The 144179-nt window shown below is 42.4% G+C and overlaps 5 protein-coding genes across 5 annotated transcripts; 1 reads left to right on the top strand and 4 right to left on the bottom strand.

Moving 5' to 3' along the window:
* Positions 1 to 1016: 1016 nt before the first annotated feature.
* LOC109904568 (potassium channel subfamily K member 10-like) lies at positions 1017 to 7781 on the top strand. Its single transcript, XM_031788016.1, has 4 exons — positions 1017 to 2979; positions 3900 to 4092; positions 4612 to 4754; positions 5548 to 7781. Exons 3-4 carry the CDS (start codon positions 4635 to 4637, stop codon positions 6229 to 6231), a joined length of 804 nt encoding a protein of 267 aa, XP_031643876.1. The 5' UTR covers positions 1017 to 2979; positions 3900 to 4092; positions 4612 to 4634; the 3' UTR covers positions 6232 to 7781.
* A 26893-nt stretch (positions 7782 to 34674) lies between these two features.
* LOC116353278 (G-protein coupled receptor 4-like) lies at positions 34675 to 36430 on the bottom strand. The gene has a single exon (XM_031787558.1). The coding sequence runs from the start codon at positions 36199 to 36201 to the stop codon at positions 35221 to 35223; it is 981 nt and encodes a 326-aa protein (XP_031643418.1). The 5' UTR covers positions 36202 to 36430; the 3' UTR covers positions 34675 to 35220.
* A 5468-nt stretch (positions 36431 to 41898) lies between these two features.
* On the bottom strand, positions 41899 to 44860 carry bdkrb1 (bradykinin receptor B1). Its single transcript, XM_020499857.2, has 2 exons — positions 44757 to 44860; positions 41899 to 44096 (listed from the first exon to the last, which is right to left on the bottom strand). Exons 1-2 carry the CDS (start codon positions 44837 to 44839, stop codon positions 43016 to 43018), a joined length of 1164 nt encoding a protein of 387 aa, XP_020355446.1. The 5' UTR covers positions 44840 to 44860; the 3' UTR covers positions 41899 to 43015.
* Positions 44861 to 54064: 9204 nt separating this feature from the next.
* On the bottom strand, positions 54065 to 56698 carry bdkrb2 (bradykinin receptor B2). Its single transcript, XM_020499858.2, has 2 exons — positions 56586 to 56698; positions 54065 to 55476 (listed from the first exon to the last, which is right to left on the bottom strand). The coding sequence occupies exon 2, from the start codon at positions 55467 to 55469 to the stop codon at positions 54432 to 54434; it is 1038 nt and encodes a 345-aa protein (XP_020355447.1). The 5' UTR covers positions 55470 to 55476; positions 56586 to 56698; the 3' UTR covers positions 54065 to 54431.
* A 22885-nt stretch (positions 56699 to 79583) lies between these two features.
* LOC109903279 (uncharacterized protein C14orf132) lies at positions 79584 to 126240 on the bottom strand. Its single transcript, XM_020499909.2, has 2 exons — positions 125561 to 126240; positions 79584 to 81956 (listed from the first exon to the last, which is right to left on the bottom strand). Exons 1-2 carry the CDS (start codon positions 125585 to 125587, stop codon positions 81723 to 81725), a joined length of 261 nt encoding a protein of 86 aa, XP_020355498.1. The 5' UTR covers positions 125588 to 126240; the 3' UTR covers positions 79584 to 81722.
* Positions 126241 to 144179: the final 17939 nt, after the last annotated feature.

The raw sequence follows: 144179 nt of genomic DNA, 5'->3' as shown, positions 1-144179 counted from the left end.
CATCATGGTTTGGGCCTGCTTTTCTTCAGCAGGGACAGGGAAGATGGTTAAAATTGATGGGAAGATGGATTGCGCCAAATAAAGGACCATTCTGGAAGAAAACCTGATGGAGTCTGCAAAAGACCTGAGACTGGGACGGAGATTTGTCTTCCAACAAGACAATGATCCAAAACATAAAGCAAAATCTACAATGGAATGGTTCAAAAATAAACATATCCAGGTGTTAGAATGGCCAAGTCAAAGTCCAGACCTGAATCCAATCGAGAATCTGTGGAAAGAACTGAAAACTGCTGTTCACAAATGCTCTCCATCCAACCTCACTGAGCTCGAGCTGTTTTGCAAGGAGGAATGGGAAAAAATGTCAGTCTCTCGATGTGCAAAACTGATAGAGACATACCCCAAGCGACTTACAGCTGTAATCGCAGCAAAAGGTGGCGCTACAAAGTATTAACTTAAGGGGGCTGAATAATTTTGCACGCCCAATTTTTCAGTTTTTGATTTGTTAAAAAGGTTGGAAATATCCAATAAATGTCGTTCCACTTCATGATTGTGTCCCACTTGTTGTTGATTCTTCACAAAAAAATACAGTTTTATATCTTTATGTTTGAAGCCTGAAATGTGTCAAAAGGTCGCAAAGTTCAAGGGAGCCGAATACTTTCGCAAGGCACTGTATATCAGTTCTGTTATACTCACAGACATTATTTTAACAGTTTTGGAAACTTTGTAGTGTTTTCTATCCAATGCTACCAATATGCATATCCTAGCTTCTGGGCCTGAGTAACAGGCAGTTTAATCTGGGCACCTCATTCATCCAAACTTCCGAAGACTGCCCCCTATCCCTAATTAAAGGTCCTCAGGGAAATATTAATTCATTTTCAATTTATACAATAAGTCCTTATTGTATACCGCACATAAACATTGTGATTATATGATGGAGAAAAATGTGATATTGTACTGCATTTTTGGAGACTAGAGTACAGATTAAGGAGAGTCTTCGGTGAGTGTGCGAGGCAATAGGAGACGACAGTTCTTTAATGTTAATGCCCTGCCTCGGTGGCCGAGCCTGAGATTTTTTAAAAGAAGCAGAAAAGACCAAATAAGATCGAAGAGATAAGTCTTCTGGTAGGTGACAGTTTTCACGGAAGTTCTGTGCGTGTAGGATGAAATACCAAAGGAAGTGGAACAAACACTAGTATTTTTAGCAAGGCCACACATGCACAACAAACCACCAGACATTTTAACAGTCTTTGTAGTAAAAGAAGTTGGCATTCATGTAAGGATGTGCTAAGAATGGAGTTGTATGGTGTGAGTATTGACTGTGAAACGTTCCTTTGTTTATGTACACACTACACAAGATATTATGTACTAATCAGCTGTTTGGCATGCAGCCATCTTTCATTCAACACTCAGTATAAACAAAGCCCATGATGTCCTGATAGTAATCATTACAAAGGAAGTGATCCCTCCCCACCAGATCCTTAGGGATGTACCCTAACAGTGTTTACCCAACCCTTTAGATTGGCTGACTCTGAGTCTCACACACCTGGCCAGACCCCTGCTACTGCATGCCTTGCACGCCACAAGCACACAGCTAACCATGTGGACTGTGGAGAAGACTGATCACCACCACACCCTGTCCTGCTTCACAGCCTCTCCCTTCCATCCGTCCTTCCCTCCCTCTGTCCCATCACGTCCTCTGTCCTCCCACCATTGGTGACCGTCCAGGTTCATCTGAAGAGAGAGTCATCAGTCATCTGCTCTCACATGCATTAAATAACCAATGAGTTTATATTGGCTATTAAATGCGGTCAGACACGTGTTAGGCCTATGGTTTTGTCTTTACATCATCTGAGGTGTTTTTTGGTACTGTCCTCTTTACTGTCTAGCATGTGTTGAAAGACAACTGGTTATCCATTGGTGCTAAGATATCAACCAACTGTGTTTGGTTCTGGGTTAAATTTGTTCTTCATTTATATGTTTAAGTAGATAAACTACACGTTGAACTGTATGCTATGAACCAGTTAAGATAACTAGCTCTGTCTGTTTCTCTCTTCCTCTTTCCCAGCATGCCATAGATGCTGTCAGTACAGGAGTCAGTCCGATCGGAGACACATCTTACAACTCCAGTCACTGGGACCTGGGAAGTGCCTTCTTCTTTGCTGGGACCGTGATTACAACGATAGGTATCCTCCACCACCAAACCTATTAACGTGTGACTCGCTCCTCTGATTAACTGAGTACAATAAAGCAATAGCACTAGTCTACTTTGACGTGTAGGCTATGAGGTAACCTACAGGTGCTGTGACTCAATGTACTTCAAGTGGAGCTCTGTCAACGTTACACAACTGTAATGCAATGTGTGCTAGCAGGGAAATGGATAAAAGAAAGACTGGAAAAAAATAATGCATCGTTCACAGGATGTACTTCATGATAATGTGTGTGTGTGTGTGTGTGTGTGTTTACTGTTCAAGTCTCACAGCGTGTCTTCACAGTACATAATTTACTGATGATAATAGCTTTCTATCAGTAGGTGGGAAGGAACAGTGTCACTAGGGTGTGTTTTTAGCAGAACATATGAATACCATTTAATCTGTTTACATAATTACTCTGCTTCTCTCACTGTGGATAGGGACAAACATCCCACCGTGCTGGTTCAGTCTGTGCTCTAGTCATCCACGCCCATGTTCAATCTCTCCATTCACTGCAGGTTGTAATTAATGTCATGTTCTCAGAGTCCAACCTGATTATTTCCTCACCTCTAACCTCCAACTCCTGGAACATAACACAGGCCTTGCATAACAAAACACCACTGTGACAGGTTACGGGAACATAGCTCCCAGTACGGAGGGAGGGAAGATCTTCTGCATCCTGTACGCCTTATTTGGCATCCCACTGTTTGGGTTCCTCCTGGCTGGCATTGGAGACCAGCTGGGGACCATATTTGTCAAGAGCGTCTTGAGGGTGGAGAAGATATACAGGGTAAGTTGGATTACTTGAGAATTTAAGGTTATGTACATGGGGATTTACTGAAACTGCAGATGAGCACATGATGCTTTAAGAGGTGATTTCAAGTTAACTATAAGCTACTTTCGATCAGACTGTTAAATTAATTTAGACACACCATGTTTGATGAATTATTTGGTGAAGAAAAGGGTATTTGAAAATGAGTATTTGGCGCCTGCTATGTAAGCGAACAGTAACTATAATAACATAAAATGTTCCATTGACTCTAAAGAGGCAATATGCTTCCCACAGTGAAAAGCAAGCATATTACCTCCACCCCATAATGACCTTATTCACTGTAAACGGCACAATGGCTTTGATACAGTCATCCCTGTAAAGGCTATACGTCTGTTATCCAGGTATTAGGCCAGGCTCAGTGAATGGATTTCCCCTCCCAAGGAGTTAACACATGAGTCAGGCTAGCTGAGGCTGAGATTACGATGTGCTCTTTGTAGTGAGGGCAGAGGTGTTTGATGGAGTAAGGAGGCTGAGAAGGTAGAAGGCCAGGACCTGATTGAGATTCTGTGAGCAGGCTGTATGTATCAAATGTCTCAGAGTAGGACTGCTGATCCCTGTCCATATAATCATATTTATTGTGATCTAAAAGCTAAAACGGATCCTAAATCAGCACTCCTACACTGAGTTTCTGTGACAAAGGGGGAATTTGGGAATCAAGCTTTTCCTACTGGATTAATGGAGAGTGGTTTTGGATGCTTTTCCCTTTGGTCTCTGGAGTGATTTGTCTAATAGATATTGATGCATAAACTAATTATCTTCAAACATACTGTGTCTTTCAGCGAGAAATGTAGTTAATATCTATTTAGTAAACAGTTTTATCTTTTGAGTTCTTGTTGACTTACCGTTCACCTCTGACCAATGTCATTTTTGTCCTGAAGCAAAAACAGAAAGAAATAAGCCAGACCAAAATCAGAGTTACCTCCACCATACTCTTCATCCTGGCCGGGTGCATAGTCTTCGTCGGTGTCCCAGCGGTGATTTTCAAACATTTCGAGGGATGGACGACTCTGGATGCTATCTACTTTGTTGTCATCACGCTAACAACGATTGGCATCGGGGACTATGTGGCAGGTATGATAGTGTTGTAACAGGTTTATGTACTGTGCCTTAGGCATACATTTGTTTAGTCCTCCGTTTCTACTCACCATTTTCTCTTTTCTCGCATTTGCATTCAATCCACGTAATGTCAAATTAGATTATCTCTATGAAATTAGCTAATGGAGTCTCCATCAACCCAAGAGGTTATGTATTTATGTTTTGTTGTGTCGTCATTGCATTTGATAATCCCGTGAATAATGATGCTATAATTGACTACCTGTAATTATAACTCAGACAATCTTATATAGGGGAATATTAGAGAAAGACTAATCCAAAATAATTCAAAACCCAAATACAAACTTTGTGTTTGTCAAACTGAAACTTTCTGCCTCCCTGGTCCTACTAATCTGGCTTTAATTAAAATGTGTTTTTTTTTAATGTGCTACATTTTTCATTGTTGACAATAATTTGGCAGTAGCAGGCATCAATGTATATACGTAGATAATCCAGTAGTTGGCATCCAATGTAACAACTCTTCCACTGTTGTCCCAGGTGGGGATCGGAAGATCAAGTACATGAAGTGGTACAAGCCCCTGGTCTGGTTCTGGATCCTGGTGGGTTTGGCCTACTTCGCTGCGGTCCTGAGCATGATCGGAGACTGGCTCAGAGTGCTTTCTAAAAAGACCAAAGAGGAGGTGGGTGCTGCTCATTCAATTACAGTGCCTGTCATTACATTATCTAAAGCAGTGGAAACTAAAAGGTCACTCTTTCCCTCCCCTGCCTTCCTTCAGTGTCTGTTTTGTTATTGATGCCTCGTTGATGCCCCTGTCTGGAGCCCCTGAGACACTGAGACAGACAGACAGACAGACAGACAGACAGACAGACAGACAGACATACAGACAGACAGACAGACAGACAGACAGACAGACAGACAGACAGACAGACAGACAGACAGACAGACAGACAGACAGACAGACAGACAGACAGACAGACAGACAGACAGACAGACATCCATTACCCACTGGGCACAGATGTCAGTTCAACGTCTAGTTTTGATTAACATTTGGTTGAGTTGTCAACTAACGTGAATTCAACCACCATGTCACCGTGTTTACTGTTGGTTACAAGTTGTGGGAAAAAATATGAAATTCCCTTATGTTGATTGATGACTTTTTAAAATCCAATCAGTATTCCACATTGATTCAACATAAATCACATTAAATGTTTTTGTTGAAAAGACGTGAAAACAACGTTGATTCAACCAGTTTTTGCCCGGTGGGTAGTGTTTGGGCTGATGAGTGAATAGTGTGCTTACTGAGCTATTGATCTGTAAGTACAGTATGGATGGATACTGTGATATTGACTTTCTATGGAAGGAGCCTTGCTTTTGTCTGAGGGGGAATTTGTACAAGATCCAATCAATTAGATTTCCAAAGCACCCCCCTCGACAACCCTCATTCCTCAATCTCCATCTTTGTATGATTTCAGGTGGGGGAGTTCAAGGTCCATGCTGCTGAGTGGAAGGCCAATGTGCAGAATGAGTTCCGGGAGACGCGTCGGCGGCTGAGTGTGGAGATCCACGACAAGTTGCAGCGGGCCACCACCATCCGCAGCATGGAGCGCAGGCAGCTGAGCCTGGAGCAGAGGACCCACTCGCTGGACATGTTCTCCCCACAGAAGAGGGCCTTGTTTGTCAGCTTGGACCAGGGCTGCTTCAAGACCTCCTCCCAGGAGAGTATTGACACCAAGCTGAATAACTTGAGGTTGCGAGGGGCAGGGGAGCTTTGTTATGAGCAGCGGAGAGGCAGCGAGCAGACCCAGCAGGCCTCATCAGAGGACGATAAGCTCTTCAACCTCCGCTTCCGCTCCCTCACCAAGCTAACCAAGAGACCCAAGAACCGTGACCTGAAGAGTAACATTCCTGATGATGTGCGGAGGGCCTGCGAGGCAATGGAGAAGAGGGAGGAGGACATGGAGGAGGTGAAGGAGGAGGAAAGGGGCGAGAGGAAGAAAGGCAACACCAGCTTGACAAATTTAGAATACGCAGACGAGCGCATTAATAAACTGAATGGTTTTGTACTGGCTCAGGCCAAAGAGAGGGAGAACGCTATAATGTTGGAAGGAAGAGAGCTTGAGTCCCAGCTAGAGTGTGCAGATACCGAGACTGAGTGAGAGAGAACTTTTTTTATGCCTCAAAATGTGCCTTGCTGTTGTTTCTATGCTTAGACTGTTCTGAGTAATGTGCCCTAGCAATGTAAAGACTAATGTTGCCTAAAAGTGGAGAGAAAAGAGACCGAGGCTAGGGTCTAATTTGGTGAAGACCTATTTTCTCTTGGATAGTACTGGACCTACCAGAATCTCCTTTCCTTTTTAAAGAACACCCACTTCCAACAAAAAAGACGCAACGTGGGATATATCTTCTCCTTGTTAGCTGAAGGTTAGCAAGTAACCCAGTGAACTAGTGTTTCACCATCCCAATGAAATTTGCACCAACTATATAAATCTGTACTTATTATTATTCATTTCACACCAGATATTTTTAGCCCAGGCTGCTGAACAAATATGACTTGAGGGGGAACTGGATCGATATACAATGTGTGCATTTACTGAAATGGTGTACAATTATTGATACATTGGTTATGAAATGTAGCCCTAGGATAATCTACTAATCTTTTATAACAAAACCCTCTGATTGTGTATGCTTTTGACACTAATTTAGTGTTCTAAAGCTGTCAATATAAAGTATAGAAACTTTAAAGTTCAGGGCCAGCTGTCCTGTTGTAATTTCAAACAAATGAAATGTACTGCATTAACATTTAGTACTGTTGAAGTGGAACATCTATAAAATGAAGGGATTTTAAGGGCTGGGGTTTAAAAACAATTCAATAAAAATAAAAAATACTTATGAGGTTTTGATGGCCATTGAACCCAATTCATTTCTGTACATCATAAGAATGATTTATTAGTATGACATTTTGTTACTTTGTTCTTTGCTTGAAGATTATTTGATTATAAATTATTTTACACAGCATAGTATGTGTGTACTGTAGTTTCCTGCAGTTGAATGTTTTCTTTCACAGTAAATGGAATATGATTTTTCTTGTCCACACCATGTGCTGTGCACTGTATGTGTTGGTGTTTTCCCCTCACACAGTCAGACGATGCATTGCATTCACCCAGACCAGGGAAGGAACTTACCCTATGGCTGTATTCACTTTGGTAATTGGAACATTAATTGGAACATTGAATTCTGTCTTTGGTCCCTGTGGTCTTCTGCATAGTCAAAGAAGGAGCTGTTGCTGTAGGGACTTAGCCTCACTCGTCATATCAAAACCACAACCAACAGTACTGGATAGATTGCAAAGCATGTAGTTCTGATAATGAATAACTACTGTTTGTAACCTCTAAAAAAATGGCTTACCATGACAATGACCTTTCTAAGAACCCGAGTGGATTGTCTTTGCTCAGTCTTTTTTGTTGTTCACAATCTATTTGTGCAAACATTGCATCAAATGTAGTGAGTGCCTTTCTGGGAATAAATATCACTAAAGAAAATTAAGCTACTTTTGTGAAATAGTTTCTTATCAAGTGTATCGCCTGTGACTTCATTCCCATGTGTCCCTTAAAGTCCACAACCACCATTATTTCCAAACCTGTGATTAACATAATTGGATTTCTGATTAAGGAAATTATGAGATTTGACTTCCAGAACAATTTCACTTAGCTAGCTTTGCTTTCCAGGCACATTGTTGACCTTGGGTGAACTGTAAGTAAATCCAGGAGAAATTGTGATGCCTATATGATCATAGTCAGTGGCGACTTGTCATTCAGGGCAGGTGGTTTAGCATTAATACATGTCACATATGAGTTTGCAAACAAAACAATTAAATACAAAATTGGATTTAATAAAGCCGCATACAAACATGGTCTCTTTTTTGCTTTCTTGAGTAAGGCATATTCGAAATGCAGGTGTTTCAGCCTAGCTCAGTGCTTTCTGTGGTGGTGGGCCAGTCAGCGGAAAAAACGCTGCGTAGGGGTTGTTAATGTTCTCTAGTTGCGCAGCGTAATGCTTAACAAATGGCAACATAATGCAGAATGTTACTTAACTAATGACCGACAGAACATCTCCTGACATTGTGTAGGAGCTAGATAACTGTCATAATACCCCAGGGCTCTGACTGTGTCTCTCTTACAGGCAGCTGGGGTCACTTGTGGTGTTTCGCGCTGGATCGGGTAAAAACTACTGAGTGGACCACAAATTAAATGAATCAAGGAGACTCAATAGAACAGGGAGTGAAAGCCATAAGTTATATCTAATAGAAGTGGTTGAGTTATGAGAGAGATGGGGGCTGCCGCTGCCTTCAAGTTTGAGCCGACCTCCACTTGCCTGCCTTCCCTCGTCTCTTTCCCCCTATCATTTTTGGGGCTATCTGTACTTTACTATTTATATTTTTGGCAACTTTTACTTCACTACATTCCTTAAAATGTAAATTATGTCTGAGTGTTTGACTGTGCCCCTGGCTTTCCGTAAATAAATACGGAATGCCTGGTGCCTGGTGACATGGTGCCTGGTGACATTATTGAATAGACCAATAAGAGAAGAGAGTTCCAAACCTCTCTGCCAATAACATATGCTTTTCAGTATTCCCCTCCCCACTCAGATCATTACCAGACAGTCCTAGCAAAATTCTTGCTCGAGAAATTGCTCTTCGCTGGATCGAATCCCCAAACTGACAAGGTAAAATATATTTCCATGTACCTTTGAGCAAGGTACTTAACCCTAATTGCTCCGGGGTTGCCGTTGAACAGCAGACCATGGCTGTGAGGTTGTCTTGGGGAGAGTGGGATATGCAAAAAAACACATTGCCAATTAGGACAAATATAAGCACCCACTAAATGTATTATGATTCAAACAACTCCTCACAAATATTTAGTTCAGTTTGATGAGAGACACATTTGAAAACATGTCCTGACAATGCAGTTGCACTCACATCATGGAGCTGGAAAAAGACCTCTGTATGCGTTCCACATATTCTCGAAAAGGTAGTGACTCCATTGTTAAATGGTCCATGATTAATGTCAACCAGAATTAAGTCTATAGTTGTCATGCTGAATTGCTGCAGTGCCGGTGGCTCACAGTGTCTCCTCTATTAGGGGATGTAAATGACATTGAAGGGACGGGACCAGGGCAGACCAGGGGCTGCAGAGAGAGAGAAAGACCCTGCCCATCTTTAGAAAACGTCTGAAACCCTACCTCTTCAAAGACTATCTTAAATAATCACGTTAGTCATCTTATCTGCTTCAGTAGGTTTAGGCCCTGTATTCATTAGCCATGTTTAATCATGTGTCATGTATTTTACATAGGTAGTCCCTCCCTGTTGGTCCATCTTGTAGTCTAGTTGTATTCAGTGACAGCATAGTGACAATTAGTCTTCCATATGCTATTGTATACTAATTAGTATATTGTATACTTCATTCTAGTATCATGTATTAGCTCCTTCTATTAATTCATCTTCTGTTGCATTTTGTTATCATGTCTTACATACTGGTTCTATAATGTGTTATGCTGCAATTCTTAATGTTGTGGTGATGCTCACACACTCAGGTGTTAACTAATATTCTTGCTTCATTATCTCCAAACGGTGTTGCATTATGGCATGGCTACCGATATTGCATTCGTTGGAGCATGTGCATGTTAAGGCTCCGCATCCATCACCTTGCGAGGTGAATGTTGTGTATCGTCAGTTTTTTCCCAGATTGCCCCTTAACTGATAAAATGCTTGTTTATCCTGTAGTCTATTAATTAATTCTGTCATCTTCATTCTCGCTGTAGTGCTCATGAAGCAGTAGGTTAGGCATACATTAGGAGCATATTAAACCTCTTTGGGCTAGGTCAGCCACTTTGTCTGATTTCAAAAAGGCTTTATGGCGAAAGCACACCATGAGATTATCTGAGGACAGCACCCCGCGTTCAAAAGGATTTACCAACCTTTTCCAAACAAGCAGAGGCATCACAGAAGTCAGAAAAAGCAATCAAATAAATCACTTACCTTTGAAGATGTTCCTCTGTTAACAATCACAAGGGTCCCAACTCCATAACAAATGGTCCTTTTGTTTGATAAAGTCCTTCTTTATACCCCAAAAAAGTCAGTTTATTTGGCGCGCTTGACTCAGTAATCCACCGGTTTCCCTCGTTCAAAATGCATACAAATTAATCCCGAACGTTACCAATAAATGTTGTCCAAACAAGTCAAACAACATTTCTAATCAATCCTCAGGTACCCTAATATGTAAATAAACAATAAAAATGTAAGTTTAAGAGAATAGTATGTTCATTACCGGAGATAAATAACGAAGTGCGCACCCTCACCGATGTGCGCCACAACACTACAGCCAAAATAGGAGCCACCTTGAAAAACTATTAATTCTAGCTCATTTTTCAGAAAACAAGCCTGAAACTCTTTCTAAAGACTGTTGACATTGGCTGGAAGCCCTAGGGACTACAATCTGGGAGGATTTCCATTAATTTCCCCATAGACAGATATTTTAAATGGTGTCACCACCAAAAATAATATTTTGGGATGGATTCTCCTCGGGTTTCCACCTACTGTTTCAGTTATGTTATACTCAAATACATTATGTTAACAGTTTTGGATACTTTAGAGTGTTTTCTATCCAATTCTACCAATTATATGCATATCCTAGCTTCTGGGCCTGAGTAACAGGCAGTTTACTTTGGGCACCTCATTCATCCAAACTTCCGTAATACTGCCCCCTATCCCTAAGTTAAGGATAGTAGTAGCCTGTTACACTCTTTATCTTGCATGTTTGTACATTGTGCGTACACATGTATTTAAACCCTGATGCAGTCATTACTATACCTGAGCATGACTCATATCTACCACCATCGTTCTGGCCCAAATGTTGTGGGCCGCTAAGTGTGCTGTCCAGCGGTCGAGCAGCGTAATATCTTGCGACACTCAAATGGCGTCAGTCTGTCGGGGACTTTCATCATTTAGCATATATTTCACAGAAGTACAGCAAAATGTTTAGATGATTACTACTGCTAACCCTAACCATAATCCTAATTAGAGGCGATTTTAGCATGTAAATGTTGGTGGGGCAAAAAATCTACATATAAAATTGGAATGCGTGCCAGCAAGCCACTACACAACACTAAACAATACATTAATTGCACTATAACAGTGACAAACTGTTGGGACAGCTTTATGTAGGCCCTAACAGCAGTCCCAACATCTTACATACATGAAGGGCACATTTTGGCATTTGCTGTATGATCGATGAGAAACTCCATATTGCATTCTTTTTTTTTATTCCCAAAAAACTAAAAGATCCAGTTGCGGCGTGTTCAGACGAATCTGTTAAGGTGTGTTTCGGAGCTCTGCGAGATTTCTGTGATTTTCTGTGATTTTTTAAAATCACACACACTCATTCAACCTTCTGTAAATCAGCCAGTTCTTAACGTAAAGACAAAAAACTCAAAATTCTGTAAGAGCATACCCCAAAGAGGATATTTCTTTTCTTTGACATATGTTGGGAGAAATGACTGATTTACAGTTCATGAGGGTTGCCTAATCACACATATGAAGTTTTGAAAAGATCTGACCTTTTTAACCTCTAGCGTCGAGCAATCCCGTATCCGGGATTTGTGTAGACGAAATAGCTCCGTTTTGTTCATCACGTTTGGCTAAGAAAAATACCGGAAAATGCAGTCACTTACAACGCCAAACTTTTTTCCAAATTAGCTTCATAATATCGACAGAAACATGGCAAATGTTGTTTAGAATCAATCCTCAAGGTGTTTTTCACATATCTATTCGATAATCTATCAGTGGTGGCAGTTGGCTTGTCATCAGAAGCAAACGGAAAAATACTGCAGCTGGAGATTGCGCAATAATTGCAACGGAGGACACCAAGCGACCACCTGGTAGATGTAGTCTCTTATGGTCAATCTTCCAATGATATGCCTACAAATACGTCACAATGCTGCAGACACCTTGGGGAAAACGTGGAAAACGTAAGCTGACTCCTAGCTCCTCCACAGCCATATAATGAGTCATTACCATGAGGCGGTTTCAAAAAATGCGGCACTTCCTGATTGGATTTTTATCTGGGTTTTTTCTGTAACATCAGTTCTGTGGCACTCACAGACAATATCTTTGCAGTTTTGGAAACGTCAGAGTGTTTTCTTTCCAAAGCTGTCAATTATATGCATAGTCGAGCATCTTTTCATGACAAAATTAAAATAGCGCCCCCTATATCCAAGAAGTTAAACCTTCGAAATAGCCCCTATGACCCCAATTTAAGGCACTTCCGGTTGACACAGGAAGTTGAAAGTGAACACATATTTCTTGTTGAGGATAGGGGGCAGTATTTTCACTTTGGATGAATTGTGTGCCCATAGTGAACTACATCAAACTCTGTCCTAGATTGCTAATATATGCATATTATTATTGCTATTGGATAGAAAACACTCTGAAGTTTCTAAAACTGCTTGAATTATGTCTGGGAGTATAACAGAACTCATAGGGCAGGCAATCTTCCAAACAAGAAGTGGAAATCTGAAAGTTGGGGCAACTTTGACGTCATCTCCCCCTCCTTTCCCAACAAGATATGGATCTGGAAGCACTTCCTTCGTCTTCCACTAGATGTCCTCGTTCAGTAGAAAGTGTAATGGAGCATTTGCTGTGAACTTTGACCTAATGGGAGGGAAAATAGTCAGTGTCCCAACAGAATGCCATTTTGCTGTGGCGCATTTCTCTGTGGGTGCTATGGCTGTTCCATTCGGCCCCAGATGAAGCCGTATGATCTGGTTGGAACGTTATTGGATATATATGATAATAACATCCTGAAGATTGATTATCTACTTAGTTTGACCAGTTTATTCGACCTGGAATATATCTTTTGGAAGTTTTCATGCGAGTTATCTTGGACCAGCAGTCAGTTTTTGGGCATGTGAGCTGAAAGTAATAGCAAATGCAGCTACTTGGACACTAGTATTGGACATTATGGAACAAAACAATGATTTATTGTGGAACTAGGACTCCTTGCACTACATTCTGATGAAAGATCATCAAAGGTAAGGGAATAATTATGTTGTAATTTCGTATTTCTGTTGACTCCAACATGGTGGTTACATCTGAGCGCCGTCTCAGATTATTGCAATGTTAGGCTTTTTCCGTAACGTTTAAAAAGAATCTGACACAGCGGTTGCATTAAGAACCAGTGTATCTTTAATTATATGTAGAACATGTGTGTTCAGTCAAAGTTTATGATGAGTATTTCTGTTATCTGGCGTAGCTTTCTATAATTCCTCCGGATATTTTGGAGGAAGTTCTGAACATGGCGTCAATGTAAAGCGAGATTTGTGGATATAAAAATGCATATTAGCGAACAAAACATAAATGTACTGTGTAACATGTCATATGACTGTCATCTGATGAAGATTTTCAAGAGGTTAGTGATTCATTTTATTTCTAATCCTGCTTTTGTGATTTTATCTTTGGCTGGAAAAAATAGCTGTGTTTTTTCTTTGATTTGGTGGTGGTCTAACATAAATATATGTTGTATTTTCGCTGTAAAATTTTTAAATAATCTGACATGATGGGTAGATGAACAAGGTGTTTATCTTTCATTTGAGGTATTGGACTTGTTAATGTGTGAAAGTTAAATATTTCTAAAGAATATTTTTGAATTCCCTGCGCCACCTTTTCAGCTGAACGGGGGGGGGGGGGGGGGGGTGGAGTTCCCTGAGGGGAACTCCTTGCCCCAACATTAATTAAACAGTTTGCAATGACTTCTGTAGTGGAAATTTCCTGTATTTACCAAATCATGAGAGCAAACCACACACAAGTCAGAGTTATCATAAAGTCCATCTTTAATTATATGAGCTCCATCACAACCCTGTGACTCTCAGATCAATTCAGTGTCTATAAATGAATTCTCTGAGAGTCCTTACACATTGCAACTGAGATCCTTTATAGCAAAGACACACATAGCCAGACAGCATTGGCTATAAATTATCGTTCAGTTTGTTCTCCTAAACAAAGCTCTTATCTCATTCTTGGTACAAAATGGTACCGAGACATTACCCCCCACCCAATGATATAGATCAATTGTCATTTTAGATACACCCATCCCAAATACAACCAATTCTGGACAAGCTCACGGAGAAAAAAGTGAGCCTTTAGGTCAAGATAAAGGCCACGAGAGAGGGAACATAGAATGGTTCCAGATACTGCCATCCCCGATGGGAAAAGTAGGGAGTGACTGGCACACAGACACAGTGGAGCCAAGAGATAATTGGTTCCCCATCAATCATCCCTTCATATGGTTTAAAATATACATTTACATATGATGACACGCTTGACCTCTCCCCTCTCTGCGGCCCAAGTAACTCAGTCCTGACCGAGAACAGATGACTGCAACCAGCCAAAAGTATTATACAAAAATAGACATTCTGATGAGAAGTAACTCACAAGCATATAATGAAAATAAAACATCTTATCTATGTTACCCAACTAATGCTGATTATTCCCCAACACTTCTCTCCCATAGGAAGACATTTTTTTATTTTATACCTTTATTTAACTAGGCAAGTCAGTTAAGAACAAATTCTTATTTTCAATGACAGCCTAGGAACCGTGGGTTAACTGCCTGTTCAGGGGCAGAACTTCCAACCTTCAGGCCACTATGAGGTCTACCTGATCCAGCTTCCTGGATCAACCGGAAGTGATTCAATTCACCCTAAAAGTTTTTTTATGTACCAAACCTGCAGTTTGTGAAAATCACTGCACTACTTTAAACTCAGGATTCTGTATTCTGTATAAGCAAACCCCAATGAGGATATGTGTTTACTTTTAGCTTACTGTGCCAACTGGAAGTGCCCTAAAATGGGGTCATAGGGGCTGTTTTGAAGGGTTTAAAAAGTCAGATCTTTCCAAAACTTCATGTGTGTGATTAAGCAACCCTCATGAACTGTAAATCAAGAAAAACTCTCTCTCACACACACACACACACAGCAAGGATGGAGTGACACAATGTTGGGTTTAGAGACACACAGAGCCTGCAATAGTTACCTTCGTTCAAACTATCAAAGTTTAGTGTCAGAATGATATCTAATTGAATGATGGACGGTGACTTGCTGGCTGACTTTTGTGCATTTGCAATATGTTTAAACAGTGATAGACCATCACCAAATTGACATTCTGAAATCAACACCAACGAGCGATGGAGAGGAACCAGAATCACTGCCCGGCCATCCCGAGTTCATCGGGCCAGTCAATTTCACATTCCTGCAGGATTTTTGAGCATTTAAAATTCGTGATTGTAAATGCCCATTGAAACATATTGCAAATGGACAGCCGTGCGCCTGGTGATTGGAAAGGGTTACCAGGAGCACATTTTTAAAATGTTTTTTTTTATTGCCTTTAGGGGGGTGCAATGGGTTCATGGTTGGGTAGGTAGCACCCCCCACCTGCGCCCTTGGTCATTTTGGACGTTTTCAAAAAATCGTTAAAGAACGACAGAGTCCCACTTCTCTCATGTCACCATTGAGCGATGGAGAGGAACCACTATCACTCACCGGCCATCCCGAGTTCATCGGGCCAGTCAATTTTGCATTTCTGCAGTATTTTTGAGCATGTCAAATTTGTGACGGTAAAAGTCCCACTTTTCCCTCATCATACATGACAAATAGACCATCTAGGTTAATTCATGGCTTAACATAGTGCTATATATCATTTGGGCAGTATAAATGCCATTTGGACATGGTTCACTGACTTTTGGGTTTGGAAACCAACTTCCTATGATCGTACATCGCAAATGGACATAACATCCTGATTTCGCACTTTCAATACTTTAATATTGCATTTGGACATTTCTTATGGCATTTGGCAATGGTTCACTGACTTTTGACTTCCTATGAAATCATATTGCAAATGGACAAAACATATGCCTTATGGACAATTAACTTCTTGATGCACCCATCCCATTATCGGGATCCTTTTTGTCAACATCTGCTGAATTGCAGAGCGCCAAATTCAAATTAAATTACTAAAAAGATTTAATTTTCATTAAATCACAATTGCAATATAGCAAAACATAGCTTAGCTTGTTGTTAATCCACCTGGCATGTCAGATTTCAAAAAAGCTTTTCGGTGAAAGCATACCAAGCGTTTATGTAAGGATATCTCTCTCAGCAGACAAAATATTACAAACAGCTAGCAGCAAAGTAGATTGGTCACGAAAGTCAGAAAAGCAATCAAATGAATTGCTTACCTTTGATGATCTTCGGATGTTTGCACTCACGAGACTCCCAGTTACACAATAAATGTTCCTTTTGTTCCATGAATATTATTTTTGTATCCAAAATACCTCCATTTGTTTGGCGCGTTATGTTCAGAAATCCACAGGCTCGAGCGTTCACAACGGGGCAGACGAAAATTCCAAATAGTATCCGTAAAGTTCGTAGAAACATGTCAAACATTTTTTATAATCAATCCTCAGGTTGTTCTTACAAAATATAATCGATAATATTTAAACCGGACTGTAGCTTCTTCAATATGTCTGCTCCACTCTGTTGGCGCATGCAAAACTCTGCTGGCACCCAGCCATCCAATGACGCAATGTGATCTTTCTCGCTCATTTTTCAAAATAAAAGCCTGAAACTATGTCTAAAGACGGTTCACACCATGTGGAAGCCATAGGAGAGGGAATCCGGTTGATATCCCTTTCAATGAAGGGAAGGCATGCAATGGGTTGGATTATCCTCAGGTTTTTGCCTGCAATATCATACTAACAGACAATATTTCGACAGTTTTGGAAACTTAAGAGTGTTTTCTATCCTAATCTGACAATTATATGCATATTCTAGTTTCACTTGGGTACGTTTTTCACCCAAACATCAAAATACTGGCCCCTACACTCAAGAGGTAAAAACAATATTACAATAAAATATGACAAAAGTATGTTCATACAGTTCTTATACATGTATAATTGACAAACAAATCAAAATAATTTTGAAAACGGTCCAGAAAGCACTTTTTAAGAGGGTGATACGTTTTTGCATTTTCTTTCAAATTTTCTAAATTTGACCCTTGGGTCTTGACTTGATGTGCATTTGCAATATGAAAGTTTACCGTGGAGCGCGCTCTCCATCTATTGGATTTTTGCTGTGTGACACTTGGCCTTTGCCATATGGCATTTGCAATAAGTTTTGAATGAAACGATGTCCATTTGAGTTGTATTGTACATTGTGTATATGTTTTGTACGGTGCCAATAAGTTCATTTTTGTCCATTTCAGGGGGGTATTCCCTTACCACTGCTACATCTGGCTATCAGCGGAGCCTTGTTTGGCAGTGAAACAGTTCATTCAGCCTCATTTATTGCCTTTTGAAAAATACATAGCTGATATGGCTGACTTGCTTAAACAAATGTGGTTTCTAATGACAATTGAGATGTACAAACTATGGCATAAGGGGACAACAAGCGGATAAGAGGCAATCCGTTATTTTGATTAAGACAATGAGTGAGCTAGGACGGACATAGTCAATATAACTAATTTGTACAGCAACAGAATTCAGAACATGGGCCGTTCTTACAGTACTCTCCCTGTACACCAAGTCAGAAACATAGGATAAATAAAGGGGGCATATAAGCAGACAATGAAAGCTCTTACAATATTCAATGATTACATTTCTCTAAAACAGGTTATAGGCTACAGTAGAACAGTAGGCAAAATTAAGAAGGGTAAATAGACCTAATTATTAGCGTGAGGCACATGGGCTACTAAATTCTTACTACATAACATACACTAAGTATTACTTTCTTAGCTACAGTATACATTTCTCCCTGGCATATTACATCATTTATGAAGCAACATACAAAATATTTTTGGACTCACATTGTGCTCGGCGGTCCTCAGAGTTAAGTTGTTTTGAGCACGGCACAAATGTAGTCCCTTAATCCCAGATTTGGGACCACACAGCCACTGTCACTGATTCCTTCCAAACCACTCATTGTTGAATTTGTGATTTCCAGCTTGTGTAATGTCTGTGTCCAATGAGCACCGATACGTTTGATCTATAATTTCTCTTCATTATTTCTCTTCATATGACAAGGATAAAAAAATATTTGCCAGTAGATTGTCGATTTGATTCATGACTGCTAGCTAAGATTGTGAAAGTATGATGTTGACATGATCAGTCCAATCAAAGCTACTGTAGATATAACGTGATTTGACATTTTATCTCTGGCAAATAACCTTGAGCCTTCTTGGATGGGCACTTCTATGGCAGTAGCCTAAGGGATCGAATTTTCACGGTCTCATCTTACACTTGGCAGTGACGTAAAGTCCCCATGAGTGACAGAACACTGAGCCATTCACGGCTCAACGCTCTGTGTTTTTTGCTGGCGTGCCCCACCACCACAGAAAGCACTGAGCTAGGCTGAAACACCTGCATTTTGGAGCTGTCTTACTCAAGAAAATAAAGAGACCATGTTTGTATGCGGCTTTATTAACACAATTATATTTGACATTGTTTGCAAACTGATATGTGACACTTATTAATGTCTAAATAACATGCGAAACTGGCAAGCCTATTTTATTTTTGCTGAATGATGGGCTGCTACTGACCCTAATATTTCTTCTTCAGATTTCAGTTCTCATCTTGGAACTTAGTAGGGAAGCAATGACCAACCATGGCTAGTTATAGCTTCCAGCCGTGTAGTATTGGCTGTTGATACTAGTATTAGCTAGAATGTCATGGGCTTGCTAGACACCCACATGGTGATCAGCTGTTGGCGATCAAGAGTTCTTTGCCCTTAATGGAAACGTTCTGTTAAGATCTTGTTTCAGACACTAATATGCAGACATATGTCAGTCTCCACGGAGTATATATCTTCTTGTTATCAGGTAATCATCTAACCCATATGTTACAACCTGGCTCAAGACTGTAAAAATGTGAAAACACACTGAGTAAAGGAATAATAAGGTCAGTAAATTAGGCATCAACTGCCAAAGCCACCACGAAACAACCAAAGGTATGCATGGAGAGAGGAATGTCTGTCACGCCCTGACCATAGAGAGCCCTCGGTTCTCTATGGTGTTTAGGTCAGAGCGTGACTGGGGAGGTTATCTAGTTTATAGATTTCTAGGTTGGTGGTTTGTGTGGTTCCCAATTAGATGCAGCTGGTAATCGTTGCCTCTAATTGGGGATCATATTTAGGTGGGCTTTTTCCCCACCTGCATTTGTGGGGTATTATTTTGTGTTTGTGCCTGTGCACCACGTAGTCACGTTTCGTTGTTAGTTTATTTGATGTTTTGTTTTGCTTTAAGTTTCACTTTGCAATAAATATGTGGAACTCAACATCCTCTGCGCCTTGGTCCCGTTCTTACGACAACCGTGACAGAATATCCCACCAACAAAGGGCCAAGCAGTGTGAAAATGAGGTAAGGAAGATTTGGACTTGGCAGGACATGAGAGGACACGAGACCCTTCCTTGGTGGGAGTTGCCAAGGAGCATGGAAGGACAGCGACGACGCCGTAGACCGCGACCACAGAAACCCCCCCACATTTTTTTTTGGGGGGGGGGGGCACATGGAGCTGGTGGCTGAGCAGAGGGAAGAGCCAGAGAACATCTGGGAAGAGATAGAGAAGTGGTCGGTCGACCCAAGGAGAGTACCAGAGCCCACCTGGGAGTCGATGGACCAGTGTGAGGAGGGATACCGGAGAATGGAGTTGGCTAGGAGTATGCGGCAACGCAGGTGTCATCAGGAGCGTGTCATCAGTCCGGTGAAACCTGGGCCGGCTCCACGCATCTGGCCTCCAGTGCGCCTCCCCAGTCCGGTACGTCCTGTGTCTCCTCCTCGCACTCTCCCTGAAATGCGTGTCCCCAGCCCGGTACGTCATGTGCCTGCTTCCGGCACTTGCTTTGAAGTGCCAGAGGCGGTCAGGGAGGCATTGGGGAAGTTAGGAGAGAAAGAGATGAGAGAGCTGTTGTGCAAGTGTGTTCTGCTCAACATCCGACCAGGGGATCCGAATAGCAGTCTGGTTCAACTTGGGCTGGCTCCACCCTTCTGGTCTCCAGTGTGCCTCCCCAGTCCGGTACGTCCTGCGTCTCCTCCTCAAACTCCTCCCCTCCTCCTCCCTCCTCCTCCCTGAAGTGCGTGTCCCCAGCCCGGCACGTCCTGTGCCTGCTTCCTGCACTCGCCCTGAAGTGCGTGTCACCAGCCCGGTGCAACCTGTGCCGGCTCCACGCATCAGGCCTCCATTACGCCTCCCCGGTCCAGTACGTCCTGTGCCTGCTCCTCACACTCGCCCTGAAGTGCGTGTCACCAGTTCGGTGCACCCTGTACTGGCCCCACGCATCAGGCCTCCAGTGCACCTCCCCAGTCCGTTACCACCTGTGCCGGCTCCACGCATTAGGCCTCCAGTGCGTCTCCCCAGGCTGGTACGTCCTGTGCCTGCTCCTCGCACCCTCCCTGAAGTGCGTGTCACCAGTCCAGTGCCACCTGTGCTAGCTCCACGCACCAGGCCTCCGATGCGTGTCACCAGTACGGTGCATCCTGTGCCTGATCCCCGCACTTACCAAAACAGTCCAGAGCTTCCGGCGCCGGTCTCCGGTCCAGAGCTTCCAGCGACGGTCCCCAGTCCAGAGCTTCCGGCGACGGTCCCCAGTCCAGAGCTTCCAGCGACGGTCCCCAGTCCAGAGCTTCCGGCGACGGTTCACAGTCCGGAACCTCGGGCGACGGTCCACAGTGCGGAACCTCCAGCGACGGTCAACGGTCCGGAACCTCCAGCGACGGTCGGCGGTCCGGAGAGTCCAGGCATTGCGTCCAGTCCCACTCCAGGGAAGGAGCCTTCCTCTGTGCCAGGGCCCGGTCCATGCACGGTGTCCAGTCCCACTTCATGGCAGGAGCCTTCCTCTGCGCCGATGTCCAGTCAAGGCACAGCGTACAGTCCCGCTCTGACCATAGAGAGCCCTCAGTTCTCTATTGTGTTTAGGTCAGAGTGTGACTCGGGGGTTATCTAGTTTATAGATTTCTAGGTTGGTGGTTTGTGTGGTTCCCAATTAGAGGCAGCTGGTAATCGTTGCCTCTAATTGGGGATCATATTTAGGTAGGCTTTTTCCACACCTGCATTTGTGGGATATCATGTTGTGTTTGTGCACCACGTAGTCACGTGCTTTAAGTTTCACTTTGCAATAAATATGTGGAACTCAACATCCGCTGCTCCTTGGTCCCGTTCTTACGACAACCGTGACAATCTCTTGCTGAATGGGGAAACAGTGGGTTTTTGCCAGAGCTGAGCTTTCACAGGTGTGACACATCAGCACTGACGACTCGCCCAGCTCCGCCCACCAATCTCCTGCAGGAAGTAAGCACAGCAAAACCCAGGAGACAGAGCAGAGACGGGCCGTCACACATCCATACTGATGATAGTATCTTCTGACCAGGAGAGTTTTGTTGAACACCACCGCGTCAACCTTTGGTTCAGACACTGCATCGAGAGTAAAAAGATGAGTGGGTTGTGATCAGTATATACAACTAGAGGCACTACACCCGTACCCGCATTGAAGTGGTGGAGAGCCCAGATCAGGGCAAGAGCCTCCTTCTCCGCCACAGAGTAATGTAGCTGATAACTGTTGCACTTATTGGATTAGTACGCCACAGGATGCTCAATTTCCTGGCTCTGACTGCAGCAGAACCGCCCCGGCCCCCAGCTGCAGTATAGGTTGCTGCGGAGCGGCCAACACAGGAGCAGTACTGAGAAGAGTTAACATCCTTTAGGGACTGTTGACATAATGGAGTCCAAACAAAAACAGAAGCAGTGTCAACCACAGGAGAGGGGAAAAACATACAAATGGAGCTTCCAAGACCTATTACAAGCTCAACCGTAGTCTTCATGCAGTTTCTGGCGGTGGGTATTTATGCACTTCAGCCCATTGTCACTGAAAAAGCTCCCAGCAAGCGGATTAATATGAGCCATGGATGTGTTCCCGAGACAACTGTTCCAGCCACAGTCACCACACATAGAGCTAACACTGCCCAACGTGTTGTAAGGGACACACGTCGCTAACCCTACCAGGAGAGAAGAGTCCAGGTAGCCAATCCACACTACCCCAAATCTCACTGCTAACACTGCACAAACACTAACCTGATGTCCCAACAATGAGCAAAACAGGATCTTCAACCGGAACAGGGAATGGAGATGAACTGCATTCCTTTCTCCACTGCAGCACAAACCAGCACTACTTCAACACCAACCACAGGCATGTAACTTAAGTAGCAACAGGCAGTATCCAAATCTCATAAATACATACTGAGGTGCATGTACAAAGTAACTCCAAATCAATAAAACTCACAACATAACCCCATAGACAAAAGGGTTAGCCAAGCAATAATCACAGAGCACTTTACTTTGAAATACCACCTTAAAACCAGTCAGCAAATGCTACCAAACAAATGAAATTCCAGGGAGTAACTCCAGAGATCCCAGATGAGGCCCCATTTATTACAACCTGGCTCAAGATTGTAACAAACAATGGGAAAACACACTAAAGAGTAAAGGAATTACAAATCATTAATTTTTTCCATAAATAAAGTAAACACTCGCAACAATCAGATGAGACATGAAGGTCAGTAAATTAAGCATCAACTGCCAAAGGTATGCATGGAGAGAGGAATCTCTTGCTGAATGGGGAAACAGTGGCTTTTTGCCACTGCTGAGTTTTCACAGGTGTGACACATCAGCACTGACGACTCTCCCAGCTCCGCCCACCAATCTCCTGCAGGAAGTAAGCACAGCAAAACCAAGGAGACAGAGCAGAGAGGGGCCGTCACACATCCATACTGATGATAGTATCTTCTGACCAGGAGAGTTTTGTTGAACGTTAAAATGCATCATTTGCAGTACGATTTTGGAAACACATCTTTCATATCAGCGAAAGAACAAAAACGTAAATTACTACACACCTTTTGTAGGGTTAGGGTTAGTGTTCCCAAACAGCCATATCTCCATGTTACAGTGCATGTTTATGAATGACAGATGGAAGACAGAGGTGGCCACCTGTGCTTATTAGCTATCTAGCGTGCGTCAAACACCTGTGTGTAAAGGGTAACTGGGGAGGAAGAGCAAACTGCTACAGTAAGTATCTTTTTCATTTGAAAGATTATTTCTCTCTGATATGAAATATATGGGGCATATCAGCATCTGTTTCAAAAACCCTTTCGCAAGTGATGATTATTTGCGTTTCTAAAGGCTAAAACACAGAGTCAGAATTGCAGTTCACACACAGCCAACCATGGGTGACACTAACCTCTGAAAACCCGGATGGAGAAGGGTTTTCAAGAGCTAGTCATCATCTACAGTTCCTTCAGAAATTATTCACATCGCTTGGCCTTTTCTGCAATTTGTTGTGCTCCAGTCTGAAATTATGGATTGAATTGCGATTTCATTTTTTTTTGTTTTAATTGTCACTGACTTTACTTAGACATAATACCCAATAATGTAAATATGTATTTTTTTAAAACATTTTTTACAAATGGATTAAAAATGAAAAGCTGAAATGTCTTAAATCAATAAGTATTCAACCCCTCTGTTATGGCAAGCCTAAATAAGTTCAGGAGAATAAATGTGCTTAACAAGTAACATAATAAGTTGCATGGACTCACTCTGTGTTCAGTAGTAGTATTTGACATGCCTTTTTAATGACTACCTCATCTCTGTACCCCACACATACAATTATCTGAAAGGTCCCTCGGTCGAGCACTGCATTTTTAACAGAGATTCAACCAAAAAGACCAGGGAGGTTTTCTAATGCCTCTCAAAGAAAGGCACCTATTGGTAAAAGTGGACATTGAATATTCCTTTGAGCATGGTGAAGTTACACTTTGAATGGTGTATCAATACATCCCATCACAACTAAGATACAGGTGTCCTTCCTAATTCAATTGCTGGAGAGGAAGGAAACCTCTCAGGGATTTCACAATGAGGCCTTTAAAATAGTTACTGAGTTGAATGGCTGTGTTTAGAAGAAAAATGATGATGGATAAACAACATTGTAATTACTCCACAATACTAACCTTATTGACAGAGTGAAAGGAAGCCTATATAGAACAAAACAAATCCAAAACATGCATGCTGTTTACAACAAGTAATACTACAAAAAATGACTTTTGTCCTGAATACAAAGTGTTATGTTTGGGCAAAATCCAAAACAACACATTACTGAGGACCACTCTTCATATTTTCAAGCATAGTGGTGGCTGCATCATGTTATGAGTATGCTTGTAATCGTTAAGGACTGGGAGTTTTTCAGGATAAATAATAAAAGTAATGGAGCTAAGCTGAGGAAAGGAAAACCTGCTTCAGTCTGCTTTTCACAACACACTAGGAGATGAATCCACCTTTCAGCAGGACGGTAATCTAAAACACAAGGCCAAATCTACACTGGAGTTGCATACCAAGAAGACAGTGAATGTTAGTGGCCGAGTTACAGTTTTGACTTAAATCTGCTTGAAAATCTATGGTATGACCTGAAAATGGTTGTCTAGCAATAATCAACAACCAATTTGACAGAGCTTGAAGAATTTTGAAAAGAATAATGTGCAAATGTTGCACAATCAAGGTGTGGAAAGCTCTTAGAGACTTGGCCAGAAAGACTTACAGCTGCAATCGCTGCCAAAGACGATTGGCTCAGATTGAATACTTAACTAATGAAGAGAGTGTTATTTTTCATGAATCTTTTTACAAAATGTTAAAAATGTTCTTCCACCGACATTAGTATTTTGTGTAGATCGTTGACAAAAAATGGACAATTCCACCCAGCTTATCAGTCCCCTTCTCACCCATCCATCTCTTGTGTATCCCTTTATATCCCCCCAATGGGCATGAAAACAGAGAAAGTATGTGTGGGGTTTTAGCTGAGATTGTTCTTTACAGAGTCAAGTACAGTGCCTTCAGAAAGTATTCAGACCTTTTGACTTTTTCCTCATTTGTTATGTTACAGCCTTATTCTAAAATTGATGAGGAAAAAACATTTAGTCAATCTACACACCATTCCCCATAATGACAAAGCAAAAACAGATTTTTCAAAATTTTGGTTCATTTATTAAAAATAAAAACCTGAAATATCACATTTACATAAGTATTCAAACCCTTTACGCAGTACTTTGTTGTAGCACCTATGGCAGTGATTACAGCCTTGAGTCTTCTTGGGTATGACGCTGCAAGCTTGGCACACCTGTATTTGTAGAGTTTGGATGGGGAGAGTTGCTTCACAGCTATTTTCAGGTGTCTCCAGAGATGTTCGATCGGGTTCAAGTCCGGGCTCTGGCTGTGTTGTCTTGGCTGTGTGCTTAGGGTCGTTGTCCCGTTGGAAGGTGAACCTTCGCCCACAGTCTGAGGTCCTTTATTGCTCTGGAGCAGGTTTTAATCAAAGATCACTCTGTACTTTGCTCCGTTCATCTGCCTTGATCCTGACTAGTCTGCCAGTCCCTGCTCCTGAACAACATCCCCACAGCATAATGCTGCCACCACTATGCTTCACGGTAGGGATGGTGCCAGGTTTCCTCCAGACGTGACGCTTGGCATTCAGAGAATGTTGTTTCTCATGGTCTGAGAGTCTTTAGGTGCCTTTTGGCAAACTCCAAGAGGGCTGTCATGTGCCTTTTATTGAGGAGTGGCTTCCATCTGGCCGCACTATCATAAAGGCCTGATTGGTAGAGTGCTGCAGAGATGGTTGCCCTCCTGGAAGGTTCTCCCATCTCCACAGAAACTTTAGAGCTCTGTCAGAGTGACCACGGGTTCTTTGTCACCTCCCTGACCAAGACCCTTCTCCCCTTTTTGCTCAGTTTGGCCAGGCGGGGGCTCTAGGAAGAGTCATGGTGGTTCCAAACCTCTTCCATTTAAGAATGATGGAGGCCACTGTGTTCTTGGGGACCTTCACTGCTGCAGACATTTGTTGGTATCCTTCCCCAGATCTGTGCCTCGACGCAATCCTGTCTAGGGTCTCTACAGAAAATTCCTTTTACATCATGGATTCGTTTTTGCTCTGACTTGCACTGTTAACTGTGGGATCTTACATATTTACAGGTGTGTGCCTTTCCAAATCATGTCCAATCAATTTAATTTACCGCAGGTGGACTCCAATCAAGTTGTCGAAACATCCCAAGGATGATCAATGGAAACAGGAGGCACCTGTCTCATAGTCTCATAGTCTCATAGGGTCTGAATACTTATGTAAATAAGGTATTTCTGTTTTCGCTTTGTCATTATGGAGTATTGTGTGTAGATTAATGAAGTAAAGTGTTTGTTTAATCCATTTTAAAATGGGGCTCTAACTTAAGAAAATGTGGAAAAAGTCAAGCGGTCTGAATACTTTCCGAATGCACTGTATGTGCAATGTACTTTATATCAAGTAGCCAGCAAAACAACAATATTTTGGCTATTGACCACAGCTGACACCATCATAGCAAACTTAATGAGGCATGGTACTGGCAGGTAAACTCATCGCCACTGAGGAGCTCTCAATAGTCCAGTGAAGGTTATTCTACCATTACATTCCTGTCGACTAGGCCTATATGTCAATACTAACAATGTGTAGCATGAGCTAATGCAGTCGTATGTCTATTTCTCCTATGACGCAATGCCAGGTACCCTTTATGAGGCAAGATGATCTGTCACCTTGGCAAATGGAAAATATTCTACCTATCTAACTAACCAACCGCAAGTAGTATGAACCCGCCTGCCATGAACATAGCCAACCGCCTGCAATATTAATGCACTGCCGGGTAGCTTCGCTGAGGCAGGATGAGCTGTCATCTTGGTATATGATATTCTACCAATGCAACGTAGATAGCTACTGGATCATAGGGCTGACACAACCATGATCATATAGCAATACTGCAGGAATTGAGGTAGGCGCCACAATCTCTGAATCAATCAAATGTAATGTTGTAGCAGCAGAGCATCATGGGCCCATGATCTTGAGGGTGAAGTAGTAGATGGATGGGACGCTATTCCTCCTGAGGTCTCAACCACAATTTCAGTCTTTGCCCAAACCCACATTTTCCAAAAATGCATTCAGGTGAGAAGTTGTGCGTGGGGGAATTGCTCATAGATATTCATTTTGGGGGTGGGTAAACACAGTTGTACCTGATCCCAACACGTTCTCACTAAAGCATACTTACCAGAGGTCCACTGGCACACTCTGATAATAAAATGATGAGCTTCACAAGAAAATATGGCTCTGGACAGTTAGCTCACAGTGGTAAGGTGGACATCTACTGTCACTTGGGTGTAATTTCGAATCCCACTTGGGGCGCAAAACAAATCTACACATGGTTAATATTCACACACAGTATACATTCTTGTTGCGGCAGGGTGACTTTAACTGGTCTATTTGATCATACGTAAACAATGCTTTCTGTAGTAGCTACACAAAGTCATCTGGCATATGTTTCTGCTGTTTTGGGAGATTGGTATAGCTAGAGAATGGGAGGAAGAGGTGCAGTAAAAGTGCTGGGAACACAGGAAGGATGAATGATTAAGAGAGGTGAGAGGGAGTGTTCCTCTGAGACTGAGCCTGGAGCAATGATTAGCCTAGTGCTGGGTAGAGCCGAGTAGAGCTGGGAGGATTGCTGAGGGACCTGCCTGTCACGCTGTCTGGCAGGCATGGAGAGGAAAGATACAAGCTGAACCCACATAAACCTGATTTTTATCAAATGAACAACAAATGATGTATTTTGGACAAATGTGGATGTGCAGAAAAGAGGCAGATAGGGATAGTGCAGTTTTTCTGCCAAAGGTAAATGCTTTTATTTTCATAATAAATAATAAATAGGTACTGAAAGAACTTATAATATTTACAAAATAATAAACAGGACAAAGAGCAACATAGGTCAATGCTCTGACAGGCTAACACATGCCTATAATTCCTGATAACAATTTGCATGCACAAGCATAGTATAGCCATGACCCCATGACTGGTCAATCACAACAGGGAATGAGGGGGTTTAAATACATTTTACCAACAATGCATTTCACCATGGAACATTCCATTCCTACACAAATGACCAATTAACTTCAAAATCAGCATTCTGACAATATCAATATATGTAGACAGTAAATATAGGCTACATATTACCAATAGCAAACACTTCAGTCAAGCTCATAAAACCATGCCTTAAGTTACACATTTTAATTTAATTTAGTTACTCAATTATCCTCCCCCGGGACAATCAATAGGTTGGCATGAACCACAACAAAGTCAAAACATGGCGCTCTCTTGTAGTCTATCTCACTTTGACTGACAACATCTCCATCCAGGAGCAACCTCAATACAATTATGAGGATAAACAAAGTATGTATTTACATTTCTTTAGCTTAACTCTTAATCACGAACACCTTAATCACGAGCATACTGTTAATCAACAAATGCATGAAGGAAAGGTAAAATAGCATGGATAAGTACGGCTTGAGCTGTAGACAAAATGTTTGGCGACAAAACGGGAAAAAAAGGAATCGGTGTGCACGACCAATGAATTATGGGTGTGTGTGTGTATTGGGAAAGTACATACAACTGTAGTCTACCAGACACTTTTATATACAAACCTATGAGATAACTTACACAAACAAAAAAGAACAGGAACTGCCTCTGCAATGACAAAGGACACTGTTAATAGGCTAAGTCAGCCAACCAAAGCTAAAAGCAATTCTGTCAGGTGGTAGGCCTCTTCTTGGTGCACTTTCATTTCCCAACCCAATTTAAGAGGGCAAAGACAACTCCAAGGGCAACAACACAAATAGAGCTCTTAATACAACTCAAGGAAAGTGAAGATAGCTAATGATTGCAGCTAATTAACCAAGTGATGGAAATTACCAAACAAATCCTTGTAAATATTCTGTTAATGTTCCATGTTTAATGTTCAATACCAAGTTCTTATTTAGAGCAAAACTAAGTTATCACTCCTATTTAAATGTTTATTAGTAGGAAATTATTTTAGTTTGGGCATCTAGTCACTTCTCAAATAGAAACCAATGCACACTGTACAGAAGCCTGCCAATACAACTACACTATGGGTATTTTTATGTGTTTGTATTACAGCAAGCTGAGAGATAGGGGGAGTGACTGTTTTAGTCTGGCTCCAGTGTGTAGTGGCTGCACATATAGAACAGAAGAGGGTGCCAAATACATTGAAACAAAAATGAGATCCCACTGCTTTCTGATTGAGAGTGACAAATATGGACTCATGCTTTGTCAAGAAGACACATACTATGTTGCGGTTTCGATCATTTGTGCCAGGAAATCATTACTAAGACATGATTTTCTGATAGCAATCACATTACCCTTGACGTGTAAACTCTAACATAGCCTATTAGATAGAAAAGTAACTCCAAAACACATTTTCGCTAATAGCAGCTGTTAGCCATGTGTACTTGCTGAGACTGGTACTAGCGGGTGCTTTTTCAAAGCCTATGTCAAATCCTCCAGTAAGTGTAATTAGCTTAAATTAGTGTCATTTGTTCAATATTAGGAGTTGTAAAATACAGCGGACAACATTAGAAAGATGTTCTCCTCTTTTCTACTGTAATTAAAAATGTATTTATTCTGTTGTTGCTAGCGATATTCATGTATATATTGATATTTTCGCGCACCTGCTGCAGTACCTCAGGGGTCCGCGGATCCCCGGTTGAATACACCTGAAATATACCAATAGCACACAAAAATAGACCTTGACCACTTTACTACATCAGCATTGTTATTTGATAAAATCTAATCAAATGAAAGTTTAACTGTCCACCTTCATGCAGTCCCAGTATTTGCGCTATATCATGTTAGAAATGTAACAATGACTGAACAGCAGCATCTAAACTGAGGTATCTGAGACCATCAACTGGGCAGTAATGGGATTGTCTCTCTCCAATGTTCTGGTTTGAGGTTACATTACTACATTACACCACCTCCTGACCATTCCCCTTTCTCTTCTGCTGGAGGTAGTGTACCACCTGTGTGACATTTGCCTTGCCCAGCCTGGTGATGAAACAGTAGAGGAAGGGGTCAGCCACGCTGTTGAGTGCTGATATCGCCATACTGACCTTATAGGGCAGGAAGAGCCAGGAGGGGCTCCCACAGTGCTCCAGCAGCCCCCGCAAGAGCATCATAATGTGGATGGGTCCAAAGCAGAGCCCCAGGGTGAGCAGCACCATCACCAGGAGTTGGGACACATGTCTCCTCTCCTACTCCTCCGTGGCCTGGTTGGCACGTACTGCCAAACAGATCCCCCGACAGCAGAACGACACCAGCAGGACAGGAAACAGGAAACCCAGGACGAAACGAGCCACACTGACCTGTAGCAGACTGTCCCTCAAGGGGAACACGTCTAAACACATGGCTCTCTGCTCATCTGAGTTGTACGAGTCGGTCCAGATGATGGTGGAGGCATTGAAGGAGACCACCAGCACCCAGATAGCCACACTGATCATCACGGCCGTGTCAAGCCTCCTCAGGATGGGGTACTTTAGCAGGTGGACCACAGCCAGGTAATGGTTCAGAGCAATACAGCAAAGCAGCCCATTGCTGGTGTAGAAGTTAGTAAAGAGGATTATGACGGAGAGAATGCACATTGCATCCCAGTGAAACCAGACACCATGCCACATAAAGTCCACCCAAAGAGACAGTCCCACAGTGAATAGGAGGTCAGACAGGGCCAGGTTAAACAGATAGATGCCCAGGGTGTTCCTCTTTCTGATGTGCTGCCAGTAAACATAGAGGAAAAAGGAGTTAGAGGGAATCCCGATGATAATGATGACCAGGTACATAAAGAGAAAGGGCCACCTCTCTTTGGGGTAGTCAGCTGGAATTCTCCATCCCAACTGTGGAGTTCATGGCCCCTCACCTTTCGGGAAACAAAGCAATACAACACAACATGACTCGATTTCTGAAGTATAGCAAAGATAATTTCAAGACTGCATCATTTAAACATGAAACATCCACTTATTAGTAAACATCCACTTATTGGATATCTTGCCAAAGTAACGCACAGTAAGTACCATATCAAGTACAGTCAGATCCCAAACTATTGGTACCCTTGATAAAGATGAGCAAAAAAGACTGTCTAAAGGTGTAATGGAGCCATTTTTATCTTAATACCAAATAATGTCTGGGTAAAAATGAAGTACCTTAGTGTAATTATTTGAAATTAAAATGATCAACAAGAAACAAAAATGGCATCTATATATAAAGATTAATTTCTCAAGCAAGAATTTTGCTAGGACTGTCCGGGAATGGTCTGAGCGGGGTGGGGAAAACTGAAAACTAGCTGTTATTGGCAGAGATGTTTGGAACTCTTTCTTATTGGTCTGTTAACTAATTTCAGGCAGTCTTTTTCAGGCAGCCTCATAATGTAGAAATATGTCTATAAAACACAGGAAGTGGCACAGCGGTCTAAGGCACTGCATCTCGGTGTCCTGTGTGAATTTAAGTGTGCTCTCTCTAATTCTCTCTTTCTCTCTTTCTTTCTCTCTCTCGGAGGACCTGAGCCCTAGGACCATGCCTCAGGACTACCTGACATGATGACTCCTTGCTGTCCCCAGTCCACCTGGCTGTGCTGCTGCTCCAGTTTCAACTGTTCTGCCTTATTATTATTGGACCATGCTGGTCATTTATGAACATTTGAACATCTTGGCCATGTTCTGTTATAATCTCCACCCGGCACAGCGAGAAGAGGACTGGCCACCCCACATAGCAGTCCGAACAGGCCCCCATTAACATCGACAGGGCTGTAGTGGATCGGGTCGAGAGTTTCAAGATCCCTGGTGTCCTCATCAACAACAAACTGTCATGGTCCAAACATACCAAGACAGTCGTGAAGAGTCCACGACAAAACCTTTTCCCCATCAGGAGACTGAAAAGATTTGACATGGGTCCCCAGATCCTCAAAAGGGTCTATAGCTGCACCATCAAGAGCATCCTGACCTGTTGCATCACCGCTTGGTATGGCAACTGCTTGGCATCTGACTGTAAGGCGCTACAGAGGGTAGTGTGAACAGCCCAGTACATCACTGGTGCCAAGCTTTCTGCCATCCAGGACCTATATAATTGGCGGTGTCAAAGGAAATCCCATAAAATTGTCGGAGACTCCAGTCACCCAAGTTATAGACTGTTTTCTCTGCTATCGCACGGCAAGCGGTTCTGGAGAGCCAAGTCTAGGACCAAAAGGCTCCTCAACAGCTTCTACCCCCAAGCCATAAGACTGCTGAACAACTAATAAAATCGCCTCCGGACAATTTACAATGTACCCACGCCCTCTATTGTACTCTGCTGATACTCACTGTTTATTATCTATGCATAGTCACTTCACCCCCACCTACATGTAAAAATTACCTCAACTAACCTGTACACACTGACTCGGTAGCGGTGCCACCTGTAATAGCCTCGTTATTCTTATTGTGTTACTTTTTTATTGTTACTTTATATTTTAGTCTACTTGGTAAATGTTTTCTTAACCAACATAGCAGTTCAAGAAGAGTTAAGGGCTTGCAATCTACTGTAGAGAGAGCTTGCAGAGTTCTGTTATACTATCCAGGTCTATGCCCAAACAGTTTTAGCTTCTACTTTTAAAAATCCATCTCTCCAGAAATAAGTCCCTCGAGGTTGCCGCTTGTTATAGACCCCCCCAGCACCCAGCTGTGACCTGGGCACCATATGTGAATTGATTGCCCCCCATCTATTGTCAGAATTGGTACTGTTAGGTGGCCTAAACGGGGATATGCTTAACACCCCGGCCATCCTACAATCTAAGCTAGATGCCCTCAATCTCACACAAATGATCAAGGAACCTACCAGGTACAACCCAAAATCTGTAAACATGGGCATCCTCATAGATATCATCCTGACCAACTTGTCCTCAAAATACACCTCTGCTATCTTCAACCTGGATCTCAGTGATCACTCCCTCATTGCCTGCGTCCGTTATGGGTCAGCGGTCAAACGACCTCCACTCATCACTGTCAAACGCTCCCTAAAACAAGCCCGGGTATCCAGGAAGGGTATTGACCTCATCCTGTCAGTAGAGGATGCCTGGTGTTCTTTTAAGTTCTTTCCTCAACATCATAAATAAGCATGCCCCTTTCAGAAAATGTAGAACTAAGACCAGACATAGCCCTTGTTTCACTCCAGACTTGACTGCCCTTACCAGCACAAAAACATCCTGTGGCGTACTGCACTAGCATCGAATAGTCCCCGCGATATGCAACTTTTCAGGGAAGTCAGGAACCAATACACTCAGTCAGTTAGGAAAGCAAAGGCAAGCTTTTTCTAACAGAAATTTGCACCCTGCAGCATTAATTCCTAAACATTTTGGGACACTGTGAAGTCCCACCTACTCTGTTGTATTTGGCGCATGTGACAAATAACATTTGAATTTCATTTGTATTAATTTGTAAAAATTCCATGTTGACATTATAGGGCAGGGATCATCAACTGGATTCAGCTACTGGACATTTTTTTCTTCTTCAGTGGGTGGTTGGGGGGCCGTAACGGGCAGGTAGACTAGGAGTGAAAAGCATTGGGCCAGTAATCGAAAGGTCAATGATTCAAATCCCCGAGTCAACTACGTGAAAAATCTTTAGATGTGCCCTTGAACATGGCACTCTAATTGCTCATGTACATTGCTCTGGATAAGACCGTTTACTAAATGACTGAAATGTATAATGTAAACATAATTACAAAACATATGTATATTGCAAATTGACCGCAAGAAGCCCAAACAGACATAGTATAATGTTTGACTAAAACATTTAAAACCTTGCTTACATTTGGATACGGTCACGTCTCGCTATTATGCGTGGGAATACTTGAACAGATTTCTTAAATTAATACTTGGAGCTGAATTCCTGGTGTTTTTACAGTCTTTAATATCTAACAATAAAAAAAAGTGAATCAATTATTATTTGGGGAACCCTGTTATGGGGTATTGTGTGTAGGCCAGTGACACAAACTCTCAATTGAATCCATTTTAAATTCAGGTTGTAAAACAAAATTCAAAAGGCACTCGCACATCTAAGCAATCTCTTTGCAGGTGAATGGCAACAGTTCAACAAGATGAAGGAAAAAGGAAACTGCTCACTGCTCTTGGTTGTAACACAACAAAATGTGGAAAAAGTCCAGGAGTGTGAATACTTTCTGAAGGCACTGTACTTACAGGTAACTGCCAAAATAAAGGAAACGCTTGAGTAAATGAGGGACACAAAGGAAATTGAAAGCAGGTGCTTCCACACAGGTGTAGTTGCTGAGTTAATTAAGCAATTAACATCCCATCATGCTTAGGGTCAAGTATAAAAATGCCCAGTTGCTCCATATTTTGGCTAGAAGAGATCTATGACTTTGAAAGAGTGGTCTCAAAGAATCATAGGGGGTTTAAAGTGTGTGTGTGTGTGTGTGTGTGTGTGTGTGTGTGTGTGTGTGTGTGTGTGTGTGTGTGTGTGTGTGTGTGTGTGTGTGTGTGTGTGTGTGTGTGTGTGTGTGTGTGAAACCAGATCTCAACCCAATTTTGCAGCAGTGCCTGAGACAGTGTTTTCCTCCATCATTAACAAAACACCAAATGATGGAGTTTGTCGTGGAAAAATACTTGCAGAATCTATGCCAAGGCACATTGAAGCTGTTCTGGCGGCTCGTGGTGGCCCAATGCCTTACAGGTTATGTTGGTTTTCTTTTCTTTTGGCAATTACCTGTTGGTTGTCCATATAAAATAGTTGTAGGATATAGGATACCATAACTTTATCAGATACTATTCAGGCATTGTACCTTCACAGAAATATGTGTTAGGGTCTGAATATAAATTTGCATAGAAAACATTTTAACAAGATTATACAGTAGTGAATTGTTAAACAGCAGTACTATACTAGCCTCACAAAGGAACCATTTGAATATATTGCAAATAAGGTTAGTTACAGTACTCTATAATGGAGCCTACTGTCTACTAACAATGTAACGTCACTCACACAAGAGCAGCTAGTTACAGGTCCCAATTCATATTTTTTTCTTCTAACAAGCATTGTAGCATAAAGCAAGTTTGACATGACATTTTCACAGTAAAATACTTTTAGTGGATTTATCATGAATAATTTCTTAGCTTATGTAATTGTGTAAATAGTTTTGCACTTCTTTAACTGACTGCTGCATCTATTGCATCTTTGCAGCACTTTAGTCATCTCGTTCTTGGCACTCTGACTGATGAGACAGTAGAAAATAGGGTCCAGCATGCTGTTGAGTGTCGTCCAGGCAACCAGCACCATGTATGGGTCCCTGAGCTTCACTGCCATGCTACATTCCCCTGGTTCCAGCACCCCTCTGAGGAACATAACAGCCTGGAAGGGGGCGAAGGCCACTACATATGTCAGCAGGAGGAGCAGCAACAGGAGGCTGACTTTCCTCCGCTCCCGGGCCAGCAAGGAGGTACTGTCGCGGAGTGCCAAAACAATCTGATGGAAGCAGAAGGTCATGATGAGAAGGGGGAGCAGGAACCCCAGAACCACCCTGGTCAGAGCAACGTGGGCGTCCGCCTGGGCCATGGGCATACCCTCCTTACACAGCCGCCTGGCGGAGAAGTCCTGCAGGGCCCCCTTTTGGTGAAGAAGATAGATGTGGATAGACAGTTCTACACACCACAATGCAGCGCAAACTGCCACTGCAGTACGCACCTGCCGCACCCAGTTGAAGTAGAGAGGATAGACCACGGCCAGGTAGCGATCCACTGAGATGCAGCAGAGGAGACCAGACCCGATGTAGAAGCTGTTGTACATCACCACAGACACCAGGCTACAGAAGGTGTCCCCTACGGGCCGACCCAGGGCCAGCTCGATCCATACGGGCAGGGAGACCGTATAGAGGAGGTCTGAGATGGACAGATTCACCAGGTACACGGCCAAGTTGTTTCCTTTCCTCATTAACACCCAGGCCACATACAGAGACAGGCAGTTAGCCGGGAAGCCCATGATGAAGAAGAGGGAGTAGGCTGCTAGGTACATGTGCCCGTCCACCCAGTCATTTTTGATGCAGGCAGAGTCAGACAGGTTAGAATTGGTCTGATTGAGTGGTACTGCAGTTGGGTCCATCTTTGCCCTCGCTTAGTTGGATGTCTCTGGGTGCTCTGCGTTGTTGTCACCTATTGTATTCCTATGGTTCAATGAGAAAAATGGATGTTGGGATGCCCTGGTTAAAAGCATTGGGCCAGTATCCGAAAGGTTGCTGATTAAAATCCTTGAGCTAGCAAGGTGGAAAAATGTGCTGTTCTTCCCAGTTAACCCCCTACAACAACTGCTCTCCTGGCACCGATTTAAATGGATGTCGATTCAGAGGGATTGGGTTAAATGTGGAAGGCACATTTCGGTTGAATGCATTTAGTTGTGCAGCTGACTAGGCGTACCCTTTTCCCTTTCTTGTATTCCATGCAAATTATACTCATGCAAATACATTTTCTGGAACTGATGGAGCTGTTGTGAGAATGGCTCTACTGGTGTTTTCAGGATTGTCACTAGTTAACACAGCCATATTGTTAAAATTGGCTATATTCAGTGTGGTTTAAGGTTAGGGTTAAGTTTCAAATCAGATTTTAAGAGGAGAAATTGTAGAAATAGACAGGGTTTATGACTTTGTGGCTATGGTAACTAGTGATGAACAGCCTAGATATTTGGTTATCAATAACAAAATTGCCATTAAATTGTATTTCTAAATTTAGGATATTGATACTACTAAATGACAATTTAGATTCCGTTGCTAAGCTTTTTCATCAACCTGTCACCTTTTCTTTATATGCCAATTGGTCCAGCACCAATCATCAGACAATTCTAGGTCCAAGAGGCTTCTAAACAGCTTCTACCCCCAAGCCATAAGACTACTGAACATCTATTCAAATGGCTACCCAGACTATTCACATTGCCCCCCCCTCCTCTCTCCACACCACTGCCACTCTCTGTTGTCATCTATGCATAGTCACTTTAATTAACTCTACCTATATGTACATACTACCTCAACTAACCAGTGCCCCCACACATTGACTCTGTACCGGTACCCTCCTGTATATGTTGTTGTTTTCTTTACTGCTCCTCTTTAAATACTTGTTACTTTTATCTCTTATTCCTTTACGTATTTTTTGGAACTGCACTGTCGGTTAGGGGCTCACAAGTAAGCATTTCAATGTAAGGTCTACACCTGTTGTATTCATCATTTCACTGTAAGGTATTCTATTGTATTCGGCGCATGTGACTAATAAGATTTGATTTGAATTGCTTTCATTTTTGCTGTAATTCTCATTTCTTGAAAAGGCTTAAAATAAAGTTTAAAATCTAGGTCATAGTCCAAAACGGGGCCCAAGTCATGAAGGTAAAGCTGACAAACAAACAGCCTGCTACACACAGCTGCATCGACCCCACTGTTATGTCTCCTCTGTCAACATTTGATCACGTAAATTGTTACGCTGAGACCTTTAACACAGACTCACAGCAAGAGAGAAAAGGTTGGGTCCGTAACTTGTGGGCCTTGTATAATCACACGGACGCCTGTCCAACAGTAGACAATTTATTATTTTACGTTGGAGCAACAGACACATTTTTCTCTATTGGCATAGTTGGACCATGAAGGAGGATACTACTACCTAATTTCCTTCCTATAGCATTGGATTAAAATAGAAACAGCTTTCATTAGACATAATGGCAGATGTCACAAAGTGATGGGTTTGAGGACTGTTAACAAGGTTAAACTATCCTAAACAGGGATATTGTAGCTGTTGGGGCCCCAGATGGCTAATTACCCATGATGGTCCAGATTGCGGATAACTGAAATTGAAGAACTGACAACTCAGGACATACACTGAGCTAAATGTCTGACAGATCAGTTTTTTTTGATAGATGAACTGATATATGTTGTGGCTTATTTTCCACAAAATAAGTAAAACTAAAAGCCTGCAATATACAGTTTGGAGATGATGGTTAATTTTGGGTTGGTTGGGGATGCATTTGCTAGGAAGTTGACCTACTAGAGAGCCATAAAAATGCAAAGAACCAATGATTGGTGAATTGTGGGAGATGGAATTACATACAGAATCATTATAGAATCATTGAATAGGATCTCCGTGGGTGGTGTGGCATCTTGCTTAGCACCCTGTTGGAAATGGGGACTGAGACAACACTGATGATTGTAGAACTCATTTAGCAATTATGTCAACCCCTAACTTGATTTAAAATCCCACCTCAATGTCTTGTAAACTGAAAGGGAAGAGACGTGTGAGTTTTCTTGTAGACTATGTAGAGTATGTGGCAGATGTGGAGAGGACACATGCCTAATTTTTCCAAGTTCGTGTCAGATGTTATCAACAGTGGTCGACAGAGATTGAAATGATGATGATTTGGTGTATTTGGTAACATTGTTCTCCTGGATGTTTTTTTACTTTTGCTCTCACACTAATTGTTTACCTGCCAACTTTCTGGCTCCGTCATCGAAAATATTTGCTTAATGGTTTTCCTCATAATTCCCTCGTTCTTGTGGTGAAAGTCCAACGGGGGTATTACTGTGAATAATGTTTTGATTAGTATTTTACTTTATTTACATATTAGTTACAAACATGCATATTACCTGTGGACAGTGCCGATTTTAGCATGTAAATCTTGGCGGGATGTATGCCAGCAAAGTACCTGCACAACACAACACTGAACAATACATTAATTGCACTATAATGGTGACAAACGGTGCCCACAAACTGTTAGGGCCTACATGAATGTCACGCCCTGACCATAGTTTGCTTTGTATGTTTGTGTTTTGTTTGGTCAGGGTGTGATCTGAGTGGGCATTCTATGTTGTATGTCTAGTTTGTCTGTTTCTGTGTTTGGCCTGATATGGTTCTCAATCAGAGGCAGGTGTTAGTCATTGTCTCTGATTGGGAACCATATTTAGGTAGCCTTTTTTGGCATTGTGGGTTGTGGGTGATTGTCTATGTTAGTTGCTTGTGTCAGCACAGTTCGTATATAGCTTCACGGTCGTTGTTCATTTATTGTTTTGTTCAGTTTACTTTGTGTTTTCGTCATGCATTAAAGTGATGCATTCACACCACGCTGCTCTTTGGTCCGCTTCTTACGACAATCGTGACAATGAAGCTGTTCCAACATCTTACCATTGCTACAACTGGCTATCAGCAGAGCCTTGTCTGGCAGCGAAACAGTTCATTCAGCCTCATTTACTGCCTTTTAAAAAAACATGGCTGATATGGCTGACTTACTTAAACAAATGTGGTTTCTAATGATAATTGAGAAGTACAAACTGGCATAAGGGGACGACAAGCGCAGAAGAGGCAATATGTAGTTTTGATTAAGACAATGAGAGAGCTAGGATGGACGTAGTCAATATACCTATTTGTTTAGCACGTTTGAAATGGATTGTGACATAATTCAGAACATGGGCTGTTCATATAGTGTTCTCCCTGTACACCAAGTCAGAACCATAGGATAAATAAAGGGGGCATATAAGCAGACAATGAAAGCGCTTACAATATTCGATGTTGACATTTCTCTAAAATAGATTATAGGCTACTTGTGCACCACCAAGTTAGAACAGTAGGCTAAATTATGACAGGAAAAGGGACCAAATTATTAGGGTGAGGCACATGTGCTACTAACAGTTTACTACACAACATACACTTAGTATTACCTTCTTAGCTACAGTATACATATCTCCCTGGCATATTACATAATTTATGCAGCAGCATACAATACATTTTTGTGCTCACTTGAACAGGAAGGTGGTGCAGCGGTCTTTCGTGGTCAAATGTCATCAAAGTCTGGCATTCTCTGAATTTATGGTGCTTTCAAGACAACTGGAAACTCAGGAGAAAAAAAAAAGGTTGAATCATGATGACATCATTGATCTTCAGGTGGTAGCACTAGAATGAGGCCAGATTTACAATTCCGAGTTCAAAATGTATTTTGCCAGTCGGGGCTTTATTCTCGACTTCCCAGTTGTCTTGAACTCACTGAAGCCGAGTTAACAGTTGTTTTTGAGTGCGGCACAAATCATGCTTCATTGCCAGCATGGCCAATGCTGAATGTTTATCATTTTAAACTGGGATAGATCCCCCTAATCCCAAATTACCACACAGCCACTCCACTGAATAGCAGGCTAGTGATTGCTTTGCAAAGCTTGCAGTTAGCCACTGTCACTGATTCCTTCCAAACCACTCATTGTTGAATTTGTGATTTCCAACTTGTTGTGTAATGTTTATGTCCAATGGCCGATACGTTTTATCTATTATTTCTCTTCATTATTTATCTTCATTTGACAAGGATTAAAAAGGATTTGCCAGTAGATTGTCGACTTGAATCATGATGATGACTGCTAGCTTGCTAGCAAAGATTTTGAAAGTATGATGTTGACATGATCAGTCCAATCAAAGCTACTGTACATATAACGTGATTTGAAGTCATTTTATCTGTGGCCAATGACCTTGATCCTTCTTGGGTTGGCACTTCTAATGTACTGTAACTCTATGGCAGCACCCAAGGGGCTAGAATTTTCTAGCTCTACCCTTAGACTTGGCGGTGGCGTAGTGTCTCCATGAGTGACAAAACACTGAGCCTATCACAGCTCAATGCTCCGTTTTTTTTTGTTGGCTTTCCCCGCCACCACAGAAATCACTGACCCATTCTGAAACAGCTGTATTTTGGAGCTGCCTTACTCAAGAAAACAAAAAAGAGACCATGTTTGTATGCGGCTTTATTAACTCAATGTGTATATAAATACAGTGTATATATATGACATGTTTTTATGCCAAAATAACATGCAAAACAGGCTCAAAACATTTGGGGCAGAGCCTTGAATGACGGGTCACCACTGCCTGTGCACAATGACAAATGTCACAGCTCCTCTCAAAAAATGCAAGAAACACTCCATAAATGATTTTATAAGCCAAGATTTCACTAGGAATTTCTTAGTTTTTGCTCTAGAACCTGCATTCTCTCATGGTCAAAGATGTGACTGTTGAGCTAAGTATCCTGAAGTGAATGTCAAACAATGTTAGTCTCTAGCATTTATTTTTCTCTGTTAAATTCCCTCTGAGCTATCACATGAGAGCAGCACTGCGGATGAAAGAACTATGTGCTGGGCAGACGAGTGAATGGTGAACTCAACAATTATACATGGGTGGTTTGCAGTTCATAAATTGTATGTATATGTTTAAGCACACAAAATAGGAGAGTTGGTTTTCCAAGAGGTGACTTTTGGGTAACATTTTATTTGGATAGTCTGTAGAGCATCTACAAATAGACTAACTATCTACTAATACTAATCCTAATCCTAACCCTAACCCTAACCTTAACCCTGATCCTTATTCGTATTCTAACCCTAACTGTAATCTTAGCAAGCAGTTGCTTATCAACAAATTGTTGATAGTATGATTATCCAGACTATACAAATAAAGTGTGACCTGAAACAGTACTTTTGTTACTGTAAAGATGTTTTCATAGGCTATGGTGTAAACTTCACTGTGGTGCAGAAACCACAACTATTATGAATAGCAACAAACATGACGTTGGCTCATCTGCAGTTTATCGCTTGGAACTTCTCTCCGTTGGGTCTCCTGGGTGTGAACAATGACTTGACATCTCAAAATGGACTACTAGACCTACACATGCAAATAGTTATATAATGTGGGTGGTCATACACTCAAGTTAACAAACTATATATACAAACATGAGCAACCAGAACCAATCTAGAAAGCAAAAGAGCACAGCTAGGCAGACACCTCTCCTGACTTTGGTCTTGTAAAATTATCATTAAATGACTATACATTTATTCCTATAGGTGTCTTTGGAATCATTGATATTTGTGTCAAGATACAAATAGTATTCTCTCCAATGTCACACAGGAGACATTTTCTCATATGTATTAAATAACTTTATTGAAAAGAAGAATGGTGGCGAGAGAAATGTCATACAATGTTTAGGCGTTAACATAGATGTGTTTGGCATTTTAAAGGCCATCATTTATTGTGACAAGACAAGGTTTTTGGGGCAATCTAGAAGGATGTAACACACACACACACACACACAGGAGACATTAAAAGATCATCCCGTGATCTTCACTGCTAGAACATACAATTTTGTTTAAAACTTTGCATTAAAAGTGACATTGTGACAGGTGACATTGAGATTTTTGGGGTATTTTATTAGGATCCCCATTAGCTGTTGCAAAAGCACCAGCTACACTTCCTGGGGTCCACACAAAACATGAAACATAATACAGAATGACATAATACAGAACATCATTAGACAAGAACAGCTCAAGGACAGCTCAACTACATATATTTTTGTTAAAGGCACACGTAGCCTACATATCAATGCATACACACAAACTATCTAGGTCAAATAGGGGAGAGGTGTTGTACCTCAAGGTGTTGCTTTATCTGTTTTTTTTAAACCAGATTTGCTGTTTATTTGAGTAATATGAGATGGAAGGAAGTTCCATGCAATTAGGGCTCTATATAATACTATACACTTTCTTGAATTTGTTCTGGATTTGGGGACTGTGAAAAGACCCCTGGTGGCATGTCTGGTGGGATAAGTGTGTGTGTCAGATCTGTGTGTAAGTTGACTATGCAAACAATTTGTGATTTTCAACACAATGTTTCTTATAAAAATAAGTGATGCAGTCAGTCTCTCCTCAACTCTTAGCCAAGAGAAACTGGCATGCATAGTATTTATATCACATATTTTTCCGTGCCCGTAAACATATCTCCTACACAATCTAAACCTTATAGACCTACATAATGTAGTTCAAGATTGCACACATTTTATGTGGCTACATTGTGTAATTCAACATTGATAATGCAATTTAGTGTGCAATAACTACATGATATCAAACAAATGTGCAGGAAAATGCAGGAACTCATGTCTGTATTACAACAGGTTTGATTTGATCAGTCCTGTGGAGGTAGGTTGATACAATTGAAAGCTGAAATGCCATTGTATCAGATCTCCTGCGATTCTTCGTTCTCTTATAGATGGTGCTAACTTTCCTCCTAAAATACTGACCAGAAAATACATACAACAGAGGATTTAGGCTACTGTTCAGAATTGCTAGGTAGGTTGAAAACTGGGTACCAATGTCCAGTGTATAATGCCATGTTTCATCCAAGACCTCTGCATCACACAGCATATCGAGTAAGGTGAAGAGTTGGAAGGGACTCCAACATACAAAAAACAGCAGCGTCACCGCGTAAACAAGGACTGTGGCCTTCCTGTCATTTCCACCCTCTATGTAAACACTCTGCCTCCTCTTCCTCAGGGCTCTGATAATGTTACAACTGCAGGAAAAAATCCCCACAACAGGCACAACAAAGCCAACTATGTTCAACAGGAGGTTGTGGGCCAGCTTCCAAGACTCCCCAGAGTGGTCAGGATACTCCAGAATACACGCCATTGTCCGATATTCCTCAATGAACGTCACCTTTCTGTGAAGCGAAGCTAGACCCCCTATCAGCAGCCCAAACAACCACAGTATGAGGCATATCGCTCGTGCGTAGCGCTTCCTCCTCAGCCACCTGGCCCTCATGGTCCTCACCAGCGCTAAGTAGCGGTCCACGCTCACCATCACCAACAGGTAGATGCTGGTGTAGAAGTTGACAGTGATAGACAGATTGACTACGTGGCACAAGAAGTCTCCATAAGGCCAGTTGTAGTCATTAAGGATGTTCATGGCCCAGAAGGGCAGGCAGGCCAGGAGGAGCAGGTCAGCCAGGGCCAGGTTTCCCAGGTAGATCTCTGGGACGGAGCACTGCTCCCTCTGGAGAAGGAAGACCAGCAGGACAAAGCCATTACCCAGCAGCCCCGTCACACACAGGGTGAAGATGTAGGGAGGAATGATGCTGTGGACCAGGATCCATTCTGTGGCATTGTGGAGAGGAGTCTTTGTGGTGGGAAGGAAAGACCTGTTGTTTTCTGACAGGAGCATAGCCATGGAGACAGCTCTGTTGTCATAAGAAAATGTCAAAATGTAATATCTGAGCGTATTATCCACTAATTAACAATATTCATCTTAATATTGTGACACTGACGTTTAATATTTTATGTGTGAGTGGAAATTGAAGCCAAATAAAAAACTATTCTGTAATCAATCTCCAGACCGTCTTCATCAAAGCCAGATATCTATCAAAACTTAACGCTAAAGAGTCCAAACTCTCTTGAAAGGTCATCAACTAATTAGCTGTGGTTGCATAAATATGCTGAATCCAACAACAACTTTAGTATTTCTGGTGTTGTGTGAGAAAAGTGGGATTTAAGCAGGAGGTTTTGATAAAGACTTGACTTGAACTAATTGATAACTTTTTTTCAAATGTGATTTAGTAACTCATAACAGCCTATTTGTTTTTTTGCTTTTCCATTTATTAGTTGCAACTCTGAGCAGAACGTCCTTAACATACAGATATATGACTGATCAAATAAATAAGGCTTTCTTTTTGTCAAGTTGAATAACCTCAAAAGTGTCTGTCTCAGTGTTTTTGGTCTATCAGTATTCATATGTACTAAATTACTTTGTCTCTGTACCATTACTTTATTCAGAAGCCTGACTCACGAATGTCATCCCAAGGAACATTTGTTAAGATATGCATTTGTAAGAAATCGCTTACCTTGTGCCAATCGTGTGAAAATATATTTTAGTAAGGAGAAGAAAACACTGCAGTTTATCACACACACCAACCCAGTAGACCATGTAGTGTTGTTCGTCTTTAAGCTTCTCACTGAGTTAGGGAGAGATGTGCTGGAAAGTTTGGTTCTGTATACAACATTCTTCCACACCCTTATCTGACCGTGTATTTCAATTTGTTTATAAGCCAGTTTCAGTTCGCCTGAAGGTCAGGTGAGAATGTAGGAATACTCAAAGAGAGAAAACATGTATTTTGTGAAGCGAACGGCTTCTTCTCCAATGGTACAAACACTTATTTTGGCACTGTGTAAAAACACATACACATAACCACAGGCCCAGAGCCAAGTAGCTAGTGTCACACCCTGACCATAGTTTGCTTTGTATGTTTCTATGTTTTGTTTGGTCAGGGTGTGATCTGAGTGGGCATTCTATGTTGTGTGTCTAGTTTGTCTGTTTCTGTGTTTGGCCTGATATGGTTCTCAATCAGAGGCAGGTGTTAGTCATTGTCTCTGATTGGGAACCATATTTAGGTAGCCTGTTTGGTGTTGGGTTTTGGGGGTGATTGTTCCTGTCTCTGTGTTTGCACCAGATAGGGCTGGTTTGGGTTTTTGCCACATGTCTTGTTTCGTTAGTCTATTCATGTATAGTTTCGTTAGTCTATTCATGTATAGTTTCGTTAGTCTATTCATGTATAGTTTCGTTAGTCTATTCATGTATAGTTTCGTTAGTCTATTCATGTATAGTTTCGTTAGTCTATTCATGTATAGTTTCGTTAGTCTATTCATGTATAGTTTCGTTAGTCTATTCATGTATAGTTTCGTTAGTCTATTCATGTATAGTTTCTTTATTAAAGAACCATGAATAATAACCACGCTGCGTTTTGGTCCGCCTCTCCTTCGACTCAGGAAAACCGTTACAGCTAGCTTAATCAATTTTTTTTTCTCTCCAGTAGATTTAAAGCTAATAATTTAATACCCTGTGTTTATATTTCATTATGAGTCATCTTAATTTGATCACTCTTTTGTTGCTGAAAAATGTCCCTGCACTGCAGATGAGCTTTGTGATTTACATAAATTCCCTGAAAACCCACACAAACACACGGTTACATTAAAAACAGTTTTGCACTGTTCATGTAGCCTACTTTTGGCCAGCTAACAGCCTAACCACCAATCAAGCAACACTATGGACTAAACGTTCAAATCATCTTGCTGAAGGATAATTTTTTCTGTGACGATATAGGTCAAATTAAGATGCTACATCTGTAGGTCCCATGCTATAGGTCAGGGGCATTCAATTCTTACCCTATGAGGTCCAGAGCCTGCTGGCTTTCTGTTCAACCTGATAATTAATTGCACCATCGTGGTGTCCCAGGTCTAAATCAGTCCTTGACTAGAGGGGAATAACAAAAAAAATGAAGTGACATTGAGCCTCCCGAGTAGCTCAGCGGTCTAAAGTCATCACAGTATTGCGGCATCACTACAGTCTGTAGTTTGATCCGGGTGTTAAGAAGCGCGGTTAGGCGGGAGGATGCATGACTCGACTTTCGCCTCTCCCGAGCCAGTTGGGGAGTTGCAGCAATGAGACAAGATCGTAATCATGAAATTGGGGATAAAAAAGGGGGTGGCACTTGCTTCAAGGTCCAGAGATGAGTTTGAGGGCTATAGGTAATCTTACAATCACATACAGGAAAGGGTTCAGTGAGCTGTTGCTGTAGCCCAAGTAGGTAGCCAGTTGAGTGCTGATGTCTAATGCATCCACCAAGCCACAACCAGAGATGACATCGTAGTGATAAAGGGTCTCGAGGAAGATAACCTCCTGGTAAGGCAGCCAGCAGAGGATGAATACGGCCAATGTGCTGAGTACTAGGTGGGCAGCCTTCCTCTCCGTTCCAGCCTGCCGCCGTGCTCCTCATCCTGCTCATCTTGTTGTCCCGGAGCACCCTGATGATGTGGTAGCTGCAGAAGGACACAATAGGTACAGGAACCAGGAATCCCACTATGTTGACAGTCAGGTTGTATCGCATCCTCCAGACATTGTGGGGGTACGCCACGTAGCACGCCTCCACCCCCAGGTGAGGGGAAAAAGTGGACAGAATGGAAGAACTGAGCGGGGAGGCTGAGGAGGCCACTCACCATCCACACACACAGGTAGATTTCACTGGCCCAGGCTGGTCTTCTCCCCTTGCCCTGGGATGACAGGGGCTGAGCCAGCACGAGGAACCGGTCCACACTGACCAGCGTGAGGAACAGGACGCTGCAGTAGTTGTTCCTCCCAATGACAATGTTCACCAGCTGAAACATAGGCTCGCCGAACAGCCAGTGGAACTCTTGTAAGACGGCCAATACCCAGAACAGCAGGCAAGACACCATGAGGAGGTCTGCAGCGGCCAGGTCACCCAGATAGATGTCTGCCATGGTGGTGTGTCTACTCTGGAAGCAGAACACACACAGGACGAAGGAGTTACCCAGCATGCCCAGCAGGCAGATGATGGACATGTAGGCTGGCTGCATGCAGTACACCCACTCACAGGCTTGTGTGATTACACTCCTTCTTGGCAATGAGCAAACCCTCTATGAGTTCCTTGACCAGTTTGAGACCATTTGGGAAGCTGTCCTAAGACAGATTGTGTGTGTCAATGTTGAAGCAAAATGTTATATTGTAAAACATTAAAAAAGCTTTTGATGTTAAAGGTACTAAAAATGTGTACCACTACTTCTCTAATTTCTCTCAAACCGCTACTACCTGGTTCAAACTAAAGTGGATGGCGAGCTGGTGAACAGGCAGGGTAGCCTAGTGGTTAGAGTGTTGGACGAGTAACCGGAAGGTTTCAAGTTCAAACCCCCGAGCTGACAAGGTACAAATCTGTCGTTCTGCCCCTGAACAGACAGTTAACCCACTGTTCCTAGGCCGTCAAAAAAATAATAATAATTTGTTGTTAACTGACTTGCCTAGTTAAATAAAGGTTAAATAAATAAATAAAAATGGACTGGGGATAAGAGAATGGAATGGCTAATATTGTTATCAGTGAGAGTGCACAGGCTGTGTGTGTTGTTGCCTTGTGAAGCACACCTCAGCTCTTTACATAAATCACTGTGATGTACAGTCATCTAAACAGAGCTGCAGGTAACAGATGGTCTGATCTGGATGGACCGATTATGATTTTTCAATACTGATTATTGGAGGACCAATAAAGCCGATACCGATTAATCTGCCTTTTTTTTTGTTGTTGTAAGAATGACAATTACAACAATACTGAATGAACACTTATTTTAACTTAATATAATACATCAATAAAATCAATTTAGCCTCAAGTAAATAATGAAACATGTTCAATTTAGTTTAAATAATGCAAAAACAAAGTGTTGGAGAAGAAAGTAAAAGTGCAATATGTGCTACATAAGAAAGCTAATGTTTAAGTTCCTTGCTCAGAACATGAGAACATATGGTGGTTCCTTTTAACATGAGTCTTCAATATTCTCAGGTAAGAAGTTTTAGGTTGTAGTTATTATAGGAATTATAGGACTATTTCCCTCTATACCATTTGTATTTCATTAACCTTTGACTATTGGATGTTCTTATAGGCACTTTAGTATTACCAGTGAAACAGTATAGCTTCCGTCCCTCTAGTTAGCGCGCGCTAACTAGCTAGCCATTTCACTTCGGTTACACCAGCCTAATCTCGGGAGTTGATAGGCTTGAAGTCATAAACAGCGCAATGCTTGACGCACAACAAAGAGCTGCTGGCAAAACACACGAAAGTGCTGTTTGAATGAATGTTTACATGCCTGCTTCTGCCTACCACCGCTCAGATACTTGTATGCTCAGTCAGATTATATGCAACGCAGGACACGCTAGATAATATCTAGTAATATCATCAACCATGTGTAGTTAACTAGTGATTATGATTGATTGTTTTTATAACATAAGTTTAATGCTAGCTAGCAACTTACCTTGGCTTACTGCATTTGCGTAACAGGCAGTCAGTCTCCTTGTGGAGTGCAACGAGAGAGAGGCAGGTCGTTATTGTGTTGGACTAGTTAACTGTAAGGTTGCAAAGAAGAAAAAAAAATTCGTTCTGCCCCTGAACAAGGCAGTTAAACCATCGTTCCTGGGCCGTCATTGAAAATAAGAATGTGTTCTTAACTGACTTGCCTAGTTAAATAAAGGTATACATTTGTTTTAAATCGGCGCCCAAAAATACAGATTTCCGATTGTTATGAAAACTTGAAATCGGCCCTAATTAATCGGCCATTCCGATTAATCGGTTGACCTCTAGAGCACACTCTCTGTGGAATCTGTCTACATCTCCCTCCTCACAGTACTATAAGTCAGCACAGCCTCAGTGGAATGCAACAATGTGTGTTTTCAGTCTATCAAAAGGAGAGTAAATGTAGGGTACCCGTGGGAAACAGGGGAGAATATTATTGGTGCTGACTAGTGACACTGTTTTTTTTATACTAGGAGTACCACTCAGTTTTTGAACCGGCAGTAAATCCGACCACAACTCTATCCTCCTGATTCCTGCTTACAAGCAAAAAATAAAGCAGGAAGCACCAGTGACTCGGTCTATAAAAAAATGGTCAGATGAAGCAGATGCTAAACTACAGGACTGCTTTGCTATCGCAGACTGGAACATGTTCCGGGATTCTTCCAATGGCATTGAGGAATACACCACATCAGTCACTGGCTTTATCAATAAGTGCACTGAGGACATCGTCCCCACAGTGACTGTACATACATACCCCAACCAGAAGCCATGGATTACAGGCAACATTCGCACTGAGCTAAACGGTAGAGCTGCCGCTTTCAAGGTGCGGGACTCTAACCTGGAAGCTTACAAGAAATCCTGCGATGAAACATCAAACAGGCAAAGCGTCAATACAGGGCTAAGATTGAATCATACTACACCGGCTTCGACGCTCGTCGGATGTGGCAGGGCTTGCAAACTATTACAGACTACAATGGGAAGCACAGCTGCGAGCTGCCCAGTGACACGAGCCTACCAGACAAGCTAAATCATGTCTATGCTTGCTTCGAGGCAAGCAACACTGAGGTATGCATGAGAGCATCAGCTGTTCCGGACGACTGTGTGATCACGCTCTCCATAGCCGAAGTGAGCAAGACCTTTAAACAGATCAACATACACAGGGCAGCGGGGCCAAACGGATTACCAGGACGTGTGCTCAAACACCGCCCAAACAGATCCACAGATGATGCAATCTCTATTGCACTCCACACTGCCCTTTCCCACCTAGACAAAATGAACACCTATGTGAGAATGCTGATCATTGACTACAGCTCAGCGTTTAACAACATAGTACCCTCAAAGCTCATCACCAAACTAAGGATCCTGGGACTAAACACCTCCCTCTGCAACTGGATCCTGGACTTCCTGACGGGCCGCTTCCAGATGGTGAGGGCAGGTAGCAACACATCTGCCATGCTGATCCTTAACACTGGAGCTCCCCAGGGGTGCGTGCTCAGTCCCCTCCTGTACTCCCTGTTTACCCACAACGGCATGGCCAGGCACGACTCCAACACCATCATTAAGTTTGTTGACAACACAACAGTGGTAGGCCTGATCACCGACAACGACAAGACAGCCTATAGGGAGGAGGTCAGAGACCTGGCCGGGTGGTGCCAGGATAACAACCTCTCCCTCAACGTAACCAAGGCTAAGGAGATGATTGTGGACTAAGGGAAAAGGAGCACCGAGCACGTCCCCATTCTCATCGACGGGTCTGTAGTGGAGCAGGTTGAGAGCTTCTAATTCCTTGGTGTCTACATCAACAACAAACTAGATTGGTCCAAACACACCAAGACAGCCGTGAAGAGGGCACGACAAAGCCTATTCCCACTCAGCAAACTAAAAAGATTTGGCATGGATCCTGAGATGGATTTTAGGGTTTAGGCACTTCATGGATACTGATGTGAGTGCTACGGGGCGATAATCATTTAGGCAGGTTACCGTCGCTTTATTGGGCACATGGACTATGGTGGTCTGTTTGAAACATGTAGGTATTACAGACTCGGCCAGGGAGAGGTTGAAAATGTCAGTTAATACACTTGCCAGTTGGTCCACGCATCACTTGAGTACATGTCCTCGTAATCCATCTGGCCCCGCGGCTTTGTTAATGTTGACCTGTGAGCAAGACCTTTAAACATCTGCTACGGAGAGCATCATCATACAGTCATCCGGAACAGCTGGTGCTCTCATGCGTGCTTCAGTGTTGCTTGCCTCAAAGCGAGCATGAAAGGCATTTTAGCTTGTCTGGTAGGTTCGTGCCACTGGGCAGCTTGTAGCACCCCGAGAAGCATCAGAGTCAGTGTAGTAGGATTCAATCTTAGCCCTGTATTGATGCTTTGCCTGTTTGATGGTTCGTCTGAGGGCATAGCGGGATTTCTTATAAGCTTCCGGATTAGTGTCCCGCTCCTTGATAGCTGAAGCTCTAGCCATTTGCTCGGTGTGGATGTTGCCTTTAATCCATGGCTTCTGGTTGGAATATGTACGTACGGTCACTGTGAGGACGACATCGTCGATGCACTTATTGATGAAGCCAGTGACTGAGGTGATATTCTCCTCAATGCCATTGGATGAATCCTGGAATATTTTCGTATCTGTGCTAGCAAAACAGTCCTGTAACATAGCATCTGCGTCATCTGACCACTTCTGTATTGAGCAAGTTACTGGTACTTCTTACTTTAGTTTTTGCTTGTAAGCAGGAATCAGGAGGATATAATTATGGTCAGATTTGCCAAATGGAGGGTGAGGGAGAGCTTTGTATGCGTCTCTGTGTGTGGAGTAAAGGTGGTCTAGAATGTTTTTTTTCCCTCTGGTTGCACATGTGACATGCTGCTAGAAATGAAATCTAACAGATTTAAGTTTGCCTGAATTAAAGTCCCCGGCCACGAGGAGCTCCACTTCTGGATGAGCAGTTTCTTGTTTGATTATGGACTTATACAGCTTGTTGAGTAAGGTCTTAGTGCCAGCATCGGTTTGTGTTGGTAAATGGATGACTATGAATAATATAGATGTGAACTATTTTGGTAGATTGTGTAGAGTACAGCTGATCATGAGCTATTCTACCTCAGGCGAGCAATACCTTGAGACTTCTTTAATGTTAGACATCGTGCACCAGCAGTTAATGACAAATAGACACACACCCCTGCCCCTCGTCTTACCAGACGTAGCTGCTCTGTCCTGCCGAAACACAGAGAAGACAGCCAGCACTATATTATCCGTGTCGTCGTTCAGCCAAGTCTTGGCGAAACACAAAATATTACGTTTTTTAATTTCCCATTGGTAGGATAGTCTTAATCGTAGATCGTCCAGTTTTTTTCCCAATGATTCCCGGTTGGCCAATAATACAGAGGGTAGTGGTGGTTTGTTCACTCGCCGAATAATTCTCAGAAGGCACGCGGATGATGTTGATTTGGGTTTGGTCTTCGCGTCAAACTCATTAAAGAAAATATCTTCCTCCAGTTCGAGGTGAACAATCCCTGTTCTGATGTCCAGAAGCTGTTTTGGTCATAAGAGACAGTAGCAGCAACATTATGTACAAAATTAGTTACAAACAATGCAAAAAAATTTACAAAATAGCAATTGGTTAGGAGCCCGTAAAACAGCAGCTATCACCTCTGTGTGCCATTTTTCCACCCTTTGCCCTGGTGACAGCTTTGAACACTCTTGACATTCCTTCAACCTGCTTCACCTGGAATTCTTTTCCAACAATCTTGAAGGAGTTCCCACATATGCTGAGCACTGGTTGGCTGCTTTTCCTTCACTCTGCGGTCCAACTCATCCCAAACCATCCCAAGGCCAGGTCATCTAAGGCAGCAGTCCATCACTCTCATTTTTGGTCAAATAGACCTTACACAGCCTGGAGGTTTGTTGGGTCATTGTTCTGTTGAAAAACAAATGATAGTCCCACTATGCGCAAACCAGATGGGATGGCATATCACTGCAGAATGCTGTGGTAGCCATGCTGGTTAAGTGTGCCTTGAATTCTAAATAAATCACAGACAGTGTCACCAGCAAAGCACCCCCACACCATCACACCTCCATGCTTCACGGTGGGAACCACACATGCGGAGATCATCCGTTAACCTACCAAATTTGAACTCATCAGACCAAAGGACAGATTTCTGGGCCCAAGCAAGTCTTTTCTTCTTATTGGTGTCTGTTTAGTAGTGGTTTCTTTGCAGCAATTCAATAATGAAGGCCTGATTCTCGCAGTCTCCTCTGAACAGTTGATGTTGAGATGTGTCTGTTTCTTGAACTCTGTAAAGCATTTAGTTAGGCTGCAATTTCCGAGGCTGGTAACTCTAATGAACTTATCCTCTGCAGTAAAGGTAACTCTGGGTCTTCCATTCCTGTGGCGGTCCTCATGAGAGACAGTTTTATCATAGCGCTTGATGTTTTTTGCGACTGCACTTGAAGAAACGTTCAAAGTTCTTGAAGGTCAGTCAATCCGGAAAATGTTGTGTCTTAAAGTTGGACTGTCGTTTCTCTTTGCTTATTTGAGCTGTTTTTGCCCTAATATGGACTTGGTCTTTTACCAAACAGGGTTATCTTCTGTATACCACCCCTACCTTGTCACAACACAACTGCTCAAATGATTTAAGAAGGAAAGAAATTCCACAAAATAACTTTTAACAAGGCACACCTGTTAATTTAAATGCATTCCAGGTGACTACCTCATGAAGCTGGTTAAGAGAATGCCAAGAGTGTGCAAGGCTGTCATCAAGGCAAAGGGTGGCTACTTTGAAGAATCTCAAATATAACATATATTTTGATTTGTTTAACACTTTTTAGTTGCTCCATGATTCCATATGTGTTGTTTCATAGTTTGGATGTTTTCACTATTATTCTACAATGTAGAAAACAGTTAAAATCAAGAAAACACCTCTAATGGGTACTGGTATATATATATATATATTTTTTTACAGTGCACTCAAAACATTGATTTCCTGTTTGGCACGACCAACTATACTTTGGGGACAAACTGGGGGTGTGCCCCTGACCACAGTCACTCCTGACAACATGTCTAGCCAATGAAGTTGGGGTTTGGAAAAAACATAATAAGAGAGAGTAACGTTCTCCTCCCACACAAAGGAACACAACTTGTGTCACCACTGGAAAGTCTGTGACACATTCACTAATGTAGCCATCCAGACATTTAGTCAGAGAAAACATCATAAATCACTTACCCAGGGTTCACCGGGAGTCTCTGGGTCTTGTTTTAGGTTGTCTGACATTGACATGTATTTCAAATGATTCCACAAGACAGCCATGGTTAGTTTTTTACTTCAATAATGTTCTCAAAAGTAACACAAAGTTGACAACTGTTCTATATACATTTCTAGTCAATTCTGACTCGTTTCTAGAACACAATCGGTAGATTCTATTTACACAGCTTATTTCACAGAAAACAATATATTCATTTATATTGCACTGAATTAGAATAAACAGCCCTCCTAAAAAACACATTACTGATAAATAAATTCTAAACTTAAGCATGGCTTTTAAGTAAAAGCACATTGATTCTATTAAGGTTATTAGTATAAAATGCAGTCAACTGAGGGCGGGGTGCTGAAGTGTCAAATTCTGTCATAGAGATAAAAGTAATATAACTAGTTCCCTTTTAGTTCCTCAAACTCAAGCCAGCGTTTTGAGCGTGGAAGACAGCTGTGACCGTTGTGACCCGGTGGCCATTTTCTTCCTCATAGACAACTGTTCGAACACCTCCATTACTTTCTTCCTGAAGTTCTTCCCCACAATCACGTAGAGGACTGGGTTGAGCACGCTGTTGAAGAAGGCCAGGTAGGTAAACACCTGGTTGCAGATATCCAGACTGTTGCTGAGGTTGCAGCCTGAGATGTCCGCTGCCCTCAGGAGGACATCCAGAGCAGTGACCAGGTGGAATGGCACCCAGCAGAGTAGGAAGGCCAGGAGAACAGACAGCACCAGCAAAGTGGCCTTCCTCTCCGTGTGCTCCGTGTTGAATCTCTCCATGGCCTGGTTCTTCAGGGCTTGGATGATCTGACAGGTGCAGTAGGAGATCACCGACACAGGGATGGCAAACCCAAACACGATGAGCGTCACGTTGAACACCAGCTCCATCTTGGGACTGGGATAGTCCAGAAAGCAGGCGGTCACCTCGAAGTCTGGAACCCACTTCACCGCTCTGAAGAGCATGGTCGGGGTGCCCAGGAGCAGCCCGAAGCCCCACACTAACAAACAGCCCAGCTTGGCGTAGGAGGGCCTCCTCATCCTCCCGTGGCTCATCGTATGCACTAGCGCCACATAGCGGTCCACACTGACTAGAACCAGGAAGTAGATACTGCAGTAGACATTCATCTTGATGCCCACGTTGACCAGGCGACACAGCAGGGGGCCGAAGGGCCAGTTGAAGCCGTTGGCCACGTTGACGGCCCAGAAGGGGAGGCAGGAGACCAGGAGCAGGTCAGCGGCGGCCAGGTTACTCAGGTAGATCTCTGCTACGGTGCAGGCCTTCTTATGCAGGCAGAAGACCAACAGGACAAAGACATTACCTAGAATCCCCAGGACACTGATGGCCAGGATGTAGCCCGGTTGCATGGTGTGGAGCCAGTCCCACTCCTCAGCGAATGGACAGTGACTGGTATTGGTACTGTTCCTTCCTGTCATGTCTGTAGAGTTGGTGATCATGTCCATTTTGGAGCTGTAGAGAAATATGTTGTGTAAATGTAACTGGGATTGTTCAAGGGGGGGGGGGTACATGGCAGATACCGTTCCTGGACAGGTGACTCTCAGTAGGCATTAATTTATAAAGGTTACTGTATAATCTAGTATGTTAGTCACATGGTCATGCTGATTGTGTCATAACATCCAGTCCTCATGCACTTGTGGTGATGGGAGCTGCGACTCATGTGGTTTATAACTCAACAGAATACGGAACTTCCCTGCTCCACAATGTGACTTTTTTGTATTATTTATTCTGAGACACTGTGTCTGCAAGTCATCATAAGGAAGTTGTCTTATTAAAGTACTGTACAAGTGGCTAAGTGGTTGTTTCAGTGTGCTATTCATTATGCATATCTTTATGTGCATTTCTTGTAAATATCATATACTTAGACCGGAAATAAAAAAACGCTCAGGTAGCGAAAGATAAAATATTCATGAAAGTTAAAGTGAGGATCAATATCTCTTGTCATGAAAATATTTGGGAGCCACATTGCCCCATAATTATTCTCAGCATTATGATTGCAATACTTATCTTTTTACTGTTGTACATCAGTATCATCATTGGCTGCGACTTATGACAAAAACAGCCCCAACATTCTTTGAAAAGGCGTGCAATAAAATCTTATACATCTGTGCTGCTGGAGGAGTGGTACACATATTATTTGCTCAAAAATAAACATAAATCTGTATCTGTGCACCGAATGCTAATTTACTTTTTTTTATAGAGAAGAAATCCCTTCAATATGAGGTATTAAGAGATTATTGAAAAAACTGCCTCTCTCCCCACGCTGTCAACCACATATTATCGTTCACATCCCTCAATCTGTTTGAGGAGTTTTAGAGTTTAGCCACAGAACGTGCTCTCCTTTTTGTCTGTCAAAAAGTCTGACAACACAAACAATCTTCTTTTTTCTAAGTTGGATTCGAAAATGAGAGGAGAGGCAGCAATTCAATCCAGTTTACCCTAAATATGATCTGAACAGCAAATATACTGTGATATAACTCTCCACTCATTTTATCATTTTCTTGCATTAGTGACAAATCTATGTTATACATGTTAACGATACAGTACTTCATTTTACAAACCTTGTTGACTGGAGCAGGAGTCCTCTGGTCTAAGTGTAAATCCAGATGTGCCGTGCGTCTGGTCAGCCCAGTCTAGACGTTTCCCCGCAGTGTTCCAGGCTCCTCTACCCTGGGGTCGGCTCTGACTTATTCTCTTAAAGGAGGGAGTCCATCATGGAAGTGATGTCACTCAAAATCTGTGCATTTTTTTGTTCCCTCTTCCCCCAATTAACTTAAATTGTGTCTGGTTTATCTTGTTTATAATTTCTGCCCTATCTCATACTCTAATTTTCATAGAACTTTGATGGAATTCCCCTCGATATATAAGTGTATATATATATAAGTGTGTTTGGATATCTACTGACATCCCAGCTGTTGTTTTGGTCATCCTACCACAACCTAGCATTACTGAGAAAGAAAACAAACTCTGAACTTGAGTTGCTTAAAACAATAAATCTTTACTAATTCATTACTAATGCCGGGAAGGACAAATGAAACATTTGCCACACACAATGACTTACACGAGAGTTAAGCCTACATACCAAGCTCTTATTTAGTGTCAATGTAGACCTAAACCACTTGATTGTTTTCTGTACATTCATGGCTGGATTGCGTTTTAGGCATGTTGTAAATCTAATATCCCTCTGTGAACAACCTTGAATCCAAACAGGGTGGGGTATCATCAGAGGGGAACAGCAAGGCCGTGAAACAATAAGGAAGATCACAATCAAGGGTCGAGGTCAGAGCACAAAACAATGATCCATTACAAGTGTGTGTGTGTGTGTGTGTGTGTGTGTGGGTGTGTGTGTGTGCGTGCGTGCGTGCGTGCGTGTGTGTGTGAGTGTGTGGTCGGTCGGTCGGTTCACATACTCCAAGATAATCAGAGGTAACTGGAATAGCACTTTTCTAATTGATTGGGTGTTTGAACTTTAATGTTGTTGTTGAAAGATATGCATATGAGATATGAGAAGAAGTGCATAATGCAGTGTGTACATTCAACATGATTTGCGATCCCAACACAGTAATGATGCCATCACTATTTTAAATACATTAGGCTCCTTCAATCAAACAGATGAAAAAGTCCCTCTGTGGAAGAGGTAATGTTGGTCATCTGTTTTTATAGTCATGTCACAGCACGAGGCAAGGTTCAAGGTGCAAAGTGAAGTATTGGTTTATTCAAATTATAAGGTGATAGAGTCCAAATTCCAAGGCCTAGGCCTAAACAGGCATTCCTGCACAGAAAGTCAATTGGAGATGCACTGCTGTAAATGAAGTAAGTCACCGCTGTAAATAATTCTGTTTATGTCATTCACATGCCTGGCCTCTTGTCCTGCATTGTCAAGTATTTGCATTTATCTTGGCATTTATCGAATACTAAGAGCTTTTCCACAGTTAAGATCCAACTTGCACTGTTCTGTAATGGACAAACATATAACAAATATTTCAAGAGCAGCCTTTTCCATCTTTGTAACATTGAAAAAATATGAAACTTTTTGTCCCAAAATTATGCAAAAAAGCTAATCCGTGCTTTTGTCACTTCAAGATTAGACTACAGCAATGCTCTACTGTCTGGCTACCCGTATAAGGCACAAAAAAAAATTCAGCTAAATATGGCTGCTTGAATCTTGACTAAAACCAAAAAAACGATCATATTACTCCAGTGCTAGCCTCTCTACACTGGCTTACTGTTAAGGATGAGGCTGATTTCAAGATTTTACTGCGAACCTGCAAAGCATTACATGGACTTGCTCCTATCTATCTCTCCGATTTGGTCATGCTGTACATACCTACACGTATGCTACTGTCACAAGACGCAGGCCTCCTTATTGTCCTAGAATTTCTGAGCAAACAGCTGGAGGCAGTGCTTTCTCCTATAGAGCAACATTTTTATGTGGTCTGCAGATCCATGTGAGAGAAGCAGACTTTGTCTCAACCTTTAACTCTTTACTGAAGACTCATCTCTTCAGTAGGTCCTATGATTGAGCGCAGTCTGGCCCAGGGGTGCGAAGGTGAATGGAGTGACGAACCAACCTTGCTGTCTCTGCCTGGCCGGCTCCCCTCTCTCCACAGGAATTCTCCGCCTCTGACCCTATTATGGGGACTGAGCCACTGGCTTACTCGCACTCTCCCATCCTTCCTGTCCTCGGCCTAGGGCTATACTTAAGCAAGGCACGAGGGGGTCTGGTATATGGCCAATATACCACAACTAAGGGCTGTTCTTAGGCACGACGCATCGCAGAGCGCCTGGATACAGCCCTTAGCCATGGTATGTTGGCCATATACCACAAACCCCCGATGTGCCTTATTGCTATTATAATCTGATTACCAACCTAATTAGAGCAGTAAAAATAAATGTTTTGTCATACCCGTGATATACGGTCAGATATACCACGGCTGTCAGCCAATCAGCATTCAGGGCTCGAACTATCCAGTTTATAATCGGCCTTGTCTCAGGGTAGTAAGTTAGTGGTCTGTTAATATCCCTTTGGTGGTGTGGGAGCTGTGCTTTGGCAAAGTGGGTGGGGTCATATCCTGCCTGGTTGGCCCTTTACGCGGGTAACTTTGGACGGGGCCACAGTGTTATCCCCCCCTTCTCAGTCTCCACTGTCTGTGCTGCAGTAGTACAGTAACAGTCATACGTTTGGACACACCTACTCATTCAAGGGTTTTTCTTAATTTTTACTATTTTCTACATTGTAGAACAATAGTGAGGAGATCAAAACTATGAAATAACATATATCGAATCATGTAGTAACCAAAAAGGTTTTAAACAAATACAAATATATTTTATAATTTGATTCTTTAAAGTAGCCACCCTTTGACCTGATGACAGCTTTGCACACCCTTGGCATTCTCTCAACCAGCTTCACGAGGAATGCTTTTCCTACAGTCTTGAAGGAGTTCCCACATATGCTGAGCACTTGTTGGCTGCTTATTCTTCACACTGCGGTCCAATCATCCCAAACCATCTCAATTGGGTAGAGGTCAGGTGATTGTGGAGGCCAGGTCTTCTAATGCAGCAGTCCATCATTCTGCTTCTTTGTCAAATAGCCCTTACACAGCCTTACACATTGTCCTGTTGAAAAACAAATAATAGTCCCACTATGCGCAAACCAGATGGGATGGCGTATTGCTGCAGAATGCTGTGGTAGCCATGCTTTTTAAGTGTGCCTTCAATTCTAAACAAATCACTGACAGTGTCACCATCAAAGTAAAGCACCACCACACCATCAAACCTCCTACTCCATGCTTCACGGTGGGAACCAAACATGCCTAGATCATCTGTTCACCTACTCTGCATCTCACAAAGACACAGCAGTTGGAACCAAAAATCTCTCATTTGTACTCATCAGACCAAAGGACAGATTTCCACCGGTCTAATGTAAATTTCTCGTGTTTCTTTGCCCAAGCAAGTCTCTTATTCTTATTGGTGTCCTTTAGTAGTGGTTTCTTTACAGCAATTCGACCATGAAGGCCTGATTCACGGAGTCTCCTCTGAACAGTTTATGTTGAGATGTGTCTGTCACTTGAACTCTGTGAAGCATTTATTTAGGCTGCAATTTCAGAGGCTGGTAATTCTATTGAACTTATCATCTGCAGTAGAGGTAACTGGATCTTCCTTTCCTGTGGCTGTCCTCATGAGAGCCAGTTTCATTATAGCTCTTAATGGTTTTTGTGACTGCACTTGAAGAAACTTTCAAAGTTCTGGGGTGGATAGTTTAAAAAATGTAACATATTTTGATTTGTTTAACACTTTTTTGGTTACTACTTTCGCTACACTCGCATTAACATCTGCTAACCATGTGCATGTGACCAATACAATTTGATTTGATTTCATGTGTTATTTCATAGTTTTGATGTCTTCACTATTATTCTACAATATAGAAAATAGTACAAATAAAGAAAAACCCTTCAATTAATAGGTGTGTCCAAACTTTTGACTGGTACTATATATGTGCCGGGGGGCTAGGGTCGGCCTGACCTATCTGGTGTAATTCTCCTGTCTTATCTGGTGTGATCTTATTCTGTGTGATCTTAGGTATGCTCCCTCTAATTCTCCTATCTCTCTCTCTCTCTCTCTCTCTCTCTCTGTCTCTCTCTCCCTCTCTCCCTTTTCCCAGACTTGCTGTTTCGACTCCCTCTCTATCTCTAAGCTCTTCTGTATAAGCATTTTCTGACATCTGCTGATGTAAAAAGACCATGCATTAGCATCAACTAAATAGGTTTTATATTGACCCAAAGCAGAGTGATCTTGGTGTCTCTCCATCTGAATGATGCTGCTGCACTTCCTGCAAATATATTCAGCAATTAGCATTACTACACATTGTCTGGTAGTGGCTGTCCTCCTCATGTAGGGGTCGACTCAGAGGTCAATGACCACTCTCTTTTGGCAGTGACCATTACTCACACGGACTACCAGCTCAGACAAGGGCATTCTTGTTCACGGTTATGTTTGTTGTTTTATGCCAAATTTGTAGTGTGCAAGGGGTATTTTTCAACCCGTGTTCTTCAGCCGGTGATTTAATGGACTGTACAGTATGTGACTTGTATTGGGTCTCATAAATGGAGTCCGCTGTAAAAAAACTAACTTTTTTTTTCTTAGAGACCATGTGGCCAATGGTGCTAACACAATAACAGGCTCATCTGTCACACTACCAAAGGTCTTGGCGCCACCTTATTCCCCCCACTGTCTGTCTCATATGACAGGTCATACATGTGGTGGGGGCCCATAGTAGGCTTCAACACACCACCATACAATCTAATATTCCACTGGTGTCATACCAGACTTCCTGGTCTAGCAAAAATGGCCTCCACGTTTCTCTGCCCTTTCCTCTTAAAAAGAGTTCATCTCAAAAGTTGACGAAAAGCTGGAAATCAGATATCCTCTTAGATGGATTGGCTCATCAGATTTAATGGTTTAACAGTGCCATTCACGTATTGCCCCATCTGGTGTTTATGACTGATCTTTGTCTCTCCTCTAAGCCATGTCAACAGATATGGAGTTGAGCGGGATACTCTAAATTAAAAACGTATATGGCTTGCTATAGCAAGATATGATCATGCATTATATTAGAAATCAATGGTTTATAAATAGAATATGGCTTGGGAATTGTTTACAAATTAACACTAACATTTTTATCCAGCAACTGAACTGAATTGATTGGAAATCCACTTAAGACACTGATCATAGTTTCAGATCTGGAAATTCTATTCATGAATGTAAATTGCCAATCATTATATAATGGGTTTCTCAAATTGTGAATTTCCATCAGTTCATTCATTGACTTTCAGAATGACCCCTAACACTCTTCATCATTGTCAGTCAACTCTGGTTAGTGTATGCTCTCAGTGCATCAAATACATCCTATGGCGTACCGTTCTTTATGGGCCATCAATAAATGCTCAGCCTTGCAAGAGAATGGACACTCTCATTTCCCTACAACATTGGCCTGTCTATCTCTTCTGAGATTCTTACTACTCGAATGTTGCAAACAAATTACACTTCCCTTAATTAGTCCCACTTAAAAACTGATTATCAGTCTTTGTTGAGACCAACCGGCTACTTTATTTCAGCCACCTTATGTTATGTTGTTTAAGAGCACCTCTTAAATTGGTTGACAACTGCTCCATGCGCAATATGATAAATGGATATTTGCAGTCCGCAGGTGACCATAACAAAGTAACACAACAGCACACATATGGTATGTGGTGAATAAAACACTTCAACACTGCATATTTCAACTGGGGAAAAAATAGTGTCTGAATAACAATGTCCTAGAAAGTGCATGCCTCAAACATCACACTGCACTGTGGCACTAAAATGTCACACACCCTGTTCCTTTGAAGTGCTAGCCCTCTATCAAGGTAGTATTTGATACAGATGCCAGAAACAACTAGATAAATGGTGCACTTCCATTGTCAGTGTACTGCACTGCCTGTGACGCTGCTATAGAGATGCTGTACTTTCATCCAGAATTTGCAAGCTGTTACACAAATAGAAACATTATCTAGTTATGTCCCTCTCGATGACGATGGCTTCTATAAGTGGAACTTGGTTTGTCGTTATGTCTGTAAAATATCAGATGGTCCACCATGAACTCACTGCTTTAGCGGATAATAGGGGTAGCAGAGAATTGGAGATCTTTAGACGTGGTGTGGTTGAGAGTTTGAGTTGAGAGAAGTGTTTTCAGAGTTTATATGTCCAGACTTTTATTTTTTTCCATCTGTTTTCTGTGAGTCATTTCCCTTTAAACAGTGAATCACAAGATGTTGATGCACAGGATTATGGAAGTGTGACCATAGTTACACAGACATACTTGACTAGATCCAAACAAACAATTTGTCTAGATTTTTTAAATTAACTTGGCAAGTCAGTTCAGAACAAATTCTTATTTACAGTGACAGCTATAGGGACAGTGGGTTAACTGCCTTGTTCAGGGGCAGATGACAGATTTTTACCTTGTCAGCTCAGGGATTCAATTTAGCAACCTTTCGGTTACTGGCCCAGTGCTCTAACCACTAGGCTACCTGCCACCACAAATAATGGATGATGGTGGATTTTTGTCATTGGTGGATTTATTGTAATCTAAACCTGTCTCTTTTATTCATTATCACTTGATATCGACTGTATTTCTGACAGTTTTATCATACCAACATTGCAAGGTAAACTTTAAGACTAGACTAGAAGTCAGGTTAGTTACACATATTGGGAGGTATCTTACCGGAACTTCAAAGACAGTGTGACATTTAAACTTTCTGTTGTCAGCAATGTCAAGTAGCTTTTAACTAGCATTGTGGGTAGACTGTTTGGGAAAACTGTGTGTAGCTGGGGGAACATGGGTAACATCATCTTGACGAGATGGCAAATTTCTCTGTCTGTTTCTCAAACATGCTAATTTCTGTCTCTTCCTGTCTCTTGCTCTGCCCCCGCATGACGTACTGCCGTCACCACCAGTCCTGGGCTCCATGCAGTGTTTAACACCAGGAGGAACTGTGGGACTTATAACCTCTGTGACCACTAATGTAGCTGGGATATTATGCCACTTCTCCCATAGGCAGAGAAGATTCTGTACTCCAGACTTATGCTGAGTAGATTGGCTGAACCCCAAGGCTAAAAACCACATATTTTGCCCACCCATAATAATAAAAAACCTTGTAACAGCACCAAAGTCGGGTGGTTGTGTCTGTTCATTAAAAATGAGAAGTGTTTTAGGGAAGTATTGAGTCAGAGGAGTTAGAGGAGGCGTTGAATCTCCTGGCATTGGAATGAGAGAATGATAGTGCACTTTCCTTTCTACTCAATTGGCCAAATAAATGACCTCAAAACTCAAAAAACATCACTGAATCAATGTACGTGTGTAACCTACTTGTAAGTGGTCTCTCCCACATCTTATTGACTCATGCTGCTCTCTACACAGATTTAGATATCATTACCCGTCTCCTCCACCTCCGCTATCAAAACTGTTTTCTCAAAGCTGCATACCAGTAGCTGAAGAACTCTTATTTATTCTACTGGGTGGAGGAATTTATGTTTATGGTAACAGCTGCAGTATTGAGCAAGGCTTCTATCTCTCTGGCAGCCAGCCATACATAGTGTTTACATTATCACGGTGGGAGCAAGGTAAACTATTGAAGAGAAGACACACAGAACACTTTGGAAGGTCTATTTCACCACTCAGGCATTTCCAGTTGCAGGTTCATCTTATCACTGGAACTTCCAGAACATAACGGAACATAATAATGTAATTTAAAAATATATAATTCTTGCCATTGTTAAATAAATCTTAGAGAAATCTAAGCTTGAGTTAAGCTTGATTGTCTTTCCACCTAATATACAGACAGTGGATCAGCTCATTGAGTATGGCGGCAGTCTCCTGTGAGGTGGAAACCAGGCTAATGTGACACATTTCTGTAACCTTTTTACTGCATGTCTGACTGGCCATGCAACGTGAAGTATATAGTGGGTCCATATGGAGCTATTCCAATATATACACATGCTCATTGATTACATTATTTGTCTTTTTAACCTAAATCATGTGTTAAATGTCCTCTCCTGGACAGACACTTGGCACTAAACAGAAAGCCTGCATTTGGCCAGCATCATAGACCTAATAACATGGATTTCCATGTCATAATTTTTTTTGCAACATTGTATTATGGGAGGAATTACAGAAAGAAATAGTTGGCTTTACCTGGACATTTTTCCTTCACGTACAAGATATTTAGAGACCATCTCTATCTCCAGCCACCTGCCTGTTAAAGGATAAAGCATGGGCCTGTCTGACAGAGGTTTAGATCGGTTTACACGCTGAGCTACAGCATAGATGGCCTGCTATCATCATCATCATCATCATCATCACCATCATCATCATGGTCTTTCTGTACATTACTCAGGCAGACTAACAGCATTGGTTTCAAAGTCACAGCCTTTTGTTTTCACCATGGACACAGAGAATGACAGGAAAATAAGTAATGTGGAATTTTGACTTTTTGCAGAGATTATCAGCCTATAAACACCACACCCGCAAACAAATCAAAGAGCACTGACTGAAAATGTTTGTTAAAGCATCCAGAGTTGAAATGAGGAAATACAACCCAAACAGCCGAAAGAGAAAGAGAGACAGAAACAGAGACAGAGAGAGAAAGATAAATAGTTTTTATGAATGTCCTACAGATCTGCATCTCCTCTGAGTTATGACAGACTGACAGACCTATGTAAGCAAAACAGGGACATCCAGTAAACAGTTTGTTTTGCAGGTCTTCCCTGACAGAATGTTTTTTTTTGGTCTGTGTTGGTCTGTTCTGCTAGAATGGCTAAAGACAATTCTTACAATATATCATGTAAATAGTCCTCTAAATGTTCTTCTCATTGTAAATTAGCCTACATTCCATATAATTCAGTGCCCTCTACTGGTCAAAATAGTCGCTTGCGTACAAATCCTCATATAAGTCCATCTATATATAAGTTTAAACCAGACTGGTCTCATAGACTAGACGTAACATGGTGAACTTAAATCCTGGACACTTAAATTAGTCTGATATTTTATGTTTGGTATGGTTACATAAGACAGAAGGTTACTTATGGCAGGGTGGGTAAATGCATAACATGAATGTCTAGCAACCTAGAGGTTGTGTGTTCAAATCTCATCATGGACAACATTAGCAACTTTTCAACTACTTACTATTTTTTTTAAACACTTCCCCTAACCCTGGCTTTAACCCTTTTAGCTAACACTTGCCCTAATCCTGGCTTTAACCCTTTTAGCTAACCCTTGCCCTAACCCTAACTTTAACCATTTTAGCTAACCCTTGCCCTAACCCTAACTTTAACCCTTTTAGCTAACCCTTGCCCTAACCCTAACTTTAACCCTTTTAGCTAACCCTTGCCCTAACCCTAACTTTAACCCTTTTAGCTAACCCTTGCCCTAACCCTAACTTTAACCCTTTTAGCTAACCCTTGCCCTAACCCTAACTTTAACCCTTTTAGCTAACCCTTGCCCTAACCCTAACTTGAACCCTTTTAGCTAACACTTCAGAAATGATTCACTCCCCCTTTCCACATTTTGCTATGATACAGCCTGAAATTAAAATGTATTAAATGTAGTTTTTCTTGTCACTGGCCTACACACAATACCCCATAATGTCAAAATGGAGTTTTGCTTTTTGACATTTTTACAAAATAACAAAATATGAAAAGCAAAAATAAATTGTCTTGAGTCTATAAGTATTCATTACCTTTGTTATGGAAATCAGTTCAGGAGTAAAAATGTGCTTAACAAGTCACATAACAATTTGCATGGACTCACTCTGTGTGCAATAATAGTGTCTAACATGATTTTTGAATGATTACCTCATCTCTGTACCCAACACATACAATTAACTGTAATGTCCCTCAGTCGAGCAGTGAATTTCAAACGCAAAGAACAGGGAGGTTTTCCAATGCCTGGCAAAGGAGGGTAAAAATACAATTAAAAACAGAAATTGAATATCCCTTTGAACATGGTGAAGTTATTAATCACACTTTGGTTTATTAATACACTCTGTCACTACAAAGATACAGGCCTCCTTACTAACTCAGTTGCTGTAGAGGAAGGAAACCGCACAGAGATTTCACAGTGAGGCCAGTGTTAATTTAAACCAGTTACAGAGTTTAATGGCTGTGATAGGAGAAAACTGAGGATGGCACAACAACTTAGTTGTTGCTCCACAATACTAACCTAATTGACAGAGTAAAAAAAGGATGCCTGTAAAGAAAAAAAAAATCAAAAACATGCATCCTGTTTGCAACAAGGAATTAAACTTTTTGTCCTGAATACAAAGTGTTACATTTAGGGCAAATCCAATACAAAACATTACAGAGTACCTCTCTCCATAATTTCAAACATAGTGGTGGCTATATCATGTTATGGGTATGTGTAAGGGAGCGTGCAACTGGCGGCAGGGAAGTCAGGCGCAGGAGATCAAAACTGGGTAATGAACGGAGCAGTTTAATTCATAAAACCCACCGGAATCCAGAACAACAAACAAATGGGTACAAAACCCGTCGCACACCAGAGAAAACGTGCACATGCACTTACAATAAACAATTCCGCACAAAGACATGGGGGGAACAGAGGGTTAAATACACAACATGTAATGAGGGAAATTGAGACCAGGTGTGTGAGAAGACGAGACAAAACAAATGGAAAATGAAAAGTGGATCAATGATGGCTAGAAGACCTGCGACGCATACAGCTGAGCGCCGCCCGAACAAGGAGAGGAACCAACTTCGGCGGAAGTCGTGACAGTTTGCTTGTAATCCTTAAGGACTGGGTAGTTTTTCAGGATAAAAAAAAAACGGAATGGAGCTAACCACAGGCAAAACCCTTGAGGAAAACCTATTTCAGTCTGCTTTCCACCAGATACTGGGAGATGAATTCACCTTTCAGCAGTACAATAATCTAAAACACAAGACCAATCTGGTTGCTTACCATGAAGACAGTGAATGTTCCTGAGTGGCCAAGTTACAGTTTGGACTTAAATCTACTTGAAAAACATATTGTATGTTTTGCAAATTCATAACACATTGTACAAATTGCAATTTGTAACATATCATACGAAATGGATGATGGGCATGCACAAATTAATACATACCATACCAGACATAACATATTATTACGCAAAAAATAATTTGAAATGCTCTGAGACTACGCTGTTTAAACAAACATCCACATGCACGTACAAAGCAGACACACACAATGCATGCATACACACACGCACACACACAAATTACCTGGTCAACTGTCGGCAGTAATTTAAGTAGTGGTGGGCCGTCAGGGCCAGCAAGGCCTTCTCTGCTGGCCTAAACATCATCAGAATATAATTTAAAAAAATATATATTTTCCCACAAATATGTATTAAATTATTCCCCGGATTAAGAGTTACACTCTTCATTTCATAGCTTTCCTCTTGGTTGCACTGCTTCCAGCCCCAGGTTGAGATTTGGAGGGCTGGTCTTTATGTTAGATCTTTTATCCAATCATATTCAGCCATCATGTGTTGCCAGGGGTCTAAAATCTGCCCTCAGGCCTTCAGAATCAACAGTGCGGGCGCTTGTAGCTTAAAGTGAATGGAAATTAAAATTTAGTGTCAACCAATCAGCTTTAGAGTTGGCTATTGTACGCCTGCTGGCTGGCTCCAGTGTTACACAGGAGCCAGCTAGCAGGCGTAGTGCGTGCACGTCTTTTGATTGGATTACCAATATTGAGAGGCAGGTCCTATATGGGCAGGTCTCAGAACTAGGAAACTGAAATTGATAAACAAATTAATTTGCGTACTACTAAACTGTTTTTTCAACCCACAATGGCGGAAGGAGAAGATACCGATTTGGTCGAGGATATAATTATAACGCCATTCTCAAGACAAACTTTTCAATAAAAGTTAGACATTGTCAGGAGAGGTCGACGGCCGACGCTACAAAGCCTGTCACAGGTGGGAAAGGGGTTCGTTCGCCACTTTCAAAGTTCCAACTACGAGCGCTATCAATGGCTCACAGGCTCCGAGAAGCACTGAAAACTGTACTGCTGGGAATGCCTATTATTTGCAAGTGATCGATTTGGTGTTTGGAGCCACACTGGCTTTGCAAACCTGAGTTGTCTAACCAAGGCAGCAACGAGACACCAAAGTACGGCTGGGCACTTACAAGCAATGGTGCTTTTGAAAACTTTTGGGGACACCCGAGTGGATCTACAGCTCAACGAACAAGCGCGCAGGGCAACGAAGTTGCACAATGAAAAGGTATTGTACTCTTCCCCTGCAATTCTCTGAATAAAAATGTCAATTTCAAGGTGATGCAACGCCTGGTTATACTGCGTTTCTGTCTAAATGTATAGTGTCTAGAGCCATGGCATCATAATGATTGTAATAAGAGGTGGATTAATTCGGGTGGGACTGTGTAGGACTTTACTGAAGGCCCAGGCCCCAGGCCCACGGCACGCCACTGAATTTAAGTTATTTCAAGCCTGGTCAAGGTGGTCAACAAAGTGAACAGATTAGATTTGATCTGTGGTTTGTGTCAACCAACTGTGACAAACCTACCAACTTTATCGCTCCATTTAGAAATTTGATGCATTACATCCACGACACCTGAGCTGTGCTTATTTTTTTTATACATGTATTGAACCTTAATTTAACTAGGCAAGTCAGTTAAGAACAAATTCTTATTTATAATGATGGCCTACCCTGGCAAAACCCTAATGTGAGTGACGCTGGGCCAATTGTGCACCTCCCTGTGGGACTCCCAATCACAGCTGGTTGTGATACAGCCTGGAATTGAACCAGGGTCTATAGTGATGCCTCTAGCACTGAGATGCAGTGCCTTAGTCCGCTGCACCACTCGGGAGACCAAACCTAGTTCAGTCTGCTTATATTGCAAAACAAAAACTTCTTATGGCTTGGGGGCAGTATTGAGTAGCTTGGATGAATAAGGTGCCCAGAATAAACTGCCTGCTACTCAGGCCCAGAAGCTAAGATATGCATATTAGTAGATTTCAATAGAAAACACTCTGAAGTTTCTAAAACAGTTTGAATGATGTCTGTGAGTAAAACAGAACTCATACGGCAGGCAAAAACCGGAGAAAAAATCCAACCAGGAAGTGGGAAATCTTGAGGTTCGTAGTTTTTCAACTATTTGCCTATCCAAGATACAGTGTAAATTTGGTCCGATTGCACTTCCCAAGGCTTCCACTAGATGTCAACAGTCTTTAGAACCTTGTTCGAGGCTTCTACTGTGAAGGAGGAGAGAATGAGAGTTGATTGAGTAAGGTCTGCCAGAGTGCCATGAGCTCATCCAGGCGCGCTCCCATGAGAGGTAGCTACGTTTCTAAAGACAAATGAATTCTCCGGTTGAAACATTATTGAAGATTTATGTTAAAAACATCATAAAGATTGATTCTATCTTGACATGTTGACATCCAAATTAACATGTTTCAAATTGACATGTTTCTACATGTTTCTACGAACTGTAATGGAATTGTTTGACTTCGTCTGGCCTGCGCGTTGTGAATTTGATTTTGTGAACTAAAGGCACGAACAAAAAGGAGGTATTTGGACATAAATGATGGACTTTATCGAACAAAAACATTTATTGTGGAACTGGGATTCCTGGGAGTGCATTCTGTAGAAGATCATCAAAGGTAAGTGAATATTTATTATGCTATTTCTGACTTCTGTTGACTCCACAACATGGCGGATATCTGTATGGCTTGTTGTTGTGTCTGAGTGCCGTACTCAGATTATTGCATGGTGTGCTTTCTTGGTAAAGCTTTTTTGAAATCTGACACAGCGGTTGTATTAAGGAGAAGTTTATCTAAAGTTCCATGCGTAACACTTGTATTTTCATCAACATTTATGATGAGTATTTCTGTAAATTGATGTGGCTCTCTGCAAAATCACCGGATGTTTTGGAAGCAAAACATTACTGAACGTAACGCGCCAATGTAAACTGAGATTTTTGGATATAAATATGAACTTTATCGAACAAAACAAAACATACATGTATTGTGTAACATGAAGTCCTATGAGTGTCATCTGATGAAGATCATCAAAGGTTAGTGATTCATTTTATCTTTATTTCTGCTTTTTGTGACTCCTCTTTGGCTAGAAAATGGCTGTTTTTCTGTGACTAGGTACTGACCTAACATAATCGTTTGGTGTGCTTTCGTCGTAAAGCCTTTTTGAAACCGGACACTGTGGTGGGATTAACAACAAGTTTATCTTTAAAATGGTGTAAAATACTTGTATGTTTGAGGAATTCTAATTATGAGATTTCTGTTATTTGAATTTGGCGCCCTGCACTTTCACTGGCTGTTGACATATCGATCCCTTTAGTGGGATCTAAGCCATAAGGCGGCTTTAACTTACACTAATACATCAAAAGTGTGAGATAGGAACGGAAAACACCAGAATGCACAAAACAGCAGAAATGACTGATATCACAAACAATCAATCTCACCTGCTCTCTGTGTGAGTATCAGCTCGACATTAATCACAGAGGATAGAAATGGACAGAGCATTATTGTCATTCCGCCAATTTGTTGCCTTTTGAGAAGAGTATTTTGGGCAAAACAAACGTTTGATTTCACCTAATTGAAACATTCTGTCATAAAGAGCACATGTTCAACTTAATAAAAAATATGTTTTCCCATCTCAAGAGGTTAAATTTAAAAAAAGACTATAGTAAGGGCCAAACAAAGTTACAGGGTTGACCGTAATAGGGTTGACGATTTAATCTTAAATCAGTCATTAATTCCCTTGTGACTGGGGGAATAGAAGCTTGTTATGTGCAACAGGGAGTGGTAATTATATGCAACCTTCACAAAAACATTTAATTGCTAAAACATGTCCAGCTTGTCTATCTATGGGCAACAGAGTTGACATGTTATGTTCAACCTGCTCAGTGTTCCACCACAAAACACCAGAAAATGTCCAAAATGAGTAGAACCAGCTCACCTGCTTTCACTCTATGATTTGACTATTAGATGTTCAATGTCTCTTTTGATAAATATATTTAACTAGGCAGTTCATTAAGAACAAATTCTTATTTCCAATATTGGCCCACAATGATGATGAAACTTAGAGACATTTTGGATTAAGTGTGTTGAAATCTTCCTAGAAATGAAATTCCTAGAAACAAATCTGTGATAGTTATTTTGTTTTCCGTCTGTGCTCTCTGTAGAGGTGCAGCTGCGGGCTGAGGTGCTGGAGAGGTCAGATGAATATTTTCTGAAAGGGCTGCCTCGTCATAAATCCACCTCTCCTTTGAAGGACATTTTCTTTTTGGGTTGACTGACAGAGATAGATACTGTACCTTCTCAACCCTGAGAGCAGAGAGCTGCAGCCAGCGACTTTTACCAGGTGCATATTCACATTCACATTCTAAGAATATGGCCCAGGCTTTTTGTGACATACAGACATTGCTGAGCTCATACACTATATATACAACAGTATGTGGACACCCCTTCAAGTGAGTGGATTTGGATATTTCAGCCACATCCCATTTCTGACAGGTGTATAAAATCGAGCACACAGCCATGCAAACTCCATAGACAAACATTGGCAGTGGAATGGCCTTACTGAAGAGCTCAGTGACTTTCAACCTGACACCTTCATAGGATATCACCTTTCCAACAACTCAGTTTGTAAAATGTCTGCCTTGCTAGAGCTGCCCTGGTCAGCTGTAAGTCGTGTTATTGTGAAGTGGAAAAATCCAGGAGCAACAATGGCTCAGCCACGAAGTGGTAGGCCAGACAAGCTCACAAAACGGGACAGCCGAATGCCAAACTGCTTCTGGAAGTAACGTCAGCACACAGACTGTTTGTCGGGAGCTTCATGAAATGGGTTTTCATGGCCGAGCAGCTGCACACAAGTCTAAGATCACCATGTGCAATGCCAAGCGTAATGCTCGCCGTACTGGAGTGGTGTAAAGCTCGCCGGACTCTGGAGCAGTGTAAATGCGTTCTCTGGAGTGATGAATCACTCTTCACCATCTGGCAGTCCAACGGACTATTCTGGGCTTGGCAGATGCCAGGATGTTGCTACCGGCCCCAATGCATAGTGCTAACTGTAAAGTTTGGTGGATGAGGAATAATGGTCTGGGGCTGTTTTTCGTGGTTTGGGCTAGGCCCCTTAGTTCCAGGCGAAATCTTAACTCTCCAGCATACAATGACATTTTGGATGATTCTGTGCTTCAAACTTTGTGGCAACAGTTTGGGGAAGGCCCTTTCCTGTTTCAGCATGACAATTCCTCTGTGCACAAAGTGAAGTCCATACAGAAATGTTTTGTTGAGATCGATGTGGAAGAACTTGACTGGCCTGCACAGAGCCCTGGCCTCAACCCCATCGAACACCTTTGGGATGAAAAGGGTACACCGACCGCGAGCCAGGCCTAATCACCCAACATCAGTGCCCAACCTCACTAATGCTCTTGTGGCTGGTCCCCGCAGCAATTTTCCAACATCTAGTGGAAAGCCTTCCCACAAGAGTGGAGGCTGTTAATGCAGCAAAGGAGGGACCAACTCCATATTAATGGCCATGCTTTTGGAATGATATGTTTGATGAGCAGGTATCCACATACTTTTGATCATGTAGTGTATTAATGACCAATTTAAATGATGCAGTCTCAATGGGCATGGGGGAAGGAAATGGCTAGAGTGGCAGTGGGATACACAAAAAATAATCCAATTCCATTCCCTCCTTCTCCCTCTCTCTGTTATAGCTGGCACATCATTTACCATTACTTGAGTTTGGGAGAAAATAAGCAGAGCTTAATGTAGAAATGGATTAGAACTCCCTCTCGTGTTTTTTTTACACACCCTTTTTCTCCCCAATTTCGATCTTGTCTCAACTCCCCAATGGGCTCAGGAGAGGCGTAGATGGAGTCACGCATCCTCCGAAACATGACCCGCCTTTCCTTAACACCAGTCAGCTTAACCCAGAAGCCAATGTGTCGGAAACACAGTTCAACTGACGACCAGAGTAAGCCTGCAGGCACCTGGACAACCACAAGGAGTCGCTAGGGCGCGATGAGCCAAGTAAAGTCCCCCGGCCAAACCCTCCCCTAACCCGGACGCTGGGCCAATTGTATGCCGTCCTATGCGACTCCCGGCTATGGCTGTTTATGGCACAGCCCGGGAATGAATCCGTGTCTGTAGTGTTTTTAATGACAGTACAAAATCTGTCCCCAGACAAATTCATCATGAGAGAATCTTTCAATTAATGTAGGACAAATCTGTCTCAGAGGGATAAATGACCTAATTGGATCTATTTGAAAACACAGCTTCAGTTGACTTCTCCATGTCCAACTTTGCAAAGCATGTAATTAATCATGAATAATTCTGTTTAGCACCATTATAATTCAACATTTTCAACGCGGCAGAGGCTTCAGCGGCAGAGGCTTCAGCTCTTTATCTATAACACGTTCATAAGATTTGACTCTAGTACTGTACCTCTCACTGTTGCTTTGCACCACACCTGAAAGTAATCCAGTTTTGCCATCCATCCATCCACCCACCCACTCACCCAACCCCCCCCCCCCCCCTCTCAATCCCCTGACACACTTCATCATCAAGTATGGCTCCATTCCGGTCCAACTCTCGATTAAAAAACTGACAGGCAGCTGTCAGTAAATCACCAAGCCATCGTACCGAACAATGACTTTATCACTTCTGCCTATTCAAGCAGTTAACTGTAATAACATGTATCATATGCACGTCAAGGCAGATTATAGATTATGCAACTGCCAACACAATTACAACTCCTCTGGCACACTGTGAAACATTTCCTGTTGCTTTTAATCATTCTGACTATTCAACACGATGGCATTAAGATTCAGATTTCCAGTCAATGCAGCACAATGCTAGTTATAAATCTGTCTTTGGCGAAATGAGGGAGGGGTTGACAGGTGAAAGCCCTCTGTGGATGATGATGGTGACAGGTCCTGTGGGATCAGGATCTAGTAATGGGATTCAGTTGTTACCCCAACTCAGGGAGGTTAAGGGTCAGAGAGAGAGAGAGAGAGAAGGCTGTGACCCAAATCGTACTCTATTCCCTATTTAGTGCACTACTTTTGACCAGGGTCTTTAGGCTGGTAAAAAGTAGTGCACTATATAGGGAAGAGGGTGCCATTTGGGACACAGACAAACTCAGGCCATTAATCCAGAGCCACTTACCTCATTCACTTGTCCCAGTGTTGTAATGGTGAAGGCATGAGGTGAACTCATGCCCTCCTCCACTCACCTGGGGCTGCCATTCAATCAGGAGCTCCGGTCAGAGCTCTCCACCAACACTGCCAGGTCGGGTCAATGTTGTACTACTGCCTGATTGCACGTAATGAGTCTGGGAAGCCCTGAATGGGAGTCAGTGTCAAGTGTTTGAATTCAGCCTCCTGATAATCAAATCAAAGTTTATTTGTCTCATGTGCCGAATACAACAGTAGACCTTACATCCTTACACCTTACATCTATAAGTACCTAGGTGTCTGGCTAGACTGTAAACTCTCCTTCCAGACTCATATCAAACATCTCCAATCGAAAATCAAATCAAGAGTCGGCTTTCTATTCCGCAACAAAGCCTCCTTCACTCACGCCGCCAAACTTACCCTAGTAAAACTGACTATCCTACCGATCCTCGACTTCGGCGACGTCATCTACAAAATTGCTGCCAACACTCTACTCAGCAAACTGGATGCAGTTTATCACAGTGCCATCCATTTTGTCACTAAAGCACCTTATACCACCCACCACTGCGACTTGTATGCTCTAGTCGGCTGGCCCTCGCTACATATTCGTCACCAGACCCACTGGCTCCAGGTCATCTACAAGTCCATGCTAGGTAAAGCTCCGCCTTATCTCAGTTCACTGGTCACGATGGCAACACCCATCCGTAGCACGCGCTCCAGCAGGTGTATCTCACTGATCATCCCTAAAGCCAACACCTCATTTGGCCGCCTTTCGTTCCAGTACTCTGCTGCCTGTGACTGGAACGAATTGCAAAAATCGCTGAAGTTGGAGACTTTTATCTCCCTCACCAACTTCAAACATCTGCTATCTGAGCAGCTAACCGATCGCTGCAGCTGTACATAGTCTATTGGTAAATAGCCCACCCATTTTCACCTACCTCATCCCCATACTGTTTTTATTTATTTACTTTTCTGCTCTTTTGCACACCAATATCTCTACCTGTACATGACCATCTGATCATTTATCACTCCAGTGTTAATCTGCAAAATTGTAATTATTTGCTTACCTCCTCATGCCTTTTTGCACACAATGTGTATAGACTCCCCCTTTTTTTTCTACTGTGTTATTGACTTGTTAATTGTTTACTCCATGTGTAACTCTGTGTTGTCTGTTCACACTGCTATGCTTTATCTTGGCCAGGTCGCAGTTGCAAATGAGAACTTGTTCTCAACTAGCCTACCTGGTTAAATAAAGGTGAAAAAAAAAAGTTGTCCTGTGTAAATTTAAGTATGCTCTCTCTAATTCTCTCTTTATTTCTCTCTCTCGGAGGACCTGAGCCCTAGGACCATGCCTCAGGACTACCTGGCATGATGACTCCGTGCTGTCCCCAGTGGCTCCGTGCTGTCCCCAGTGGCAATGGAATCCTGACCTGTTCACCAGACGTGCAACCTGTCCCAGACCTATTATTTGACCATGCTGGTCATTTATGAACATTTGAACATCTAGGCCATGTTCTGTTATAATCTCCACCCGGCACAGCCAGAAGAGGACTGACCACCCCTCATAGCCTGGTTCCTCTCTAGGTTTCTTCCTAGGTTTTGGCCTTTCTAGGGAGTTTTTCCTAGCCAACGTGCTTCAACACCTGCATTGCTTGCTGTTTGGGGTTTTAGGCTGGGTTTCTGTACAGCACTTTGAGATATCAGCTGATGTATGAAGGGCTATATAAATACATTTGATTTGAGTACAGGAGGGGACTGAGCACGCACCCTTGGGGAGCTCCAGTGTTGAGTATCAGATGTGTTGCAACCTACCTTCACCACCTGGGGGCGGCCTGTCAGGAAGTCCAGGATACAGTTGCAGATGGAGGTGTTTAGTCCCAGGATTCTTAGCTTAGTGATGAGCTTTGAGGGTACTATGGTGTTGAACGCTGAGTTGTAGTCATTGAATAGCATTCTCACATAAGTGTTCCTTTTGTCCAGGTGGGAAAGGGCATTGTGGAGTGCAATAGAGAATGCATCATCTGTGGATCTGGATAAATTAGTAGCAGATACTGTGCCTGTGTACAGTATGCTGTCTACTATACAGTATACTATACCTGTCTCTACATTTGAGATCTAGAATAGAGGGAGTGTATTGACTATGCTGTGAAAAAAGTATGTGGAGACTGAGATTGATTTGCGGTGTGTCCGTGCCTTTTCCCCCAGTTTCCCTGACAGAGTGGGTTTGAGAAGGAGGCCTGGAAATGGGAACCAGAGACAACAAGGGTGAGTAACGCCTCATTATGATGGGAGCTAAATATTCCTGTAAGCCTCCTCATGCCCAAGTTACAACCCACTCACAACCTCAGCGACAAGAAACACATTGATGATAATGATCTGAAAATACATGAATCACTTCTTCCTGGGAGCAGAGTTGTATGGTAGGGCATATGTATGTAACATAGCATACACATGTTAATATATGATTATGTTATGTCACTTGTAGCTTCAGCAGTGCGGCTGTGGGGAGGAAAGGGAAAAGACCCCTGTGCTTCTGCCCCTATCTCTGAGCTGACACAGTTTGACAAGATGTGTCCGAGGCATTTGGCACACATTAGCATATTCAACACCTCACTGCTGAGCTGTCAGCCGGGATTGGACAGGAGAGAGCTGGAGTGGTGCACCCTGGGACAACAAGGGTGGTTTCCTAGCAGCATGCACTCAGACCTCCTCCACTACTATACCTTCAGACAGATTCATCTAACCCAAGGCTCAAATTAACCCACGTTATTATCTACTATTAATTCACTATGGGAGCACTGTGGTGAGCAGCCTCATCAGCAACAAACACACTGTGGTGGAGGAAGTAGAGTAGACAAAGCTGAATGCCATGCATGTACACCTGCAAGCACCATCATTATCATCTATTAACATAGATTAGCATTCGCCAGGTCAGTGGTTATCTTCTTCATCTGATTGGTTCTAAAGGGGCTTTTGAGGGAATGGAACTGGCGAGTATGGCTAGCCTTCTGGGTGTTTCTCCACACTGTGTGGGTAGATTTATACAGTGCAGTGTGAGGACCAGCAACGGGTTAAAAGGAAAAGGAAAGGGTGAGCAGAGATCATCCACAGCTGACTTTACTCCTCCACTTCCTTTCCTTATGATGTGGATTTTGAAAAGCCCGTGGCTGTGTGAGGCTAAAGCAGATTCAGATATTAAGTAGACTGACTGACTGTAGTGGTCGGGGGAGGACATTCAGATTACCCAGGCATGGAGGGGTCTTAGGAATGAAGTTGCAGGGCATTGTGGGGGTGATCTCTTAATACGCTTCTTCTGTGCTAATTTCTGACCTGGCATCAAATGGATTTTCTACAGCACCTTGAGCATAAAGGTCTCTCTACCTGAGTCAGAGGGACTCGAATCATACAGCCTTATAACAATATGTAATGTACTTGAGTAGTATGTACTTGAATGGCAAATCTATTGTTTCAGATGTGCTGTTAACATATCTGAGTTAAAGGGTAATTAGTGATATGACAATGTTATTGCATAGCTGTAAACATTTTCATGTAAACACAATTTACAATTATGTTCCTATTCCTAATTATATGAATGACTACTACTCAGCCTAGCCAATATCCAGAGTCTACTATAGAGACATCTATTACAACAAAGTAAAACGAGGCAACTTCTCCAATTTTCAGGGAAGGAATGACAGTGGATCTCATCTAGACATAGATATATACAACCTGTGCCTGTGTAAGAGTGAGTGATGGTACAATGCTTGTCTTGCATCAATCTCACCTGGGGGCACAGTATCCACTAGTAATCAGTGCTAGTGCGTATACCTTCAGTAGGAAGCAGTGCCAGTGCATATACCTTCAGTAGGGAGCAGTTTCAGTGCATATACCTTCAGTAGGAAGCAGTGCCAGTGCATATACCTTCAGTAGGAAGCAGTGCCAGTGCATATACCTTCAGTAGGAAGCAGTGCCAGTGCATATACCTTCAGTAGGAAGCAGTGCCAGTGCATATACCTTCAGTAGGAAGCAGTGCCAGTGCATATACCTTCAGTAGGGAGCAGTTTCAGTGCATATACCTTCAGTAGGAAGCAGTGCCAGTGCATATACCTTCAGTATGAAGCAGTGCCAGTGCATATACCTTCAGTAGGGAGCAGTTTCAGTGCATATACCTTCAGTAGGAAGCAGTGCCAGTGCATATACCTTCAGTAGGAAGCAGTGCTAGTGCATATACCTTCAGTAGGGAGCAGTGCCAGTGCATATACCTTCCGTAGGAAGCAGTGCCAGTGCATATACCTTCAGTAGGAAGCAGTGCCAGGAGCTTGTCTCTGAGAACAAATGCATCATCTGTCAGGCTTTTGTCCCACAAACACACTGAAAAGCCTATCTCTACTAATGTGATATATTGTGTTATGCATAGGGTATGGGTTTCATTCAATCCGTATTGCAGAAGTTCAGTGCGATAGTGCGCTTGACATTTTAAGGTAATTTCCAATTGAGCCGACATACCGTATGCAGCGTTTACCGTGATTGCGGTCTCCGTGAACACAGGAACATTGCCTTTAAATGTCAATCGTGCTTTAGCGCTGAACTTCAGCGTTACGGATTGAATCGAACCCTAAATCTTATGGTGAGATCTCTATTAATTTCCCCCCAGTGTACATTTTGCTCAGAAGCTGTTACATTTAACACTCTCGCAATACATATGAGTGCCACTGTACAGTGGTAAAAGTAACACTTCTGTTGATGCGTTTCCCTGTTGGATTGAATGGGACATTTTTCATGCAATAAGGATTTATGTAGACATATACAGCAATCCTGAAACTTTAATAGTAATAGATGTTCTTACAAAAAATAACATTGTGTAATTTATGTGAATTACAACATTGCTAAACACTCACACATTCACCTCTTATTATAAAATAAAATAACGGTCTTTGGAAGACCTTATCTCAACATTATATTATTACCTCCTAATTTGGGGATTTAAATATTACAATTTGTTGGAAGTTCTATCATAGTTGGATAATGTAAGTAAGTTCTTTGCGTATGTTGTAGAAATACTAATATGTAGTGTATACCATGACATGAGAAACCCTCTACAACCTTTTACAGTAGATAGTCTTACTACAAAGTCTTATTTTATCAAGATCACATAAGAAATATAATTGAATACTAACAGCCCCTACCCAGATCCTTAAATAGGTTATCGATAACACTATGTGATGCCCTGTAGCTTAAAATAATATATCATGTTACATAAACATGTCAAAAAGGTTGATGGAATACATTTTCCCACTGGGCACACACTGGTTGAATCAACGTTGTTTTAGTTTCAATGACGTCTGTGCACAGTGGGTTGACATTCTGCATCAGTTCAAGAGTGGGGGATGTATACACAAGGAAATGGCTATTCACTTCAGCATCCAAATGTTATTCATAATTCATTAGATAATGTGGCTGATATAACTCACTGGCTATAATAGAGAACTTGGCTGAAATAGATGTTTATTACTGTCGCTCAGATAATTACACTTACAGCTTATGAGGCAAGCCAGACAACATTCAAGAACAACCGTCTCCTTGAAAGAAGACAAGAAAATCAAGAAAGGAGCGACTCTTTCCTGTATCAGCTCTTCTCAGCGGAACAGAAAGCTTAGAGGCTGAGATTGAGCATGTTTTTATCAAACCATCACATTTACCAAGCAATCTCCATCATCATTTCGTGGGTATTGTATGTTCTTTTCAGTTCCGTTCTAGACAGAAATCAGTCAATCATTTTGATACAAACTCATAGAACTGTCACTGTGATAACCTAAAGAAATTATCTCCCTGACATCTATGTACACTAGAATGTGTGTTGTGGTGACACCAGGGGCCTCGCTCGCGTCTTGAAAAGAGCCTGTTAACATTCTCAATTAAGGGACGTGGACTAATCGCCATTGTAACTGTTTTTGGACATACCGCAGCACAAAGCTATTTCACTGAACAGTTCTGAATGTAAAGAACCCAGCTTGAAGGAAACTTGAAGGAAAGACTCCAAAGAAGGTAGCTAAATAACAATTAAGATTTGACAAAATAAAGCTGTACAGTATTTTTCCTGCTCATGTAAACTGTGCTTATATCTTTCAAGTCTGCCTCGGTTGTATACTGAGGTTTGTTGTAAAAAAGTGAAATGTCTTTTATAGATGTATGGTTTAGTGTAATAAATAATGTTTCAGACTAAGAATTTTCTGTTGTGATCAGAGTAAATTAGACGGTGAGTGATTGTCTTTATTGGACCATAAACGGGTGTGGCATTGCTAAAGAAACTAAGAAGCAATAACAGTTGGCGGATCCAAAAGGATGATGCAGGAATGTTTCATTAAAGCCAGTGTCCGTTGGTCCATTTTCTGTCGATATTATAAAGGAAAGCTAATACTTTGAGCCTTCCTTTGGCAGAACAGATAACAGGCTGTAAGAAGCTGAGCACATGGCTAATGCAGAAGTAATCCCAGAGTCCCATAAATGTTTTAAGAGTCACGTCTCTGTTCATCCCAATAATTAAGCAGCACTCCTCTTAATTGCCTCTCTTCTATCTGGGGGACATTTTAAGATGGTCCAGTTCACCTTGTATGTATCTGTAAGCCCCTTCAGCCCCACAATGCAACACAACAACATTCAGGAGCATGATGTCCACTGAAAATTAGGCAACTAAAGTTGAAAATACCCTTCTGCCTCCAGTTGAACTTGCGTACTGTGTATACTGTTCATGTCCTGAAACTTTAGGATTTTTCTATTGAAAGTGAATGATGCTGAAGGTTCAACTATAGAACCCCCACACTATACTCAGCATCCCAGAACCCTTTGATAATTCAGTATGTGATATTTGTCCTTTGCCTTTTATCACGTTCCCCCATGGGGAGGCTCTCTAATTTTTGGCTAGGTGGGCGTCAAGGAGAGGTGGATCAGAAGGTGAATGCGTAGACCACTCCCACCACCACAATGTTGCCGATAGTAGCGATGATGGCAATCCAGAGCCAGATGGCATCACTGGACGAGGACTGGTCATCCTGCTGGGCCTGGGCTGAGGCAGCCGCAGAGGCAGCGTGGACGCTGGCCGAGGAGTTGAAGAGCGAGTGGTCGGCACTGTAGTTATCATTGGGTGAGGAGTCCATGAAGGCCCCTGTCATGACTGGGATCTGGAGGAGAGGGAGGAAGCGAGGGAGAGAAGGAGAGAGATAGAGACAGAGAATTAGAGAAGATTGAAAGGTGTTATTTGATTTCATATACAGTTTAGAGCTCTTTGCCAATAGGTACTGCACATCGATCTAACATTACAATAAAGTCCCTTATCCTGTGAGTAGGATTTGTTCTTGGGCCCTACATTAGCAAGTTAAAGCAGAACAGTATTTTAAAATAAATAGTGAACATGATATCACTGCATATTGTTGCAAATGGGAACAAGGTTTCTCAATTGTTCGGGTGGATCCCTCCTGAGCACACACAGGCGAGTTCCTACCCTGGGAAATAGGGCTTAATTAACATCAAATTAATATTTAATCTGTGGGAAGTGAGATTTTTTAAATTTATTTAACCTTTATTTAACTAGGCAAGTCAGTTAAGAACAAATTCTTACTTACAATGACAGCCAGTGGGTTAACTGCCTTGTTCAGGGGCAGAACGACAGATTTTTAACTTGTCAGCTCGGGGATTCGATCTAGCAACCTTTCTGGCCCAACGCTTTAACCTCTAGGCTACCTGCCGCCACTGATTTATTGCTTGGGACAATTAGAAGCCCTAAGAAGGCTGCTGGTTGGCAGAAAGATGGAGAATATCTGTACTGCATGTAGTGTAGGAAGCTGAGATGTGCCTGAGAACATAATAGCTCTCAAACTAGAAAACAGACTCTTCCTCTCCTCGGAGGGCTGTCGAAATAACCATGCTAAAAATACATTTGGATGAGATGATGTGGAGCAGTTGCACTATATACACCAAAACACTCTCACCCTCTCTCTGCTGGTGCTCAAATGAACACACACACACACAATAATTAATTGAAACAAAAACACACACACGCTCCTTTGAGGTCTTTCCTCGCACACAAGGAAATGTATTTTTGAAAAGCATTCCTCTGCTCACTAGCCATTGGCCTCGGTAGTGAATAATGACATGACACATCCAATTGTGTGCCAGTTAGTCCTCATGAGCATGATGGGAGCGGACATCCATGTATGGGGGAATTAGCCCGGGAGTCCCTAACCCCACTTAGTGATCACTCAGCCAGAAGTAAATACTGAGGTTGGCTGATGGATGGATGGAATACTGATCTACAGCGGTTTCATCCCATCAGAATGTGTGATGGGATGTCTGTTTAATGTGTATACTATGTACACTACCGTTCAAAAGTTTGGGGCCACTTAGAAATGTCCTTGTATTTGAAAGAAAAGCAAATTTTTTGTACATTAAAATAACATCAAATTGAACAGAAATACAGTGTAGACATTGTTAATGTTGTAAATGACTATTGTAGCTGGAAATGGCTGATTCTACATAGGCGTACAGAGGCCCATTATCAGCAACCATAAAAACACAAGTCTCAATGTCAACAGTGAAGAGGCGACTCTGGGATGCTGGCCTTCTAGGCAGAGTTGCAAAGAAAAAGCCATATCTTTTCGAGAGAAAAAAAGCCTTTTCTTTGCAACTCTGCCTAGAAGGCCAGCGTCCCGGAGTCGCCTGTTCACTGACGTTGAGACTGGTGTTTTGCGGGTACTATTTAATGAAGCTGCCAGTTGAGGACTTGTGTGGCTTCTGTTTCTCAAACTAGACACTCTAATGTACTTGTCCTCTTGCTCAGTTGTGCACCGGGGCCTCCCACTCCTCTTTCTATTCTGGTTAGGGCCAGTTTGCAATGGCACGTTGTGTTAGCTACCTTCTGTGAAAGGAGTAGTACACAGCGTTGTACAAGATCTTCAGTTTCTTGGCACTTTCTTTGCATGGAATATCCTTCAGAAAAATTATAGACTGACAATTTAGACTGACAATTTTCGGAACAAAGTTCTTTGTTTCTGTCCATTTTGAGTCTGTAATCAAACCCACAAATGCTGATACTCCAGATACTCAACTAGTCTAAAGAAGGCAATTTTTTATTGCTTCTTTAATCAGGACAACAGTTTTCAGCTGTGCTAACATAACTGCAAAAGAGTTTTCTAATGATCAATTAGCCTTTTAAAATGATAAACTTGGATTAGCTAACACAACGTGTCATTGGAACACAGGAGTGCTGGTTGCTGATAATGGGCCTCTGTACGCCTATGTATATATTCCATAAAAAATCTGCCGTTTCCAGCTACAATAGTCATTTACAACATTGACAATGTCTAACACTGTATTTCTGATCAATTTGATGTTATTATAATGGACAAAAAAAACGTTTTTCTTTCAAAACAAGGGCATTTCTAAGTGACCCCAAACTTTTGAATGGTAGTGTATGTATTTTCCACATGCACCTAAGCGTTTCTCCGTAGTGGTAGTAGTAGGTTTCACTGAGCCTAACGAGGAGTGACAAAAATCTAATCGCATAGAGACACATCAAACCCAAACACCCCGATCATGTCTCATTTCAACATAACCTTGCTTAACATGCAAGAATTGTCAAGGTTTGAAGTAAACACTGGTCCTCTCGTATCACTACTTACCCCAGCCTTATCCAAACCCGCTATTCCCCAATGCACAGGAACACGAGGCCAGCACAGAGAGTGGGAAGCATTAATGGAAAGGAAAGAGAGAAACCCTGGTATGGGGCATCCCCAAGTGGGCAATGAGGGCCATATCCAATCCATTTAATGTCAGGAAACCGATACCAGTAAACCTGCATGGGCGAGGGGCTGCGTAATAGAGCTAGTCCTATAGTCGCTGACCAGGGCCAGGCTCAGAGGAACCAAACACTGGGCAGAACTTTCCTGACCCTGCTTAAGGGTAACGGAACTGCTGGCTAAATGGCCATAGCTGGATCTATATTAACATTGCGAGCAGTTTATTAGTGCTATATCGGATAATACCAAACATACCCATTTTGCATGGTCAATGTAATATCTACAATACATTATAGAGTACAAACTATTGCTAGGTCTATAGCTAGGTAGTGTAGCGCTATAGGAAACCATACCAGTGCCGTACACCTGCTATCACACCCTGATAAATGTGGCCCATCTGTTCCTGGGATCATGCCATGATGAGGGCCCAATTAAAGTAAACGTTATGTAGAATGTTCTGTAATTGCATCCCATTAGGATATAACCACCAGGAAGTGCTCTTTATAATGGCCGCCCCCCCCCCCCCCCCCCCCCCGAAAAACTAAACAAAAACCACTCAACTGTTGAGGAGCAATAAATACATCCTTTCTGCTGTACTTTATCATCTGGTCATCTGAAATCGACTTCAGGTAGACAACAAATGGATAGCATGAGCAAATGATGTCACCTCAAATTATGTCACAGAACAATAGATTTGGCCTCTTCCATTGTGTATTGACTAAGACCAGGTGGCATTTTACCTCAGTCCACCACGGTTCTGTTCTGTCGTCCAGATTTACAACTCGAGTCTCTTTGATGTTATTTTTCTCTGCGGCCCAGCAGCATTTCATAGTAAATCTTTAACTCAATAGAATGCATGTAGCACAGTGATCCAGCCCAGCCACCTACATTATGTTCACAGTCAATCTTGCATTTCAATCAGTGGAGACTGCAGAGTGGAGGATATACATATATAAAAATAAAATATATAATATATATATATACCATAATAATGGCCGGAATGGAGGAAATGGAATGGCATGTGTTTGATACCAATCCACCAATTCCGCTCCAGCCTTTACCAAGAGCATATCCTCCCCAAGTAATGTGCCACTAACCTCCTGTGTCAATATATAGTGTTTATGCAGCTTCGTACACATGGTTAGCTAACACTTTACTGCAGGGTACACAACAACTATTTGAGAATATCCGGTCACACAAATTTCCTAGATGGCAAAGGTCCGGATGGATATTGTCATTTATCGGCATAGTAACAAACCCCCACCACGCAACCCATGCGACCCCAAATTGTTCAAACCCCTCTTGTTGGCAGAGATCAACTTTTGCCATTTTAAAGTTCATTTCCTGCAATTCTACAAATTATGCCATGTGATCTGTGTTCATATGAAACCTGAGTGACTGAACAAAACAATGGGTGCCCCCTGAGGGTCAAGGCAACTGGGGATGTAATCTGACCATGATAACTACAAGATTTGGATAGCTGGTTAGCCTAATTGACCTATTTAGCTAACATCGCCAGTAGTTGATCAACTGGAAATTTCTGACTGGTTTTAAATAGCTCTAGTGAATGACTGCCAATGCACTACCACATTTTGAAATTGCACCTTGTGCATTCTACTATTACAACTCTCAACAGCAGTACGTTGAAAGCCCGACTGAGTTCTTTTTTAGCAGACACTAATGGCGACAGCTAGTCCGACATAATATATTAACCCTGTTGTGGGTCTGGATCCGGACTGCGGTCCACCTGTTGAGTATGGCTGCTTTACTATGTAGTATTGTACTGTATTTTTTCTCTTGACCCATAAGCTTCGGCCAGACTGTGTAATAAAATTTAATGTAATTCAATGCCTCTAATCTTAGTATGACATTTTAAACTATCTCTGCACTCTTCTTGTATAGCCCTTTGAGATTGGAATTAAATTCCCTTCACTTCTTTTCGAAGTATGTTTCATTTAAATCACATACAAATATAAAAGAAACATTAAATCACGTAACACAGTTATCAGGAAACCCCGATCATCAATCAAGTTGAAAGTAATTTACTTTCACAGCTGGGATTCCAGTTATGGTGATGAGTGGAACCTTCTATTTACAAAATACCAGTCCCTCGTTGGTGATGAGCATTGGTAATTGTCAGTTGCGTGATCAACTAATTGAAAAATGTAAATGCAGAAACAACAAAAGGTGATTTCCCATTCTAGCCAGCTGAGAGGGAAGCCAATGCCTGACTCTTAGCACACACAGAAGATCATCTTTGATTAAGACTTCACTGTTATATGGGTGCAGTGTGTTTGGTGTGTGTGTGCGTGCGTGCGGGTGTGACATCTGGACAGTTATCCTTGTTCCAGTGTCTAACTCCTGACATGTGTTACTCTGTGTCTGATTCTGTGTCTGAAGTGCTCTGGTCCATGACTCCCTTGGCTGCACCACGCACTCTGTCAACAGGCAAACCAACTTAACACCCACATTTCTGACACCCGAGAAGGACACTGCTTTAAAGACAGGATGAGGCAGTAGTACAAGAGAATTGGAGGTTTTAGAGCGTAAACATTTTTCATGAGTCAGAATTTAATCCTTAATCTCTCCCAAAAAATATTCCCTCACTTCAAAATTAGGATTTAGAGAGGAGCTCAGAAAGACAGATGAGGAGAAAGTGTGTATATTGGCTTTTTTATGGTGTCTTTTCTCAATCGTCTGAAGAAGTATTCATTGTCATGAATGTATAAGACCACCTACCAAAGATCTATTCTCATCAGCAGTATACTTGAGAATTACTACAACTTTGAAAATATTTTTCTGAATTGTTTCTATTCCCTGAACACTGGTTTCACACTGCATCTCCGGATGTCTGTCTATAGTTGCCTGTTTGCCTTGAGGCATAACTTTGGGTTTTAAATATATAATAAGCAGAGCATTCTGCACCTGGAGGTCCTTCATAAGATCACTTCTAGTGGTATTTTACTCTCTTTCAGTGAGCCTCATGAATTTAAAAAGATGGCCCTGTCTCCAAACTGTTCGAATGGGAATAGCCCTGACTTGGCCTCTCACTGGAGCTATGTTGGTGGTTTGGACAGGGTATGAAAATGTGCTGACAAGTTATGGATAGTGATAGCTTTGTATTTTGACAGTGAACAGTAAAGCTGTTTATTTTTCATGGATACTCTCCTTTTCTCTCCTGTCTTTGTTTGGTTTGAGTGCTCTGGTTGTAATGATTTTCCCAAGCTGTAATGTGTTGTTTTTAGGTTCAGAAAGAACTCAGGGCACTGTAGAATAGGTCAACCAATTTATACAGTACCAGTCAAAGTTTGGACATACCTACTCATTCAAGGTTTTTAATTATTATTATTTATTTTTTTTACTATTTTCTATATTGTAGAATAGTGAAGACATCAAAACTATGAAATAACACATATGTAGTAATCAAAGAAGTGTTAAACAAATCAAAATAAGTTTTACATTTGAGATTCTTCAAAGTAGCCACCCTTACTCTTGATGACCGCTTTGCACACTGTTGGCATTCTCTCAACCATCTTCATGAGGTAGTCACCTGGAATGCATTTCAATTAACAGGTGTGCCTTATGAAAAGATCATTTGTGGAATTTCTTTCCTTCTTAATGTGTTTGAGCCAATCAGTTGTGTAGTGACATGGTAGGGGTGGTATACAGAAGATAGCCCTATTTGGAAAAAGACCAAGTCCATATTATGGCAAGAACAGCTCAAATAAGCAAAGAGAAATGACAGTCCATCATTACTTTAAGACATGAAGGTCAGACAATACGGAACATTTCTAAAACTTTGAAAGTTTCTTTAAGTGCATTCGCAAAAACTTCAGAGTTCAAGTAACCGACACATCTCAACATAAACTGTTCGAGAAGACCGAGTGAATCAGGGCTTCATGGTCTAATCGCTGCAAAGAAACCACTACTAAAGGACACCAAGAAGAAGATACTTGCTTGGGACAAGAAACACAAGCAATGGACATTAGACCATTGGAAATCTGTCCTTGGTCTGATGAGTACAAATTTGAGATTTTTTATTCCAAACACTGTGTCTTTGTGAGATGCAGAGTAGGTGAACGGATGATCTCCGCATGTGTGGTTCCCACCGTGAAGCATGGAGGAGGTGTGATGGTGTGGAGGTGCTTTGCTGGTGACATTGTCAGTGATTCATTTAGAATTCAAGGCACATCAAGGCCATCCCATCTGGTTTGCGCTTAGTGGGACTATCATTTCTATTTCAACAGGACAATGACCCAACACACCTCCAGACTGTGTAAGGGCTATTTGACCAAGAACGAGAGTGATGGAGTGCTGCATCAGATGACATGGCCTCCACAATCACCCGACCTCAACCTAATTGAGATGGTTTGGGATGAGTTGGACCACAGAGTGAAGGAAAAGTAGCCAACAAGTGCTCAGCATATGTGGGAACTCCTTCAAGACTGTTGGAAAAGCATTCCAGGTGAAGCTGGTTGAGAGAATGTCAAGAGTTTGCAAAGCTGTCATCAAGGCAAAGGGTGGATACTTTGAAGAATCTAAAATAAATATATTTGGATTTGTTTAACACTCTTTTGGTTACTACATGATTCCGTATGTGTTATTTCCTAGTTTTGATCTCTTCACTAATATTCAATGTAGAAAATAATACAAATGTAAAAAATCCTTGAATGAGACGGTGTGTCTAAACATTTGACTGGTACTGTATGTATTTTGAGAGAGAATAGTAACTGGTGGACAACTCTTTTCTGTTTGGTTTGAGTGCTCCAATTCGGACTATATGTGTTGTTGTTGGGTTCATATTAATATTCTAAAAGAAAAAAACAGGGCACTGTAGATTAGGTCATCCATAACAATGGCCACAGTACATGTCCAGAGTAATAGTGTTAAGTGCAAGTATAGAGTCATATTGCGTAATGCTGGTGTTTTTACAATGTTGATGTCATCTTTTGTCCTCCGACAAGAAACCTTTAACTCTTCACAGTGTCAAAGTCCTTTGTTTCACAAATCCTGAGCTTCTTTGTATAGAAAATTGTTGTTTTACTCATGAATAACATTAAAATGAGCTTCCTCAGCCTTTCATTCCAATAATTAAAATTACAGCAAAGCAGTTTGAGAACTGATTAAATGTTTCATTCTTCATTATGAGATACATTTTTGAAAGCTAAGACAAATGTTCTTTCTGTCTACAACTGCAATCCATTAATAATTTACAGTATATAAGCATACATTTGAATTATGTATGCGCTGGATTAAATGTGCAGCATGTGTTTTAAAGTATAGTTTACACCCAAAATCACATGTACTTTTCTCCCACACACACACACACACACACACACAGTACTTGGCATTAATTGTAATGTAGCACACTATTCCCATGTTTCTATGTGTGGATGTTAGTCATGCATTTTTTATATGATTTTTTAAACTTAAAATACGCTCACTGGAATCACTTCTCACCGGCCCTGATAAATTGGGTAAATAGACACTACTGAGAATTTCCTATACATCTAACCATTTGGTGAAAGAGCGTTTGGTCATTTCAAGTTCTTGCATACATAATACACAAACGCAGGTGCAGAATCTCGTTCCTTCTCTTGACCCTTCTTTGCCACACTCTTTGTGTACTCCTGTCTGAAAACTTATGCTGAAAACAAAACTTCACACCAGTGAAAATCCATAATATACCAGGCCATTAGAGTACCAAGGACCTGTAGGCACAGATATTCCACTCCAGAGTGCATGCAAATGAAGTGTCCTTCTTAAAAAACTGAATCCCAGGGAGCTCTGTATCCATCTTCTGCGCTGATGTCACTATGGCAGTAAAAGTGCTCTCCTTGCACTCAATGAGCTTTGTGCTTGTTGCCGGGGGGATGTGCTTAGCAACAAATAATTGCTTTTCCCGACAACCGCTGGCAGCTGACAGAAAGGTGCAGCCCCATCTCTTTAATTTCATTTTATTTAACCTTTATTTAACTAGGCAAGTCAGTTAAGAACAAATTATTATTTACAATGGACGATGCTGGGCCAATTGTGCGCCGCCCTATGGGACAACCAATCACGGCCGGTTGTGATACAGCCTAGATTCAAACCAGAGTGTCTGTAGTGACGCCTCTAGCACTGAGATGCAGTGCCTTAGACCACTCAGGAGCCCAATCTCTAAAGTGGAGAGTTTGCTCCTCTCTGATTTGACACTGCGGGGCATTAGATCATATTGCCATCCTCCTCCAATACGTCTCTTTGACTGTCAATCACATACCCAGGATGATACCCACATCTTCCCCCATCTATATCTGTTATGGCATGCTATTTTAATAAGACCTAGGGTCAAAAGGCTTTGCAGTACTGGGGAAAAGGCTGTTACGGCGGAAAAAAAACTAAAAGATGTGGGGGTGGGTTAATGCACAAAAACAGCCAAGCTAGTCGGTTATCTTGTGTGAAAGACACATTTCGGGTTGAAATCATTCAGTTGTCCAACTGACTAGGTATCCTCTTTCATTCAGGGTGCAATATTGAGATATCTCTACACAAGTAAAACTTTCTGAGGGGGCAGCTGTGCTTTGAGCTCATTGGAAATACAAAGAGCAGCCAAAAACACCGTCATCCACAGTAAGTTGCATGGCAAATAGCTTCTCCTCAGGACATTACTGTGTAGCTCTGTGACTCACGTGTGTGTACATTATTTTCATGCCTGTGATCTGTAATAGTTAAAGTGGTCAGTACTATGACAGATTGGGACATAAATTAAACCTTTCACATGATCAACTACTCATGAAGTTCCCCTTTCTAAAATGTGAGGGTTATACTTGTGCAGATGAAATTACTTCTACTACTACTATTGTGATCAGGCAATCATCCCTGAAACCATAATTATATGACAAGTGGCAGCAATGATCTTCATGTCAATGGAGAGTTGGACTGAAGAGCCACAACATGGTCATAGTCCAATTTACCCAATAAATTACTGGGAGTTTATATATAGAGTGTGCGACTCTCTTTATTTTTATAGCTTTTAGTTTATTGCCGTTAGTCAGCACCTCTACATGAAATAATTTTCTCTGGGTGTGTCCCAGCTCATGTTTTTCATAGTCCAATGACAAATATTATAGTGTTGAGATTGCAATGTGGTGTGTACACAGTTCCTTTTCAGCCGGTCACTCGGTATAACATACTATGGGGAGTCAATGACCAATCATATTCACCTGAAGAAAACTGAAATCATGCCCAAGGGACAAAATGATATCTTCCTGGAAATAATACCTGAGTTTTCATTCTTTTCCTAAATTCTTTGCTCTTCAGCTTGCCTGAAGGAAGAAGGTGTCACGTAATTTAAAAACTTTTCAAGCATACAAAGACTACGAGATGGGGCTTCGACTTAGGTGTCCGTTATGGGGAGAAAGTACTCTTCCCCTTAGATGTTGCGATTTTTGGTCTTGGTATCGGTTTTTATGTTTGCTAAAAACACACTATTTTCTGCCTTGCTTGCGTAGCCAGTACTTCCTTGCTTGAGTAAGATAAGAGTAAGTTCAAAAAGGCCTAACCAGCCGAGTTTTAACCTCCGACCGTGCCCTAGGACATCTAGTCTCACAATGAAAATTAAAGATAATCACGAGTGCTGTCCTGTTAGCCCGGGGTGGAAACACGCTCAGGAGGATTGGGGATGCTGGCTAAGGAACTTCCAGATTCCGGGGATGACATAGTATCCCTGATTGGCTCTGGAGGATTTTCAGAGTGTGAATCGGATGATATCAGTCCGGGGCTTGATATGGATTCGGCGGGGGAGAGTGAACCATTGGTGGTTAATGCGCCTTTGATGGAGCTGCGTCGTAGGGTGGCAGATCATCTGGGAGTGGGTTGTTAGTCTTCTCCCAGCAGCAGAGCTCTTCCAGGTTTGGGGAAAGGTATTTACTTCCTGTCCCTTCAGCGGTGAAGAATCGCTTATCCGTTTCAATATTTTGTCAATGAGCTAAATAAAGGCAACCTCAGATTAGTCAGCCATGCTGGTGCTACCAGGTTATAGTGAGTTCATGAATGTCAAGGGTATGGAGGAAGTGGAGCTCGTTTGCACAACACCGATGGATGAAAAGCTGGTGAGTTACTTAGCTCCAGAGGCTAACAAGGGAGCGAATCCTAGCACAGTTCTTCTGAATAAACAGTGCTGGTTCTCGGCCGATCAGCTAGACCAAGTGTACCAGACTGAGGGTGTGGTTAATGACAGGGACAGGCGGCTGTATCTGGATGATCCAGTTTCGCCAACACCGTTGTTGGGCTCAGCTATGGAGTCTTTACAGGCCCGTTTCGAGGAGAAACAAAAACAGGATGCAGCTCTACGGGTCCTTTTTTCCAATAAGATCCTTCGTGGTGGGCATATCGGGTCCAGGTGAGAAGAGGGTTGCCTCGGGACAGGGGGTGGCTTCAAGGTCGATTTGGGCAGCGGCATAGTCTTGACACAGACACCGTGATGGATCGAAGGAGAGCGGAGTGAAAGCTGATTCTTCTGTGACGCATGGGAAGGAGCAGACCTCGCGACCCTAGCTGGAGGCCGGTGAGGGGACGTGCTCTTGGGGCTCCCAAGAGACAGTGATCCCAAGTGGCTCAGTCAATGGGGGCAAGTTACTAGTTGCAAACCCGATGTGGGCCGGGTATCAGAACAGCGGTACAACAAAAGCACATTGTTTCTACCCATGGTTCCTCTGTGTTCAGAGGTATCGAGAGTGCAGTATTGTCCAGGTGTGGGCATAATAAACACAGTTCCTTTCCCATATTCAGACACACGGTTGTCAAGAGTGCTGGATATGAAAACAAGCATGCTCCAAAAAAATCTCATCCCAGTTCTCAGCGTTGCGATCTGCCCCTTCAAGAGATAATGTATGGGAGACTTGTAGCATGCTCCACCAAGTGCCGGGTATGCACAGTTTCACCATGGTCGACGAGGACGAGGGGTTACGGTCTGCAGGTTTGCTGTGCATCCTCCTCCTTTTTGTGGTGTCATTACATCAATGGTCCCAGAGGTCCTAGCGTCTGTCTTGAGAGAGGAGAATTCAGATCTCTTTCAAAAGCAGGCTATTCAGGTGGACCCCGTGTCAGAAGTACAGATTGTTTGGTACAGCAGGGTACTTCTTAGTTCCCAAGAGCGATGGAACGTTACATCCAATCCTGGACTTAAGGTTTACAATTTCAAAATGCTCACACTTTGCCTGCTATTGCAGTCGGTGCATTCCAGAGATTGGTTCCCGTCCATAGATCTGAAGGATGCATATATTCAAGTGTCTATATATCCTCCCCACAGAAAGTTTCTTAGGTTTAATTTCGAGGACGTGGTCTACGAGTTTCTGGTCGTGCCTTTCGGCCTACACATTTTCTATGGTTGAGGAGGTAGCTTTGGCAACAGTGCAGTGCCAGGGGATCAGAGTATTGGCCTTTATGTTTACATACCCTACATTACTCATCTCATATGTATATACTGTACTCGATACCATCTACTGCATCTTGCCTATGCCGTTCTGTACCATCACTCATTTATATATCTTTATGTACATATTCTGTATTCCTTTACACTTGTGTGTATAAGGTAGTTGTTGTGGAATTGTTAGGTTAGATTACTTGTTGGTTATTACTGCATTGTCGGAACTAAAAGCACAAGCATTTCACTACACTCGCATTAACATCTGCTAACCATGTGTAGGTGACAAATAACATTTGATTTGATTTGATTTGGATGATTGCCTGGTCGTTGTGGAGTTGAGGAACAGGTGGAGCTTCACACTGCCATGCTGGTTTCCCATATTCAGTCTCAGTTCAAAGTAAATCACAATAAAAGTTCTTTGCCCGTTTCTGGGTCTCGTTCTGGACTCGGTTCTGAATCATGTGCTTTATTCCCAACAGAGGAGGGTTGCATTCCGGCTCTGTCTGGCACGGTTCCTCTATGATAGCTATGGTGCCTCTGGAACTTCTGTTGATGTGTCTGTTTCAGCACTGGGGGATTGCTATGCTCTGGATGCATCTTGCGACTGCCATCGGTTGCTCAAGGTGTCTCCTTTGTGCCTAAGGGAGTGAGCTATGACTGCTGTTGCAGGTGGTTCTCATGGGCCGGGTAGTGTCCCGCAGGGTGATCACGACAGACGCAGTTTTACTGGGATGTGGAGCGCTGTGTGTGTGCTTCTTGGAAAAAGGGATTTGGTCAACAGCGCAAAGGGCGCTGCATATCAGTTACCTAGAGCTACTGACAGTTTTGCTGGCGCTGAGGCGTTTCCGTCCGATGTTGGAGGCCCAGCATGTGTTGGTAAGTTCTGACAACAGGAGGGTGGTGGCGTTCATCAACAGGCAGGCTGGGGCCCGGTCTCTCTCTCTCTCTCCTAAACCTGGCCTGTTATCTGCTCGTAGGGAACATTTCCTGTCGCTCAGGGCGACTTATTTTCTTGGAGCCTGCACCCCTCTTTGGTTGCCTAGATACGGGACCGGTTCAGTAGGGCCAATGTAGATCTTTACTCATTGCAAGAAAACGCACATTGTCGTCTGTTCTTCACAATGAGAGATCTGGGCACTCGGTTAGGAAGGATGCTTTGTCGTATCAGTGGCCTTGGTCCCTTCTCTATGCATTTCCTCCGGTGGACCTGATTCAGGCCACCGTGGAGAAGGTCTGTCAGGACAGTCGGTTGTTTATTCTTGTGGTTCCCGGGGATCACGGACCTGTGGAGGGTTCCGTGTCATCGGGATCTACTATCCCAGCCGCACGGGAGTGTTTGCCTCCCACAACCGCAGATATAGGATCTGTGGGTTTGGCAGCGCGTCATGTAGGGATTGACGGCTCTATCCTGGGGTCTCATCCTCTGGTGTTGCGATTCATGAAAGGTGTGCTTCGGCACAGACCATTGTCTAAGCCTATGGCTCCGAACTGGGACCTGGCTTTGTTCCTGGATGCTCTGTGTGAGCCTCCGTTTGATCCATTGGGAGTATGTGGACCTTCCCTACAAGACTATCCTGCTCATGGTCTTGGAGCTATCAGTACACCCTTCCCGTTTGGAGTTCGCACCTGGCGACTACAAAGTGATTTTACGTCCTAATGCAGCTTTTGCTGCCAAGGTTATGCCTATGTATTACAGGTCCATCACTTTCGAGCTGTTCCCCTTCTCACCTCATCTGTTTGCTTCCAGTGAACAACGGAGGTTGCATAGCCTGTGTCCAGTGTGCGCTTTACGCATGTATATGGATAGGACCAAAGATATCCGCATTTGTGACCAGCTTTTTGTCTGTTTCGCTAATCCAGCATGGGGTACAGCGCTTTCTAAGCAGCATTTATGAATGTATATAGCATGTAGAGCAACTAAGGGAGTTATGAATTGCTTATGGGATAGTATGTTATGTGGTGCTAGTTATCTGCTGAACAGACCGTGAGCAAGGGTGTGTGTGTGTGTGTGGGGGGGTGTGTGTAGGGGTGTGACGATAAAATGATTAAACACATTTGGGATGGTTATCGTTTAGAAAAAAATCCCTAACCGAAAACCTTTATTTTTATTTGTACAAAATTAAATCACAGTGCAGTTATCACAAAAATATCACTAACAGGTCCCAAACATCATCATAAAGGCACAAATAAATATTAAACAAACAACTAATGTAACAATGAAGGAAGTAGAGGATATGAATCTTTCTAATTATTTGCCATGGATATAAAGTGCACGTCATTGTCTTTAACAGCTGGAAAAATGGCAGTGAGACAGGGAATCGACAGCAACGAATGTCCTGTATAGCAATACTTTGAAAAGTTAAATGAGAAGGTGATTAAATGCAAACTTTGCGAGATGGAATTGAGCTACAGTGGCAGTACAGGTGCAATGTTGAAAGGGAGGCACCATGAGACCCAACCCGTTGCTGGCACCAGTGTATAAAGGGACAGAGTGAGAAAATCACAGTGCTGATTACAGAAATTACTGCAGTTAATATGCAGCCATTGTCACTGGTAGAAGTCAATGTCGGCTTTAATACCCAAATGGCATATCTAGAACCAGACTAGAAGATACCAATGTGGAAAAACAGTGATGACCCTGATGGAGAAATTGTACAATGATTGCTCTGCAAGTAAAAGCGTGAGCTCTTAAACACCATACGTGGCGTTAACAACAAATTGTTGGACATCTATGAACACATCACTGCCATCACATTGATGAGAAGAAGGGAATAAAGTCGCATGTACTGACAGCTGAGAACATGGAGGAGAGGCACACAACAGAGAACCTAAAACGGCATTAATACCATTGTCGCTGAGTGGGTGGGGGGGACAGCAGTAAGGTGAGCGCCATCTGGTAGGTAGACAGAACTGCAATAGATTGAACTGCATTTCTCCGTAGCAGTCATGCAGACCATATTTGAGTTGTGAATTCAGGTCATTAAAAAAGTAATATAATTTCGTTTAAACAAGAAAAAATGGCAGATTAAATGTTTTAGAACATTTTTACATTTGTCACATCCCTAGTGTGTGTTAGAGATATAGAGCACCCATGCCTTGAAGGATATTACTGTAAGCTGCCATACCATGTCCCTGCGCAGACATGACTAAAGTTCTTAGTGCTCTATTTTCGGCTGGTGTTAAGGCGGCGCTAGTGTCAAACGGACGTTAGTTTTCAATTTTGTTGTGTAAAAACTGTCGCACTGGCATTTTCCAGCCCTAACGCCACGTTCGGTAATTTACCTGTCTTACATCAGCTCGCTTGTGCTCAGATGGGAGGGGTGGAAATATCCAAAGCGCTAATTTCAGCCAGTGCTGATAGGGATATTTAAGACCAACCAAAGTCTGGTTTTAACTGTAACGCAGTTGATTATGGCATGAATTTAGACAGTGGAAATGCATCCTATCCAGCCGTGACATGGATGGAACAAGAGTAGCCTAATGTGCTTTTGGTGCCTGTATACTTTGTATTTAGAAACATAAAAAACTAATGTTTTTTCCCATTTTGTTTTATTTGGTTAAAAACCAAGCATAGCCTCTCCTCCTCTCAACAAAGGCTTTTATTGTCCTGCCCAATGCAATCCCGAAGTAGTCAAGACTGTCGATAAAGGGTTTGGCTCCTGAAATTATTATTTGAGAGGAGTAATACAGTGAGCTAACATTCCCTTTTTATCTATGCATTGTCGGCAAGCCCACATTCTTTTAGCCATGCAGGTCTCTTTTTGGAAGTGCGTAAATCCCCCTCCATAGTGTAGGGTGTCCATGCCCATCATGAAACGAGAGATGAGAACCTCAGTGAATACTGGTGAACCTTATCTGAATCATTACATTTTAAATGTATTTGTTGGTGTTATATACAGTTGAAGTCGGATATTTACATACACTTAGGTTGGAGTCAATAAAACGTGTTTTTCAACCACTCCACAAATTTCTTGTTAACAAACTATAGTTTTGGCAAGTCTGTTACTTTGTGCATGACACAAGTCATTTTTCCAACAATTGTTTACAGACAGATTATTTCACTTATAATTAATTCACTGTATCACAATTCCAGTGGGTCAGAAGTTTACATACACTAAGTTGACTGTGCCTTTAAACAGCTTGGAAAATTCCAGAAAATGATGTCATTTTAGAAGCTTCTGAAAGGCAAATTTTCATAATTTGAGTCAATTGGAGGTGTACCTGTGGATGTATTTCAAATCTCAGTGCCTCTGTTTCATCCTTGGGAGCAATTTCCAAACGCCTAAAAGGTACCATGTTCATCTGTACAAACAATACTACGCAAGTATAAACACCACGGGACCACACAGCCATCATACCGCTCAGAAAGGAGAATAGTTGTCTCCTAGAGATTAACGTACTTTGGGGTGAAAAGTGCAAATCAATCCCAGAACAACAGCAAAGGACCTTGTGAAGATGCTGGAGGAAACAGATACAAAAGTATCTATATCCACAGTAAAACTAGTCCTATGTCGACATAACCTGAAAGGCTGCTCAGCAAGGAAGAAGATTGATGGGCATTTAACCTCGGTGGCGGCTCTGGTTCTGGACGCCGCCCCCCTTCTTTACACTGAGTCCTCGCCGTAGGACCCGGGCTGGGGACCCTCGCTGCGTGGATCATCGTCGTTCCGGACTGGGGACCGTCGTTGGAGGCCCCGGGCTGTGGCCCGTCGTTTGAGGTTCTGCATTGTGGCCCGTCGTTGGAGGTTCAGGACTGTGGCCCGTCGTTTGAGGTTCCGCACTGTGGCCTGTCGTTGGAGGTTCCGGACTGTGGCCCGTCATTGGAGTTTCCGGACTGTGGCCTGTCGTTGGAGGTTCCGGTCTGTGAACTGTCGCCGGAAGCTCTGGACTGGGTACTGTCACCGGACGCTCTGGGCTGGTACCGGGCTGGTGGTACCGAGCTGGAGACACGCACCTCAGGGCGAGTGCGAGGAGCAGGAACAGGGCGTACTGGACTGCCGATGCGTATAATAGGCCTGGTGCGTGGTGCCGGCACTGTTGGTACCCGGGCTGGGGAAATGCACCTCAGGGTGAGTGCAGGGAGGAGGAACAGGGCGTACTGTGCTCTGGAGGCGCACAGGAAGCCTGGTGCGTGGTGTTGGCACTGGTGGTACTGGGCTGGTGACACGCACCTCAGGGTGAGTGCGGGGAGGAGGCACAGGATACACTGGACCGTGGAGACGCATTGGAGATCCAGCACATAGAGCTCGCTCAATACGTCCTGGCTGGATGCCCATTCTAGCCCGGCAAATGCGAGGAGCTGGAACTCGTCAGGCACCGTGTTATGCGGTAGCGGTGCCTGATGAGTAACACGCTCCCCACAGAAAGCACGAGGAGTTGGCTCCTCGTGTGCCCCCTCCCAAAAAATCTTGGGGCTCCCTCTCGGGCTTCCGTGCTAGCCGTGTACCTTCATATCGCCGCCGTTCCTCTATTCTCCGGTATTTTTCCTCGTAATATCGCCGTTCCGCTTTCGCTGCCTCTAACTCCTCCTTAGGACAGCGATACTCCCCCGACTGTGTCCAGGGTCCTGCTCCATCTAATATCTCCTCCCAGGTCCATCTCCCCATTAAGCGCTGTTCCTCATTTTCATGCTGCTTGGTTCTTGTTTGGTGGATTATTCTGTCACGTTCGTCATAACACGGAGACCAAGGCATAGCGTGAATAATAAAGTTAACAAAGATAACTAAGGTCAGGGCGTGACAGGTACCTATGGCTCTACCGCCTGTGCTTAGATTTACCATTGCATTAGGTTTGTTAAAATAGAGCCCTTAGTGTTTGTGTGTGTGTGTATATAAGTCCATGAGTCATGAATCACTTTTCTCTCTCATTTTATTTTTTGCATGCACAAGTACAGTCAAATGCTTAATGGCAAACAAGTGCTTCTGGAGTGAAATTGCTTAAAGTGCAATTAACAACAGAAGTCATTCATAGAGACATGAATGGGTATTTTATGCAGTAACAGCAGCAATTGCACCATCATGACAGGTGTTTGTTCAGATGCTGAACATCTGTATTGCCTGTAGTAATACATTAGTAGAAAGGAAGCAGCTTATCTCTGCAAAACAGGCCTGTCCATGTCTCCAATCTTAATAGGAACCAAGCTCGAGGACATGAAACAAGCTCAAAGAACGTTATGAGGACATCTTACACATTAGACTAAAATATTTTGATTTTTTATGTTACAGTTTAGAGTTTCATATTGATGCCAGAGAGAGCTGCATCCAAAGATGAAAACATTTTCACAAGGCCCAGTCCCCCAAACACCTAAAAGTGTGATGAAAAACTCTTAAGATAATGTATTGTTGGCAGCACTACTACTATAAAAAGCTGGAGGGCAGAACAGTGAAACAGAGCGAAGCAATACAATATATGAGAAAGATATGATTTGTAATAAAATCCAACCTAGAGCGATAAGATGAGGGAGTTGTGCCAGCAGAGGCACGTAGGCCCAGGCAGAGAAAGTGAACGAGTGGAGTTTTGCTACAACATTGGGAATTTAGTGGAGGCCTACAAAGATAAACTTTGCCTATGAATTGCGTCCCTAATATATCCTTGTTAAGTTTTTGGTTGGGAATAAAATAGACTACTGTCATTTATCGTGATATTTCAGCTCAAGTGAAGGACATTAGTTCACATATTTATTTACACAGTATGTGACATTCAAAATTATTTGCATAAGAAATGGGTCAAACTGACAGTATTTAGATTGTTTCTGCATATTAGAATGAGTTGTGTTGAAGGGAGAAAAATCTTACTGTCAGTTAGCATTACCATACATCTGAGAAAACAAAGTGTCTCTTATTATGTTGATCAACACAGAGAGGTGCTGTAAGAGAAGTAGAGCTATTGACTACACTTAGAAAAAAGGGTTCATGAAGGGCTGTCTCTTTGGTTCTTCAGTTCAAACTGGAATAAAAAAGGGTTCTTCTGCCTGGAAGTCCTCAAACCACAAAAGGGTTATATTCTACAGAGACCCTTCTAAGAACCCTTCATTAAGAGTATCAAAAGGACCATGCTCGCTCAGTCTGCCCCAGCAAGAGGAAGTGTTCTTTTCTCAATGACAGACCAACAGGAAGCAAATAAGCCACAACACAAGTCTATAGGCCTATCATACCTGAAAATAAACAGGCAATCAGATACCAACTACTGATTATAAACTGGGTGTCACGATCGTTGTTAGAATAACTGGACCAAGGCGCAGCATACGTTGAGTTCCACATGTTTTAATAAATTAAACTCACCAAAAACAATACCGAACAAACAAAACATGAAGTAAGGCATGATCCCACAAACAACAGGTGGGAAAAGGCTGCCTAAATATGATCCCCAATCAGAGACAACGATAGACAGCTGCCTCTGATTGGGAACCATACCAGGCCAACATAGAAATTAAAAAAACTAGAGTACCCACCCTAGTCACACCCTGACCTATCCAAAATAGAGAATAAAAATCCTCTCTAAGGTCAGGGCATGACACTGGGTGGTTCGAGCCCTGAATGCTGATTGGCTGAAAGCCGTGGTGCATCAGACCGTATACCACGGGTATGACAAAACATTTATTTTTACTGTTCTAACTATATGGTAACTAGTTTATAATAGCAATAAAGCACCTCAGGGGTTTGTGGTATATGTCCAACATACCACGGCAGGGCTGTATCCAGGCACACCACGGTGTGTCGTTTATATGAACAGCCTTTAGCCGTGGTATATTGGCCATATACCACACCCCCTAGTGCCTTATTGCTTAATTATGCTACATTATGTTCTTTCTTACCGTTTTAAATGAATCATGACCAGTCTACACCCTGTCGATCGTCAAGCTGAATGAAAAATAAGTAGGATACAGATACCAAATACTTATTAAGACACAATCCACAAAAGATGTAAAGCTACTTAATCAATTGTGTAACTAGACAGCTAGGCCTATGTTGTAAATGCTGTTATCTATGCTTACAAACCATCTTTGGACTGACAGACAGGATAAAAGGATAACCTCCAGCAGAAACCCTTTTATTCAACAGTACCATTTGGTTTGATGATCCACAGCATTTGCTTTCAGAGCTTCAGTAAAAACAACAGTACCAGAACAAAGCCTTGGCTTCCCACTTCACACTGCAATCATTGACAGTACGCTGGGCTGTGAGAGGCCTCTCTGAAGTATGAGAGGCCCCGCTGTGCCGACGGTAAACAAGCTTCTGTTCGCTGCCTCGCTTGTTGCGGAGAGAACGGGGTTTGATAGGGAAAACCTGCCATGCCTTTTCCTCTTTACAGCTTCAGGCTAAGTGTCTGTCAATAGCTTCAATGTCAGGTTCAAGGATCTTCTTCACTCAGTAAATCTATGGTTGAAGGGGGCAGGAAATTTGCTCATTGATGCTACTGATTCTGAAGGGCTAGTTTTGTTGAATCGTCAAGGTTATTGTTGAAATTGAGGATATTTAATGAAAAAAATACAGTTAGCTCAGAAGCCAGGTTTTGTGCTTTAGATTCCTCTCATACAATACCCATGTCAGTTGAGTAATTCAGCGTTTATCGATCAGTATCAAATCAAATCAAATGTTATTGGTCACATGGTTAGCAGATGTTATTGCGAGTGTAGCGAAATGCTTATGCTTCTAGATCCGACAGTGCAGTAGTATCTATACATGTAATATCTAAGAATTCCACAACAAAACCTAATACACACAATCTAGTCTGTAGGTAGGCAGCCGCCTCTCGTTGCTAGTGGTGGCTGTTTAACAATCTGATGGCCTTGAGATAGAAGCTGTTTTCAATCTCTCTGTCCCAGCTTTGATGCACCTGTACTGACCTCACCTTCTGGATGGAAGCGGGGTGATCAGGCAGGGACTCGGGTGGTTATTGTCCTTGATGATCTTTTTTTACTTCCTGTGGCATCGGGTGCTGTAGGTGTCCTGGAGGGTGGGTAGTTTGCCCCCGGTAATGCGTTGGGCATAGCCAACCACCCTCTGGAAAGCCTTGCAGTTGTGGGAGGTGCAGTTGCCGTAGCAGGCGATGATACAGCCCGACAGGATGCTCTCAATTCTGCACCTGTCAAAGTTAGTGAGGGTTTTTGTTGACAAGCCACATTTATTTCAGCCTCCTGAGGTTGAAGAGGCGCTGTTGCGCCTTCTTCACCATACTGTCTGTGTGCATGGACCATTTCAGTTTGTCGGTGATATGTACACTGGGGAACTTAAAACTTTCCACCTTCTCCATTGCTGTCCCGTTGATGTGGATAGGGGGATGCTCTCTTTGCTGTTTCCACGATTATCTCTTTTGGTTTGCTGACATTGAGTGAGAGGTTATTTTCCTGACACCACACTCCGAGGGCCCTCGCCTCCTCCCTGTAGGCTGGCTGGTCGTTGTTGGTAATCAAGCCTACCACTGTAGTGTCGTCTACAAAATTGATGATTGAAATGGTGGCGTGCATGGCCACAGAGGTGTGGGTGAACAGAGTACAGGAGGGGGCTGAGAAAGCACCCTTGTGGTGCTCCAGTGTTGAGGATCAGCGGAGTGGAGATGTTGTTACCTACCCCCGTCAGGAAGTCCAGGACCCAGTTGCACAGGATCTCAAGCTTATTGATGAGTTTGGAGGGTACTATGGTGTTGAATGCTGAGCTGTAGTCAATGAACAGCATTCTTACATAGGTATTCCTCTTGTCCAGATGGGATAGGGCAGTGCGCAGTGTGATGGTGATTGCATCGTTTGTGGACCTATTGGGTCTGTAAGCAAATTGAAGTGGGTCTAGGGTGACAGGTAGGATGGAGGTGATATGATCCTTGACTAGTCTCTCAAAGCATTTCATGACAGAAGTGAGTGCTACGTGGCAATAATAATTTAGTTCAGTTACCTTAGCTTTCTTGGGAACAGGAACCATGGTGGCCATCTTGAAGCATGTGGGGACAGCGATTGATTTAATATGTCCGTAAACACAACAGCCAGCTGTTCTGTGCATGCTCTGAGGACGAGGCTAGGGATGCCCTCTGTGCTGGGAGCCTTGCGAGGGTTAACACGTGTAAAGGTTTTACTCACGTCGGCCACGGAGAAGGAGATCCCACAGTCTTTGGTAGTGGGCCGTGTCGGTGGCACTGTATTGTCCTCAAAGCGCACAAAGAAGCTATTTAATTTGTCTGGGAGCAAGACCTCGATGTCCGCGGGGTGGCTGGTTTTCTTTTTGCAATCCGTGATTGTGTGTAGACCGTGCCACATACGTCTCGTGTTTGAGCCGTTGAATTGCGACTCCAATTTTTCTCTATACTTACACCTTGCTTGTTTGATTGCCTTAAGGAGGGAATAACTACACTGTTTGTATTCAACCATTTTTATAGTCGCTTTGTCATGATTAAATGTGGTGGTACGTGCTTTCAGTGTTGCGCGAATGCTGCCATCAATCCATGGTTTCTGGTTGGGAAGGTTTTAATAGTCACAGTGGGTACAACATCTATATGCTTCCTTATAAACTCGCTCACCGAGTCATCATATACGTCAATGTTATTATCTGAGGCTATCCGGAACATATCCCAGTCCACGTGATCGAAGAAATCTTGAAGCGTGGAATCCAATTGGTCAGACCAACGTTGGATAGACCTAAGCACGGGCACTTCCTATTTTAGTTTCTGCCTATAGGAGGGAAGCAACAAGATGGAGTCATGGTCAGATTTGCCAAAAGGAGGGCGGGGGAGGGCCTTGCATGCATCTCGGAAGTTAGAGTAGCAATGGTTGAGCATGTTAATTGCTCGTGTACCGCAATTGATATGCTGATAGAATTTAGGTAGCCTTGTTCTCAAATTAGCTTTGTTAAAATCCACAGCTACAATAAATGCAGCCTCAGGATATATGGTTTCCAATTTGCATAAAGTCCCATGAAGTTCTTTGATGGCCGTCTTGGTATCCGCTTGTGGGGGGATATACACGGCTGTGACGATAGCCGAGGAGTGTTCTCTTGGGAGATAATACGGTCGGCATTTGGTTGTGAGGAATTCTAGGTCAGGTGAACAAAAGGACTTAAGTTCCTGTATGTTGTTACAATTACACCACGAGTCGTTAATCATGAAACCTACACCCCTGCCCTTCTTACCGGAGAGATGTTTATTCCTGTTGGCGCGATGCACTGAAAACCCTGTTGGCAGTATGGACTCCAACATCATGTCCCCAGCTAGCCATATTTCCGTGAAACATAGTATGTTACAATCCCAGATATCTCTTTGGAAAGCAACTCTTGCCATGATTTCATCGACTTTGTTAATAACTAGGGACTGGACATTAGCGAGTAATATACTCGGAAGTGGTGGGTTGTGTGCGTGCATCCGAAGCCTCGTTAGAAGACCGCTCTGGCACCCTCTCCTCCAGCGGTGTTGTTTTGGGTCGGCATCTGTAATCAGTTCAAATGCCCTGGGAGGTGCAGACAAAGGATCCACTTTGGGAAAGTCATATTCCTGGTCGTGGGGTGGTTGTGCTGGCAAGTTGACGTCTCTCTGATATCCAATAATCTTCCCGGTTGTATGTAACAACACTTAAGGTTTTCTGGGCTAACAATGTAAGAAATAAATCATAAAAAAACGAAATACTGGACTAGAAGCAAAGCTGCCATCTCTATCGGTGCCATCTTGTTACTCCAAATCATAACATATACAGTACTTATTGTGCACTCACGTTACACACAGGGAAAAGCAGGCACAGCTGAAGAAGGTCAATGGGGGCTGAGATGAAGGAAGCACAAATATCCTTTAAAGAAGAAAACACAGAGCCTGCTGTGGATGACCTACTGTAAGCTCAATTACACAGTAAAATATTACCCACACGTATTAATGAGTTGAATAGGCCAAGTAGAATATCCATATGAATGCATTATTCATCCATGGCAATGAGCATCAGAATACATAGGAGGTCATACAGGATGTGTCATGCACTGAGTGGTTTGGAAATCCACCAGGATTATTATTACTTCATACTCCTCTGTCAGATATGACTAAATCTCCCTTCACTCCCTTTCAGCCAAGTCCAAAATAGCATGCCGATGCTATTGTAGTTGTCTGCTATGCAAAAATGTGTGCTAGAGCCGTGACAGGACAATATATTAAGATGTATTATAAACTGGGTGGTTCGAGCCCTGAATGCTGATTGGCTGACAGCTGTGGTATTTCAGACCGTATATCACGGGTATGACAAGAAATGTATTTTTACTGCTCTAATTACATTGGTAACCAGTTTATAATAGCAATAAGGCACCTCAGGGTTCTATAGTATATGGCCAAGGGCTAAGGGCTGTATCCAGGCACTCCGCGTTGTGTTGTGCTTAATAACAGCCCTTAGCCGTGGTATATTCACCATATACCACACCCCCTCGTGCCTTATTGCTAAATATGATATGGCAGCTGAGCACAACATTATTAGTATCAGTTATCAAGTAAGTCAAAGAAACGCGGCCAACTCAGACTATAATTGGGCAGCTTTCTTGACACCTGCCTCAAGAATCCCCCATGTCTTGATGCACACAATTTATTCTTTGTTGGGCGAATGAGACCGTGGGGGGACGATAAAGATTTTTCAGTTTGACAGGAAATGGGCTATGCCTAAGGCTGCTCGATACTCCCACATTTTACAACCTGCAGCGGTTGCCCATGGCTACGGCCTGATAACTACCAAACATAGATACGATCCCCCAGGATACGTTGCGACGGGGTCTCAGTCAGTGCCCAGCTCCCACTTTGATGTGTTCCATGTTCTGTGTACTCAGCTCTAAAGGTGGAACCATCAAGCACCAGTAAATGCTGAGGAAGCCATGCTGTAAAGAGCATCATCTATTTATGGAGACATGTCAAATTAGGCTACCTCGTTGTCACTTACAAAGCTCTCTCTGTCTTCTTCTTCGATAACAATAACCCAGCATCAGCTGCCACCTCCTCCACTATCATAAATGTCTGAGTGAGCTGCTGTAGCCTATATGAGGAGGGCTTTATGCAATAGTGAAGTGAGAACACTGAGCGGTGTGAGTTGTACTGTCACTCTGAACTGCAGATTGCCCTCCACAACAAACAAAGGCAGTACAGAAGAATACGGGATAAATCCTTCACCCTGCTCAACAGACTGATCACATTAGGTCAGGTTATCAGATTTGTTCTGCAAACCAAGATATGAGGGAGTTTTCTAAGTGTTTGATACACCCCTTTTTAATATCTCTCTATTTTGTGATGGGGGGAAGGTATCAGTTATAATATTGCAGATTGTGAGTTCTATCAATTTAATTATTTGCATAATTTCTCATTTATTTTCTTTATTATAACATCAAATCAAAATCAAATTTATTTATATAGCCCTTCGTACATCAGCTGATATCTCAAAGTGCTGTACAGAAACCCAGCCTAAAACCCCAAACAGCAAGCAATGCAGGTGTAGAAGCACGTGGATCATTTTGCAGAGCCTACCACCCCTCCATGATTGGAGTAAACTAACGGACAACAATACTTCTAAATCAAATCCAAGTTTATTGGTCACGTACTAGGCTTGAGTGGGATCCAGACTTTCATATCATCATACCGTCCTTCTCTCATCCCGAGATTTACGGTATTACCGGCATAAGACACAAGGGGGCGCTAAAAACACATGGGCCTCTACTACCAGAATGATAACAAAATTAGCACAAACAGATAGACGCTGTTAGCTAAATGCTAACGAGCGAAAACTAACATAAAGTAGTTACAAAGACTGGCAAATCCAGCTCCTAAGTTATACAAGCATAGCTAGTAGCTACCGAATTTCATTGTCGGTGAGTGTGGAAATTTACTAGTGAAAGTGACTGAGAGAAATTGTGCAAATCAACAGAGTTGTGATGCATGCTTTTCTGAATGAAGAGCATCATGTATACACAGAGCCGAGGGAAGAAAATTTGAGGAGAAAAAAATGTTAGTAGGAAGCACAGGAAAAATTGGCAACTGTACAGATAACTCATCCAGAGTTCTTTTGACTTCTGTCAGAAAGAGATATCTGATAGCAAACATTTAGTAGTGAATGGCATACAAGTGTAACTTCATCAACTCATGTGCGCTGCACAACAAAGACTCGCCAATAGATATAGAACGCTATAGACTTACCAGCTCCTGCTTTCTTCCATTGTGCTATTTACAAACAAACACGGGACTGGCTCAACTGTTCTGGGGAACTAAGGTAAGCTTCATAATTTAAAATAATGTGACAGGTGAAATGCTTTATCTCCTAACGCATTGCACAAGTTGACTGCAGGCTATTGACTTAAAAAGGAGCTACAAATATTGCAAAAGGTAAAAAAATAAAAAATAAATTACAGTATTGACGGTATTGAAAAACCATCTCGTGGCTTTTTCCAAATACCCGGTATACAGTATGTACGGTATACCGCCAAAGCCTATCGCGTACACAATTTGGCAGATGTTATACCGGGTACAATAAAATGCTTATGTTACTAGCTCCTAACAATGCAGTATAATGTCAAACAGTACACAAATAATCAATAAACAAATAGCACTGTAACAGTAATCCAAATGCAATCGATGCGTATCTACACCAGATTAATTTACACAAGATATACCAGGAATTATACAGTATGTACAGCAGTATATATATTAGATTCATCCTGGTTTCAACTGTACTGGGCAGATGGTAGACAGCGTGTATGGCATCGTGTGGGCGAGCGGTTTGCTGATATCAACGTTGTGATGGTACAGTATGGGCAGGCATAAGCTATGGACAACGAACACAATTGCATTTTATTGATTGCAATTTGAATGCACAGAGATATCATGATGAGATCCTGAGGCCTATTTTCGTGCCATTCATCCGCTGCCATCACTTCATGTTTCAGCATGATAATGCACAGCCCCATGTCGCAAGGACCTGTACACAATTCCTGAAAGCTGAAAATGTCCCAGTTCTTCCATGGTCTGTCTCCAGACATGTCACCCATTGAGCTTGTTTGAGATGCTCTGGATCGACGTGTACGACAACGTTTTCCAGTTCCCGCCAATATCCAGCAAATCCACACAGCCATTGAAGAGAGGAACAACATTCCACAGGCCACAATCAACATCCTGATGAACTCTATGTGAAGGAGATGTGTGCGCTGCATGAGGATAATTGGGGTCACACCAGATACTGACTGTTTTTCTGTGAGGTAGCTGTGACCAACAGATGCATATCTGTATTCCCAGTAATGTGAAATCCATAGATTAGTGCCTAATGAATTCATTTAAATGGACTGATTTCCTTATATGAATTGAAACTCAGTAAAATCTTTCAGCCCAATGCATTTGCCAAGACATGATCAACCTCAGCCATGATAGGCTACAATATCAAATGAGTCTGTGTGAACTGTATATTTACCATATTCTTTCCTTCATTTAATCCAAAACATGACTCATTCAAGAGATGAAAATAGGTTTAGAAACTGAAACTGAAACATACCCCTATCCCCAAAACTAATACCAAATGCTGACAGTAGAAACTTTTTAAAGCTATGGGGATGGGGAGAATGTTTGTCAGCACAGACGAGCCTGAGGAGATGCCCAAAGGGCTGAAGAGTGCTGCCTGGAGTCATAGGGTTATGGATTGATGGAGTCTGTATGGCTCTGTGTGACAGATCAGTCTCCTGACCCCTCCTGTCTCAGCCTCCAGTATTTATGCTGCAGTAGTTTATGTGTCGGGGGGCTGGGGTCAGTTTGTTATATCTGGAGTACTTCTCCTGTCCTATTCGGTGTCCTGTGTGAATCTAAGTGTGCGTTCTCTAATTCTCTCCTTCTCTCTTTCTTTCTCTCTCTCGGAGGACCTGAGCCCTAGGACCATGCCCCAGGACTACCTGACATGATGACTCCTTGCTGTCCCCAGTCCACCTGGCCATGCTGCTGTTCCAGTTACAACTGACCTGAGCCCTAGGACCATGCCCCAGGACTACCTGACATGATGACTCCTTGCTGTCCCCAGTCCACCTGGCCATGCTGCTGCTCCAGTTTCAACTTCCACCTGACTGTACTGCTGCTCCAGTTTCAACTGTTCTGCCTTATTATTATTCGACCATGCTGGTCATTTATGAACATTTGAACATCTTGGCCATGTTCTGTTATAATCTCCACCCGGCACAGCCAGAAGAGGACTGGCCACCCCACATAGCCTGGTTCCTCTCTAGGTTTCTTCCTAGGTATTGGCCTTTCTAGGGAGTTTTTCCTAGCCACCGTGCTTCTACACCTGCATTGCTTGCTGTTTGGGGTTTTAGGCTGGGTTTCTGTACAGCACTTTGAGATATCAGCTGATGTACGAAGGGCTATATAAATACATTTGATTTGATTTGATTTGATCAGTCACTGGGGCCATGGATCCGGCTGACTCTACAGGACCAGCATGGTCTCTACAGCACTTACACGCCAACATGGAACCACGCTTAAAACATTAGCCCTGCATCACTGAGTGATCGATGGGAGAAGGTTACACCTCAGCTTACTCTTAATCAACGATGATGAAATGCTATCTCTTTGGCTCAAGTTCTGCTGTAATATGGCCAAACAATATGGCTATTTATAGTGATCTTATAGAGTATATTTATTATGAAAATTATATGGCATATTCCTTCAATTATATTGTGTTAATAATCTTAAACAGTGTTTGTAGGTTATGGGATGTATCATTTCATAATTGTCTGTTGTAGACAGCAGGCAGCGTTATCGCTCTCAATTTAGCATTCAAGAGTCATGGTGTTATGATTGCTGCCTATTAATCCATGTCATGTAATGCTTGAGGGTGCCTATACTTTTGATTTAATGAAGAATTCCCTTTTAATTTGTAATTACTGAGGCGGAGCCACCATATGCAAATAGTTTATGAAACACAAAAGAATGCATTGTTTGAGCACTTCTATTGAAGGACATTTTACTATGAGATTCTGCTCACCCCTTTCATCAAAGAGAATGAACACTGGCAACTTTGGGTTACCTAAACTCACTGAACTTGAGCACTGAAATATACAGTACAGGGAAGAAGACAACCTTTGATTTATGCCTGCGACCTTCAAGCTGAGGAGGTCTTGTTGTGTGGTGGGCTTCAAAAGTGCTCTCCCTGCAATAATGCATAGCACATGTTCCAAGAACAATCAACATTAATTATTTGCTTGAAGCTTTACTGAAAACTATTGTGAAAGACCCCAGCCACCCCAGTCATAGACTGTTCTCCCTACTACAGCAAGGTACCATAGTGCCAATGTAGCCGGTGCTATACTGCCCCACTGTAACTCTGCGTTGTGTGTGGTTGATTGAGACTATAAACGTGGACTTTGGAGATCAGGTAGTTTTAATCAAGCAGAACTGACTCTCTGCATCCTGCATCTGCATCCAAAAGGAAATAAAACATTTGTAGAGCACATATGTTCTGAGAATCGTCGCGTCTTTCTCTCTCAGTGCATCAAAATGATTTCCGAATACAAAAATGAATACACTCTCTCCTTATTATACATAACATATTTTACATAGATAAAACCACATACCTGCATCCAAAAGGAAATAAAACATTTGTAGAGCACATATGTTCTGAGAATCGTCACCTCTTTCTACAACAGATGCACAATAGGAGGGATTGGGATCATTCGAGGAGCTAGCCATCGTTCACACATACAATAGCCTGCTAATACCTATTAACCACATGTTGAATTCAGAATGTTGATATCATCCTAAAAAGTACAATTACAAGTGCATCTTAACAATACCATCCACTTATGAGTAACCTCTAAATATACATCATTATTCATGAACAAAACACTGTGTGTATGACTTTGTACTTAAAATAATCAAACTTTTCTGAAGACAGAAAAAGCGTGCCTACCTCTCAGTGCATCAAAATGATTTGAGCACGAGCACGCCGGGCAAAACGTAAGTACACACTCCCCTTCTCCCAGGATGCAGGCATGCATAACAAATCAACACAACATATTGATTATATGAACCTGGTGAAATTCACATAGTACTTTAACAACTGTTACACCAAGTCTAGGGCAAAAAGGCTTCTCAACAGTTTTTATCCCCAAGCCATAAGACTCCTGAACAGGTAATCAAATAGCTACCCGGACTATTTGTTGTTTTTATTTCTTTACTTACCTATTGTTCACATAATCCCTTTTTTGCACTGTTGGTTAGAGCCTGTAAGTAAGCATTTCACTGTAAGGTCTACACCTGTTGTATTCGCCGCACGTGATTCTCCTCAATTATGAATAAATAATTGTGTACAATGTTATCTCTGTTCACATGTCCCATGCTTAGGCTATTCTCTGTTATTTACTCCCTGTGATAGACTACACCATAGAATTATGTACTAGAGCAATTTAATCTCTGTGGAACATGACCCCAGCCCATCCCCACCACCCACCATCAACCACTATCTACTGCTGGACAAAATCCACAGCAAACTCTGCAGCCAGCATTAGAAAAGTTCAGCTTTTATAGAACTTCTATTCTCTGTAGGAAAGAGACTTATGACGGCATCAATTATATTTTGGAGAGGAAGTGGATGTAGAAGGTCCATCGGTTTTCAGGCAGTGCCGGAATACTGAGATGGATGGACAAAAAAGCACCCATGTTCTCATTGCAAAGTCAATCTTCAAGACTCCAAGGACTCAAAGCTTGGAATTAGCTTCACCTCCATTAAATTAGCCTATCCATTCTGAGAAAAGCACGTTCATAAAAGTCCAGCATGCTGAGTCTGCTTTAGTGGGATTAAAACAGACTGTTTGAGGGACAGAGAGCATGAATTGTGTGAAAATGACAGAAACCTTCCAGAGTCAGAGCACTACTGTATGAGGCTTTAACTAACTCACATTTGATGCATCCAGTAGAACAATGTCTGTACTTTCCATTGAAAGCATTTTAATTCAGTCAGTTCAATCTATGAACTGAATGGCCCTTAAGAGAACAATGGGAACTTTTTCATTCATTCATTTAATTCTGTGTTATCTTCTGAATTGGCTGAATTAAAATGGAATACAACTAGCTACAGGTAACTGCCAAAATAAAGGAAACACCAATATGTGACCAAAATGAGAGAACAGCTCACTGACCATTTTACACGACCTAGTTGGTTAGGCTGTTTTTATGTTATCCAGAGGGTTGGTGACTACAACTGTGTTGCTGGCAACAACTTAAGCTATTTTTCCAACGTTTACTGACACCGGCCTTATTCAATGGTGTTGAACGTTTGTAAATTAGTCAGTTATTCTGCACTCTGGCACACTCAGACAAGAGTGCTGTGAAATCAGAGTGGATAGCCACAGCAAATTTACCAGCTATGTCTATCAACAGTTGTTGATAGACATAGCTGGTTTCAAGATTTCAAGTTCTCATATCAATCGGAAATCAGTATTTTTGGACACCGATCTGGACAATTTTTTTTTTTACACCTTTATTTAACTAGGCAAGTCAGTTAAGAACACATTCTTATTTTCAATGAAGGCCTAGGAACGGTGGGTTAACTGCCTTGTTCAGGGGCAGAAAGACAGATTTTGACCATGTCAGCTCGGGGATTCAATCTTGCAACCTTACAGTTAACTAGTCCAACGCTTTAACCACCTGCCTCTCCTTGCACTCCACGAGGAGCCTGCCTGTTATGCGAATGCAGTAAGAAGCCAAGGAAGTTGCTAGCTAGCATTAAATGTATCTTCATCAATGCCTTTCTTAAAATCAATACACAAGTATATATTTTTAAACCTGCATGTTTAGTCAATATTGCCTGCTAACATGAACTTCTTTTAACTAGGTATATTGTGTCACTTCTCTTGCAAGAGAGTCAGGGTATATGCAGCAGTTTGGGCCACCTGGCTTGTTGCGAACTGTGTGAAGACTATTTCTTCCTAACAAAGACAGCCAACTTCGCCAAACGGGGGATGATTTAACAAAAGCGCATTTGCGAAAAAAGCACAATCGTTGCACGACTGTACCTAACCATAAACACCAAACACCATCAATACACAGAAGTATATATTTTTAAACCTGCATATTTAGCTAAAAGAAATCTAGGTTACCTGGCAATATTAACCAGGTGAAATTGTGTCACTTCTCTTGCGTTCATTGCATGCAGAGTCAGGGTATATGCAACAGTTTGGGCCGCCTTGCTTGTTGCGAACTAATTTGCCAGAATTTTATGTAATTATGACATAACATTGAAGGTTGTACAATGTAACAGTAATATTTAGACTTATGGATTGTTGGGGAATAATCCAAATTAGTTGGGTAACCTAGATAAGATGTTTTATATTCATTATATGCTTTTGAGTTACTTCTCATCAGAATGTCTATTTTTGGATAATACTGTTGGCCGGTTGCAGTTATCTGTTCTCTGACATGGGGTCAGTTACTTGGGCCGCAGAGAGGGGAGGGGTCAAGCTTGTCTTCATATGTAAACATATCTTTTAAATCAATTATCTCTTGGCTCCACAATGTCTGTGTGCCAGTCACTGTGTCTCTGTGATCTTGTCAAGGAGGGATGTATTTGATAAATGCCTGTTGATAGGTTTTGTTTTATGGTCCTGAGAGCGAGAAAAGACATTGTTTAGGAGACAAAGCTGAACGATAATTTATGGCCAATGCTGTCTGGCTATGTGTGTCTTTGCTATAAAGGATCTCAGTTGCAATGTGTAAGGACTCTCAGAGAATTCATTTATAGACACTGAATTGATCTGAGAGTCACAGGGTTGTGATGGATCTCATATAATTAAAGATGGACTTTATGATAACTCTGATTTGTGTGTGGTTTGCTCTCATGATTTGGTAAATACAGGAAATTTCCACGACAGGATGCCACCCGTTAGATAAAAAAACAGAACGGTTCCGTATTTCACTGAAATAATAAACATTTTGTTTTCAAAATGATAGTTTCCGTATTCGACCATATTAATGACCAAAGGCTTGTATTTCTGTGTGTTATTATGTTATAATTAAGTCTATAATTTGATATTTGATAGAGCAGTCTGACTGAGCAATGGTAGGCAGCAGCAGGCTCATAAGCATTCATTCAAACAGCCTACGTCCAGAGTGAGGCTGCAACGTTTCCTGGGATTTGCCAACTTCTAGCGCCGCTTTATCCTGGGGTTACAGCACCCTGGCTTCCCCCCTGTCCGCACTCACCTCACCCAAGATTCCGTTCACATGGTCCCCAGCTGCTGACCGGGCGTTCCGGGACCTCAAGCACTGCTCCACCACTGCTCCCATATTGGTTCATCCAGTTCATGATGGAGCCCGATGCTTCAGATGTTTGAGTGGGGCGCTGTCCTATCCCAGCGCTCTGCCCTGCACCTCAAATTACATCCATGTGCCTTCTTCTGCCATCGCCTCAATGCCACAGAGAAGAACTACAATGTGGGGAATCGTGAGGAGTGGAGATAATTGTTGGAGGGGGTGGAACTTCCATTCATTGTGTGGACGGACCACAAGACGGCACTCAGCTGGGGAATAGGGAAGCATGTTTGTGAGCCGCTGCATTCCCAGCCGAACCCTGGAGGGGGGAGGGGCAGATAACTGGATGTTTGTGCCTGATGCTGTCAGCTCCTCGGTCCTGGAGTGGCCCACTCCTTCAGGCTTGCCTGCCACCTGGGCTCCCATCGGACCCTGGCCTATGTGTGGCAACACTTTTGGTGGACAACCATGGTTCCGGACGTCTCCGCGTTCAGATGGACCGGTATTCCAAAGCCGCCCACTTCATTCCTCTCCCCAAGCTACCCTCTGCCAAAGATGGTGCAGTGGATCCATGGACTATCGGTGGACATGGTCTCCGAACGGGGTCCTCAGTTCTCGTTCCGGATCTGGAAGGCGTTCTGCATGCTCATTGGCTGCAGGTGGTTTCACCCTCAGTCCAATGGCCAGTCGGAGCCAGCCAACCAAGACCTGGAGACGACTCTTCGCTGCCTTGTCTCATCATCCCCACCACCTGGAGCTAGCAACTTGTGTGGGTTGAATACACCCACAACACCCTGCCCTGCTCTGACTCTGGGCTCTTGCCTTTGGAGTGTTCCCTGGGATATCCCTCTGCTCTTCCCGGAGTAAGAGGAAGAGGTCGGCCTAGCCTCGGTCCAGATGTTTGTTCGCCGCTGTTGTTGTACCTGGAAAAGAGCCCAGTCGGCTCTTCTCAAAACCACCTCCAGGTATCGATGACAAGCGGACTGCCACCGGACCCCGGCTCCCCGGTATCGTCTCGGGCAGAGGGTATGGCTGTCCACTCATAACCTGCCCCTCCGGGTGGAGTTCTGCAAACTTTCCCCCCAATTTAATCAGTCCTTTCCCTATCTCCAAGATCATTATCCCTTCTGCTGTTCGTCTTCTGTTGCCCCGTACCCTCCGTTTTCATCACACTTTCATGTGTCTAGGATTAAACCTATGTCTCACAGCCCTTTGTCTCCTGTTTTCTGCATCTGGGTCTTATCCTGAGCTTTGATAATACCCATACCGTTATGCAGCCACCTCCATGCTTGAAAATAAGGAGGCAGTTACTCAAGTGGAAGGGTTGTGTTGGATCCGCTCCAAACATAAGGCTTTGCATTTAGGCCAAAAAGTGTTTAATTTGCTGTGTTTTTTTGCAGTATTACTTTAGTGGCTTGTGGCATACAAGATGCAGGTTTTTTAAATATTTTTATTATGTATATTTGTATTCTTCTTTTCACTCTTGTCATTTGGGTCACTATTGTAGAGTCACTACAATGTTTTTGATCCATCCTCAGTTTTCTCCCATCACAACCAATGAACACTGTAGCTGTTATTAAATCTCCAATGGCCTAGTAGTAACATCCCTGAGAAGTTTCATTCCTGTTATGCAGCTAAGTTCAGAAGGATGACTGTATCTTTGATGTGTTTGGGTGGTTTGATGCATAATTATTAACTTGACCATGCTTAAAGAGATATTAAATGTCTGATATGTTATCGTTACCCATCTACCAATCACCAAGTTCCCTGGTCGAAAAGCTCTGTGTAGTTGAATCTGTTCTTGAAATGTAATACTTGACAGAGGGACCTTACAGATGTTGGTTGTATGTATGGGGGGGACAGAGTGAGTCCATGTAACTTACTATGTTTTTTGTTGTTGTTGTTTTTAATATATGCAGATAGATTGTGGCTTCTATCAATGTAATTGTTTGGATCATTTCCAATCCCCCATATACAGTGCATTCAGAAAATATTCAGACCCATTTATTTTTTCCACATCTTGTTACGTTACAACCTTATTCTAAAATGGATTAAATAACTTAAAATCCTCATCAATCTACAGTCGTGGCCAAAAGTTGAGAATTACACAAATATTAATTAATTCTGCTGCCTCAGTTTGTATGATGGCAATTTGCATATACTCCAGAATGTTATGAAGAGTGATCAGATGAATTGCAATTAATTGCAAAGTCCCTATTTGCCATGCAAATGAACTGAATCCCAAAAAACATTTCCACTGCATTTCAGCCCTGCCACAAAAGGACCAGCTGATATCATGTCAGTGATTCTCTATTTAACACAGGTGTGAGTGTTGACGAGGACAAGGCTAGAGATCATTCTGTCATGCAGATTGAGTTCGAATAACAGACTGGAAGCATCAAAAGGAGTATGGTGCTTGGAATCATTGTTCTTCCTCTGTCAAACATGGTTACCTGCAAGGAAACACGTGCCGTCATCATTGCTTTGCACAAAAAGGGCTTCACAGGGAAGGATATTGCTGCAAGTAATACTACACCTAAATCAACCATTTATCGGATCATCAAGAACTTTAAGGAGAGCGGTTCAATTGTTGTGAAGAAGGCTTCAGGGCGCCCAAGAAAGTCCAGCAAAGCGCCAGGACCATCTCGTAAAGTTGATTCAGCTGCGGGATCAGGGCACCACCAGTACAGAGCTTGCTCAGGAATGGCAGAAGGCAGGAGTGAGTGCATCTGCACTCACCGTGAGGCAAATAATTTTGGAGGATGGCCTGGTGTCAAGAAAGGCAGCAAAGAAGCCCCTTCTCTCCAGGAAAAACATCAGGGACAGACTGATATTCTGCAAAAGGTACAGGGATTGGACTGCTGAGGACTAGGCTAAAGTCATTTTCTCTGATGAATCCCCTTTCCGATTGTCTGGTGAATCCGGAAAAAAAGACAAGGTGAGCGCTACCATCAGTCCTGTGTCATGCCAACAGTAAAGCATCCTGAGACCATTCATGTGTGGGGTTGCTTCTCAGCCAATGGAGTGGGCTCACTCACAATTTTGCCTAAGAACACAGCCATAAATAAAGAATGGTACCAACACATCCTCTGAGAGCAACTTCTGCCAACCATCCAGGAACAGTTTGGTGACGAACAATGCCTTTTCCAGCATGATGGAGCACCTTGCCATAAGGCAAAAGTGATAACTAAGTGGCTCGGGGAACAAAACATCGATATTTTGCGTCCTTGGCCAGGAAACTCCCCAGACCTTAATCCCATTGAGAACTTGTGGTCAATCCTCAAGAGGCTGGTGGACAAACAAAACCCACAAATTCTGACAAACTCCAAGTATTGATTATGAAAGAATGTGCTGCCATCAGTCAGGATGTGGCCCAGAAGTTAATTGACAGCATGCCATGGCGGATTGCAGAGGTCGTGAAAAAGAACCCTGCAAATATTGACTCTTTGCATCAACTTCAAGTAATTGTCAATTAAAGCCTTTGACACTTGTGAAATGCTTGTAATTATACTTCAGTATTCCATAGTAACATCTGACAAAAATATCTAAAGATACTGAAGCAGTAAACTTTGTGGAAATTAATATTTGTGTCATTCTCAAAACGTTTGGCCACGACTGTACACACAATACCCACAATGAAAAAGAGAGAAAAGGTTTTCAGAAGTTTTTGCAAATGTATTAAAAATTAAAAACAGAAATACCTTGTGTATATATATATATATATATATATATATATATATATAAGTATTCAGACCCTTTGCTATGAGACTCGAAATTGAGCTCAGGTGCATCCTGTTTCCATTAATCATCCTTGAGATGTTTCTACAACTTGATTGAAGTCCACCTGTGTTAATTCAATTGATTGGATATGATTTGGTAAGGCACACACCTGTCTATATAAGGCCCCACAGTTGACAGTGCATGTCAGAGCAAAATCCAAGCCATGAAGTCTAAGGACCTGTCTGTAGAGCTCCGAGACAGGATTGTGTCGAGGCACATATCTGGGGAAGAGTACCAAAACATTTATGCAGCATTGAAGGTCCCCAAGAACACAGGAACCTCCATCATTCTTAAATGGAAGAAGTTTGGAGCCACCAAGACTCTTCCTAGAACTGGCTTCCCAGCCAAACTGAGCAATCGGGGGAGAAGGGCCTTGGTCAGAGGGGTGACCAAGAACCCAATGGTCACAATGACAGCCTCCAGAGTTCCTCTGTGGAGATAGGAGAACCTTCCAGAAGGACAACCATCTCTGCAGAACTCCAAAAAGCATGCTTTTATGGTAGAGTGGCCAGACAGAAGCCACTCCTCAGTAAAAGGCACATGACAGCTCGCTTGGAGTTCGTAAAACGGCACCGAAAGACTTTCAGACCATAAAGAACAAGATTCTCTGGTCTGATGAAACCAAGATTGAAGTCTTTGGTCTCAATGCCAAGCGTCACGTCTGGAGGAAACCTGGTACCATCTCTATGTTGAAACATGGTGGTGGCAACATCATGCTGTGGGGATGTTTTGGAGCAGCAGGGTCGGGGAGACTAGTCAGGATCGAGGGAAAGATGAACGGCGCAAAGTACAGAGAGATCCTTGATGAAAACCTGCTCCAGAGTGCTCAGGACCTCAGATTGTGGCAAAGGTTCACCTTCCAACAGGACAATGACCCTAAGCAGACAGCCAAGACAACACATGAGCGTCTTCGGGACAAGTCTCTGAATGTCCTTGAGTGGCCCAGCCAGAGCCCGGACTTGAACCCAATCGAACATCTCTGGAGAGACCTGAAAATAGCTGTGCAGCGACGCTCCCCATCTAAACTGACAGAACTTGAGGATCGGCAGAGAGGAATGGGAGAACCTCCCCAAATACAGGTGTGCCAAGCTTCTAGCGTCATACCCAAGAAGACTTTAGGCTGTAATCACTGCCAAAGTTGCTTCAACAAAGTACAGAGTGAAGGGTCTGAATATTAATGTATATTAGTATTTTGTGCTTTGTCATTATGGTGTATTGAGTTTAGATAGATGAGGGGAAAAAACAATTTCATCTTTTTTAGAATAAGGCTGTAACGTAACAAAATGTGGAAAAAGTCAAGGGGTCTGAAAACTTTCCGAATGCATTGTATATACAGTACCAGTCAAAAGTTTGGACACACCTACTCAAGGGTTTTCCTACATTGTAGAATAATAATGAATACTTTGGTGTCCTTAAGCCATTTTGCCACAACTTTGGAAGTATGCTTGGGGTCATTGTCCATTTGGAAGACCCATTTGCGACCAAGCTTTAACTTCCTGACTGATGTCTTGAGATGTTGCTTCAGTATATCTACATCATTTTCCTGCCCCATGATGCCATTTATTTTGTGAAGTTCACCAGTCCCTCCTGCAGCAAAGCACCCCCACAACATGATGCTGCCACTCCTGTGCTTCACAGTTGGGACGATGTTCTTCGGCTTGCAAGCGTCCCCCTTTTTCCTCCAGACATAATGATGGTCATTATGGCCAAACAGTTCTATTTTTGATTCATCAGACCAGAGGACATTTCTCCAAAAAGTACGATCTTTGTGCCCATGTGCAGTTGCAAACCGTAGCCTGGCTTTTTTTATGGCGGTTTTGGAGCAGTGGCTTCTTACTTGCTGAGCGGCCGTTCAGGTTGCACTTTTCAGGTTGCACCGTTCAGGTTGCACTTTTCGCACCAAAGTATGTTCATCTCTAGGAGACAGAACGCGTCTCCTTCCTGAGCAGTATGACAGCTGCGTGGTCCCATGGAGTTTATACTTGCGCAATATTGTTTGTACAGATGAACGTGGTACCTTCAGGCGTTTGGAAATTGCTCCCAAGGATGAACCACACTTCTGGAGGTCTACAATTTTTTTCTTCTGATGTCTTGGCTAATTTCTTTAGATTTTCCCATGTCAAGCAAAGAGGCACTGAGTTTGAAGGAAGGCCTTGAAATACATCCACAGGTACACTTCCAATTGACTAAAATTATGTAAATTAGCCTATTATTAGCTTCTAATGCCACAACATAATTTTCTGGAATTTTCCAAGCTTTTTAAAAGCACAGTCAACTTAGTGTATGTAAACTTCTGACCCACTGGAAATGTGATACAGTGAAATAATCTGTCTGTAAACAATTGTTGGGAAAAATTACTTGTGTCATGCACAAAGTAGATGTCCTAACCAACCTGCCAAAACTATAGTTTGTAAACAAGTAATTTGTGGAGTGGTTGAAAAACTAGTTTTAATGACTCCAATCTAAGTGTATGTGAACATCTGACTTCAACTGTAGATGGGTCAAAACAAAATATTCCTTTGGTGAAGTTATTAATGACACTTTGGATGGTCAATACACCCAGTCACTACAAAGATACAAGAGTCCTTCCCAACTCAATTGCTTGAGAGGAAGGAAACCGCTCAGGGATTTCACCATGAGGCCAATGGTGACTTAAATAGTTAGAGTTTAATGGCTGTGATAGGAGAAAACCGAGGATGGATTAACAACATTACTAAATGACAGAGTGAAAAGAAGGAAGCCTGTACAGAATGCAAATATTCCAAAACATCCATTCTGTTTGCAACAAGTAATACTTCAAAAAATGTCACCACTGAGTACCACATTACTGGGGAGTTTTTCAGGATAAAAAATAAAGGGAATGGAGCTAAGCACAGTCCAACTCGTAGAGGAAAACCTGGTTCTGTCTGCTTTCCACCAGACACTGGGAGATTAATTCGTCTTTCAGCAGAACAATAACCTAATACACAAGGTCAAATCTACACTGGAGTTGCTTACCAAGAAGACACTAAATATTGCCGAGTTACAGTTTAGACTTAAATCTGTTTGAAAATCTATGGCAAGACCTGAAAATGGTTGTCTAACAATGATCAAGAATTTTGAGAACAATAATGGGGAAATGTTGCACAATCCAGGTGTGAAAAGCTCTTAGAGATTCACGCAGAAAGACTCACAGCTAGAATCTCTGACAATGAATGGTGCTTCTACAAACTTAGGCATGACATACCAGCAACAAACACTGCCCCTACACATCTAAGTATAACTGATTAAATTATGAAAGACAAGCATTGTAATTTTGGATTCTGTAAAGTGAGTGTGGAAGAGGTGAAAAAATTATTGTTGTCTATCAACAATGACAAGCCACCGGGGTCTGACAACTTGGATGGAAAATTACTGAGGTTAATAGCAGACGATATTGCCACTATCTTCAATCTAAGCCTACTAGAAAGTGTGTGCCCTCAGGCCTGGAGGGAAAAAGTAATTCTGCTACCTAAGAATAGTAAAGCCCCCTTTACTGGCTCAAATAGCCGACCAATCAGCCTGTTGCCAACCCTTAGTAAACTTTTTGGATTTTGTTTTGTTGACCAGATACAATGCTATTTTACTGTAAACAAATTGACAACAGATTTTCAGCACGCTTATAGGGAAGGACATTGAACAAGCACGGCACTTACACAAATTACTGATGATTAGCTGAGAGAAATTGATGATAAAAAGACTGAGGGAGCTGTTTTGTTAGTCTTCAGTGCAGCTTATGACATTATTGATCAGTCTGCTGGTAGAAAAACATATGTGTTATGGCTTTACACCCACTGCTATATTCTAGATAAAGAAATACCTGTCTAACAGAAGACAGAGGGTGTTCTTTAATGAAAGCCTCTCCAACATAATCCAGGTCAAATCAGGAATTCCCCCATGGCAGCTGTCTAAGCCCCTTACTTTTTTCAACCTTTACTAACGACATTCCACTGGCTTTGAGTAAAGAGCTGCAGTTAGTTTCAGAATGGGTGGCAAGGAATAAGTTAGTCCTAAATATTGAAAAAACTAAAAGCATTGTATTTGGAACAAATCATTCACTAAACCCTAAACCTCAACTAAACTAAATAAATTATGTGGAAATCGAGCAAGTTGAGATTACTAAAATGCTTGGAGTAACCCTGGATTGTAAAACTGTCACGGTCAAAACATGTTGATACAACAGAAACTAAGATGGGGAAAAGTCTGTCCATAATAAAGCACTGCTCTGCCTTTTTAACAACACTATGAACAAGGCAGGTCCTACAGGCTCTAGTTTTGTTGCACCTGGACTATTGTTCAGTCATGTGGTCAGATGCCACAAAGAGGGACCTCAGAAAATTACAACTGGCTCAAAACAGGGCAGCACGGCTGGACCTTAAATGTACACAGAGAGCTAATATTAATAATATGCATGTCAATCTCTCATGGCTCAAAGTGGAAGAAAGATTGACTTCATCATTACTTGTTTTTCTAAACATGTTGACATGCTGAATGCACTGAGGTGTCTGTTTAAACTACTAGCACACAGCTCGGACACCCATGCATAACCCACAAGACATGTTACCAAAGGTCTCTTCACAGTCCCCAAGTCAAGAACAAAACTATGGGAGGTGCATAGTACTACTCTATTCCATATCAGGTAACTGATGTAAGCATTAGAATCATATTAAAAAAAGATAAAAAATACACCTAATGGAACAGCGGGGATTGTGAAGAGACACAGACACAGCCACAGACACACATACACATGGTAAGACACGCACTCTACACACACTTAATGTGTTATGAAATGTAATGTCATGTAATATTTTACAATTGTATACAACCTCCTTAATGTTGCTAGACCAGGAAGAGTAGGTGGGGATCCTTAATACAAATACAATGGAAAGTTTCGACTCAGGGGTGTGAATACTTATGTAAATTAGATATTTATGTATTGAATTTTCAATACATTTTCTAAAAACTTGTTTTCAGTTAATATGGTGTATTGTGTGTAGAAGTGTGAGGGGAAAAAATAACCTTTTGATCAACTTTGAAGTCAGGCTGCAACAGAACAAAATGTGGAATAAGTCAAGGGGTATGAATATTTTCAGAAGGCACTGTATGTGATCATATACAAATGTATGCAAGGTTTGAAGTAATTATGTTTTAGTCAAATATTATATTTGTTTGGGCTTCTTGCGGTCAATTTGCAATCTAAAAATATGTTTGATTATGTTCCCAGCAACCTGACCATCCACTCAAGAACAAATCGGCCCGCGGCTGAATCTAGTTGATGATCCATGGTCTGTGGTGTAGTCCCCTATAGCCTACTTCAGTGATGTAAATGTGCAAGATAGTTTCCTTCCACCATATTTTTTAAACCAGTCTCTGCACTTTTTAAATCCAAGTCACATTGAGATTGACTTCATGACTTAAACCTAAGCTAACCTATCATCTGACCCATCACCGTATGTATTACTGCCCCCCAGTTGTAAGAAGTGACTGAGGGCTGAGGTCTGTAATAAAGTCTGTAATAAAGCCCTTTTGTGTGGAAAAAAACTCATTTTGAGTTTCATGTGAAATCCATATATTAGGGCCTAATTATTTTATTTCAATTGACTGATTTCCTTCTATAAACTGTAACCCGGTAACATCTTTGAAATTGTTGTATGTTGTGTATATATTTTGTTCAGTATATCTTTACTTAGCCTAACTTGACATAAACTAAATGTGTCATCAATTTCTAACACTAAAAACAAAAATTGTATATCCCATGACCTCAAATTTGATAAAACAAAAGTTAAGACAGGTATTCGCTTTTCATCCACTTGTTTCCAAACAGCCTAAACCACTTTCTGACACATAAACACTGTGCATATTCTTACCTGTGCAGCCATAAATGAGAGATCCATACTGTTGCTATAGTCTAGTCAAACCAACTACGCACCCAAAAAGAAATGGAAAATGGGTGAATAGTTTACCTTATTCCCAAAAAGATCATTGGTCTTTTTGCATACAGCAGTCTTCAGGATCTGTATAATTGCATGTGAAATACATGTTGTTGACAATAAAAAAAAGTGTAATCAATTTTTATGTTACTTTGTAACACAATAACATGTGAAGAAATCCAAGGGGTCTGAATACTTTTGCAAGGCACTATATTCATCTCATTGGTGTTGAGTTCCGAGGCTTTCTGGCTAACTTGATTTTTCTTACAAGTTAAAAAGCATTGGATCGGTGTAAATCAGGGCAGAACTATTCTCCCCTTTCATTTAAAATGTAAAGTTGAAGGCCGACTGCGGTACTCTAGGCATTGTTTCCAGAAAACAGGATCCCCCATTATAGTGAATGTGAAAATGGCGATCTTCATGGTCAATATTTGTGGACATAAAAAAAATATATCGAGCACCATCATTGTACCAATAATTGCTTCTATTTCACTAGATTTATGCCCTTGAACCTATTACAACAATTACATATGTCACGCCCTCAATTTTGATAAAACAAAAGTTAAGACAGGTGTTCGCTTTTCATCCACTTGTTTCCAAACAGCCTAAACCCCTTTCTGACACATAAACACAGCGCATATTCTTACCTGTGCAGCCATAAATGAGAGATCCATACTGTTGCTCTAGTCAAACCAACTACGCACCCAAAAAGAGATGGAAAAATGGTTGACTAGTTTATCTTATTCCCAAAAAGATCATTGGTCTTTTTGCGCCCAGCGGTTTTCAGGATCTTTCTAATTTCATGTGAAATAAACGTCGATCAATTACATAGAAAGGGCAATTGTGTGACGAGAGATGGAGTTGACTGGTCTTTAGGTCGACATCTGCGCGAGCAAAGAGCGGGAGAATGGATGTGAGCTTGAGAGACAGCACGAGAAGAGAACATTGAATGATGCTGCTGTTCACTGAGTTCTCGAAGTCTATATGGACGGAGGCGGGTGGTCAACGGCTATAGACTGCTCCCCCATCTCTGTCTCCGTCTCTTTCGCTCTCTCTCTCAATTAGATTAATACTTTTACACAGTTTTACGCAGCTAGAATCGATTACCTCTCGCGTTAGCTGTCACGGCATTATTCTCAAACTCACTTGCCCCATCATGTCGTTATCGTGACCGATATTTTACAGTGACACAGACTAGGCTACAAAAGAAAACGACAGGTAAATTCGATTTTTTTTCTCTCCAATACTCCCATGAAGTTCATTGATTCTGAGAAGACCTAGCCTTTATAATCTGCCTACCTGCTTGAATCAGATGTACAGCCTGGTCTCAGAGCAAAACGTATAATATTTACTAAAATCTGTGCAATTCCTTTTGGTACTGCATGTTACTTTGTGTTAATTGATTTTACATTGGCCTATGTAAATCCGGGACACTCAAATGAACATGACATGTTACTATTGGTGTAGCATATCATATCCTAAAGCAATGGAATGTAATATACTAAAGCAGTCTAATGTAATATATCATACAAAAGCAGCCAAAATTAATTATATCATACTAAACAATCAAGATGTAGAATACTATACGTCCTACAATTCATAGTATATTGTAGAAGCGCTATTTCATTAGTAGGCCAATGTAATATAAACTCCTCTCACTGTCAACTGTGTTTATTTTCATCAAATGTATCATGTGTAGATATTTGTATGAACATAACACAATTCAACAACTGACACATAAACTGAACAAGTTCCACAGACATGTGACTAACAGAAAGGGAATTTGTGACAAAGGGGGTGGGGGGGTCAAATTCAGAAGTAACAGTCAGTTACACTGCATTAAGTACTGCAGTGCATCTCCTCCTTATGGACTGCACCAGATTTGCCAGTTCTTGCTGTGAGATGTTATCCCACTCTTCCTTCAAGGCACCTGCAAGTTCACATACATTTCTGGGGGGAATGGCCCTAGCCCTCACCCTCCGATCCAACAGGTCCCAGACGTGCTCAATGGGATTGAGATCCGGGCTCTTCACTGGCCATGGCAGAACACTGACATTCCTGTCTTGCAGGAAATCATGCACAGAATGAGCAGTATGGCTGGTGGCATTGTCATGCAGGAGGGTCATGTCAGGATGAGCCTGCAGGAAGGGTACCACATGAGGGAGGAGGATGTCTTCCCTGTAACGCACAGCGTTGAGAGCGCTACAATGACAACAAGCTCAGTCCAATTATGCTGTGACACACCACCCCAGACCATGACAGACCCTCCACCTCCAAATCGATTCCGCTCCAGAGTACAGGCCTCAGTGTACCGCTCTTTTTTTATAGAATAGTTACAATTTAGCAGATTAACCCTGGAGGGATAAATCAGCAGATGATGATGTGCAAGTAGAGACACTGGTGTGCAAAAGAGCAGAAAAGTAAATAAAATAAAAACAGTATGTGGATGAGGTAGATAGATTGGGTGGGCTATTTACAGATGGACTATGTCCAACTGCAGCAATCGGTTAGCTGCTCAGATAGTTGATGTTTAAAGTTGGTGAGGGAAATAAAAGTCTCCAACTTCAGCGATTTTTGTAATTTGTTCCAGTCACTGGCAGCAGAGAACTGGAAGGAAAGGCGGCCAAATGAGGTGTTGGCTTTGGGGATGATCAGTGAGATATACCTGCTGGAACGTGTGCTACGGGTGGGTGTTGTTATCGTGACCAGTGAGCTGAGATAAGGCGGAGCTTTACCTAGACTTATAGATAACCTGAAGCCAGTGGGTCTGGCGACGAATATGTAGCGAGGGCCAGCCGACTAGAGCATACAGATCAGAGTAGGGGTGGTATATGGTGATTTGGTAACAAAATGGATGTCACTGTGATAGACTGCATCCAGTTTGCTGAGTAGAGTGTTGGAAGCTATTTTGTAGATGACATCGCCAAAGTCGAGGATCGGTAGGATAGTCAGTTTTACTAAGGTAAGTTTGGCGGTGTGAGTGAAGGAGGCTTTGTTGCGAAATAGAAAGCCGATTCTAGATTTGATTTTTGATTGGAGATGTTTAATATGAGTCTGGAAGGAGAGTTTACAGTCTAGCCAGACATCTAGGTATTTATAATTGTCCACATATTCTAGGTTGGAACCGTCCAGGGTGGTGATGTTAGTCCGGCAGCAGGCGGGTGCGGGCAGCGAACGGTTGAAAAGCATGCATTTGGTTTTACTAGCATTTAAGAGCAGTTGGAGGCCACGGAAGGAGTGTTGTATGGCATTGAAGCTCGTTTGGAGGTTAGTTAGCACAGAGTCCGAGGAAGGGCCAGAAGTATACAGAATGGTGTCATCTGCGTAGAGGTGGATCAGGGAATCTCCCGCAGCAAGAGCGACATCATTGATATATACAGAGAAAAGAGTCGGCCCGAGAATTGAACCCTGTGGTACCCCCATAGAGACTGCCAGAGGTCCGGACAACATGCCCTCCGATTTGACACACTGAACTCTATCTGCAAAGTATTTGTTGAACCAGGCGAGGCAGTCATTAGAAAAACCAAGGCTATTGAGTCTGCCGATAAGAATACGGTGATTGACAGAGTCGAAAGCCTTGGCCAGTTCGATGAAGACAGCTGTACTGTCTTTTATCGGTGGCGGTTATGATATCGTTTAGTACCTTTAGCGTGGCTGAGGTGCACCCGTGACCGGCTTGGAAGCCCGGATTGCACAGCGGAGAAGGTACGGTGGGATTCGAAATGGTAGGTGATCGGGGGGGGGGGGCTGTTGGCCGGGTTGGAGTAGCCAGGAGGAAGGCATGGCCAGCCGTTGAGAAATACTCGATTATCGTGGATTTATCAGTGGTGACCTAGCCTCAGTGCAGTGGGCAGCTGGGAGGAGGTGCTCTTGTTCTCCATGGACTTTACAGTGTCCCAAAACCTTTTGGAGTTAGAGCTACAGGATGCGAATTTCTGCTTGAAAAAGCCAGCCTTTAGCTAGCCTTAGCTAGCCTTAGCCATTCCTTTCGTAATCAGAAAAGAACAGTAATACCTACTGTAGCCATGACCCCAAAGGGTTGCTCAAGTAGCTATGACCCAACCACTCTCCCCCGTAGTTGACCGTAGAGAAAGAGAGGAAAAAATGAAAGATAGAGAAATAAAAAAACATATAGCTCTTTAGCGCTGTAAGTTTGATGCAAATGGATGATGGAATACAAAATGTTTAGTTAATCCTCAAGCATTCTTTGACCTATTACTGTACTTTCAGTGGCGGGAAGGGAAACATTTTGAATAGAGCAAATTAAAGGGAGGAGAATAAAGGATGTGAAAGGACAGAGATGAATACGAGGGAACCGACCTGTGGGAGAATGTTTATGGCCTTGATTTCATCTTAAAATGTGTTTTGCTATGGAGGAGATGAGGCAGACATACCGGATCAGCAGTTTGGTTCCTCAGTCTCTTGTGCTACTCTTTTTGCTGAGCAAAAAGACATCCACACATCCAATCCCTCAGTGAGTGAGTGTGATTTAGCTTCAGTTCAGTTCTCACAGGAGAACTCAGATCCAGCAGTTGAATGTCTCGTTTTGAGACTTTTTACTCATAAGTTCTGGTCCCAGTTGTTAGTTTGGATGTATGGTTTGGTTAGAAAATTACCATACCAGGAGTTTCAGATGAACCATGCGCCACAGACATCCTTTTGTAGGGAGGATAAATACTTTTGTTAATCCACTCTTGTGCTGGCGGTACTGCACTCAAGATGTTCATGTATCTGATGTACAGAAGGTTATAGCTGTGGTTATTATAGATAAGCTGGAAGTTATTATTGTCAGCATCTTATAGAATATTGAAAACAATGGGGGTTAATTTGCCCTTTTTGAAAAAATAAAATCATGACAAAACAATGTATGCAAGACTAGACTACTTAGGAAACAAACAAAATACGTCAGCCTAGGTTGTATCAGTCTGCGCATTGTAATGAGCTGGGATGCTACCTGATAAACATTTATGAACGCCTGCTGCCTGTGGCTGACTGATTCTGTTGTTGCTGTCACAGAGCAGTGATAAGAAGCCCAGTGCACAGCCATTGGTGTTATGTATGTGTGTCTCTCTTGCTCAGTGGGCAGTCACACTCTCTGAGCACTCCTAAACTTCCTTAATCTTTTGGGACTTTTGTTGTTGTTTCCTTAATTTGACTGAGGCAGCTGTGTGGGTAGGATCCTTATGAATAGCATTACGTGTATCGAAATTGAAGACCAATAAATCAAAATGCAATATGAAGCTGCCAGACAGGGCTTTTGGACCAAAACCATGAGGGAAATGAGGTTTTATGGCAACAATCAGCCACCTTGGCTTAGTATTTGTCAAAGCAGATGGAGGGATTGGAAAATTGATGGTCCTCTCGCAACACCCACACAAACCTAGACACACATAGCGGTACACAAAAACATGCATCAACATGGCCCCTGTGTATCTGTTTCCTCTGTCTTTGCTTGCTTCATGTCAATTGATGCATACCCAAAGAGGTACATTATTCATTATTAATGCTTAGCTGAATATATTGCAATTCATCATGTTGCTCATGTATGTGTTTTACCATGAGCAACCCAGCAGGATTAAGTCCACACAACATCCATAACATTTTGTATTCAAAAGACCTCTTTCAAGTGCTCATATACAGTACTAACGTTCTGTAAAAAGAAACACTGCTAACCATCTCCTTATAGCTAGCAGCTGTTGATGCACCTTTTGCTATTTTCCACGCTAATAATCCTGCAGAAGAATTGCACTAGAGTAGCTATAATATACACATAGCATCATTTGCCTCTTATCTGTCTGTGCACTTGAAATTGCTAGCTTAAGTATTGGTCCTGACAGGAATGTATGAGAACATCAAACGGTTTGGTAATCATGCACAGAAAACCTGTAGCTCTTCTCTTTAGATTTATCAGAAGAATTCCAATGTGAAGAAGAATGATTTCTACATTGTTGTAGCTTGTGATGCTCTCAATCTGTTTATTACCACACAGTGAAATCATAATCTAGTGTCATTTTCAGTTTCACTAGAATCCAGAGCTCCAGAATCAGGCAGCTATGGCAACAGCAAATGAAGACGGTAGGTTATGTGATAGATTCCCCACAGCACCTGCACACCACATCTGGGCCGGCTAAATTAAAGCATTTCTTCACTATTACAATCCAAATTGTAGTCGGCTGTTGTTACATTGTGTTTCTCAGAGCCCGCAGCACAGCTGTTACTGCCTAGTCAGATGGGATAAGGTAAAGTGGCACCAGTCACTGATGCAATTGTGGTTCACTCTATAGCCATTCCCAGACAGGCAGTAGCTGGCTCCATGCTCCACACAGTGCCCAGGGTGAGTGGTGGTAGTGGGGTTGGGTAATGGGAATAGGGTGGGGAGTTGGTATGGAGTACCCATCTGTGAGCAGCTGGAGAGGGCACGTGGGCATTGGGATGTCAGGATTATGCCCTGTCATCCAACCTTCAGCTCTTATTTACCAGACCCTCCATCAGCCAATGGCAGGCATCAGAGTGATTCATGTGTGCCTGTTAGGGAGCTGGCTTTGCAGTTTCAAGCTGGAACACACATGTGCCACATATAACCCTTGTATTCTTCTTCCTCCTTCTCCTCCAACAGAGAGAAAAAAAGGCAAACACAGCAGTATACTACTCCGTGTGGCAGCCATCTTGCCTGGAGGCTGAATCTCTCTCTTGCTCCCCTGAGTCACAGCACATGGACACTCCATTTGTTGCTGTTTGTCAATGTGCGAAAGAAGCCGTGCAGGCGGTTGACTTTCAGCAAATGGAGTCCCTGGAGACCCCTTGGTTGGTCCATGTCCTTTCTCTCAACCAGAGTGCACATCACATGTGACGCTAATGCCGATTACCTAGCATGCAAGCATTTCTCCATCTCCATCACTTAGTGGCGTTCAACCTCATCCTTAGAGACATCTGACCAAGGTCTTAATGTAATTATTCCATTTACATCTCTCTGTCCTCAGTGATTGATGATGACCCACAACTTACCGTTGCTGACATCACACGTCAGTCCAGTTTACTAAAAGATCTGGCATGGGTCCTGAGATCCTCAAAAGGTTCTACCACTGCAACATCGAGAGCATCTCTGCCTTGTACGGCAATTGCTCTGCCTCTGACCGCAAGGCACTACAGAGGGTAGTGCGTACGGCCCAGTACATCACTGGGGCTAAGCTGCCTGCCATCCAGGACCTCTACACCAGGCGATGTCAGAGGAAGGCCCTAAAAATTGTCAAAGACCCCAGCCACCCCAGTCATAGACTGTTCTCTCTACTACCGCATGGCAAGCTGTACCAAAGTGCCAAGTCTAGGACAAAAAGTCTTCTCAACAGTTTTTACCCCCAAGCCATAAGACTCCTAAACAGGTAATCAAATGGCTACCCGGACTATTTGCATTGTTTGCCCCCCCAACCCCTCCTTTTACGCTGCTGCTACTCTCGGTTTATCATATACAGTGGGGCAAAAAAGTATTTAGTCAGCCACCAATTGTGCAAGTTCTGGATTTTTTTTTTCTTATTTTGTCTGTCATAGTTGAAGTGTACCTATGATGATCATTACAGGCCTCTCTCATCTTTTTAAGTGGGAGAACTTGCACAATTGGTGGCTGACTAAATACGTTTTTGCCCCACTGTATGCATATCACTTTTACTATACATTAATGTACATATTACCTCAATTGAGCCGACCAACCAGTGCTCCCGCACATTGGCTAACCGGGCTATCTGCATTGTGTCCCGCCACCCGCCAACCCCTCTTTTACGCTACTGCTATTCTCTGTTCATCATATACAGTGTGAATAGTCACTTTAACCATATATACATGTACAAACTATCTCAATCAGCCTGACTAACCGGTGTCTGTATGTAGCCTCGCTACTTTTATAGCCTCGCTACTGTAGATAGCCTGTCTTTTTACTGTTGTTTTATTTCTTTACTTACCTATTGTTCACCTAACACCTTTTTTGCACTATTGGTTAGAGCCTGTAAGTAAGCATTTCACTGTAACTTCTACACCTGTTGTATTCAGCACACGTGACAAATAAACTTTGATTTGATTTGATGCTAATGCATGGCTCTGACTTTACACTCTGCTTGGTTTGTTACCATGACTTCCGTAGTTTCAGGACAGCTAGGATCAATGATCTCCACACCACCCCAAGGTCAAGGGTCACCTCCAACCATCCACAGTCAGCAATACTTGGGCTGTTTGTTTTGTCGACAGATCTAGAAAAGGTTACAGAAACCCAGTTTGAAATTATATTGAAGCCTAATATCTAAACTCTCTTGACTCATGTTATGTATTCCTGTAAGCTATATAGGGCTTGTTCAAAGCTCTGATGTTGTCTCTAGAACAAAGCTTAGTGGATACGAAAGCACATCACACTGTACATCATCTTAGGTGGAGTGAACCTTCTGAAAATATTTTTCAGTAATTGATATGTATGCATTTGAATAAAACACTGCAAGCATTTTCTTCAAGCAGTTCCTCAACTACTTTGGAACTTTATTTGAATTATTTATTTTCCACAACACCTACTGTACAGTCCAAGGACAGCTTAAGAATGTTAAACAGTGAGCACACTAGCATACTCTGTCAGAAATCATGTTGAGTCACTTACATTAAGAAGACACACACATTAAAGTAGAAATAATGACTGTGTTTGTGTTCGTTCTGTATAGCAGATGTGTGTACATCTGTGTGAGTAATAGCTAATGTTTTCTCGGTACTGTATTATAGAACATGTATTGGCCCTTGAAAATAACACTCTGGCGACCTAGCTGAAATATAAATGTTTTACCATTGTGTTTACTCTTCCCTGTGTGGATATGGAGACATTTTAATATGAATTATTATCTAAGAGAGCATATAGATTTTTTTTTAAACCTAACAAACATGTTAAACACGCTCTTGTTAAAGATTTAGGGTTCAGAAGTTCTTCGGTCACATCTTGGAACTTTCTGTGTGAACCATCAAGCCAATACATATGTAACAATCTCTCTTGGTATTACATGTCTAACCTTTCCAATCCGACACTCTTCATGACAACATAACAATGTATTTCCTTGTAGAATGCAAACATCTTTGCAAATGAGATTCCATTTCAGTTGTGCGCGAATGAGAATATTACCGCAGCGTGTTTGGCCCGGGAAGGAGGAACAATATAACTCTTTCTAATTAAAAACAAAATATTAATATTTAAAAGTTATCATAGAAATGATCTACCATCATTAGTATGTTAAAATCTGCCATGGTGTCATAGTTTTGACAAGGGACAGTGATAGCGTTATTTCCCATTTTAATTAAGTGCTTCACATTATCCTAAGTTATACCACTGTTGTTGCCTCAGGTCAGGGTTAACCTCTCTCTGTTTATTATTTTATCTCAAATTACTTGAAGGGATTATTTCCACTCTCTTAATCAGTTTAACAATACGCTTACCAAAGTACACTACCAGGACAAGAAAGTGTATTTTCCATGTTAAAAAAAAAATCTAACCTGTCTTCGCACTCTGAAGAACAAGTAAAGTATAGTATGTTTCTGACACTTACATTATGGAGTCAGCTCATCCAACCCCTCTCACCCCACAAACATGAGTTCATTGGGTTGCCTTATTGGATAAATATTGCATAGAAGCCTCTTTTAATATTTATTTCCTCCTCGATGTAAAGGAATAATGTATGTCAAATAGAATAGTTTTGAATGTACAACTTGTTGAATTAGGTGTTTGGTGTAATAATTATTGAATAGCTTCAGGATCATTTTATAAAATTAAATCATCTGAGTGAGCATTTGTATTACTCTCAGTCCTCCAATGTCATAGGGACCAAACCATTCAGACACAGAAAGCAGGCTGCTGTTGGGGACTAGGAGTGAATAGCTAATCTTGTTCAGGACTTATATTGCATCTTGTGTCATCATCAATGTGTCAGCCTCAGACAACTGCCTCTGAGTGCTTTTGGGCTGGTATAAATATACTTTACAATTTAAAAAATATTTATTGTCATCTATTTACAGGCCCTATCCTGTAAGCAAAAAGGCATATCACACAGAGTTTGTCAACTGACAGTCCAGTACAACATTGGTGCCCAAAAACCCATAAAATAATGCACAACTCGTTGTACCTTGACCTTGACACGAATGGGGTATTGCAGACAATGACTTACATAGTTCCACTTCTTTCAGCAAAAAACAAGAAACTGCAGTTGCAGTGGGCTAAGGAAGGAAAACACTAGACACTGGAAAGCCATTGCCTTGTCTGATGAATCCCAGGTTCCTCCTGTTTCACACTGATGCAAGGACTAGGGTATGGAGAAAACCACATGAGTACATGCGTCCATCATGCCGCGTGTCAACATTGCAGGCTGGTGGTGATGGTGTGAGGTGTGTTTTCAAGGCACACATTTGGCCCCTTGATAAAAGTGGAGGAACGTTTGAATACCACAGGATTGTCACGCCCTGATCTGTTTCACCTGTCTTTGTGATTGTCTCCACCCACCTCCAGGTGTCACCCATTTTCCCCATTAGTCCCTGTGTATTTATTCCGATGTTCCCTGTTTGTCTGTTGCCAATTCGTCTTGTCAAGTCAACCAGCATGGTTTTCTTTGCTCCTGCTTTTTCTTATCTCTTTTGCTAGTCCTCCTGGTTTTTACTCTTGCCTGCCTTGACTCTGAACCCGCCTGCCTGACCATACTGCCTGCCCTGACCTCGAGCCTGCCTGCCACACTGTACCTCCTGGACTCTGACCTTGTTTATGATCTTTTGCCTGTTGACGACCATTCTCTTGCCTGCCTCTTGGATTACAATAAATATCAGAGACTCGAACCATCTGCCTCCCGTGTCTGCATCTGGGTCTCGCCCTGTGCCCTTAGAAGTATACCTGAACATAATTGCCAATCAGGTACATCCCTTCATGGCAGCAGTGGATTATTTCAGCAGGATAATGCCCCATGCCGCAAGGCTAGGATTGTCCAGGAATGGTTCCACGAACATGACAGTGAATTCAGCTTACTGCAGTGGCCTGCCCAGTCACCAGATCTCAATCCAACTGAGCATCTGTGGGATGAGATGAAACGAGCTATTTGGAGTAGAGATCCACTACCAGCCAATTTGACACAACGGTGGGAAGCACTGAAATCAACATGGGCCAGCATCCCTGTGGAACGCTTTCAACATCTTGTGGAGTCCATGCCCTGAAGAATTGAGGCTGTTCGAAAGGCAAAAGGGGGTGCAACTCAATATTGGGAAGGTGTTCCTAATGTTTTGTACAGTGTATTATGAATTTGCATGGAGAGGTAGATGTAAGCAGAATGTCAAAAGACATCTGTCGAGCATCCTGAAGGTGGATATGACAGGTGAAGCTCCCTTCTAAAGGAAAGTAGTTCTTCTGTTGAGCTTTTCAGTGTTTTGTCTTTACCCCTGGATCAGCCAAATCATAGATGCTCATACAATGATGTAATCATCTCGTAACCTTTATCTAATGCTTGTAAATTTGAGTGTGATCACAACTTTTTGCAGTTAATGTCAAATGTTACTGCTTGCAGTAACTGATGTCAAACTGCAGTGATGATATCCTAAAATGAGGTCTTACCTAGAGCATGTTTGTCAGTGAGAGTCAGTTATCAGCTTCTAGCCTCTGTTAGTCCCACATACACAGTAGGACATCAGGGTTTCAATCATGTAGCCTCCTTCTCAAACAGCAGAGATTACATGGGTGTGTCCGGGGGGGAGAGGAGGATATACTCAGGTAACTGATGGCAAGGGGATGTAGGGACTGAGCCTCACTCTATGTTTTTCACTAGATTTCCTCACGGACACCCCTCCTACCCCTCACTCCCACCCCCACCTGGTTTTTCATTCCATTTATGTTCAGGCAGCAGCTTATGACAGGCCATATCCTCCCCTTCTTTAGAAGCACTTGGTATGCTTGCTGTGTTCGTTTCCACGGCAGCGAAAGGACAGTTGGAAATTGGAAGCTGCACGACACACTTTGACTTAATTGACATTTTGCTGCACGAAGATTTACGTTGCAGCAGAGTTAATTAATTGGATTAGTGGAGAGACTAGATTGTGTGCCACAGACAAAACATGCCCTCCAATGAACCAGTGCAGAGAATCCAGGTTAGACACCCACCTGCTTAGCTAGAGCTGGATGTAAAGTTTTTAGCAGCTTCACTGTAACTTATGATGATGGTGTCCCAAGGGGGAAAGTAGGAGCGTAGACCACATGTTCACCAGGCAGACACCCCTATAAAAAGATACATAAAATAAAGTACAGTACGACCTCTGAAAGCTGCTAAACTGCAGTTTTATTTATCACTGGACATTAATGGCTTCCCAAAGGCGAGTCATCCACGCTAGGATATGTGGATAGTGTTTGCTATATAATGTGTAAATTGTAGTAATATTTCCCAGTGGTAAAATGGGGCAGAGGACAGTGTTTAGCCTGTAAATAAGACCGCTTTAGAGTCCAGGGGACACATGAACAGTTTATCAAGACAACAGAAACGTAACGTTTTAACAACTAAAGCATAACCTAATCACTAGCTAATCATCTATTCCAGTCTCATCTGGGTGTTAATGTGATTCATCACAGAAGCCTGCCAGTGAGCGTTGTTTTTAGCATCAACACCAACCCTTGAATGAATTATGGGAAAACCCTGCTGATGATATTCTCAGGAATGGGAGGAGAGAGAGACCAATAATAAGCTTGTGTCAGGATCTTAATCTCATTTGCATGCAAATGTATTCCAGTTTAGCTTTTAATTTATTCATCCAAATGCAACTTCAAGAATTTATCCCTCGTCTTTTCCTATCAACATAATTCTCAGACGAGATTGGAGAAACACACAGGAATGTACACCTCACCACCAAGATGACAAGTTTGTGCTGAAGTTCTCTCCCAGCTGAGGAAAACAAGGAAACAACATGGGGATCTTTTTTAGCTCAAATGTAAAGGATAAGTAGCGGCGTGGTTGAGTATAGGGCTGTGTAATTGCTTCATATTTAATATGATGAACATGAGGCAAGGTTGGTGAGAGCTTGCCACAGACGAGTGGAGGAGCGGTTGCGTGCCCCGTGCTGCCTAGTACTCCTGCTTTTATCTTCATTGGGCTGTTTCCGGTATGCACTTCTCTTGTTTGCTGCACTGGTGCATAAAACTTGTCACCAACTGAGTGTGGCCAAGCACTCTCAGCAAATGTACTAATACAGCACCTCGGAAACAATCCCTGTCACATTTGTGGTCGCCAGGGCGAGAAACCAACTCATGTAAGAGCCCTGCTACATATTGTCCACTGGCCAAAGGTACTATCAATGTCATTTGAAGTATCGGAAGTGTTATAACTTTGAAATCGGCAAAAATATACAATATTTGATGTCTTTGGTATGTTTTTGCTAGGATTCACTGCTCCCGAGTGGCACAGTGGTCTAAGGCACTGCATCTCAACACAAGAGGTGACACTAACGTCCCTGGTTCAAATCCAGACTGAATCACATCCGACTGTAATTGGGAATACCATAGGGCGGCACACAATTCACACAGCGTCGTCCAGGGTAGGCTGTCATTGTAAATAAGAATTTGTTCTTAGCTGACTTGCCTAGTTAAATAAAAATGAAATTGATAATCCTTAAAAGTTAAATATTGATTTTGTGTTGTTCTTATCGTTCCAATGCTGGATGGAGCCAGTCATTCGATTAGTGTTTGTGGTGTAGTTTGTTGGGTATCCTAATTTGGTTGGCCAGATGAATGGTAAGCAGTCTCTAAAAGGCTGTCAGGGCCACCAGCCCCTCCAGGCCTTCAGCAACGCATGATGACAGGGGCTGCCTTCCAGATGGCACCCTATTCACTATATAGTATACTACTTTTGACCAGGACCGATAGGGTATGCACACAGAGACACAGTAATGGAGAGAGAAAACATGGGGGCCAATTACATCCACTGCAGTTAACCTACTAAGCATTCACGGACAATTCAAATAATGTCCCATCTGTAGATGTCTTATTTAATATAATCTTTGAAGAGATAGAGTGTCAGACGTTTTTGGAAGATGGCCAGGGAATCTGCTGTCTTAGCATCAGCAGGAAGCTGATTCTATCATTGGGGTGCCAGGGCAGAGAATAGCTTTGATTGGGCTGAGTGGGAGCTGACCTGTCATGAGGGGGAGGGGGGGGTCGCAATGGAGGAGCGGGTTGACATGAGAGAACTTGGGAAGGTTGAACACCAGACATGCTTCGCCATTCTGGATAGTTGCTGGGGTTTGATGGCACAAGCCTGTATTAGGACCTGCGCTGCTTCCTATGTGAGGCCGTACTATGTGAGGTCGTACTCTAAGGATGTAGAGCATGAACCTGCAAGTCACTGCTTTGATGTTTGCAAAGAACAGGGAGGTTGAGCTTGAGCTTAAGGTGGTGGGCCGACATCCAAGCTGAGGTATCTGCCAGGCATGCAGAGATGCATGTCGCCACCTGGGTGTCAGAAGGGGTAGTCAGAAAAGAAGTTGAGTGTCATCTGCATCTCAATTATAGGAGAGACTATGAGAGGCTTTGATGGAGACGAGTGACTTGGTGTATAGAGGAAAGTGGAGAGGGCTTAGAACCGAGCACTGGGGGACACCAGTAGTGAGAGCATGCGGTGCAGACAGATTCTCTCCATGCAACCTGGTAGGAGCGACCTGCCAGGTAGGATGCAATCCTAGGTTAAGACTCCCAGCCCTGAGAGGGTGCAGAGGAGGATCTGATGGTTCACAGTATCAAAAGCAGAGGATAGATCTAGGAGAATGAGAACAAAAGAGAGAGAGAGTGTCAGCTTTGGCAGAGCAGAGAGCCTCTGTGACACAGAGGAGAGCAGTCTCAGTTGAGTGACCCGGCTTGAAGCCTGACTGGTTAGGGTCAAGAAGAATGTTCTGACAGAGATAACGAGAGAGTTGGCCAGAGACAGCACGCTCAAGTGTTTTAGAAAGAAAATAAATAAGGGATACCAGTCTGTAGTTTTTGACATCAGAGGATTGAGTGTTGGTTTCTTGAGGAGGTTTTGAAGTCAGAGGGGACACAGCCAGTGGTCAGGATGAGTTGATGTGGGAAGTCAGGAATGGGAGAAGGTCCCCAGAAATAGTTTGGAGAAGGGAAGAGGGGATGGGGTCGAGTGGGCAGTTTGTCGGGTGGCTGGACATCACAAGTCACATGATTTTGTCTGGAGAGAGAGGGGAGAAAGAGGTCAAGGCATAGGGTAGTTCTGTGTGAGTGGGACCAGTGGACTCAGTAGGCTGAGTGAATAAGGAGTGGATGTCATCAACTTTTTTTCAAAGTTGTCTGCAGAGTGAGAGGAGGGAGGGGGAGGAGGTGAAGGATTAAGGAGAGAGGAGAAGTTGGCAGAGTTTTCCAGGGTTGGAGGCAGAGGCTTTGAATTTAGAGTGATAGAAATTGGCTTTAGCAGCGGATACAGAAGAAGAGGAGGGAGTGGAAGGATGATACTGTATGTCCCCTGGAAGTTTAGTTTTCCTCAATTTATGCTTCGCTGCCCACAGCCCTGTTCTGTGAGCATGCAGTGAGTCACATAGCCACGGAGCAGGAGGGAGGATCGAGGCAGCCTGGAGGAAAGGGGACATTGGAAGTCAAAGGAGGCGGAAAGGGAGAAGAGTAGGGTCGAAGAGGCAGAGTCAGGAGACATGAGGGAGAATGATTTAGCAGAAGGAAGAGATGATAGGATATAAGAGGGGAGAATAGTGGGAGAGAGAGAGTGAAGATTCTGTGACCATCTGGGAAGGGTTGGAGGAGAGAGGGAGAGCAAAATAAACAAAGTAGTGAACAGAGACCTGTAGGGGGGGGGGGGGGGGGTTGCAGGGAGATTCGTCGGCGAACAGCCTCTAGTAAAGATGAGGTCAAGTGTATTGCCTGCTTTGTGAGTGGGAAGGGACTGTGAAAGGGTGAGGTCAATAGAGTCAATGAGAGGGACAAAAAGAGGTGGAACGAAATTAGTCCAAGTCATTTGTCGGGGGGGGTTGCAGTTGCCCAGTACAATGAGTGGTGAGCCATTGTCGAGAAATTAGTATATCAAGGTGTCAAGCTCATTGAGGAACTCCCCAAGGGCACCTGCTGGGCGATAGATGACAACAATGTTAAGCTTGAGTGGACAAGTGACAGTGACAGCATGGAATTCAAATGAGGAGATGGACAGATGAGAGAGGGGCAAAAGAGAAATTCTCCATTTAGTAGAAAAGAGACCATTACAGTACCAGCACTCATGAAAAGAGGACCTTTGATGAAGTGCTGGTTATTCTTACCACAAAGTACAATGTAAGGTATACAGTATATTGCATTCTATTGAATTAAATAAGTGCAACTTAAGAGGGAACTGTGTCCAGTGTGTTAACTTCCTAAGGTCCTTCTAGCAATGTGATGATTTCAGAGGACTATAGAACCTGTCAACACTAATCATGTTTGTCTTTTCTGGTCACATTCTATTCAGAGTGAGTCATTCCTCTAAGAACTTTCGTTTTCAGGTGCGCTTACTTTTCTCTCCAAATCCCAGATGGTCATGCAATAAAGCCACAGCTAGAGTCAGAGAATCAGGAAGGTAATAGACCTCGTATCGAGTTCATGCAATGAGTGTGATTAAAGACAATTAATTATCCATGTGTACAAAGAGACACAATACATACGGGTTTTATCCTAGGAAGGGGACAAAGTCTAAGACCCAGCTAATGGAATAAATTGTCTGCTCTATTTTGTCAGGAGAGTCAACAGGTTCTTTATTGTGAGTCCTTATTTCACGGTGCTAAAGTCTTGTACCAGCAGTCAGAGTCATGCAGAGGAGCCATTGCACAGAGTCGCAAACTCATTACAGAATTGGTCATGCGGACACAAGCAATATTCATGACATGGTTATTGTCTGAACAATATTAGACCTTGAAGCTCAAGAATTGTGGAAATTGTTTTTCCTTTTTTGAAATGTTTTTCAACCCCGTAGCTTCAAGGCAAACCTCATTACCATAGCAAAGTATCCGTTGTGTATACATCGGCTATCAAGCCTGTGGACTGCTGGACTAAAAAGAGACGCGTGGCAAATTATTTGAGTTGCTGAGCATCACTTTTGAGATAAAGAGATGCAGAAATACTGTACTTCCGGTCACAATACTAGGTGTTCTCAAGATTGACCTTTGAGGACCAATCTATAAAAATAAAATCTATAAAAAATCCAAGGCCTTGAAATCAGATAACTTTTGTGTATTTTTAACTGTTTGGTCAAAATACACAGTAGTTACTCTAAATGTTACCAATAATTTTGATCTTCCAGGTGAAATGTTGTATTTTTTACCTTTATTTAACTAGGCAAGTCAGTTAAGAACACATTCTTATTTACAATGATGGCCAACACCGGCCAAACTCAGACGACGCAGGGCCAATTTTGTGCCGCCCTATGGGATACAGCCTGGATTCAAACCAGGATGTTTGTAGTGACACCTATAGCTTTGAGATGCAGTTCCTTAGACCGCTGCTCCACTTGGCTGGGAATCCCTGAAAACTCACTGAAGCCCTATAGGGGTCCAGGGCCTCCTGGCTGATTGCTACACATCCCTAGAATTGAAGTGTCTTTAATTGCCTCAAAAGAGGCAGAGCTCCTCAAACTACTGGGAAACATCAGTGTGGTAGTATATAATACTGCACTGCCTAATTACCATGTAGACACTGCTCTATCTAAATCTCATGGCTCATTTCCTGTGAAAGATTCAGATTCTCTGTGGGCTGTGACATCTGGGTAAGGTTATGGCTTGTTCAACATTGCAGCAGACAGTTTTTTATTTTTTTTATTTTACATTTCACCTTTATTTAACCAGGTAGGCTAGTTGAGAACAAGTTCTCATTTACAACTGCGACCTGGCCAAGATAAAGCAAAGCAGTGCGACACAAACAACAACACAGAGTAACACTTGGAATAAACAAACATACAGTCAATAACACAATAGAAAAAGTCTATATATATTGTGTGTAAATGAGGTAAGATAAGGTAAATGAGGTAAGGCAATAAAGAGGCCATAGAGGCAAAATAATTACAATTTAGCAATTAAACACTGGAGTGATAGATGTGCAGAAGATGAATGTGCAAGTAGAGATACTGGGGTGCAAAGGAGCAAAAAATAAATTAATAATAATAACAGTATGGGGATGAGGTAGTTGAATGGGCTATTTACAGATGGGCTATGTATAGGTGCAGTTATCTGTGAGCTGCTCTGACAGTTGGTGATTAAAGTTAGTAAGGGTGATACAAGTCTCCAGTTTCAGAAATTTTTGCAAATCGTTTCAGTCATTGGCAGCAGAGAACTGGAAGGAAAGGCGGCCAAAGAAGGAATTGGCTTTGGGGGTGATCAGTGAAATATACCTGCTGGAGCACGTGCTGCGGGTGGGTGCTGCTATGGTGACCAATGAGCTGAGATAAGGCGGGGCTTTACCTAGCAACGACTTATAGATGACCTGGAGCCAGTGGGTTTAGCGACAAATATGAAGCGAGTGCCAGCCAACGAGAGCATACAGGTTGCAGTGGTGGGTAGTATATGGGGCATTCGCATCCAATTTGCTGAGTAGAGTTTTGGAGGCTATTTTGTAAATGACATCGCCGAAGTCAAGGATCAGTAGGATAGTCAGATTTACAAGGGTATGTTTGGCAGCATGAGTAAAGGAGGCTTTGTTGTGAAGTAGGAAGCCAATTCTAGATTTAATTTTGGACTGGAGATGCTTAATGTGAGTCTGGAGAGTTTACTGTCTAACCAGACACCTAGGTAATTGTAGTTGTCCACATATTCTAAGTCAGAACCGTCCAGATTAGTGATGCTTTACGGACGTGCAGGTGCGGTCATCGATCGGTGGAAGAGCATGCATTTAGTGTAACGTGCATTTAAGAGCAGTTGGAGGCCACAGAAGAAGAGTTGTATGGCATTGGAGCTCGTTTGGAGGTTAGTTAACACCATGTCCAAAGAAGGGCCAGAAGTATAAAGAATGGTGTTGTCTGCGTAGAGGTGGATCAGAGAATCACCCGCAGCAAGAGCGACATCATTGATGTATACAGAGAAAAGAGTCTGCCCGAGAATTGAACCCTGTGGCACCCCCATAGACACTGCCAGAGGTCCAGACAACAGGCCCTCCGATTTGACACACTGAACTCTGTCTGAGAAGTAGTTGGCGAAGCAGTCATTTGAGAAACCAAGGCTATTGAGTCTGCCGATAAGATTGCAGTGATTGACAGAGTCGAAAGCCTTGGC

Source organism: Oncorhynchus kisutch, linkage group LG14, assembly GCF_002021735.2.
Source record: "Oncorhynchus kisutch isolate 150728-3 linkage group LG14, Okis_V2, whole genome shotgun sequence".
In the NCBI taxonomy this organism is placed as follows: Eukaryota; Metazoa; Chordata; class Actinopteri; order Salmoniformes; family Salmonidae; genus Oncorhynchus; species Oncorhynchus kisutch.
The sequence above is the reverse complement of the archived record's forward strand: the minus strand, read 5'-3'. Positions and strand labels throughout refer to the sequence as shown.

Bases quoted from the DNA above. Each gene is read 5' to 3' on its own strand.
- LOC109903279 (XM_020499909.2), bottom strand. From the start codon at position 125,587: ATGGATCTCTCATTTATGGCTGCACAG. The intron at 81,957-125,560 runs GTAAGAATATGC...CCTCTCCTCCAG, and splicing joins TCTCATTTATGGCTGCACAG to ATCCCAGTCATGACAGGGGC.
- LOC116353278 (XM_031787558.1), bottom strand. From the start codon at position 36,201: ATGGACCCAACTGCAGTACCACTCAATCAGACCAATTCTAACCTGTCT.
- bdkrb2 (XM_020499858.2), bottom strand. From the start codon at position 55,469: ATGGACATGATCACCAACTCTACAGACATGACAGGAAGGAACAGTACC.
- bdkrb1 (XM_020499857.2), bottom strand. From the start codon at position 44,839: ATGGTCTACTGGGTTGGTGTGTGTGATAAACTGCAGTGTTTTCTTCTC. The intron at 44,097-44,756 runs GTAAGCGATTTC...TTATGACAACAG, and splicing joins TTTCACACGATTGGCACAAG to AGCTGTCTCCATGGCTATGC.
- LOC109904568 (XM_031788016.1), top strand. From the start codon at position 4,635: ATGAAGTGGTACAAGCCCCTGGTCTGGTTCTGGATCCTGGTGGGTTTG. The intron at 4,755-5,547 runs GTGGGTGCTGCT...GTATGATTTCAG, and splicing joins CTAAAAAGACCAAAGAGGAG to GTGGGGGAGTTCAAGGTCCA.